The sequence below is a fragment of the Podarcis tiliguerta genome, assembly GCF_965153285.1.
Source record: "Podarcis tiliguerta genome assembly, chromosome: 2".
Classification (NCBI taxonomy): Eukaryota; Metazoa; Chordata; class Lepidosauria; order Squamata; family Lacertidae; genus Podarcis; species Podarcis tiliguerta.
The window spans coordinates 57933091-58077269 of NC_139535.1; the positions used below are offsets into that span (position 1 = coordinate 57933091).

General features: G+C 41.5%; 5 protein-coding genes across 10 annotated transcripts in view; 3 read left to right on the top strand and 2 right to left on the bottom strand.

Moving 5' to 3' along the window:
* Nucleotides 1-2064: 2064 nt before the first annotated feature.
* CLINT1 (clathrin interactor 1) lies at nucleotides 2065-68233 on the top strand. The gene is made up of 12 exons (XM_083423045.1): nucleotides 2065-2382; nucleotides 35574-35678; nucleotides 36235-36331; nucleotides 37847-37955; nucleotides 38837-39001; nucleotides 43584-43761; nucleotides 50126-50366; nucleotides 54861-54933; nucleotides 61041-61127; nucleotides 64275-64570; nucleotides 65418-65622; nucleotides 66461-68233. The coding sequence occupies exons 1-12, from the start codon at nucleotides 2342-2344 to the stop codon at nucleotides 66808-66810; spliced, it is 1947 nt and encodes a 648-aa protein (XP_083279171.1). The 5' UTR covers nucleotides 2065-2341; the 3' UTR covers nucleotides 66811-68233.
* A 19578-nt stretch (nucleotides 68234-87811) lies between these two features.
* Nucleotides 87812-108565, bottom strand: LSM11 (LSM11, U7 small nuclear RNA associated). Its single transcript, XM_083423478.1, is given in 6 exon segments — nucleotides 87812-93750; nucleotides 95694-95777; nucleotides 97084-97223; nucleotides 104856-104987; nucleotides 104990-105042; nucleotides 105044-108565. Coding segments are annotated over 6 exon segments (1233 nt in total). The 5' UTR covers nucleotides 105484-108565; the 3' UTR covers nucleotides 87812-93366.
* Nucleotides 108566-109000: 435 nt separating this feature from the next.
* On the bottom strand, nucleotides 109001-115455 carry THG1L (tRNA-histidine guanylyltransferase 1 like). Of its 5 annotated transcripts, none has more exons than XM_083431071.1 (6): nucleotides 115322-115455; nucleotides 112901-113077; nucleotides 111539-111708; nucleotides 110527-110615; nucleotides 109684-109791; nucleotides 109001-109287 (listed from the first exon to the last, which is right to left on the bottom strand). In XM_083431071.1, the coding sequence occupies exons 1-6, from the start codon at nucleotides 115369-115371 to the stop codon at nucleotides 109126-109128; spliced, it is 756 nt and encodes a 251-aa protein (XP_083287197.1). In that variant the 5' UTR covers nucleotides 115372-115455; the 3' UTR covers nucleotides 109001-109125. The 5 variants fall into 5 exon arrangements, with proteins under 5 accessions (XP_083287197.1, XP_083287196.1, XP_083287200.1 ...); XM_083431070.1 differs by lacking the exon at nucleotides 115322-115455 and adding an exon at nucleotides 114560-114765; XM_083431074.1 differs by lacking the exon at nucleotides 115322-115455 and adding an exon at nucleotides 114425-114519.
* Nucleotides 115456-115910: 455 nt separating this feature from the next.
* On the top strand, nucleotides 115911-126842 carry SOX30 (SRY-box transcription factor 30; the record flags this gene model as incomplete). Its single annotated transcript, XM_083431069.1, has 5 exons — nucleotides 115911-116895; nucleotides 121786-122025; nucleotides 122756-122992; nucleotides 124291-124783; nucleotides 126385-126842. The coding sequence occupies 5 exons, from the start codon at nucleotides 115911-115913 to the stop codon at nucleotides 126764-126766; spliced, it is 2337 nt and encodes a 778-aa protein (XP_083287195.1). The 3' UTR covers nucleotides 126767-126842.
* Nucleotides 126843-140400: 13558 nt separating this feature from the next.
* Nucleotides 140401-144179, top strand: part of ADAM19 (ADAM metallopeptidase domain 19) — a 57251-nt gene continuing 53472 nt past the window's right edge. For both annotated transcript variants that reach the window (XM_083422716.1, XM_083422717.1), the window contains exon 1: nucleotides 140401-141266. In XM_083422716.1, coding sequence (XP_083278842.1) covers nucleotides 141161-141266 — 106 coding nt within the window. In that variant the 5' untranslated portion in view covers nucleotides 140401-141160. The remainder of the gene's footprint in view (nucleotides 141267-144179) is intronic.

Here is a 144179-nt window from a genome sequence, read left to right on the forward strand (position 1 = left end):
TAGTGATCTTTGTGACCATCACATTTCTCATCTGATAGTCACAGCAAGGGGAAATGTTTAAAAAACTTCCAAAATAAAGTCACAGTCCACTAAGTTATGGAAGTGCAATTTAAATGTTGACAGAAAAAGACTACAGAAGGAATGGAGGAGGACAACCCCCCCTTTTCTATCAAGTTTTATTTACCTACCTCTATTTTCCCTGAATTGCTCCCAGTTTACATCTAGTGTGAAATTAAATAATAGATACTAACCCTATGCACTTTGAAAATGAATAAATAGTTGCTCTGAATCCCAGAAATATTTGTATTCTCAGTTTAACACTGATTAGTTGGGGGCATTCTGAAACTTGACTCATCCGGCAGTATTGAAATCCGACATGAGAAGTGTGAATCCTTTGGGAACAAAGATAGTTTCAGTGTTACAAACTAGCAGTATTAGTGCCATTGTAAATACCAACACAGCTCTCTAATATATGCATTGCAGCTGTGAACATCATTTCCTTGATAGCGTTATGACTACCTCAAGTAGATTTTCACATTCTTCTTTTTTCTTGGTATCAATCCAGACAAAATGTTGAAGAACAGGGAAAGGCCAACTGAAATAGCTTAGAGAAATAGTGAAAACACAATAAATGAAACATTTTAGGCTGATACTCTGCTTACTAAAATAAAAAAAATTAAAGCTGAAAATTTCCTATAAAAGGCACAAATAGGGACTCTCTTCAAATATATTCCCTGAAGTGCCATCAGTCTTTAAATACAACTTCAGAAACATGCCTGTCACATCTCCATTGGCTGATTGGGAGGTGACTGATTGGTGAAGTGATTACATTTCATATAATGTTTGGAACCTTCTCTAGCTCAATCTTTGGTAGAGATCCTCACTCACAAAAAAACACGCTACCTGGCTTGGCCAATTCATAAGCATATAACTTCAGGTTACCTCTGCTTATACAGAATCAGCAATATATGGACTGCATACATGGTACCATTTCCCAGCTATGGATGGTTTGTGAGCACCTGAAATGATGAGAGAAATAATCCCCATGCGCCACAACTATTACACATGCAGCACTTAACTAAACTATGGAACCCAGAGGAGCCAGTGATGGCCACCAGCTTGGATGGCTGCAAAAGAGGATTAGAAATGGAGGATAAGGCTATGCATGGCTACTATCCACGATGGTTATACTCTGCCTCCAGTTGGAGGCGGCAATGCTTCTGAATATCAGCCGCTGGAAAGCAGTGAAAGACAGAGTAGTCTTGTGCTCCCATCCTATTGCAAGTTTCCCGCAGGTATCTGGTTGCCCACTGTTTGAGAACAGAATACTGGACTCAGTATGCCACTGGCCTGATCCAGCTCTTCTTATATTTGTTGGACAACTCCTGGTTTTTCTAGATTGTCATCATTGTGGTTGCTGCAGTTTTATGCCTGAATAGAGACAATTACATACGCTTCAGGTTACATACGCTTCAGGTTACAGACTCAGCTAACCCAGAAATAGTGCTTCAGGTTAAGAACTTTGCTTCAGGATGAGAACAGAAATCGTGCTCTGGTGGCGCAGCAGCAGGAGGAGGACCCATTAGCTAAAGTGGTGCTTCAGGTTAAGAACAGTTTCAGGTTAAGTACGGACCTCCAGAACGAATTAAGTACTTAACCCGAGGTACCACTGTACTAAGGTTCTAGCTAGCATGACTGCAGTAGAGAACTTCCCATAATTAACTATTCTTATTCTTATTATTAAAGATTATTCTCCTTTTTTCTCGCACTGGTTTGTACAGGACAAACGTTGGCCTAAAGAAGCTCAACTTCTTCTCTGCAGAAGCCTCCTCCACCGTTTCTTCTCCTCTTCCAGTAAATCCAACTGTAGTCTAGAGCAAGATCCCAAAAAGAAACAACTTCAATTCCCAGCAAGCCACGCGGAGGGGAACGGCCCTCTAAGAAGCTTCCCCTCGGACTACATCTCCCAGTATGCTGCGCGGCAGAATCCCTCTGCCCATCCCCCGCCTCTGTCTCAACGAGGCCCGGCGTTCCCGGCCGCCTTTCGGCCGGACTTCTTGTCCCAGCAGGCCTTGCGGCCCAGCGCTACCGGTTTCCGGGGGGCAGGACCGATCGCCTCTCTCTCTCTCTCTCTCGCCGTCTCTGTGCCGTTGGCGAAGCCGAAGTGGTGCTGCGAGGCGAGACGGGCCTGGCGCTGCCGCGGCGGAGAAGCAGCTAGCCGGACTCCTGGCGGAGGAGGAGGCGGAGGAGGAGGAGACCGGGGACGCGCTAGTAGGGGCCTAGGCCGGGAGGGGAAGCTCTCCGCGCCGCCACGACGACGACGACGACGACGGCGGCCAAGATGCTCAATATGTGGAAAGTCCGGGAGCTGGTGGACAAGGCGTGAGTATTATGGGGTGTCGGGGGGGGATATCTATGTGTCTTGTCTGGCTGCCCCTCAGCCCGCGCGCCCCCACTCTTACTAAACTCTTACTAAACTCTTACTACGCCCTTACTCCTCGATCGCGTCCCGTTGATCCAGTTCCCTTCCCATTATCCTCCGTCTGCCCAGCCACGTTTTCTGTAACGTCCACCTTTGCTCCCACCCCGAATTAGGGTCTCGCCGGCTAGCCCTCCTGCCCACCCTCCCCGACCCCGGTCCTACTCAGGATCCCTCCCGTGCTCCCCCCTGCGCCTGCTCTTTCCTCCTCCTCGCCCTCTTTTGCAGTTTGTCGTTCTCGCCGAAACTTCTTACGTTTCACTTGGCTGTAACTGATACATGTACCTGCCCGTGCTCACGACCTGGGCTTTCCCTTCCAGTGGGATTTCTACCTCTTTGTAGCTGACTCTCCCCACAAGAGTGATATTTTTGCTGCTTCTTGGGGATCTTGGCCCTTTGACTCCCCATCGAACTTAACGTCTCTACTAGGGCCCATATGCTTTCATATGCTTTCGGTTTTTCCTTTTCCTTCGGAGGATCCCTTTCTTCCTTTCCCAGCACCACACTCATAAGCCGTAACACTTGCAGATCTTATCTGTGAACAACTCATACTCAACCTTTGGTGGAAGCGCATGACTGTCTGAGCCTGCCCTTGCTGATTTGGAGCAACCTCTGAACTTCCATCGGCATTTAGGAGAGTGGCAGTGCCTATTCCCATTTTTATAAATAGCTAGGCTATCTAAACTATTCTACTCCCCCCACCCCCTCACCAAGTCTTAGTGAAGTGGTGGAGGAAAAGGAACTTCATACAGGAAGTAAAAACTTGATATTTCAGCTAGGGTAGGGTTGGTGGGGCGGGGGGTTACTACATGTACCAGGTACCATTTTGAGATCATGGCATTCCTTTAAATTAACTTGTTTCAAGCACAACAGCCATAGTAAGTCTCAAAACTGCCAGTAAAAAATGTGGGATGGGCAGTCACACAATATTTTGCACCACCCTTGCTTGTGGGCAGGGACTAAGACATATGCTCACTCCGCCTAAAAGTGCAGCTCTTGTGTAATGCTTCTCAAAACATGATATTGTTAATGTAATTCTCAAGAACGCTAACTTTCAGGAATTGTCATTTAATCAATGTTAGAAAGGGCAAAAGAAGTATGCCTTGAATTCTTCCTGCTATCAGCACCTTGCACTACCTTGTGAAACACCCCGCGGAAACTTCTGTAGAGTCAGAAGCAAAGCTTACTTTTAGAGACCTCTGTGAAGAGAACATTTGCTGAATAAATTTCCATATATGTAATGACACATTGTGAACTTTTGGTGGTTACAGTGTTCATTGTGAATGTTGATATTTAAAAAGACCATATACAGTGTTTTAATCCATCAAAATATGTTGGTGCTTTAATAATTGTGATTTACAGATACTTGTCTGCAGTGAAAACTTTACAAGACAGTTTCTGTGTTATCTATCACAAGAGAAAGAAGCCTTGGTTTCATAGTAATTGAGCAGAGGAATGTGTGAAACAGAGCATTTAACATGTACACACAGTTACATTAATTCCTGTCTTAGTTTGTATTTACAGGTTTGCAAATATGTTGTAAATGAAGGTAAGATGCTGTTGTCTGCTGTTGGCATATAGCAGCGTTGCAGTACCTATAGCTGCCCAGATGTAGTTGGACTCCAACTCCCATCAGCCTCTGCCAGCAACCAGAGTTTATGGGATCTGGAATCCAGCAACATTTGGAGGGCTAAGTTCCTCATCCTACCTATAATAGGAATGCTGAATCATAGTTGGGGAAAAGAATTGCCCCTCCAAAAATAACACTCTGAAATCCAAGACACAATGCGTACCAGTGCGCCAAAAGCTTCATTAAAAAAAGTTTTCAGAAGACATGTGATTGGGATTTGGGTCACTTTTCAGAAAGCAATGCCTGTAACACTGTTTAAGACCGCTCAGAAAGGCTCTCTGCTGTTGTATAAAAAGAACCCTATGCTAACTTCAGGGCAGAATGTAGGTAACATTTGTTCAAAGAATAGCGTCAGTTCTAAGTGAAGACAACAGTGCTTTCATGTACATCAATCTTGGCTTTAAAAGGCTTGCTTATTTTTAGACCTATTCTGACCTTGAAACCACACAGAGCATCTGACGTACATTACTGGATTCTTCTATAAATTCACAGAAACCATGAAGCTGAAAATATATTGATTGAGAAATGATCTCAGTATACCCATAATCCCCCCCATGTGTTTAATATTTGTTGCAAAGTTCGATATCTGAATTGACACTGTCTGTTACATATTTCGCAACAACTGGGCTTAACTGATGGTGTAGTCGCTGTGTCATTCTCAGCCTCCCCATGTGCACCAGCCCCCAAAAGTAGGTTGTTGTCATACACCAGCAAATGGACCCATATTATTTCCCCGCCCCCCGGCACTGCAATTTGCAGCTTGCTTGTCTGTCTTGAGACCCAACAGATCCTTGGTTTTCCCAGCTCTGCCCCCTTCCCACTCTTGAAAGCTGTCTTAGAGCTTTATACTGGCTACTGCTGGTGTGGATACTGCCCGCTTGGACTTTCAGTGAGCAGAGCAGGGACCACTTTAGATACACCCACCTCAGCCAAACTTTCTCCAGTGTGATAGATTAGAAACTTGGGATTGCTGTTTCCAATTTCCTTTGGCTCTCTTGCATTATCAGCATTATTTATCAAGATGTTGGTTCACATACTCTTGTGCTCAGCACTGTACAAAAACTTCCTACCCCAACTAGCTTACAGGTTATGGCAGTTAGTTAAGTGTTTGTCAATTGTTGCTCCCACCAGGAGCCCCTATATTTGTTTATAGGATATATCCCTCCTTTCAACATAAATTATCTTAAAGTGGCTTATGCAAATTATCATAAAACCAATAAAATTCCATATCAAAATTAAATGCCAGAAAAGGCAACAAACAGAGCACATAAAAAAACCCTTAAAAAGGGATCTTAAATATAACTAAAACTATAACAGGGCAGTCTGTCTGTTGTCTAAAAAGATAACTGACCACCAGGCAAATATGCTGAGAAGAAAGTTCTACAATATGGCTGCCTTCACAGAAAAAACAACACATCACTGGTTGCTACCAGCCTAAACTCTGAAGATGGGATACCTGCTGAAGGATCTCAATGTAATTTTCTCATTTCATGGGCCAGCTTGCATGGGAGTTGGCAATGTTTCATGTAAAGATGATTTAAGAAAGGGGCAAAAACTTCTGTTTGTGTGCTTGTTGCTTATTTCCCCCCTCTGTTTTTAGGTTTAAGGGAATGCTTTTATCTTCTCATTCCCCTCTGCTTGGCATAATTCCTGTATGAATTCTGACTAAAAGTTGCTACTGTTGATATATCTTAATTCCTTGAGGCTGCAATCCTGTTCATACTTCCCTGTGATTATGTCCATTAAACACAGGGTTTGTAAAACTTGTTGCTCAAGGTGATGCTTGGTTTTAATAATACAGAGTTGAGTAGAACTTCTCAGTGTGGAGGGAAAAAACCAGTGAAAGAAAAGATTATGCTTGCCACAGGAAGGTAAGGAGTAGTTTGGGGCTCCAACCAACCAGCTTATGTAGCTCTGTTGCTATATATAGTCAAGAGGATTTTGTATCTTTCATTTTATCCCTTCTGCTTCCAATGGAGTAGCTCACATACAGAGGAGTTTAGAAATAATTCATCATGGAAATAGTACCACATACCACAAGAGCTATTCAAGAATTCCTCTAGTGTGTCGATTTTTAGAGTGAGGTACTGTCTGCCTGAAGATGTAATTGCTGCTTGCAGCCCTCTCATCTGAGTGTACTTGTCTTTTCTGGGCTAAATTACAGTCTTTCAAGTTAATTTTAAACTTGTAACATTTGAACAAACATAACCTTTGATTTTTATGAGCCTGAAGCAGCTTTTATTAACTGGGTGAAATTGCACAGCAGCAAGTAACGAATAACACTGAGAAACATTTATCCTAAGCTAAGCAGAGTTTGGTCAAGTTGATAACTTAAATCTTTCTAACCTATTTGATCAAGAATGATCCGGGTACTGCCTGGTGGTTGATTCATGTGACAGCTCCATATTGAATACTACTTGACTGATTTCATAGTAGATTCTTTTGGTGTGACTTCACCGTTAACTGTGTTGAAGAATGATAGTTTCTTTCTTCCCCCACCTCTGTGCACTCCAGTTCTACACTTTGGTTGCACAGTTATAGTTAGTATTTTGTAATGTGCGTGTTTTGAATTTCCTCCTTTTTAGATGTTGAGCAAGATACTGAATCATGCTGTCTTCCCTTAACGTAAAGCATTGTGCATACAGATTTGGGAAGAAAACAACCCACCTGTTGTTAAGCCTTTTATCTTTTAAAATGGGATTCCATGGTTCATTTCACAGAAATCAGAGTGGGGGTGGGATGCTTCATTTTCTGTGATAAACTCTTCCTCAAATATATTTCACCTACCTGAGTTTGTATATTTAATAGATAGCATTTAGTCCATGCAGCTAATGAGTATTAGAATGTGGGTGGTGGTTCAAAATTCACTTTGTGAAAGTTCTTTTAATGTTCTGTTATTGGTTTTCAATATATAATTACAACGAGAGACGAGAACGAGTAAAAATTTAAAAGTGCCTCTTGATTTAGTTTGACAGGATTACTCATCCATATGTAATATCTTTGATAAACTCTGTTTGTCAAAGTTCAAAGAATATGTTAAGCAATGATAATGTGATACTTAACCCTAAACTATCACTGTTATTTTTTAAAAAAATCAATCTTGTTGAGTTTAGTTAGATCAAGAAAAATAAGCTCGTTGCTTATGTCGAGTCTAATTATTTTATAAGGCATATCTTTCTCTAACTTGTACACAGTGCTATAACCTGTTACATTTGTGACTTTAACAAAGAACAATGAACTCTAGTATTATCTGTCTGAGAGTGACCTATGGTGAACTATGCCAACCTTGTATTTAAGCACTTGCCTGGTAGCCCTGGGCAACCAGGAGTTCCATGTAGATGGATGGTGGATCAGGTATTCTGTCGTGTCCTCAGCAACAAAGCAACAAAACCTTCCAGAACATAAATTCCTAGACCAGTGGGTTGCTACTGGAGGGATGGAGTGTTCTCTGTGCCTCCTCTGCCAGCCCCCATCATGCTAATAAAATTTCTTGTAGGCTAGTAAATTTTGTGGGCTTATTTTTAAAGCTGAACTATTCATTATCATGGTGAGAACAATAACTTTGAAACACAACCAGAAATAATTTTGTTAAGGGTCTCAGGGAGACATAGTGTTACAGAACAGCCTTCCTCAAACTAGTGACCTACATAGGTTTTTGACCACAAATTCCCTCAGCCTCAGTCAGTGCAAGTTACGTATAAGGCTTCCCTAAGCGAGATGAGCGCCGCAAACCCAGAGTCGGTCACGACTGGACCTAATGGTCAGGAGTCCCTTTACCTTTACCTTATGCACCAGGTTGTGTAAGGCTGTGATAGGGCGATATTGTGGCAGTAGGCTATAAGAGTAATGTTCATCAGCAGTTCAGCTAAATCATATGCAAGGTGCATGAGTCCAGCTGTGAGCTGCAAATTGTCGGGTCCATATGACTACACTGTAGTTGTAGCTGCCTTGGCTTCTGCACTGGCTGAAAAGACTTTAAGGTGGGATGGCTAGCCTGTAACCTTCCTGATGTTTTGGGAAGTTTTTAATGTCTGATGTTTTGTATTTTTAATATTTTGTTGGAAGCTGCCCAGAGTGGCTGGGGTATAAATTATTATTGTGATTATTGTTGTTGTTATTCACATCAGCCACAACCAGCATGGCCAGCAATCACAGATGCAGGGAATTTTAGTCCAGTAACATCTAGAGAACCACAGGCTTGCCACCCCAGCTTACAGATTTTACCTGGCTCACCTCTCACATCCCCCTTTCCTGCCTGTTTCTTTGGAGTTGAGTGGTATGAAAGTATCAGGATGGCTTTAACACCTTTTTGTGATTGTAAGTTGCTTTAAGCCGCTTTTAATACTGTGTTTTAATGTTGTAACCTGCCCTGGTATCTTATGGTAAGAATAATAATACAGTATTTAGTTCTGATATCTTCTCTGGTCAGATAGGGTTTGCAGGTTTTTGAAGCAGTATAAAACCTTCAAGAAAGTGGATGCATTCAGATGTAATGGCAAACCATTACATGAGCACACACTCGCTTTCAGACTTCCATCTTTCCCTACCACTTATGGATACAGTAGTACCTTGGGTTATGAACTTAATTCGTTCCGGAAGTCCGTTCTTAACCCGAAGCGTTCTTAACCCGAGGCACACATTCCCTACATAGGCCTCCTGCGGTCCCGGAAGTGGATTGCGTTCATATCCCGGGTCGCAAACCGGGACACCTACTTCCAGGTTTGTGGAGTTCGTAACCCGAAGCGTTTGTAAGCAGGACTGTGCGTAACCTGAGGTACCACTGTAATGGCAAAACCACAGTTTGATGGTAAACTGGAAACATATAGTTTGTTGCTTTAAAGCCCTAAACGGCCTCGGCCCAGTATACCTGGAGCGTCTCCACCCCCATATTTCTGCCTGGACACTGAGGTCCAGCGCTGAGGGTCTTCTGGAGGTTCCCTAATTGTGAGAAGCAAAGCTACAGGGAACCAGGCAGAGGACCTTCTCGGCAGTGGCACCCGCCCTGTGGAACGCCCTCCCATCAGATGTCAAAACGATAAACAGCTACCTGGCATTCAGAAGACATCTTAAGGCAGCCCTGTTCAGGGAAGTTTTTAATTCATGATATTTTAGTGTATTTTTGGTTTCTGTGGAAGCCGCCCAGAGTGGCTGGGGAAACCCAGCCAGATGGGCGGGGCACAAATAATAAATTATTATTATTATTGCTAAGTAGAAGCTTCTCATCTTTCAGGTATTGTGGAACTCCAAGTTTTACTTGAGTCAGCTGGTCAGATAAAATAATGAAATGCACTATAAGCACTGGTGGCTATATTATATTACTTCATATTTCTATAAAAGCATAGGCCGTTTTTTGATACATAGGTACCTAACAGTGGTGGGGCTCCTAGCACTGCAGCACATAATTGCACTGCTGTGTTGTTGGTAACAACTTGGAGCTGCTTGCCAAGCTGTTGCAATGACACAGGTAAACAAACCAGTGTTGTGAGCATTCTGTAGAAAAGTGTAGAACAGCATGGTTTTTGGATATTAGCAGAGGGGGGGGTTGATCCTGTAACCAGTCATTCATTTCCTGGTATGATCATGTCTAACTCAAAATAACAGATGGGGGGATGCATCTTCTTAGAGAGCAGGCATAGGCAAATTCAGCCCTCCAGATGTTTTGGGACTACAACTCCCATCATCCCTAGCTAACAGGACCAGTGGTCAGAGAGGATGGGAGTTGTAGTCCCAAAGCATCTGAAAGGCCGAGTTTGCCTATGCCTGTCTTTGAATGTCTGATCTCAACAGAGATGTAGATGGATTTGTGGGGACTTGGTAGATCTGGTGTCCTCCCTCTTTGCATTAAGACATCATTCTACAACACGTATGGAAGTTGGGGCTTGTATTGAACAAAGTCAACCCATTAGTGCAAGGACTTCATATGCCTGTCTCAGATTTGTTGTGAGAATCCCCCCCAACCCCCTGGAACAGATTTTGGGGTATGTGGGAAGAGGAGAGGAAGTCCCATTGTGCAGGCATATGTCCTTGTGCTAATAGAACACCTTGGTTGGATACAACCCCTGGAATCTAGATTATAGATACTTATGGAATACTGGTTTATCTTGGATAGGAGGAATTCAAGAGTCTTTCCCAGGTACTCTTAAATGCTATCTCTGCATGCCACCTCTACCCTTGACCTTTTCATGTATCACTTCTAACACTGCTGATACTGCTGCTAAATACAGGGATATAACAGCACTTCATGAAGTAGCGTGTGGCTGCAGTTTCTGAAGGGGTACTATTGTGACTTTTAAAAAGCATTTTGTATTACAGTTTCTCAAGATGCTGTCTACCAGTTCAAGTAACCTGCATATCTTGGTTTTCACTAAATAGTTTTAAAACTTGCGGACGTTGAAAAAGTTAGCAAGTGTTTTTGGTCACTTGGTGGAGAAGGTAAAGTGCTTAGAAAATGAACTCTGTATCCTTTGTACTAGAGTGCCCTGGCATGCTCAGATATAGCAAGGTTCATCGCCTTAGCCACAACTCTGGGATTTTAATGGTTGAAATGGGAGAGTCTTGGTACAATGGAAACAAATGATTGTTCTTCTTCCAGTATCATTTGTTTCCAAAATACAAACATACAGTGTAATCTCCAGACCATTGTTGTGAAGCAGATTTGTGAAGGCCTGGGAAAACCAAGGAACTTAAGGGAGGAATGTTATTTTCCCTTTGTCTTCTGAAGGCTGAAATGGAAAACCCTGACATTTTGGGGAAACAGGTGAAAACTCATACATTTTTTTTTCTTTAAGGGTGCTAAGTGAAATGATCTTTTAAGCAGTGTTTGGAAACAGTTGTTAGTCATTTTATACTGCTGCATTTGATTAGATTACAAAGCCCTGGTGTTGGCAAAGTGCTTCCAAACCAGAACGGCAATCTTTGAGTCTTCCAGGCATATTGTTTCTGTACCATGGTTGTAAAGCCGTTTGTGCAGCACAGCTTCTAACCCTTACATGCCACTTGCTTCCTCCACCTTCTGCATCAAGTGAAAAAATTGATGAGCATTTCAAAATATGTTTATGTGCGTACATGAACATAAAATCACACAAGGGATAGATGTACATGTGAAAAGAATATTCAAAGCTGCCATTTTCTGAGTCCTTGAAGTTTCAAGATAAGACGTCATGGATCTTTCAGATGCTTATTTCTCTATAAATTATAATCAACTTGAGTTATGTTAGTATTTTCAAGAATATATTATTTACTTGGATGAGTCAGGATATAAATAAATATGAGTTGAGGATAGCTAATTTTGTCTCCAGTTACCATGACACACGCTGTATATGATAATGATGTACTACTGGCTCACAATCTAATGAAGTTTAACTGACTATACAGATTTATTGCTACTTCATAATTACATTATAGCAACATTCTTTTATTTTCTAAGTTTTCTTGCTTAACAAAACCCCAACTGCCTCCTTTAGGCATTCTGGAACCCTGACATGTTGTAAGAAGGCATTGACCATTTAACTGTCCCCACTGGTCTTTTTAATGAGCCAGGAAGGACTCTAGCACTCATGTGGTGGCTTTCACATTTCCAAGGTTCATGTCCACAACCTCAGGCTGGGCATACTGTTTTGAAACCCAGATTGTAATAAACTTACAGCACAGAAAATGAAGGTTTCCAAATGGCAAAATGAAGATATGTTTGGATTGCAATTCTGCGAAAACCTACCTGGAAGCAAGTTTCATTGAATTTGCAGGGGCTAATTTCTGATTAGGCATCTACAGACTTGCATTATTCCGTATTCACCAGTGGCAGGTTTAGTTGTATCCAGTGTTGTTGCTCAGCTGATGGTAAGGTCAGTAGAATGGGGAAGGAAGCCATTTTCAGTGCCCCCACACTGCAGCCCACCCCGCTTTAAAATCTGCTCCAGAGGTTTGAAGTCTCTCAAAAGCAGATTTATGGAGGACATGGGGGCTGCAGAGGTGGGGTAGAATTGTTGACATTTGCCGCCTCTGTGTTTTGCTAACACAGCTGAATGCAACTCATAGAATGCAGCAGTTGATAGAGCTGTCTTGAACAGCAGGTGTATTTGTAATAAGGTTCAATAAAACAAAGACTTTTATTTTTGTAAGAGTGCCAAAATTAATATTGCGCTTAAAAAGTACCTAGTGTTTTGTCTGTACACATACAGACAAACACACACACATGCATGTATTGTACATATTATCTCCCTCCTGCCCTCCTGGAAGAGTCTCTTTTTTAAACAAAACCTGGAAACGCGTTATTCGGAACTTCTGGACGTGAAGTAGTGAAGAGTCATACATATTTGATACCATACTATTCATGAATACTGAGAAGACTGAGCTTCACTAAATCAGTAGTGGGTTTAAGTTTTACTTAACAGTCTCACTTTTTCTTTACATTTCCTCATATTAAGGGCTGTATATGCTTGTACTTTTTCATGTAATCATGTCTGTCATATTTCAGTCACCTATTACTAACTACCGTTGTTGTTTGGTTCATGTTGATAGCGGCTCATAAATTACTTGTTGATGACTACAACTATGAGGATACCCAGTTTTCTTCCAGGAACATTGAGAAGCCAGTTTTACTTGTCCCTCTAGCCTCATTTCCATTTACTTCTGGGCCATAATCAAATTTATTTGAATGGTCTCTTCTTTGGCGATCACTCGTAGCTGAGTAAGATTGTCTTCGATGAATATGGTCTTAGCAGTTTGTCCAAAAGTGACTGTGGAGGCCAATTCTGGATCCACACGTCCTTCCACATTGGGGACATAGGTTTCTGGGTGGGAGTTGATCATGGTGAGGATTTGCCAAACGTGCCTTCCTCTTAGCTTGTTTCTCCCTTTCATCCGGAATTCGTGCTCCTTCAAAATCCGTGATGCCTTTGGTGAAGGCTGTTCTTCAACTGGAGTTCTCACAGGCCAGTGTTTCCCAGTTGTTTGCGTTTATACTACCTTTTTTTAAGATTTGCCCTGAAAGCGTCTTTAAACCTCTGTTGGCATTACACTTACCATTCTTAAGTTGGGAATAGAGTAGTTGCTTTGGAAGATGATAATCAGGCATCTGAACAACATGGCCAGATCAACAAAGTTGATGTTGAAGAAGAAGAAGAAGAAGAGTTTGGATTTGATATCCCGCCTTTCACTCCCTTTAAGGAGTCTCAAAGCGGCTAACATTCTCCTTTCCCTTCCTCCCCCACAACAAACACTCTGTGAGGTGAGCGGGGCTGAGAGACTGTGACTGGCCCAAGGTCACCCAGCAGCTGCATGTGGAGGAGCGGAGACGTGAACCCGGTTACCCAGATTACGTGACTACCGCTCTTAACCACTACACCACACTGGCTCTCACTGTTGAATAATCATTGCGTCAACACTCGTGATCTTTGCTTCTTCCAGTACACTGGCAATACTTTGCCTGTCTTCCCAGGTGATATGTAAAAATTTTCAGAGACGCCATTATGAAATTTTTCAAGGAGTTAGAGATGGCTTTTATAAGTGGTCTGTGTTTCACAAGTGTACAGTAAAGTTGGGAGTACAATGGTAAGAGCAGTTTGGTTATAGTGACCCTGCAATAGAGGGTAACTGCATTATAAACTGTTAGGTTGTCACTCCAATAGTGTGAGAGAGTATGTAAGTTTGCAATATTTCAAAATATTTTCTTCATTCAGATTTTCTTTTGAGGGCAGGTGTCTTTGAGTTGTCTGCATGGTATTATGAGCTATTCAGTGAGTAGGTTCTACTTCTTGGCCTAGAAACAGCATATATAAAGGTTATGATGAGTGATCTGTCAGATTACATTATTCAGCTGATGATAAAATTACAGCCTCGTATTTATCTCCTGCTATTTAACCTACCTGAAAACTTCCTTTTTACAGGGTCATCTAACATTACTTGGTATTCAAGATTTATTTGGGTCAGCATAAGACATCAATCTTAAAGCAAGGGGACAGTTTTATCATGGTATTTAGGGGGCATTTAACCCTCCGCTGTGTGAGCTAACCTATCCAGCTGCTGATAATGCTGAGGAACAATGACCTATTTTGGTGCTTTCAAAACAACAACAACAACAACAAAAGCCACCAAACAAACAATGGTGCATTTACATGCAAAGTGTTGATAGTTCTCCAGCCTAGTTGTGTCTGCTTAGCTCTCCTGTGAGAGAAGGAACTTAGTGAGGTCTCTATAAAAGAGATTTTAAAAACATTGTAGTCAATGCATGCATAAAAAATAAGAATGTCTATCAGGTTGTTTTCACAGGCGGCATTTTTCACAATGCCCTTGTATCTGGAAGCTCAACGAAGTATTCACCACCAAGGAGAACACTGATCTAGATAACATGTTGGAAACTGCAGTTTAGTTAGTGCTTCTTTGGAGAAACACTTCTGTCTAAAAATTAAGTGTGTACACCTTGAATCTGCCACTAACACAAGAGGCTTTAAAAGGTGGGTGTGTAACAATGTTTCTTGTGCTTCTTAAATCATGCCTCTAATTATATTCTCTTTGCAACCTAGACATCTCTTTGCTTTTATCTACCAGGCTTCTGTGTGCATGGCTTTTACCATGCGGCCTTTTAGCTCCAGGTCCTCCTCCCTTAGTGCTCTGCTACATACGCAGGCTTTATTTGTAAATCATTGTCCCCTTTTTTGGGGTAAATTCAAATATTATTTATTAATGTTTGGGTCTCCTTTTACATGTGTCTCAATGTGATTTCCACATGTCTTGATATGATTTGCAAACATATACCGTATTTTTTGCCCCATAGGACACACTTTTTCCCTTCCAAAAATGAAGGGGAAATGTGTGTGCGTCCTATGGGGCGAATGCAGACTTTCGCTGAAGCCTGGAGAGGGAGAGGGGTCGGTTGGCAGCCTGCAGCCCGAAGCACGGTGCGTCCTATGGGCCGGTGCGCCCTATGGGACGAAAAATACGGTAATAAGTATAATAAAAACAACTAAATTCTGTTTATTAAAAAATAAAAAAAAATCAAAGGCCGCAACTTTTCCATCCATCTGTCACAATAAAAATGTATTGTGTTTCAAGAAAGTACAAATGGGGAGCACCTGTCATGTCTCAGTAGGGATGCTGTTCCACAAACAGGGACATTCACACTGAAAGCATTCCTATGAGCTACTGTGGTGGAGGCTTCAGACTTTTTTAGGACTTTAAGGAAAAACCCTCCTATAGAAAGCAGTAATATTCTGGGCATATACTGGTTAGGGTGATCTCTCAGCTACTTGCTTCTTCTAGAATTTCCTAGCCTAAACCAATAATCAGAGTCCAAAGATGAACTTCAGCTACAGTCTCCATCATAGCTAATCCAGTGGCACTAGATCAGGAGTTACCAATCTTTTTGGACCAGTAGACACATCTAAAATTTTGAGAGGGTGCTTTGGGCACCTAAAGTAAGATAGCTGCTGTGTGGTGGGGCAGGGGGGCATAACACAAAAAAGCTGTTGTGGGGAGCATGGCATAACACAAAACCACCTTATGCGTGCCATGGTTAGTCAGCGGTATCCTCTTGGTCCTAATTGTGGAGATCACAGAGTATTTATTTTACACACTGAGGGATGCAGTTGTGACCTATTGGCAACAAAGAACATTCCTCAGTACCAGGAAAAATACTTAACATTTTCACACTACAGTCACATTTCTCAGAAATTGCTTGGAAGGTACCTGCACATTTTGTCCGATCACCTTCTTCCCAGGAGGACTACATTTGAAACTTTTATTTGTATACCACCCTCCCCTGCTGAGACTGGGCTCAGGGTGGCTAACATCAAATATATAACATTGGTATAAAATCAAACAATAATTAAATTACCTTCTAAAAACAAGTCAGGATCAAATTAAAATCTAATTAGATGGCTTTCCGCAGGATTAGGGTTGGGAGCAGTAAATGTTCATCAGGCCCAACCGATTACTCTGTTCTTATATGGGCCTGTGAGAATGCTGGGAGGCCTCTTTCATACCAGTTCTTATACAAAAAGAGGAGGGGAGTCAGGCTGAGCCCTGACCAAAGGCCTGGTGGAACAACTCCGCCTTACAGGCCCTGCGGAGAGATGTATTGGTGACCTCGGCATTACATGATTGGGGGGACTTTCAGTGATTTTTATCAAATGTTGCTTTTGAATAAAATGATGAATGAGGATCATGTTGATTATATTCAGGCCTTCATTTGATCCAAGGTCCTTTGTAGCTTAACACCAAACTTTATTTTGAGTGACAGCATGTATGCTATAGGTAGGTTAAATGATGAAGATGAATGAGTTGAGTATAGTTTTTGCCACACTGCTAAGAACCAACAAGTAGTCCTACTATAGATTGTGCATTCTGGGGAAAGGAGAATGCCCTCCTGACAGACCGGTTAGGCACCACTCTACAGTTCATATTAAATTTCCATTATGGCTAACTTGCATATTTTTAATACTAGCTAAATGAGCGCTTAAAGTGATAACAAGCCTTGTCTGAATACTGTGCCATGATCCCTGCATATCTCTTGGCTCCTGTGCAGCAGAAGTAATATGGCTATGCTGATTTTTCTAGCCATGGAATTCCTGCTTCCCCGTGCAAGCAGAAAAGCAGCAAACTCTGCAGAAAATTGTTCTTAAAGTGGGACTAGGCATAGTCAGTTTCAGAAAGCCTACCCTTGGGTGCCTTCTGGTGAAATACATCATCATCTGGGAACAGGTGATGTCTGAGGAAAGATCATTAGTTTATGAAAATCTTGATATGGGATTATCATATAGAAGGATCATAATGCTTGTGGCTGGTTTTAAAATGTTGTGCAAAGCACTTAATCAATATACATTCAAGAAGTCGTATCATCTAGTTCTATCAGTCAGACGTTTTTGTGACCCACTAAGCTGAATGCTGCCCTCCTACCATTTATTGTGATCTGCCAAATGCTGACCTCCTGACCCAGAACAGTGACAAAACCAGATTTGACAAGGATCTGGCACTCAGAAGTTATGTATTCCTACTGTTAAGTGTTCTGGGAATAACCAACAAAAAGAGAGATTGAACTCACTGGGTGGTCACATGGCATTAAGATTGCGTCAGAGCCATGGTTAAACTTTCCTGAACCAGGAAACTCTTAATTCCTTCAAGTCATGTGGCCTTCTGCTGTGTATTGTAAGCAAGGCAGTGCACATGAGTAAGGCATTTAGCCACAGACTCGTTACTAATCATACCTTTCCAACATACTTTCTGATTTCTAATCAAGGTTGTTTTTCCTTTCAGCAGTTAACTTCTATGCAATCACTGAAGTTGTCTAAATTAAAGCTAAATAGTTTGACTTCTTCATGAAGGCTATTAGCTGAAATTAAAGGGCAGCATGGGTTGTGGAGTTAGTGAAAAGCACTAGCTGTTAAGTTTAGATTAATTGGTATGTGGCAGCATGAGCCTCTTTGTTCACTTTAAGTGAAGATGTTAAAGGGGTAGCATTAATTCTCCCTGGCCCTTTATTGAAGAATAAGCTTCATTATTGAGGTGAGAGAGTAGAATTTTTCATGGTCTGCTTCTCCCTGTAGTTTTTGGTAACTACATGATGATGGTTTTATGCGGCCAACAGTGAACGCCTCTGAATTGCTTTGTACTGCCTTAACATTTCTTACGTACATCAAGGGGAGAATAAATCCCTCCACTTTTTGCTTGGGGCCCGTTTAAGAAACGAGTCATCTGTTCCAGGCCTCTGGACTTCACGCATTTAATTTGACAGGTGAGAGTAAGAATAGTGGTGATGCTGATAGTAATGGCCTAACAGGACAGCATAAAACCACTGTGGCGGTATGTGTGAGGTGACATTAAAGGCCATCTGCTTGAAGTAATCATTGAAGTAAAGGGAGTTTAGCAATACGCCTTTAACGTGCAGAACCATTTTCAAATTTGCTGTTGAAACCTAGTCTTCTTTATATCTTATATTTTGAGTTTACCAACTCAGAATTGGTAAAAATACCAATGCCTGTTCCTATTAAATAAACAATTTGACTTTATTTTCACATGAAACCACTCTACTGAAAGTTAATACTCTTCTTTAATTTCAGAGCCTCTGCCTCCTTTGCTCTGGTACTCTGGCTTATTAATATATCACTTGAGTCTTCCTCAAGTTTTCCTCAAGCTTTTTTTCAGATTAGTGTGCAGCACTGGCAAATGGTTAACATTTCTTTGTTCATGTTACTTCACGAGTCCTCTGTACATTGGGACTTCCAAAAAACTGAGCGGCCCTAAAACCACATAGTACCCTAGAGGGTGTTTCAACATTATGGCTATGTTCTTATGTTCCATCTTATAGCATAAAATATGTTTCACATTGTAGGCAAGGGAGAGATTGACTAGTCAGTGTATTTCTTCATTTGACTAATGAATACGTTGGTGAATGAAAGGGAGCATTTAAAAGTGAAACATTCCTTCAAGTTCAACACAAGTTGAAATAACAGCTGGATAAGGAAGAAACTCTAGCAATGCTCCCCAGACATGCTATGCAGGGTATATATTTTTACTGGTATATATTGATTATATATCATGCTGGTAATTATTTCTTCTTCAAGTATCTTCCAAAAATAAGTGATAACTATGATCATGTGCAAATGTCTACAAATGCACCCATGAGTTTGCTGCTTCTCCACTTCCTGAAAACATCCCCAAACATCTGAGCATGGAATAGTTCTTGAGAGCTTTCCAGAGGACCTGCCTCTTCATCCTTTTGGAGGACGTTGATGTAATGAGGCTAGTTGCTAGTGGATATATTGCCTGTTATGTTGCTGTAACTGCAAGGACTTTTTATATAGTAATGGTTATTATGATTCTCATTTGTTGTACAGAACTGTTGGAGTGATTTCACAATATAGAAGTTTACTGTTATAAGAAGTTTACTGAATTTATCTTATCACGCTGATAGTTTATTGACTAGCTAGTGGGTCTAGCTGAAAAGGTTAGATACATGTAGAATTTGGAAACTAGGCAAGCTTACACTAAAAACAGGCTACCATCTGGTAGGTTATTTTTTCATGAATTTGCTTGGTTGACTGTTGAATGAAAAACATGCCAAGTGAAACTGTCACAAGCTGTCATTCTAGGACTCTTGTGGTTGTTTAAGCATCTAGTGCAACCAGTTTTACAAATGCTATCTGAAAGAGGAGGAGACTTACATTGTTCTGATGATAAGGAGGGTGTAGCCTCCTAAAGAAAACTACTTTGCAAATGCCTATTGATGGAGGCTTGTTAAGCAGGCTTAGTTGTATTTGTAGCTAGTTGAAATAATAAAAGGATTTAGAATGAAATTCACGACTTCCTGAAAATGCAGCCACTGGTATAGTTACTGCAGAGCAAATGTGAACCTGTTTCTTACTCTGAACAGCTCATTGCACTGCTTTTTGGTAAGCATTTTATAACACAGAATTTTTACTAACAAATTAAAAAGTGCATTATTAATAAGATGTAAGATAAAAATTATGTATTACCATAGCAGCAAAGGTAAGTGCCTTTTTTTGGACAATAAAAAGGTCAAAGTTTATCTCACAGATCAGAACATACAATACAGTCGTACCTCGGCTCCCGAATGCCTTGGGAGTAGAACGTTCCGTTTCCTGAACGATCAAAAACTGGAAGTGGAACATTCTTTTCGAAACCGAACGTCCAACAGGGCTTCTGATTGGCTGCAGGAGCTTCCAGCAGCCAATCAGAAGCCATGCTTTGGAAGTCGAACAGACTTCCAGAATGGATTCTGTTCAACTTCCGAGGTACGACTGTATACAAAAGATACCACAGATTGAAGGAAGGGAAGATTATATTGGATATACTTCCAAAACTGATGAACTAAAACAAGTTTTCTATACTCCAGACATATCCAAGAAATGGAATCCAGGGCAAAGCTTTGCATTTCTGTACTCCTAGTTTCCATGTTTGAAGGAAGGGCTGAATCTGGCTAAGAATAGCAGGCCTGCCCCTTGCTGTGCCTGAGGGCATGTCTTCAATGAATATAAAGGCAGGGAGTCGGGTAGAGAATGGGCCCACTGGCCCACTCTCCATCACCTGATGTCCTGTGATGTCAGATGATTCAAATTTCAACATGGGAGCAGGCACAGGCTCATTTTTTATCTTAGTGCTTCACTCTTGACAGTTCTTTGACTGGAGATAAGCCTTTTCTGCCTTTTACCAAGCACCTCTGATCTTAGTGCTGTGGTCAGTGAGAAGAGAAATGCTGTGAACAGACAGAGGCTTAGCTTCTGCCTTAGCACTGTGGCACTTAGCACTAAGATTGGAGATAAGAGATACCTTAGCTCTGATTTTAGCACTTAGTTCTTACATCAGTAATAGATCTCTGTGCTTGACATTGTATAACATCAGGTGATTGAAAGGTGGTTGTAGTTTGCACAAAAATGTATTGCAGCTCAAATTAAGAGGCCTGGTGGACGTTATTAGTGCCATGGACTGGAGGTTCACATCCCTGGCTTGGAGAATTGCCCGAAACTCTGCATCCTACCCTTTCCTATTAAAAGATGGATCCTTAGTTACTGTAGGGACGCGGGTGGCGCTGTGGTCTAAACTACAGAGCCTAGGGCTTGCCAATCAGAAGGTCCCGGCAGTTCGAATCCCCATGACGGGTTGAGCTCCCATTGTTCAGTCCCTGCTCCTGCCAACCTAGCAGTTCGAAAGCACATCAAAGTGCAAGTAGATCAATAGGTACCACTCCGGGAAGGTAAACAGCGTTTCCGTGCATTGCTCTGGTTCGCCAGAAGCGGCTTAGTCATGCTGGCCACATGACCTGGATGCTGTCTTCGGACAAACACCGGCCCCCTTGGCCAGTAAAGCGAGATGAGCGCCGCAACCCCAGAGTTGTCCGCGACTGGACTTGACCGCCAGGGGTCCCTTTACCTTTACCTAGCTACTATAGGCTGCATTTACACACCAGAACCAAAATGGCTACTGAAGAATGAATAAATTTAGGACCAGTCAGCACCCTGGATAGTTCTGATTAAGGATGTGCCGTATTGCCTGCAGTTGCTGGTAGTAGTTGATAGCAGAAGCATTTCCCTTTTTTGTGTTTCCCTTTTTGGAAACACAGTCGAGTGAAGGTCCCCACTGGCAGAAGGGGGTGGAAGGTAATGCTCAGTGATTTCCCCCTTCTTCTTTTGCAGCCTCCACTGTCATTTGCTTTGTTGTTCTGGGTGGTTCCCAACCCCCCAAAGCTGATTTTTGGAGGGCACAGGGAGCTAGTGGTGAAAAGGGGAGTACAGTGGAACCTCGAGTTGCGGACGTAATCCATCCTGGAGGCACATCCGAAACTCAAAGCGTCCAGAAGCGCCACATCTGCGTACATGCACTACACCATTTAGTGCTTCTGCACATGTACGAGCGGCGAAACCCAGAAGTAACAATTCCGGTACTTCCGGGTTGCCACAGGACGCAACTTGAAAAGACGTAACCTGAAACAGACGCAGCATGAGGTACGACCATAGGTGAAAATCTAGTCACTCTCCCAGCTCACAACCAGAAGTAGTATCCCATTCGCAGGGACTTAGGATCCATTTCATAGATTCTACTCTGGGAAGCAAATAACGTGTTACTTTTAATAAAAGCTAGAAGACTTTAATTTTAACCTTGGGCCCTACAAAAAAGAGCTTACGCTTGCCAATTATAACTCTGCTTTTCATATTTAAAGCAAGTGTTTCAAGCGGTTTGCCATGTCTCTCTCTTACGTTAACAGTCTCTTTATCCTTAATTAGATTGGAGAGTGGAAAAGCTAAATTACGGTCATCATAATAGTGTAAGAAGCTCTAGTTATTAAGTGTCATTTGGCAAGAATTTCAGTAGTTCTGGTATGTTTGAATGATTAGTTACTACCTAAAAGCAGAAAGATCTCCATTCAAATCACATCTGAAGGCACTGTCATCTTCTGTTCTTCTAGCTTCACCCCTCTGCCTTTTATGAGCTCCACCTCCATGTTTGCTGCAGTTACTCTTCCCCTACACATTCCGTGCACTTTGTTTTATTGGAGATGCGAGTGGGCATACATGTACCTGTTTCCATAATGGGCAGAGCCAGAAGAAGCTGATGGCTCTTGTAGATGAAATTTCAACATTGATCATGAAAAATATGTTGTTGGTGTATTATGCCAAGATATTAGGATGCAGTTTACAACATACCTCCCTTGTCTAGAATTGCGCTACCTATTTTTAGAAGTAAAAAAGGAAAATGAGCTGTATATTTCAGATGATTGCTCTTGGGTAGTAATTCTCAGTGACCCTTTTTTTCATTTCTAAGGCTAGTTTGAGTAGTTATTTTGAAACCAATTGGATGCCTGTTCCCTATGCTTGGAGGCTTAAAAAGAAGGGGGACTGGATTACAACTCCTGTCAATGGAAGAGCATCTCCATTCCTACCAACCTTCTCTGGTATTAAGATCAGCAAGAAGAGGCTCTCTTGATAGTTCTGCCACTGTGGAATTGGTGGCCCAGGAGAGGGCTATAGAGGGCTTTAGAAACCTCCAAATGGTGGAACTGCTCTCCTTGGGTTGGGGTATTACTTAGGAGGGGGGTTGTTGCTTTTATTCTTTTTTGTATCTTTATTTTGGTTCTTATTATTTATGTGGAAATTGTTCATTTTGGTTGTGTACTTTGTTGTTTTGTTTATTGTTTTTGACTACTTTTGTTATGTTTGTAGTTATGTAATTATTTATATGGTGTAAGCCACCTTGAGCAAGCTTTAAGCTTTGGGAAGGCAGCATACAAAGACTTAAGCAGTTTAATATACTTTGAATATATAAAAATGAAGGCTAGAGAAGTGATAAGAGCACTTGAGTTTTTAATGGTACTTGATAAAAATTCATCACTGTTCGGGAAGTTATGTGAGGATTATGCAGCTTGCAAATATTAGGAAAACTACCCTGGAAACAGTGTTAGAAACAGATATGAAAGCTTGGAACTAAATGGCACCTTAAACTTAGGTTATGGGCATAGAGCTCAGAAACTGCTCTTGCATTAATGAAATTCCCTGTCGCAAAATGCTCCTAGAACAATGGGAGTTTTGAACACTGCCTGGAAACTAACGTGGGTGCTAAATAAAATAAAGTCCTGTCTGAAGGGGCAGTCTTTGGTGAATAAGAACATTCACACATAAAAGCCACCCTTTGAAATTTCCATTCTGGTCAGAAGTGGGAACGTAATGGTATTGAAAAATGTCTGATGCTAATGCCTTGCTAAAATTTAATCTGGTTGGGAGCCGTACCAGTGCTTTAGGTAAGAAGGATTAATGTATAGTTGATTTCATAAGCATTGAAGTGTTGCAAATATACAATGAACTTTAAACTGCTTAGGACAGTGTTGTGAAATTCCGCTCTAAATTCCCCATCCACTAGCTCAACAGATTGAGTTAACTTTAAAAGATTGAAGTCAAGTCCTGTGATGCTCAAGGTTTTGGAATTGTTATTTACTCTCTCTCTCTCTACCTCCAAAGGCTGGAATTGCTGGTGTTGTGAAGCGATGTCTCCTGTATTTTAATCATTCAGCTAATACTATCCCTCCACAATATTTTTACTTTCATAACTTTATTTGGCATGCTCTGTTACTAGTAATCTGGCAGTAGGACTTAATCACATGGTCTTGATCTCCTTAGCAAAGCTTGGAGTAATCTCTAATGGAACACTACCAAGGGAGCCCATTACCAGGCATCAAAAGGCCAATATCCTCATCATTTAAGATTGTCCATTGAACAACATTGTATGAAGATGAGGTACACCTTACTGTACGTTTTTGTGTGGAGCAGCAAACTTTGTAAAAGTGTTCATGCCAGTTTCTTTTTTGTCAAACACTTATGTGTTTCTGGGTCTTCTACCTTTCTGTAAATATAATGCAATTAGGGTATGGAGTTCAAGACACTTAATGTATAGGGCTTTGCTAGCATTACTAGAAGTGAGACACGGGGTGGGGGTGGGGAGTTGCATTATATCCTCATTCTATAACAGGCACACTACTGTTCAGTTACATCTAGATCATACTATTGTTTTATGTTTCCTTGTTTTTGCTCAACATAGTTATAGAAAACCCCAATTTTCCTGAATTTCGACATAATGAAAAATTGTGGTTTAATTTTAAGTTTGAGAATAAACACTTGATCTTCCACTGAAGGATGGTTCATCCTGGCTTCTTCCTCTAGCAGGAAAGCATGGTTTCCCATTCTGTCAAAACCAAGTTGCTAGCTTTAGTCTTGCATTTATCACACAATGAAGAACAAATGTTACTGTGATAATCAATGTTGTCTGTACAAATCCAAAATAGAAGATATGATTGTTCTCTTCTATATTCTTTGGGCCACACGGAAAGACATAACACAAGGTCAGCGGGGTGGAGCTTCAGTGTTCTTTGTGGCTCCTTAGCACTCTGATGGCTAGATGTTTTAAAAGGCTGAATTTCTGTAATTTAATTCGGTTGCAGAATTCAGTTTTCCTCAGTGCATAGGCTTACTTTGGGGTCTCTCTCTCTATCTCTCTCTCTCTCTCTCTCTCTCTCTCTCTCCATACTTCTCTTTAATTGCTGAGTACACATTGCAAGGGACACATAGACAGGGTACAGCCTACCTGATCAGAACCCCTTCACTAGGCCAGTAATGTGAAGTGTATGCTTTAAAACCCAGTGTCCCACTTTCTTGCAAGTTACTACAGACTCGGTGTGGGCCCATGGCTATGAAAAGGTTCTACTGCAATGAATCACTTAGTCTCTGAGGTGCCACAGGATCTCTTGCTTTTTTTAAAAAAAATTGTTAGTTCACCTGATGCAGAATGCTCCACAAGAATATGCCTTGAAACATAATTCATGGTGTACTTAAGGTTAAAATGACAAAAACAGTGAATGAGAAGATACAGGCTTGAAAGGCAAAGAATTAAAGGAGCTAAAGTGCTAAAAGGACAAAGTTCACATTCTTGTCCTATGTTCATTCTCTATTCATTGGTGAAAATGACCTACAATGGATAGGAAAGATCAATCTGATGGGATTTTTCCCCTCCGCCAAATAACTTTTAAAACCTTACCAGCAGGAGGCAACTTCCTCCCTTACAATACAGGAAGCGAGCCCTTTGTGGCCTTTAAAGAGCTCTGCCAAAAAAATAATAGCTTTAATCAAAGGGCTATCTAAAAGACCTCACCTTCATATTTAATCTTTCAAACTTCTCTAAACCATTCTGATAAATGTGGAAGCTCTGAGAGACTGGTTTCATAACCTGAACACTCAGCTTGAAAGGGAAGCTCTTCATTAACAGCGAAGAGTTTCTAGCGCTGTGGGCTGAGACCAGAATGAAACCTATGATCTCAGCTTTCAGCTGTTCTGAAAGCTTAGAAAGAGGGGTTCTGAATAATGGGCTATCTTGTTTTCTTGGTACTTTTTTAAAATGACAAAAAGTTGTGAGGAGCAGGAAATAGCTTTTATAGTTCCTTCCTCCCCCAAGCCGTAACTCAGTTGTAGACATCAGGATGTTTTTCTTGGCTTATCTCTTTCATTTCAGTTTGTCTTGCACATCTGTCACATAAATTATTGAACCTTTACTTCCAAAGATGGAAATAGAAAACCTGATTCTTACAGTGCTGGGCTGAATTTGGCATTGTTGGCCAGAAGAGATAATTGTTGGTGTTTTGGTGCTTGTAGAATGGTCTTGGCTTGGTAGCAAGCAGATGGAGAAATGTTTCACAGCACGCTTACTAGGAAGCTTTTTTGGAGATTTAGGAATAACATTAAAAATCCAAGTTGCAGGCTTCTCGGTGTTGCTGAAGAGTGAGTTCACACATATGCACTTATTGGGTTTTTATTCCTCTGTGCAATTCCTACACAGCAGAAACACAAGGAGAAACTCAGTGGCTGCCGTGTAAACATAAAAGTAAGCCATGCTTTGTTTTAACCATGCAAACACACTGTGTCTTGTTTTTCCAGAGTTTGGGTGGTTTTCCAGCTGCTCTTGCCTCATGTCTTTGTAGTTCGACAAGTATCTGGGATGCAGTTGCCAAGCGAACAATAGTTAAACAAGACTGCTGGAATTAGACATAATACCAAACATCATCAATAGCAAACCATGATTTGTAAGCTGGCTTTGCACATTCCACAGTTCCATAAACCATAGTCAAGCTAAACAAATCATGGCTAAGCATTAAGTGCATACCAGATCATTCTCTGCCTCCCTTCTTTGGCCAGGCTCTGCCCTTTATCTTTTTTCTAACCGTGTTCCTCCTCGTGAGCTGTCAAATTTGGAATAGGGGAGAGGCCTGTGGATCTTTCCCATAGTTGTGTTTTGCTTCAGAGTTATTTCGAGGACATTGGCAGCCCCACTACATGTGTGGGGATAAACCCTTTTCCTGCTGGCCAGTTCCTTACTTAGAGTCGGGATGGTAGTAAGGATTTCTTGTTGCAGCTGGACTACTAAGTCCCTTAGAAACAGCAGCTTGAACCTGAAGAAGGGTGATGATCTTCCTTGCAGTAGTGCTGAGTTTCCTTTCCAAAGGGCAATTGAACAGTCGTTATAGCATATGGCATTGAAGACTGCTGCTCTAGCTGCTTGTCACAGCCCCCAGATCAGATCAGAAAAAGAGAGATGTTCCTGGAGCAAGCAGGTGCAGGAAGATAAGATATGAGAGGGCTCAGGCCTCTCTCTGATTAAACAGGTGCATGCTTTATACGTGAATGCAGAAGACACAATGATGATGCCCCCATGATGTCATTGTGTCTCAAAGTTAAATTAAAAATCTGAATGCAGATGGAAGACATAGATGTTACCATCCAGTGAAAATGCTTCCGGGCCGTGGTGTTGTTGTTTTTTCTGGTTTTGTTAGTCTTAACATGCATGCACACACACTCCTTCATTAACATCAATTAAAAAGAAATGAAGCAGAAATGTATCTCTACATGTTTGTGTATCTGATGTTTTGTGGATATGTTTGTTAGAAATGGTTTGTTAGAAATGATTTTATTTGTTGGTTTGCAGCCTTAACTTGTGTGCGTAATCTTTTGGGTGTGAGCTTCCCGGGAAAGTGCAATGTGAACGCCTTAAATTTTTGAGTGACTGGTCAATTTGTTCTTACTCTCTGGCAGAAGTGGTGCCACGGCAATCAGTTCATAGGAGATGGAATACAGCTAAACGACACAACTTTCCTTCTTTGTCAATGTTAATGTTTCTCACATGGTTTGCTGGCCTCTAGTGGCTTATGAACAGTGCTGGGGTTCTTGAGCCCAAGTTTCTCGTGTTACTGATTAAATGCTCTGTTGAAGACATTTCAGGCTCAGCTGGAGAAGCATTACATAAGTTATTTTTATAGCAAATGAAAAAATATTTCTGGAAAACTGCTTATAATAAGACTCTTATTGACAGACACAGCTAATTCAGAAGAACTTGGGTGGGAGGATAGCAACACCATCCATGCATATAAACTAGTCAATGGCTGGGATAGACCGTCTAAAATTAGGTTTCCTTATCCCTGTAAGAAGGATAAATTTTAAGCCATTAAATGTTTTTAAAAGACTGTAGGGATATACCCTTTATCACCCCATGCAGCTATACATTACACAACCAAAAATAAAAATGTATGTGTATACATAGAGCAAGGGAGGGTAGATTTCAGGCTTGCTGCATCCACTTTGTTTTTTAATAGAACAGAGAGATCCACCAACTGGGCCAGGTAGACAACATAACTTAGAATTAAAGAATTCTGAGTCTATGAATTTTTATTTTGAGTACCAAAATTGAACTGAGCTCAGTCTTCCACACAAAATCTCTCTCTCTTTCAAACACAAACTCTCTTTCTCTTTTCATGTTAGAAGTATAATGGGGGCAGTGAGAGTCATTTTGTTTCCCTTGTTAAAATATTTGGGAAATGGAAATCCTTGGTTTGCTTCTGAGGTTTGTTAGGAGATCCTAAATCTTGATCTGCCTTTTGCCCACCTCTGCATAAAGTGCATTTTTAAAATAACATTGCCACAGAAATTGCCTTTGTGATAGAGTTTGATGTGCTTTGAATATAGTTGTCATGATAGTATCATCTCTGTGTATAACACCAACCTTCTACAGTGGTGCCTCGCAAGACGAAAAGAATCCGTTCCGCGAGTCTTTTCGTCTTGCAGTTTTTTCGTCTTGCGAAGCAAGCCCATTGACGGAGTAGCGCTATTAGCGCTATTGACATTTTAAGGGCTAAAAACGGCTTTTTAAGGTTTGGGGGATTAGCGGTTTTGCTGCTAAAATGCTTTTAGCAGCTTAGCGATTCAGAAAAAGGGGTTTTGGAGCGGAAAAAACCCCTGAAAATTTTCGTCAATTTTCGTCTTGCGAAGCAAGCCCATAGGGAAATTCGTCTTGCGAAGCGCCTCTGCAGACGGAAAACCCTTTCATCTTGCGGGTTTTCCGTCTTGCGAGGCATTCGTCTTGCGGGGCACCACTGTACTATGTTACAGTATCAAACTGAATGGTTGAAAACTAAACAAGTACAGAAAACAAAACAAAAACACCCACACCTGATTTTGATTTAAAACAAAAAATTCTGTAACATGTTTTATGTACTCAACCTGTTAAAAATGCAATTACTATTTTCTCTTTTTAGTGTTCACCATTTGCAACTCAAAGTACAACAAACCGAAAAATACTTAAATATAGGCACACACTTCAACTATAAATGTTGCCTACAATCCAAGGTAGCAAAAGATGTGCAAAATATTTTCCAGCAGCTGTTAATTTTTCATGCAGCCTTTTTATAAAAAGAATGAAGACTAACAAAAAAATGACTCTATAGTCACTGTGTTCAATGAGACTTGCTTCTAGACTAGAGACACATGTTTAGGATTACAGCTTCAGTTTCAAGATTTCCACTAGATTTCTGACAGTCATCCTGAGCTAACAGAACAAGATTTGGGGAACATTGTACAAGTTTGGATGTTGCTTGGACGCAGTGAGGGTCAACTGTATATTGATTTTGCACATGGATGAACAAGATTTGAGCAAATCTGAGACACTATAATAATATTTCATTGCAGATGTCATATACTTGTTGCCTATATTTTCCAAGCATGCACAATACCATAATTGCTTTTTTGTATACCAGGGACAATAAAAAGCTTAACTTTAACCATGCTTCCCACTTCTGCTGCTTGTTTCCTTGACTGATTCAGAGGTTATTTTTAAAGAGATAGTGGATTGGATTCAGACAAATTTACCCGATACTCTGCTTGAAAGGAAAGGATTTTCACCCAACACATTCTTAATCTGCGTGCTCTCCAAAGATTCCCCAGGGAGAATGGGGATTCTCTAGAACTGTAGGGTGGGTTTGACCTCTGCTGGAGCAAAGTCCTAGCACAAATAAAGGAAGCCCTTCCATTAATTGGAGGGCAACTCTGGATAAGTGAGCTTTGTTTGTTTGCTTATATGGAATATTTTTTTTAAACCGCCTTAAGGACATTGTCCTTTGAAGTGATTGGATTGTACAGTATTTGTATTCACATGCTTGTTGAGAGAGGCTTTGGCAGTTGAGATCATTCTTTAAAAGAATACTCCTAAATATGGAGTATGTACACACTTTAAGAGAAACTCCATACATGAGTCTTCAGGGGAAGCCCTATTACCCAGAACAGTGTATGCTTGCAGGCTTCATTGTCAAACTTTCACCTCACAGTGTTTGAAACTTTCTGCCCAGAGTAGTTGTTTTTGCTGGAAACTAAAAAAACAACAAAACCTGATATCATTTCCTTTGCATTAATGTAATTGTTTTCAGCCATGGGATCCATTCCACTTTGGTGTTTGTTTTGACAGTGTTGTAGAAGTTCTGTCAAGCTGCCGCAGAGAAGCCTAGAGGTACCTTTAGCAATCCACACGATTCACCCACTCTGGGAGCTTTGAGGACTGTGCATATTTTGCATTTATAATAATGTCCCTCAGTCATGAGGCTGCTGTGATCAGGTCAGAAATCGTGAAGATTAGGAAGATATCCTGATTATGGAAGTTTCCCCACCCCCCACACTCAGAACTCTTAGAATGGGGAGACTTGCCAATCTCTAGACACTTCTATCAATTCAACATAGTTGCTACAAAGTGAATTTTAAGATACTTTCCAACACACACACACATGGAGTACACACACACACTAATGTATGGCAACTCTTAAAACTATAGATAGTAATCAACTATGTGGACACATTGAAATTAAGCAACCTACCTTAGTCATGTTGAATATAATCCTATTTTTCTGGAAAGAAGAGAACACTTTTAATGGGGAGACATTTACATGATATAAATGATTTTCAGACTTAACTAGACAATCATAGAATTATACGGGGGAAATAGTCGTTTTTTTCTTTAATAGAGAAACCTGGAATACTGTGTGGAGTTCTAGGTGCTACAAATTAAGAAGGAAGTTGACAAGCTGGAATGTATGGTGACCAAGATGATCCAGGATCTGGAAAACAAGCCTCATGAGGAATGGTTGAGGCAGCTGGGTATGTTTTAGCCTTGTGAAGAAGAGAGGGGATATGATAGTCATCTTCACATATCTAAAGAGCTGTTACATCAGAAATAACTTTGACCATATGAGCTGTTCCACAATGGGACCGACTCCCATGAGAGGTGGTGGTCTCTCCTCCTTTGGAGGCTTCTGTGCAGACATTGGATGGCCACCTGTCATGTATGATCTAGTTGAGATTCCTGCATTGCAGGGAGTTGGAAGAGATGACCCTCAGAGTCCCTTCCAACACTGATTCTATGAAATATTAGATAGCCACTCAAGCTGGCAAGGACTAGACATTCATAGCACATGAATCAAGTGGCTTTGATGGAAAATGTACCTATATGTGACTCTGGGATACTGGGCTGCCAAGGGCTTCTTCAAGAGGAAGACTGGGATATAAATCCAATAAATAAATAAAATACTCTAAATACTGATGTTTGAATTAGGTTGGTTACTCCAAATTATCTACTCTACTTAGCAAGTTTTCAACTAAACAGCAGGGCACTCTTGTTTACCAGAGTTCTATTCATAAACTTGCCACAAATTATCTTTGTGGTCTTGTCAGCTTTTTCATATATTACACAGAAGCAGGCAAAGGAGATTCAAGAGTAGCATACAAATTCTGGGTAACTAATTCGCCAGATGCTCTTGGTTTTACAGAACCCATTTCATGTAGGTCTCACAAAAGAAGAAGCTGAAAATAAGGATTAAAACTAGTTTAAACTTCTGCTTTCTTTTATAGCTACATACCACATTGATTTTGTCGAAGCAGTAATGGGGTTAGAAATGAGTTTCATCTAGTTTAATTCATGTGGACTTTTTTTTAATGGTTCGTGACAAATATTCTAATTGCTCAGGTTTTAAAATAACAGGCTGGTCCCTGCCAGACAGTGTCTTGGATTATAGCAGGCTTTAAGCATAACGTGCTCAGTCCATTTGTCAATCCAGCTATTGTGTAGCCCATTGCAAAGAATTCTGTCTATGAAGTCCAGCAAGATTCCTTGGAAGAGGCCCAGGATAAACTAACCAGAGAGGCCCTCCCCCCTGGTGTCTGAAAGTGTCCTCAGATATCAAATTTATATCAATCACAGGAAGTCTTGGCAATCAAACCAGTCACTTTCCCCCCTCACATCTGGAAGTAAAAAAAAAAAAAAGCTGCTCTAAAGGTCACAGGCATCATGGGTAGGGCATGGATTGAGGGCCATAGAAAACATGGGAAAGGAAGAATAAAACTAGATTTCCACCTTTTTTGAAATAGTTATTTTTAAATGACCTGGAACATAGCCAAACTACACAACCTTCCCTCCGCCCCTCGCTTTACGTTTGGTGCTGAATGAAATGCGGCTGAAGATTTTGTTCTGGAATGCTACATCTCTTTTGAGGGGTTATTAGTACTTTTCCCTGTTTTGCTGGGAATAATATTTTTATAGCAGGATGGATTCAGAGATAGAGTGTGCTGCCTTACTTAGTGCTGTTTATAACTAGTAGTTTTAGGTTGTGTGTTGTTCTAACTTCCCCCAATCTGCTCTTTTAACTTCCTCACAGATTGCTTTACTCCTGAACTTTTTAATCACTCCTAACTGAACTGATATGGGTGCCTGTTAATGGATGTTTGTGGCTTTTCTTTCCTGCATGACTTGCAATCTTGAGCATTTAACCTAGAAAAATGTAGGAAACACTTCATCTTAGTCTTTTCCTCCAGCCCTTCAAACAAGAGCTTGGGGAAGGTTGTAAAAACAGAACCTTTCCCATTTGATCCACAGGTATTCCTTACATTGGACAAAGAAACTAGTGCACTGAAAGCTATAAAACCTCAGATGCCTGTCTTGAAAACCAGTTCCATATGAATGGGAATTAAAAATAGCATTAGGTTAATATGTGTCTCTACTAAAAGGGGAATGCAGAACCATAGCCTTGAACTGTGTGCTTTGGTGGGATGATAGTAAAGTGAATAAATAGTTCTAATTGCAGCCACACAGATCTGTTTTGACACACATTCTGGTGCAAATAATGGTTTTCATTTGTTGACTGACTTAATTCAAACATGCAGGTTACCTGTTCTTCAGTCATGGAATAGATAAAACTGAATTTTAGCTTTTGGCTTCAAGGATTTCTGGCTGTTAAAATTATTAAGTTCTCTAAAAAAATCAAGCTCTTTTGCTGCTTATCATTACAATCCAGTCTTGCAAAGCATATTAAAATATCAATAAAATTAAACCAAATGATAGTGTCAGGAAATTAAGTCTTAAACATCAGTAGACCAATCCTAATAAAACAGAATAATAACAACAGAGACCACTGCAGTAAAAATATCTCCTATTTCTTCCTAGTGTCTGAGTGTTTGGGGGGGGGGCGTGTTGGCAGATTTCACTTTGGAATGTTTTCTGTAAACTTGACGCTATCACCAAAGTGAATTGTCTTCACTGTCCTGCAACTATTTTAATCTCTCACAGGAGGAACTCTATCCATTACATTCCTAGCTTATTTTAACACGGGGTATGTGAAGTACTGGCAGAGCAACATACATTCGCTAATCAGTGCTGGGCTGAGAAGCTGTGAAGCCCTTCCCAGGTTAAAAAATGTACTTTGATGCAGGAATAGAAACTTAATAGATAGCTGTTCACTGCTGCTGCCGCTGCTGCAGTTTAATAATTGCATTTTCCTGCAACTGCCAGGAATTGGACAGCATTTGGTACAATTTGAAGACAAAAAAATTCAAGGGCAATCCCATGTAAACTACAGTGCAGTAGTTTCCCCCATGTATAAAGACATGGATATCTGTAAAAAGTACCTTGTTCTTCTGAAAGGGCCTTGACTAGATACTGGAGGTTCTTGAATAAAACTTATTACTGGCCCACAGCCAGAATCAAGTGGTTCATGAGGATCATAAAAGTGAACTTAGGGGAAGTTTCTGCCAGCAAACATAGCTAACGTTAACATTTCATCATCTCTTCCCAGAGCCACTGGAGTTGTCCCGCCATCCTGTTTGGATTCACTCTCCATGTTGGCATCTGGTGTGTCAAACGCAATTGATATCATCCCCATAACACCAGGCATCCAGGAGCAGCGATAGTTCCATGAGGACTCCTTGCTACAAACTGGCCCAAACCACTTAAAATGCACACACTGCATTCTTTTCCCATTTTGGATTTCATTTTAAATTTTGTCCACTGAAAATAGTTTTAAGACTTCACTTAAAACCACAACGAGGTGCCTGCCTACCAGATCCCGAAATAAAAATGGACCATTAGTATCAAAAGTTGCTGAAAAATCCAGAAATACCAATACCAGGCCCAAAAGTAGCCTGAAGCTTTATTAAAATAGATGGAGGAAGGTCTGGAGGTGTGAGCCACAACTTCCTACTAAATCATAAGTTGAAGAATGGAAAACTTGGCAGGATTGAAAACTTGGAGACTGGCCAGTTATTGCTAAGGTCTTCTAGATATCCTCTGTATCAACTGAAATTTCAAGATCAGTAGCAAAAGGTTCTTAAATACAGCTTAGCAGTTTCTTTGGACACTGGTGGAAGCTTCATTGAAGCCTCTGCCTCTGGGTGGGAGAATCCATGGAAGCTCTCTTCAGCATATTTTTTCATATCGTAGTATAAATAGCTGTATACTCTGCAGAGTCTCTTTCCCCTTGTCCATCACGCGTGTCTATAAAGGGCACATTATATATGAAGAAGCTTAAAGAGGACTAGGGAAAGCGTATTATATACAACACTGCATGCATTCCTGTGTGCAATGTAAATGGAAAAAATATTGCCACTTTCCCAGTAGCAAGGCTATCTGAAAGTACATCTCAGTTTCTTGCCAGTTTTTAGTGTAGAGGAATAAATGTGCTCGTTTTCTTCCTTTCCGAGTTGGGTGATGTCTCTTATTTCAGACTCAACGGCTCCAAAGTGACCCTCATTTTGAAATTCTCATGTGGCAATTCTCTCCCTTTCATTCTCCTAGTTGCCTTCTCTGTGCAGCATAATATTCTGTGGGGACAAATCTGCCTTCCCATGTGTGTTTGCAAATTTTAAAGGCATATTAATTAGCCAGGTCTTTTTTTTAAGGATTAATGTGGAAATACAAGAAAAAGAAAAGGCTTAGTATTGGCCATAAGGTACTAAATGTAGTTGATACTAAACCATGGGTAGGCAAACTAAATCCCAAGGACCGGATCCGGCCCAATCACCTTCTCAATCCGGGCCACGGGTGGTCCAGGAATCAGCGTGTTTTTACATGAGTAGGATGTGTCCTTTTATTTAAAATGCATCTCTGGGTTATTTGTGGGGCATAGGAATTCATTCATTTTCCCCTCCAAAATATAGTCCGGCCCCCTACAAGGTCTGAGGGACAGTGGACCAGCCCCCTGCTGAAAAAGTTTGCTGACCCCTGTACCTGACCTTTCATTTTTGGTTCCTGCATTCATTTATTAATCCTTGTAGATGGTATTTAAGACTGTCTTTAGGTAAAGACTGGGGTTTGTATGGATTTTGCCCATGTTGCCCATGTTGTCCCACCATTTTCAGGCTGTGATACTTGGTGCCTCTACTTCAGTTCTTTTAATTTTGTTGGCAACTGCTACAATAAGACCTATTGTTTCGCTTTCATCACAGGGTTGTTTCATTTGATTCAGTTCTAGGTGTGTGGCAAATAGCTGTAGCGTGCCTGTGTTTATGTGTACAAGCAAAGTAACAATGGCCAGTCTTCAGTGGTTCGGTTTTACTTTTAATTTGTCCATCAGCCATATTTTATTGGAATGGTTCCAAGGCTAATGCAATCCTTAGTCTCTAAGCTATATTCTGGAAGGCTAATGGAATAGTAAAACCTTCTTAAAGATAGTTAAATGTGTTGCGGTGTCCTCGGGGTAGCTTCTCCACTAAAGATGTTTTCTTTCCCACCCTGTAGAGGTATCTCATTAAGGTACCCACTAGTGTCATTATTAAGTTTTCATGTGTTTCTCAGTTTTGATGCTAATCTTTATGCATGTGTTTAATTCTGTTTTTGCAGCACCAATGTGGTCATGAATTATTCAGAAATCGAGTCTAAGGTTCGAGAAGCAACCAACGATGATCCGTGGGGACCTTCAGGGCAACTCATGGGAGAGATTGCCAAGTAAGTGATAATTTGACTCAGCAGTGAAGGAAGGTACATCTTTATGCAGAAATACATGTAAGAATTATTCCTGCTTCACCACTTCTGAAGAATAAATGAGATGGAGAGATCAGTATTAATGGTACTTGGAATGATGGCCACAAGCAACTGTTTATTAAAAGCTATTTCCACGAAGCATTGTAACTTGTAGGAGATAAGATTTCCTTCGGGTAGGGGTCTAGCAAAGCATTTTTCAGAAATACAAAATTAGGAAGTTGGTGCTCCTTCGTAAATGCTTTCTCAAGAAGGGCAAATGAATGGCATGATGGGCTAAGATAACAAGGAACTTCTAGTTCTTCATTATTTCCGTTGTTGGGGGGGGGGGAGAACTTATCAGCATTGCTAATCTAGTGAGTAATTCTGTATATGAAATACTTCTGTACAAATGTCAGTAGCTCTGTATTTGGGAATGAAGCTCTAATTTAGAGCAAGTCTGCCACCTGCTGTCAAATGCAGGTCCTAGCAGACCTTTCCTGAAAACAGCTAATTCCTCCTTTTGCCTTCCTTTTGTTTTTAGGGCTACCTTTATGTATGAACAGTTTCCAGAACTTATGAACATGCTTTGGACACGAATGCTGAAAGACAACAAAAAGAACTGGCGGAGAGTTTATAAAGTATGTATATAAAATTACTTTTTATGAGCTTCTTCAAGGTTTAATTTTGTTCTAAACATGGCACTTACTTGAATGTTTTAATTTTACAACAGTGCCCTATTGTAATTAACTCAGTTTTGTGCTATCATTAACATAATATCCATGCTAAATTTCACAGGTTTCCAGATCCTTTGTGTGCAGTTAGTACAAGCTTGATTTTAATCAAGTTGATTTTTCCTGTGTATGTTTTTAGAGAAGAGTTCTCTGTTGAAAAATAAGGATTTTCTCTTGGTTTTTCTCTACAAAGACTCTTTAATGAATGCCTTCTAGCAATTTTTATTTTTATTACTGTTTTAAATACTGAATAGAGGATTGTCTGTAATTTGATCTTTTAAAACTGGGAAATCACCCTTTTGCTGGCCTACTAGTGAAACCCTCATTTTGATATTTGTTCTGAATGTCTCTTTTGCAACTCAATTTACATTTGAAGCAATCTGGAAATGAACACATACATTTACCACCAATACATTTCACACATTGTACTGGACTCCCCCCAATGCACAACTTTGCTAATTACATTTTATCTTGTAACTAACTGAAGAGAAAGCCAGTTACTTGTTCACCATAAAGTATTTGTTCCCTTGTGTTCTTTCAGCTGCATTTGCAATTAAATTCAGCATATGCACCATGATACATTTTTTTCTGTTTCCTATAGCATTGAAAAGGGCCTTAAGACTTAAAACATTGTACACTGAACATACTGTATTTAATTCTCAGGCAAGGTTACCCCCCCCCCCCCCGGTAGGTTTTACCTTATAGTAATTGTTTTCCCTGCAGCGTAATATAAATTATGCTATCATACATAGGATTTAACATTCTTATGGATACTGGTTTCAGATCATTGACATTTATAAACATGCATCTATTGGCATCCAGATGACTTATTTATGTATGATTTCAAAATCAAGGGAAAGCCTGGAAATTGCAGGAAGTTCACAAAATTAAAATACTTTTCAACTTTATTTTTGTTTTGAAGTTTGTTTAAATTTACCTGAAAATAGTGAGTTTCATACATCAACACATTTCCTGCAAAAAGCTACATAGATAAATTGCCATAAAAATGCTTTTAAATGGAAAAACTCTTGGGAATAAGGCAATTGCAAAAAAAGAGAGACACAAAAGAAAATTGTTTCATTCTGTAGAGTTCAGGGTGTTTTTTTTCTTTCCTCCTTCTTCGTCTTAAATTGCCTTAACCATAATTTCCCCCTCCTGGAGAACATTCTTCAGGCAAATAACTTATGATTTAATGTTCTGCATTTTTTGTCTTAGTGAGTAAATGCAGTTTTAAATTTGTACACTGTATTATGAGTGGTTCTTGCTTTAAGGAGCAACAATCTTCAAGGTGGCTTATTTAAATGGGAACAAATCCTGCTTTTGTTTACTAATTTTTGTGCATTTAGGCTTTTCTTTTTATTGCAGTTAAAAATACTGATGGCTTTTGTTCATGCAATAATAAGGTGCTTTGTATTTTTATAGTCTCTGCTGCTCCTATCTTACCTCATAAGGAATGGATCAGAGCGTGTTGTTACAAGTGCCAGAGAACACATTTATGATTTGCGATCCCTGGAAAATTACCACTTTGTAGGTGAGCGATAGAAAAATCTTATAAGCAAATTAAAACAGTAGTTGGAGTTGTCAGTCACCTGAACCAGCTTAGAAGCTTCCCCGCTCTAATTAGAATGTGACTGTTGCCGGTTGTGTGAAGAGTGCAGAATTCAAGACGTGGGACCCTAGAGTATTAATTAGTGAAGACAAGAACTTGCAGAAAAGACTGGCTAATAACAACAGAACCAACACAACATGAGTGTTCGGGTTTATATTAAAATATGCACTAGAGACTGGTCCCCTGTGGTGTGTGTAAAGGAATAGCTTTAATCATATGGGAAGAAAAGGTTAGAGCTCCAAAACATACACATCTGTTTGAAGCTGGGGTTTTTCCCCCTCCCACCAAATAATATTTACAGTGGAAAGGCAGCAAGGCCAGTGTGTGTTCTGAATAAGAAAGAGGCTTAGAGAAGTGAAGCAAATTTTAGTTTGTAGTGCACTCGGGCTGACAGCATTTTAAAAATACAGTTTTGAAGCAAGACAGAAATATAGCAATTAGTATTTTGAAGAAAAACTGCCTTCCCAAAAAGGTTGAGAGAGGAGGTTGCTTTAAATGGGTTAAAATTGGCAGGAAATGTGTTTCTGTTTTTGAATCTTTTTTTAACTAATATTTTTAGTAGATCAGCAGCATTTAAGAAGCTTTCTCAGTTGACATTGTTTTCAAATGCTACCCCTTAGATTAAGATGAAATTTTGGTTATAAAAAAAACTGTTCTGTTCACTCATTACAGAGAATTGCTTTGGAATACCATAACCTTAAAATATTTTGTGTTCTTTTTATATCTATTTTTTTCCAGGGTACTTAATGCTTGAGGTTAACTGTTTCTACTAAATTGCTTCTTTTTTATATACGCTCACACAGATGAGAATGGCAAAGACCAAGGTATAAATATACGTCAGAAGGTGAAAGAAATGGTAGAATTTGCCCAGGACGATGATAGACTTCGTGAAGAGAGGAAAAAGGCAAAGAAAAACAAAGATAAATATATTGGGGTTTCTTCAGACAGTGTTGGAGGATTCAGATACAGTGAGTACAGCACTGTAATCAGTAGTTGGCATATTGCAATGTTAGCTTGGTTTTGTGGATATGCTATAATAAATATATGTTCTTTAAAAAATATATGAGTGCTGTCACCAATCTACATAGGTGTCATTATCTGAAGGAAGTAGACCTTCATATGACTGAACAGCGAGGGGAGATTAGCAAATTAAATTAACAGCCTTTCCTTCAGATTGTAGAAGATGGAGAAAAGGGGAAGCAGGACTGCCCTATCAGCTTTGCTGAGAGACTAGCTCCTTCTAGCTTCTCTCTATGAACTGTTTCCACCAAAACGGGTCCTTATTGGAACTTCATAACATTAGGAAGCGGTACCTGAGTTTATGTTTTTCCTTCTCTTCCCCAGTCTGATTCTTTTTGTGTTGTGTCTTTTTGGATTATCAGCCCAAGGGCAGGGGCTGTCTTGCTTTTATTGCTCAGTGAGGAGGGAAGTAAAAAAATTACACACAGAGAGAAGTAACCTTAGTTCATAACATAGAGGAGATTGTAAGTGCCTATTTTTCCGTGTATAAGATGCCCCTATGTATAAGATGACCCCAATTTTTTTAAAACCCAAAATTAAATCAATATTTTTAGGTTGCCAAAGTTGTTCAGCTTTTGGGGGGCAATAGCACTCAAGGTTGTTGATCGCCCTGCCAAAAACCGTGTATGAGACAACCCCCCCATGTTTGAGTCAAAAAATGGAAGAAAAAAATTGTCTTATACACAGAAAAATACAGTATATACTGGAAGAGGTTTGCATTAAGATTCCTTTCAAAATCCCTACAGTTGGCTAGATAAATACGCTTATTGGATTCTCTGGCAACGCAGATTGTTTGTATCCAAACAGTGATTAGCTTCGGACTCTCCTAACAGTTGCTACTGCTGTCAAGTGTTTTGGACTGCAAACAAAGCTGTCTTCTCCCACCCCACTCTACTCAAGGGACCACTTCTCCATTATGCTCTCCTATGTGGCTCAGATGTCTCTGCGAATAAGACAATTACGTAGGCAAGCTGGCCATGTGGATCTTTCCTATTTGTTGTTGTGACACATATGCACATACACATACTTTGTAGCACATGGGGTTGCACCGGGGGAATACTTTTTTCAGGGCAAAGTGTGGGGGTGGGGAATGTAAAAAGGTCTAGAATTATTCAGCGTTGTGTGTGGAACAATACTAATCTCGAAACTGCAGATAATGTTTGTCTAACATTATAAGGCAACACTTTTGAACTAGTTTCCCCTGAGGCCTGATTCTTATATTTACCATTGCAGCATGAGAGCTGCCTCTGTGTGGGCCAGTCCCACCCCCCAAAAGCTCATGCTCCAACCACAATGAACAAGAGTGACAGATTATGTTGAAAGTCTTTGGCCTTTGGCTGTGGGAAGAAGAACCCATTGGAAATCCTTCCTTATCTTGTAAAAACCCAATATAGAATATTTGAATAGGAGGCCAGCAAGTGTGGGGTCGGGGGGTTGTCCAGTGTGTGGTAGAGTATTTGAGTTACAGGTGTCCGTATGTCTGCTAGCCAGAAGTTGTGGGGATCTACTCCCTGCAGTGAACTCCATCTCTTACAGAACAACTCGGTCCTTTCAAGGTAGCTGAACTATAGAAGCTTGCTTATGCATATTCTGGGTAATACAACCCTTACTGCAATCCATTTCTCTCTAGGACTCTGATGCCATGGTACAGTGGGGGGTGTTATTAATAGAAAATGCATAGAATTGTAAATGCATAGAAATTTTAGAAATGCGTAGAAATTTAAAATCTACAATGGAATGTTCAAACAACAGGAAACCCAAAACGATAATAATTTATTATTTTTACCCCGCCCATCTGGCTGGGTTTCCCCTGCCACTCTGGGCGGCTTCCAACCAAATATTAAAAAAAAAACCAGCACCAGACATTAAAAACATTAAAAACTTCCCTAAACAGGGCCGCCTTCAGTTGTCTTTTAAAAGTAAAATAGTTGTTTATTGACATCTGCTGAGAGGGCGTTCCACAGGGCAGGCACCACTACCAAGAAGGCCCTCTGTCTGGTTCCTTGTAACCTCACTTCTCGCAGCGAGGGAACCACCAGAAGGCCCTCATTGCTGGACTTCAGTGTCTGGGCTGGATGATGCGGTGGAGACGCTCCTTCAGATATACTGGACCAAGGCCTTCCACCAGGGATAAATTTGAGTGGAGTAAGGCTGTTCAGCTAGTTGAAAATACAATAATTTCAAATAGCTGGGCAAATAAAACCTCTTAAACTGGAACTATAAAGAACACAATATCAGGTGTACTTTCCTCAGAGGAGTACTGAGACTTGACGTGCCACCCCAGAAGCATCCCTCTCTTTTGTACATGCATAATATCCTTCTCTAAAGGGAACATAGCTTGGGGATGTCCTCCTGTTGTGCTTTTCTTGGGCATCTGGTTGGCCTCTGTGAGAAGAGGATGGCAAACTAGATGGGCCACTGGCTTGCTCCAGGAACTTCTTATATTCTACCATGCATAAAGAGGTTTCCCACTTACGTGAATGGCATAGCCTTGCTCCTGGGATTCCTAATGTGCTTTGAAGCAGCTGGGTTGTGGCTTGCTCATGTATATAAACGAGAGTGGGGTTTGCAAATGTGTTATCAGGGTGAACTCACTATACGCACCATCATGGCTAGGAGTACGGTACTCCTGATTTGAGTGGGTCACTGTGTGCAGGATAGTCCCCCTGAGAAGTTAGGTAGGTGGATGTCATGAAACACCATGGCTCAGATAATGGGAGCATTAACACAGAAGTTGACACACAGAATCATAGAGTTGGAAAGGACCGCAAGAGTCATCTAGTCCAACCCCTGCAATGCAGGAATCTTTTTGTCCAGTGTGGGGTTCAAACACACAGCCCTAAGGTTAAGAGTCTCATGCTCTACCGACTGAGCTATCTCACTAAGATGCCCAATCTGTATTTACATGTCTGTATTACTCCTGTAGGGACTGTCTGTAGGGACGCGGGTGGCGCTGTGGGTTAAACCTCAGTGCCTAGGACATGCCGATCGTATGGTTGGCGGTTCGAATCCCCGCAGCGGGGTGAGCTCCCGTCGTTCGGTCCCAGCTCCTGCCCACCTAGCAGTTCGAAAGCACCCTTAAGTGCAAGTAGATAAATAGGTACCGCTTTATAACGGGAAGGTAAACGGTGTTTCCGTGTGCTGCGCTGGTGCTGGCTTGCCAGAGCAGCTTCGTCACACTGGCCACGTGACCTGGAAGTGTCTTCGGACAGCGCTGGCCCCCGGCCTCTTAAGCGAGATGGGCGCGCAACCCCAGAGTCGGTCACGACTGGCCCGTACGGGCAGGGGTACCTTTACCTTTACCTTTACTTAATATTCCTTTAGAAAATTTGGTAAGCTAAGCCTCAGTTTTATTTAGGAATTCAATTAATGCTGGAGGCTTTGTAAAGAGATAGTTTTAAAGTTTCAGTATACAATGGTACCTTGGGTTAAGTACTTAATTCGTTCCGGAAGTCCGTTCTTAACCTGAAACTGTTCTTAACCTGAAGCACCACTTTAGCTAATGGGGCCTCCTGCCACCGCACCACCGGAGCCCAATTTCTGTTCTTATCCTGAAGCAAAGTTCTTAACCTGAAGCACTATTTCTCGGTTAGCGGAGTGTGTAACCCGAAGTGTATGTAACCTGAAGCGTATGTAACCTGAGGTACCACTTATTGTGCTTTTTAATAAAAAGTGCACACAGAAGATAAATTGAAGATTAAAATTCCTTATGGAATTCATAGAATCATAGAATTTTAGAGTTGGAAGGGACCCTGAGGGTCATCTAGTCCAGCTCTCTGTAGTGCCGGAATCATGCTAAGCCTTGCAAATGTGCTAGCAGTTTTCTTGCTGCACCAATTGAGACACTGTTTAAAGACAATTGAGCATTGCTGCCGTCTCATACTCTTAGTTAGCAGCTAGTTGGTAGTACTTGGTTCTCGGCATTGTGAAGCAAATTTTGTTTAGGCAGCAATTTTTTGGGCGCGATACAATGTTGAGAAATTAAAGAGTCCCTAGTAACGCATAAGGGAATAAGATGCTGCATTTTCCTTAATAGATTTAAAGAGCCTTTAAAATTGGTGATTGAGGCTAGACATATTGCCAGCTGTTTTCACACTTGTCTTGCAGGGTTTGGTACAACCTTCTGTATTCATGAGGTTTTGAAACATATACAGTCTCTGAAAGGTTTCCAGTTTTCTACGGCAGCCTGGCTAGAAAACAAATCAGGTTCATTTCTCACAAGTTGCTCATAAAGCCAGGGTTCATTTCTTTAGGTGAGGGAAGCCTTTTAGCCTGCTCTTACAATGTCTGGTCTTATTCTGAAGTTCGATGCCTTGCCTTACAATTTGTCAACATCTTTTGAATACATTTTGGGCCAATTAACTGTTGGCATAACATGCTTACTCTTGGTAATAATATTGCTGCAGCGTCATGAAAGTTTCTGTTTGCTTTGAAAACTGTTAAAGGTCTGTTGACAAGAATTAGTGGCATTTTTGGTTAAATCTCCCCTCACCCTTTTAAAAAAAATTACTATCTACCTATATTATTTAGATGAAAGATATGATACTGAGCCGAAGTCCAAGTGGGATGAAGAATGGGATAAAAACAAAGGCGGATTTCCATTCAGTGATAAGTTAGGTGAGCTGAGTGATAAAATCGGGAGCACAATTGATGACACCATCAGCAAGTTCCGGAGGAAAGACAGAGAGGATTCTCCAGAAAGATGCAGGTACTTACTTATTTTTACATTGTTTTACATTGTTGCTGTATTGATTGTCCTTTTCATAACCTCTTTTTAGCTTTTGCCAGTTTCTTTCCTGTAACTGTGGGATAAGTTTGAAATCCTGAAAATGTTGGTTTTCATCTTTTAAGCATTATACAGTGGTGCCCCGCAAGACGAATGCCTCGCAAGACGGAAAACCCGCTAGACGAAAGGGTTTTCCGTTTTGGAGGTGCTTCGCAAAACGAATTTGCTATGGGCTTGCTTCGCAAGACGAAAATGTCTTGCGATTCCTGGGTTTTTTTTCCCCCTCCCAGCCTTTTTCCCAAGCCCCTAAGCCGCTTAACAGCTGTTCGCTAAGCTGCTGAACAGCTGATCTAAGCCGCTTATCAGCTGATCTAAGCGGCTAATAGACTTTTAGCAGCTAATCTGCTAATCCCTTAAATCTTTAATAGCTGCTAATAGCCTTTTAGCAGCTAATCCGCTAATCCCTTAAACCTTTAATAGCCGCTAAACCGCTAATAGCGCTAATCCGCTAATGGGCTTGCTTCGCAAGACGAAAAAACCCGCAAGACGAAGAGACTCCCGGAATGGATTCTCTTCGTCTTGCGAGGCACCACTGTATAGTCCTTATAGCTATGGAAGAATAAGCTGAAAACATATGGGCTGGCTTCCCCATGTGGTTTAAGCATCTAGAAAAGGAATGGGTACCATCGTGAATCAGGCTGTGATTTCTTCACTTAGCATTGTGCCATCTCTTCTTCAGGGCCCCATGCTGTTCTTTAAATTAAATTTAAGCACACTCATAGCTTGGAAACTGGTAGACCGTTATCTAAACAAAAGGGTTCCTTCTGCCCATGGAAGAGCCTTTGACCTAGTGGAGACTTACAAGGGAATGAAGCAAGACAGGATTTGCCTGTTTATCCCTACAAGTCCCTGCACCTCCTCCCATGTAGTTAGAGAGGGTCCCCCAACCATCTGCTCTACATTAGGAGACGTAAGAGGGAAATCAGCAAAAATAATCCTCCCTCCTTCCGTCAGTGTGAGCATTCCATGAGTATAATTCTGCATATGGAATTTTTACGTAGATCCCACCCCTTTGTGTCCTAGAACACTTATTTTAGCCAATGAGAATACAGTGATACCTTGGGTTAAGTACTTGATTTGTTCTGGAGGTCCGTTCTTAACCTGAAACTGTTCTTAACCTGAAGCACCACTTTAGCTAATGGGGCCTCCTGCTGCTGCAGTGCCGCCGGAGCACAATTTCTGTTCTCATCCTGAAGCAAAGTCCTTAACCCAAGGTACTATTTCTGGGTTAGCGGAGTCTGTAACCTGAAGCGTATGTAACCCGAGGTACCACTGTAATAGTTAAGCACATGGTTGTAATTTTTTTGTGAATTTTTCTGGTCATAGCCTTGTAGATTTTGTAGCACAGAATTTAAGATTTCCTTCTTGTAGGTAATTTGTTGGGAAAATCTAGTCTTTTAGTGGCCAAAGTCCCAAGAAGAAATTGTGCTGAAAGCAATGAAAATCTGGCTCTCATTTGAGTCAGCTAGAAGATCTGCAGCCTCCCTGGTAATCCAAGTTTTTAAGATGTCCAAGAGACCCTATAAATCATGAGAAATAGGCTTTAGTTTGGATTCTGATGTCCTTCTATCTCTTTTACATGTGCATCCCTCTACAGTTGGCACCATTATTTCACTAATAGGGTGTGTGACCATTCCTTGCAGGCGGGCAGCTAAACATAAAGCAGGCAATATGGAACAATTTGAAGTGGACAACACATTACATGAGACACCCCAAATCTATGTAGCCCACAACAATTCTAACTGCCTTCTGTGAAAATTGTTGGAAGGAGTTTGCTAGCCTACAATTATAAGGCTAATTGAATAGTTTATTAAAATTCCAATCGCCTTGGCTTTCATTTAAAAAAAAATATCACTTTCAGATTGTTACATTTAGAAAAATGGCAAAAACTCTGGTGAAGTTTTCTGTAGAGAAGTTGTATGTTCTAACCCGGAAAGAGCCAATGCTTTCATTTGTCTCAACTGTAGTAGGGGCCTAATTTTGTCGCTAGCAGTGAAATGGAATGAAGAAGTATCTTGGGGTTTTTTTTAGATTATTAAGAGTGTACGGAGGAAAATAGCTACCTTTTTTGTTTTGATTGTGTCCAAGTCATAAAAGTAGAAGGATAGAACATTTTGCTACTTTCTCTTAGCCTAAAGAAATGGCTGCTTACTTTTCAGCTAACCTTTTCATAAAGTACAGTGGACACTTGTTTATGAGATCATTAAATGCCCTCTACATTAAAAGGAAAACATTTTGGAGGTTTTGCCTGCTGTGCAAACTCCAATAGTTGATCTGTTCAACAAGTGGATTGAACTTTATCGTCAGTAGATCAAACTGATACTTAATAGTTTCTGATACTGCTGTGGAAGCTTTTACACAAATCTCATCTGGATGAGATTAAAGCAGTAGGAGCTTTCATATATTTAATATTTTTCACAACAGCATGTTGGAAGAATAAAAAATTCATTAAGGTGCTAAAGTTGTACTTCTTTCCAGTGGTTTTTTTTCTTTTTCTTTTGAAAAGTGAATTGAGCTTGAGAGGGGAATTTAGCAGTGTATTAAATGTTAAACCAGATGTATCAAATCAGACTAAATCTACAATATATTCCACTCTGTTCTGAATCTTTATATGATGTGTGGAGATTTTTAAATGGCAACACACACTATTATTTGGACCCTTTTTCCTGTTTCCATGGCTATATTTTTGTTTCTCTAACAAAATATAAGAGACAGTGTATTTTCATTTTACATGGAAATTTTAGGAATATACTCTCACAAGATGGATGTTTTTAGCTTTTATTTACTATAGCAGGGTATAGTACAAAGTGTGGGGGTGGAAATAACTCCTCTTGTCTTCACTTCCCCCCCTCTCCACCCACAGAAAAATTGAACTTCGTTCAGTTGAACATTTATTCAACGTAATCTGAGAAAATTTTAACTCTGTTTTGTAAGAATTGTGCTTTTTAAAAAAAACAACAACCAGAAATTATAAAAGAAAATCGTGTGTTGAAAGAGCACACAATCAGTTTTTCTAAAGAATTTAAGAATAAAGAAAAATATGAGCGTATAAACTTACTCTTTAGCAATATTTGTAGGAAATAACTTCTAGGGAGTACCTAATCTCAGGCTAACAACCCACCACACAGTTTGCTAGGAAAAACAGAATGCAGACTAGAGAGATTCTAAGGACTGGAAAATGAGACAGAAGCTGGGGAAGTGCACTAAAGAGGAGCGAACAACAGCAGCTCCTTGAAATTCCAAGGATTATTACTGCTCGGTGTTCAAACAACCCATCAGTCATAGCTCTGACTTCATTCATTGGCTAAAAACATTGAAAGGTGGGAGCAGCCAGGCTGACTCCTCTCACAGAAATTACTTAGAAGCATCCTTGTACATTTTCCTTCACAATTTTCTTTCTAGAGATTTTGTTTTTCCAATGGCAACTCAGAGCTAGCTCTGGGACTGGTACATCAGTACCCACTGTACCCATCTCTCAGTGGCCCCAGCTCTGCCTTTGAAAGTTGGGGTATTGGTGACTAGAGGCAGGGCCTTTTCAGTGATGGCATCCTAGCATTGAAATACCCTCAGTTGCTCATTGTTGATCTAGGTGCAGGTCAAGTCTGTTTTATTAGCATGATATTTTAATGAATGCCAATTTTAGGGGTTTGGGGGCTATTGGCTTTTAATTTTCTTCTCTTTTCGTATCAGTATTGTATTGGTTATATTTGGTAATGATTTGATTATGTCATTAATTTGCTTTCATATGACTTCACACTCTGCCTTGGGAAAGATTTCTGAATTTACAGATGGGACAGGAATGAATAAGTAAAACCATTACATGGAATCTGGCAGTGTCTTACTTTGTGTGGGGGCAGCAAACCCAGAAACACTTGCTCCGTTATTTCTTCACCTCATTGGGGCTTGCGTTTCTGCGCAAACCCTCTTGAAAGGAAGAGTGTGTGCTCTGCAGCAGTGCTTGGCGAATTTATTCCCTCTACACTTGGTTGGGGCTGTTAGGCCCCCTTATTACTTTGCATCTGTAATCTCTGTTGGAATAGAAAATGAAATGCTGGGTATTTATGTTCACTGATCTTAATGAATTAAATGACCTTTGCTGGCAAGCAGATAATATGCTGAGATGCAGTGGGAGGCATAACTAAGTAATAATAATAATGGGCAAAGCCTGAGCCATTGTTAGTGGAGAACAAAGGCTACCCCACAGAGCATACTGCAGTTTGTGTTACCTCCATGCTGACAACAAGACAGCCTTTCTGAAATTAGGTGACTCAGTGCTCTATTGCTTATTGAAACAGAGAAACCTTTCACAGTTATATTTCAAGTTACATTTGCATGTGTTATTCAACAGTGCATCTTGCCCTGTACCAATTGCATACCTTAATAATGAAAAACATCATACAATGTAAAAACTGTTTACCTTCCAAATAAAAGTACATCTGTGGGTAACATAATTTTGCTGGAGACTTAACCTGCCCCTTGCCAAAAACACTGGTCAAGTAATGACTTTTCAAAACAATTTATAAAGTTGCATATACATAGGCCGAATGCAGTTTTAAGGCTGGTTCCTTGCAGACTATGATATCCAAATCAGAAATCTGCCTCCGGTATGAATTTCCAAATTCCATTTCTTTGTTGGCTTCAACCATAGTATCTCTGCCAATACTAGCCTGGGTTCCTTCCTATCCTAATCATGGTTTCAAGTGCATTTGCAAACCCTGCTTAAGCTGGCATTAGCCTTAAAATTAGTTGCTGTTGGTGTAAATGTATTGCTATATCATGAAGGCTGATGACAGAAAGGAAAAGGAATTGCACTGGAAGGTGGAAGTTAAAGCCTGTTCTTCAGCTTGCAGGCCATGGTTTTGCAAGAAGCTGCTATCTGCATCAGCTGTATGGAGGCTGACTTTGTGAGGTCTGCACAAACTTTGAATATTGTAAATAAATGTACACATTTATTTATTTATTTATTTATTTGCAATATTTATAAATTCTGTGCAGACCTCACAAACATAAGAATGTTACCCCAAAAAGCATTGCTTTTTTAAAAAAAAGTAACGACAGAATGGATAAGATAACTTGTGTGTTTGTGCGGGGGGGGGCACTCTCATGGGGTAAGCTGGTTCTGTTGGTGACAGATTTGGGAGGTGGGCAGGGAGATGCCACTGTGGGAGCTGGATGAAGACAGTCCCTCAAGTTTCTTTATTGTTCACCCTATTCAGGGCAAGATTTAGTCTATATTAATAGAATACAGCCTTTAGAAATTGCCCCTTCCTGATCCCCAGTATACTAGGATCTTATGCTGCTTCCAAAGAAAAGGTTGGGCTTTAAAATTTTGCGGAAAGGAAATTCTAAAGCAGGGTATGACTTCCAAGCACATTTTGTGCAGTGTACACAGCAGGTATAGGATAGCTGCACAAGGGATATGTAATTGTAGAGACCCATGATTATGAGGACACACATATTTACCGTGTCATTGTCCAAAAGAGAATGAGGCTTCTCACCAGATACAATTGGTAGAGACTGTTTTTGCGCAATGCTTCAGCTGATCTCGGTTGATCAGCCTTCCAGTTGGAGTGTGGGGAATTGTGGCCCAATGATCCAAAGAAGTAATTCTTCATCTCAGTGAAGAAGTAGCATTTATAGTATAATATTGTGTAGTGAAGCTTAATGAGCCCTTTTTTTCATAATTCTCTAATTGAGAAAGCAAGCTTGGCTAGTAATGGTGCAAAGTCCAAAGCAGTCACAAAATGGGTGGTAGGCTTGGGAAACCTTGAAACAACATCTTTTATAACTGGAATGGGGAACTTGTGGCTCAGGGACTGAATACAGTCTTCACCACCACCCCTGTTTCTCCCCAGCCATACCTTCTCCCCAGCCCATACTCCCTCTCTGAGTTATCCCCCCTCACCATCCCTGCCCCATATACTCCTGAAATGCTGTTGCCTGACTGGAATGTATCATTGAACAGCAATAATGCCTTTTGCTTTCCTAGATAGTGGTTGGAGAAATTGGGATGAATCCTATACATGGGCTATGAGTAGAAATCTCTTATTTGAGCCAGGCTGGATTCTAGTCTTCTGTATAAAGATAAGGATCACCACCATTGCTCCACCCACTTTTGCCTACCACAGACTTGCTTGTTTGGAAAATCTCTGCTTAAATATTTTCTTGACTGAAATCCCCTCTAAAAGATGTTGATGACAAGATACCTTTGCTAGCTACCTTTTCAAGTTCTTTTACCCCCCCTTTTGGTCTATAATGTGGTTTTTGTTGTTTCCTCCCTTCACAGTGATAGCGATGAGGAAAAGAGATCTAGAAAAGCTAAATCGCCTAAAGGAGAATTCAAAGATGAGGAGGAGACAGTGACCACAAAACACATCCATATTACACAAGCCACAGAGACCACCACCACCAGACACAAGCGCACAGCAAACCCTTCCAAAACCATTGACCTGGGAGCAGCTGCACATTACACAGGGGACAAAGGAAGTCCAGACCAGAATGCTTACACTCAGCAATCTACAGCAAAGGTAGGAGGGGAAAGAAGGCACAACTGTACCTTTGAATTTGCATTTTTCCTAATCAAGTACTGTTTTCATTAAAGGTAATAAATCTGGAGTCTTCAAGTGTGCCATAGGGAGTAATTCACTGAAAGCACTGGAACTGCATTTGGGTTAAGCAGTTGCTCCTCATCTCATGTGATTTAGGCATATAGAACAAGCTCAGACCAAAGAATGACGCAGCACCTAGGTTGATAGGGGGTTTGACAGTCTCCAGGGTGTTTGAATCCTAAGCTGTGAAGGGCTTCAAAGGTAAGAAACTATCTGGTAACTAGGACAGGTTGCTGTAGAATAGGTTTAAGTACAGTGGTGCCTCGCAAGACGAAAAGAATCCGTTCCGCAAGTCTCTTCGTCTAGCGGTTTTTTTGTCTTGCGAAGCAACCCCATTAGCGCTATTAGCGGTTTAGCGGCTATTAAAGGCTTAAGGGATTAGCTGATTAGCTGCTAAAAGGCTATTAGCAGCTTAGTGCCTTAGAAAAAGGGGGTGGGGAGCGAAAAAAAATCGCAGGAACTCGCAAGACATTTTCGTCTTTCGAAGCAAGCCCATAGGAAATTCGTTTTGCGAAGCACCTCCAAAACGGAAAACCCTTTCGTCTAGCGGGTTTTCCGTCTTGCGAGGCATTCGTCTTGCGGGGCACCACTGTATGTTTGGCCTTCCAGTAGCTATCAACACGCAGACATAAGCATTCAGCACTAGCTGGAACTTCTTAGTCAGTCTCAAGAGAAGCTCCATGTAGAACTTGTTTACCTGTATAGGCGACTCCCAATTTATGTGGGGGTTACATTCCAAGGCACCACACGTTTAACTGAAATTGCATATATTTGAAATGCCATTGAAAAGGCCTGCAGATGCCCCATCTGCCCTGCCCCCTTTTGGGACTTTTTTGTTCACTTCCGGGTTCAGTGCAATGTGCGTGTGGTCGCGCACACATATCAGATGTGCCTAAAATAGTTGCAGCCTGTAGGTGATCCTGGAAGTTGCAAAAGCATGATCAGTATGACTAGATGTCCCCTCTCCAGAAGCAGAAGAATCACCTTGCTTCTGGCACCTATTTATCCAAGAGTAAAGGCGGAGGGACCTAGGCATTCCATTAGGTTTCTAACTTCAGCAGACAGGGAAACTACTCTATCATCTGTCACAGGAAGGACCCACCTACTATGGAGCACTGTGATTACCTACCAGTCCAGGATTTGGCATTTTTCGCTTGCTTTGTGTACTCTGAGCATCCTTCTTCCCAACTTTGCGGAAGAGTAGCTTAGCCTCTCCTCATCCTTTCCTACTCTCATCCTTTCCTCCTCCATAGCAGGAAAGAGAAGTGCAGGCTTCCTTGGCTTCTGTTGGACAAAGGCACTCTCAAAACCTCCACCATGTATCACCAAGCTTGCCTGGGGCTGGATCCTAGCCAGGCTCAAATTGTGGATGCCTGTGTTAGGGTTACTTCCATTTTGTATTGTAATCCAGGTTGTAATCAAACACAACTCTGTATATAATAGAAGTCTAATGTACACTGAATGTAATCCAGGTTGAGCATTCCACCTCTTCAGTTCAGTTGGAAGTTTTTATTTGTTATAAAGTAGAGAAATGAGATAAAATCTGTTGCCACACCTTTGCAAGCATTCTCAGGAAGTGGAAGGATCACTTAATGTCTGAAGACCAGGGGAATCAGAAGTCATTGTTTGATGGAATCTGTCAAGCTCAAAATTGCAGGGAGATTGAAGACATGAAGTGAACAGATGGGCAGTTTTAAAAACTCCCATGTCAGCCTCAGGGAAGCTAGAATACTAGAGATTGTATCTATATTACATAGGTAAGTACACTAAGACCATAATGTGAAAGCATGTTTTACTTCTGCCGTAATGCAGTGGGGGTTTTTTCTTGCCCACATAGATGGAGGGAAAGAGGGTGCATATTACTTTTCTGGCACTGCTGAGTCTGTGCTTAAAGTGTTGCTACTTAGGAAGGAAGTCAGGAAACAATGAAGAAAAGCTATAGTGTTCCCTTTCCACTATTGAATTAGCCCACTTGTAAAAACAGCAGTTTGACAGCTCTGATGGTTAAACTTAGTGAAGCTATAATCAGATGGTACAAATTTTAAGTATTCCCTAAATTAAAGACCATATGGTAGTGCACTGATCCACCAGCAAGCAGATCCTTTACATCTAAATTGTGCAGTTAATGTATGCATCTAGTGTGCCCAAAGTATCTCTGTTCAATAACTTATTTTGAAGATGCCCTCAGAAAAGGCAAGGATCTTTGTATAAGAATTTCACTTTAAAAAGAGGAAAAGCTTAAACATTTGAACAAAAAGGCATGAAAAATATGTGATCTAGAAATGCAAGTTCTATTTAATTTGTGTAGTTGATTTTTTTTTATTTGTATTTGCTTCTGTTGGAAGCAACTGTGTGGGTACAAATGTTTTAAATAAACAAAGTTTTTTAAGCCCTCTGCCTTGCTTATCGGGCTTTGGAAAGGAGGCATGAGGGCTCTGGAGGCATGTCGGGGCCCTTTAATGACCTTCTCAGAGCCCAGTAAGCAAGGTCTGTTTTGGAGAAGTAGGAGTGATTGCAGGGGTTGGGGCCCTGGGGGTTCCTGACTTTATGCAATTTTGCCTTTGTGGGAGGACCTCCAGAACTGAACCCTTGCATACGTGGCCAGCCCACTGTATTACTATATGCTGAAATGTTTAATTCTGGGTCTGCCCTGTCCTTTAAGGCCATACCCAGACATGTACTTTGCTACCAATTTATATTTGGCATAGGGCAAGGAAGAAGAACTTAACCATCTAGGGTTGCACATGTCTAGAGGTTGTGCTTTAAACTGGATCTGTTTGCCTGTTTGTGCACTGTTTGTATGCCTCATGTCTTTAGCCTAGGCAGACATTGTGCCTGTGTGCTAGTTATTGCATGTGTAGTGGCTGGGGGCCCAGGATCAAAGAGATGTTGGTGCACTGCTGCATAGGTAAGTTCGCCTTCTCCAAATGTCATGTTTCAGTTGCACCCCAAGTTCACAATCCGCTGCACATGCTTGCTGCTTAGATGGGACAAATCTTGTTCTCTAGCGCTCCTAGACTTCATTAAATCCACAGGTGCATTTACAGTGCAGTCCTATACATGTTGGCTGAGAAGGAAGTCTGGCTATTTTCAATGGTTGCTATCTCCTAGGCAGGTGTGTATTGGATTGCAACCTTAAGTTTGATATTGCATCCTTCCCCTCTTGTTATCCTGGACTTTTTTTTTTTGCTTCCAATTATTTTCCCCATCCGCCCAAGAGTGAGAGTCTTCAATAAGTGTACTGGAGGGAACTTCTTAAAAGCAAATTAAAGTGAGCCCTGTGTCCACGTAATCGCTAATGTTGCAATGAGCAAGTTTTCTAGAAACCCCCAGGTGCATAGAGTTTACCATAGATGTACTTGTCTTTGTGCCAAAGTTTATAGTCTATTAAAATTACATGGTGCTCCAGGAAAAGCAACTTTTCATCCATTGCTGTCCTTTGTGAATGTGTACAAAAATCTAGGATTTAGTCATAAATGATAAAGTGCACCCATGCAACAAGATAATATTGTGATTTTTAATGCATGGATTGTATTGGTAAATACATTTCCTTCCTTGTAGCAGAAGAAGAAATCACACTACCTCTACTTTGTGGCAGAAATTTCTTAAATTATGCTTTTAGTATTCTGGTATCTAGCATTTTGCTATTTTTATCAAAGAAGCAGAACCTAAAATATACCTTCCACCTTTGGTATAACAGTCATTTTATTCCAATTTCCCCAAAAAAGAAGATGGACCTACTTGGGGTGGGATGCTGTTTTAACCATAGATGCTTGGAAGTAATTACTTCAGGAAATGAAGAAGTTACTTCCAATTAAATATATTCATATTTGGGATGCTGAGTTCAAATCTCAAAGTCAACTCTGAATTTCTTTGGTGCCTTTAGACATCACACTCCTAATATCAGCCTTTCATTTTAATTGGAATAATCCCAGAGGTAAGGCAGTAATAACCAGAGGATTAAAAACTATTGTAAAGCACAAAGAAGGCTATACAAATGTAGTTATAAGCAGAAAGATATCAAGCTTTAAAACTCTAGGCAGCTTACAATTGACCAAATGATGTTTCTAGTATTTTGAATGTCTCAAAATGAAATTTTAATGCATGTTAGCAAAACTATAAAGGTAGGAAATATTTTAAGAAATGGTTCAGCCTTTGCTATGTTTAATAGTTATATGGAATGGGTGTGTTTTCTAAAAATATTTTTGCACCTCTCCTCACATTGTCTGATGGGAGGTAACAGCTTAATCCTTGTTAACAAGTTGCACAATAATAACTTCCTTTATATTCTTCAGTTTTGTAATTCTCTTAATATAAGTTACACACACACACACACACACACACACACACACACACCCCTTTGCATATTCCTAACCATATTTCTTAAAACAGTTCAATTGTGCTTGTCCTTAGGTTCCTGGCAGCAAGTCATCTGGTGACCTGGTCGATCTTTTGTTCGATGGTGCTGATCAATCAGTCCCAACAGGTAAAATGTATTTCTGTGTTCTGTTTGAGCAGTAGCTGTAGCTTGTGAGTCTAGTACATTTTAATTCTGCTGAAATCAAAGGTATGCATAGGAAGCTAAGGGAAACTGTATCAGTCAGTTAAATGTAGAGCTGTGTATTTATTCATAAAACCACATGCAAATTACCATATTGTATAGATTAATAATAACCATAGCACCTTAGAAAGATTCATAGCTAAGTCAGTTTGTCAGGAACTCTGGTGGCTGAGATGCAGTGTTATTCATAATTAATTTTAAAAGCATGTAATCCAGTCAGATTTCAACACTTCTCGTGTTACACATGGAGAGAGAGGCAATGGTGAGAGTAGCTGACTTACAAGTCACATCTAATGTGTACAGCAAAAGTGACCTTATTACTTCTTATTTTTGTTTCCTGTCCATTGACTCCTGGGTGACCTCAGAAATAACTATGTGTCTTGGTCACTTCAAAACTGTTCAATTCATTCACTCCATTGTAGGTAACTAGTGAAACTGAGGCTTCGGTAAAGTAAATGTTACTTTCTATAATGGAGTGCATGTTTAGTATATTTTAAAAAAACAACGAACAGCCATATCAGGACAAAGTAAGGAAGATTGTCTCTGGCTGGCATGAAATATTAAGATGGTTCTATTTACATATCTTCACTGCTCTGCTGGCATGATTGTAGAATCATCAATCTTATATTAGGTGGCTGGGTGTTGATAGCTGCAGTTTTATAATCCACATTACCTGTGAGCAAATTAAGAAGAGGATTAAGAGCTGTGTAACTGAAACAATGCTTTCTCTTGAAGGAAGAATTTCTCAACAGATTCAGCATTAACGTTGTTAGTGGAAAGATTATTTTCCACCCCTTTTTATCTCCCATTTACAATACCATGAGCTTCTGAAAAGGTGTGGCTGTACTTTTGGGCTTTGTGAACTGTCATGATTCTGCCAGAATTTGTTACTCCTATACAAATTTTCAACATGGGGCTGGTTCCATAGAAGTGCTCCCGCAAGGAGACTTTCCTGCCATCTTCTTCCAACACCAGCCCCCTGCATCCATTAAAAAGGTGGGACAGGGGGTGCTCTGGAACAGTGTGGGATAATAAGGGTGGAGGGATTAAATGAAATTGAAACACGTTGTGCAAACAGGTCCCATGACCCACAAACAGCTGGCGTTTTAGGGGACTTTGGTGAGCCTTGCATAAACATCATAGTGTGAATGCTTCTCTGGGTGCAGCAAGTATATACATGATTGGCTAATGATTGGCTAAATCTGGAACTTCTACTATGTATTAAACCCAAGCAACATTTCAAACAGTTGCAATCATTTTTTTGCCCCCAGGATTACTATTATTTTATTATTATTTTGTCCTGTGTATATTAATTACATAGTGATAATAACATGAAATTATCTCCTCATAAGCAGGACTTTAGGCCACAGCTGTTAAGCTTTATCCCTTTGCCCCCTGCCAGTCCCTGCTTTTAAAGGGTTCCTTAGAAAATGCAAGCAGCAGCTTGAAAACTTTGCAGAGGCACAGGAATTCTTCTCCTGTCAGTATACTGGAGAATGAGAGTCTGCATTCTATCCTTGTACATACTTAGTATGATTTTGGATTCTGAACTCTTGTGAGTAGGTGTATTTTAAATGGCAGCAAATGTGACTGGAAGCTGCCCATATTAAGAAATACATATATCTAGACTGTTTTTTGGATGAGGCCATGGCCTTGGGCTAGGGCAATAAAAGTTTCTGGTGATTGTATAGAAATTTAAGGAGTCTTTGATACTAGGCATTGAGATTCCTTCCCCAGCAAATATCTCTTCATTTTGTCAACTGTTATTTTTTTACTGGGTTTTTAACACACATGAACAGTGCTCAATCCTTCCACTTTCCTAAAGTTGTGTTTTCATGCAGGAATGGTGTCAACATTTTGAAGTTCTTGACCTCAATCTTCTTAGAAACATTCTACTTTTAGCTTTAATTGTGTTTTTCTCTACCATCTGGTTTCATAGTTCCCTTTAAAACCTAATCATAACACAATGTAGACAGACATTGCTTCTTTTTTGGCATGTGGAGTATTCTACAGTGATAGAATATTTGGAATACAACATTTTTCCTTTATGGTTCACTGAAACTGTGTGTTTCTGTTAAGCTTTGTAGCAAGAGCCATTGCATACATGACCCATACCTCTCTACTACCATGGGCTCCCACTGATTTGAAGCACTCACTGAAGTCCTGCTAATCTTATAGGCACAGAGCCATCCCTGTGGCTAAAGGAAAGCATGGGTTAGGGTTAGGGTTCTAGACCACACACAATGGGTTAGGGTTAGGGTTCTAGACACATCTGCAGCTGTGTGGGAAACACTTTAATCTGAGTGGCTCCTATGCAGCTCAGCATTGTATTTGATCTTGCTTGCATTGATGCTGTATTACCTGCCTTTCCCACCACCTCATACGCAAATGGAGTGTTAATGGGCAGATTGTTCTGTCCTCATAATATTGACAACAGCAGGTGTACCCATATATTTGGTCTTACAAATAAATACAGAGAGAGGAGCATTTCTTACAACTCTTGAAACGTGTCTGGATATAATAAAATGTTCTACTCTCATTCCAGTTATCTACAGGTAGATCATCTATTATAAATAATGTTGATATTCCCCTTGTTCTCCACAAATCTAAAGTTGATGCAACAACTTAAACAGATTGAGAATCCCAAGAGGCACATAGGTTGGGGTTTTCAAGCTCCTGTTTTTATTGCACTCCCTTACAACTTCCTAAAAAGTATCTCTTGAAAGTCAAATTTATGGGGTAGGATTCAGTGTGACTTGAATATGCCCCCACCCTCAAGCAGTTTTCCAGTTGTGTATGGAGCTCTTTGGATCTCAGCCGCAGCCGGTATCCCATAATTTGAAGGAGTGCTCAACTATTAATTTAAATCTCTATCTGGAGAAACCCTGATCCTATAGACTGTTGCTGTGAGAACAGAACATGCTCATCTTTCTTTTGAGAAATCTTTTCTGGATTTGCCATTTGACTGCCAGTTATTCTGCTTTCACTCCTTTAGTGGAAGTTAAGCTTACCCGCTCTTTCCACATCAGCATTTAGAAGATGTCCTAGAGATGAGACACATTACCAGCTGGCCACCACAAATAGCATCTTCTGCTGCCCTAAGGAGACAGATGGAAGGAGTTAATTTACAATGACAGCTCTCACTTGGGAGTCTTTGAGGCTAGCTAATGATGTTGTGAAGATTAGCACTGTCCTTCCTAAGGAGGTCACTTTCCCTAACCCATGTGCTACTTGCTGTAAAGAGCATGGCTCCATTAGCTTGTGCCACACACAAAATAGCAAAGGGGCCGCAATATGCATCGATCTCTTCTGTAAAGATAGGGGCATGGAAATCTCATGTTTTTGTGGAGGTGCTTGCCAAGCAACTAGTCCAGACCAAGACAGTGGGAAGCATTTTTTCCCCAAGAAGGGGGCTAAATACTTTGAGCAATGCCTAATACAAATCTCTATCATTTAATAAGGATAGAAAAAGAAAATGAAACAGCTTTGTGGAGTGCTTCATATGGAAATGGTAGCTGTTAGCTCACCCTGTTGCACGACTAGCAACACCAGGTGGCTGTGCTGGCGCTGCATCCCAAGTAACCATCTTCATAGACTTGCTGTTAGCTTTGAATAAACGTTCTGTGTTTTCTGAGGAAGCAACTAGATAGAGCATGGGACCACCAAAATATGTGCAGAAGCAGATTAATCCCAAATGATTTCACCTGATTTTTAACTGGCTTAAGCATTTGTTACTTTTAAATTGACTATTTGGTATCATTTACCTGTATTGTCTAAATTAGCACTGCTCGTTCAAATAACCATGGTCTTGAAATTTGTAATCGTTTAAGTATGCTAGTGTTTACGGACAAGACATGTGCACGTGGTTGCATATGCCATGCAGTGCTACGTAAATACTGTTTGTTTCCATCTTCTGGATAGCACAAATGTATTGTACATCCTCAAGCTGCTTAGATAAAAGTGATGCTTATATTTGCATAAAACTCCATCACAGTTTCCCAAAATGATTTAAGATCTATACTGGTAAATGCCCAATCTGTCTGTCTTTTGGATATGCTCTACAACATAATTCACCTATTATAAGACTTTAGGAGGGTCTTGTTACTGCAGTTGTTAATATCTCCTGTTGGATAACATATCCGTGTACATTCTGGAGGGAGATGCTCCTATCTGAAAATGAAGTATGACTTCCTAATAATTGACTAAAATAAAATAGCATTAGAAAGAAATACAAGTACACATGTATTAGAAAGGGAATTGTTCCTTTTATTACTGCCAGCCATTTATTAAAAAGGCGATGGTTCTAGTTTAATTAACCGAGTTGAGAGCAGCAGATGGAGCAGAATGTCTTGCAGCGATAAGACAATTCAGAAATGGCACCAGATGTTGGAAGCTGTCCCTGGTGGTGTTTGAGTGCAACACAGATGTTACAGTCCCACCTGGCTAGTTTCTAAGCACTGCAGGCTAAGCAGCTGTGATGTAACCCATATAATGTACGCAAACACTAAAAGCAGAATAATTGAGCTGCTGGTACTCCTTGGAAGGGTGTGACTGCTCAGAGGTGAAATCTTTTAAGGACAAACGGCAGCAGCTAAGGCCATCACTTTTTCGGTACTTTCAGAGGAGGAAACTGCCAACTAGAAGCCTAAAGCCCTTTATTAAAGACATGGTGGCGGAGAGTTGCTTCACCCAAACATTTTCCTTCACAGAAAATATATATATCTGCAGAAAGTGCCTATTTTTTTGTATGTATTTCTCTCAGAGGGCCAATTAATGTCCACAATTTTAATAATTTGAATGAGGGCTTTCCTTTTAGGGCTAATAGCTTGGGAGGAACTGTAGCATCCTTGTGTACAGCATTCCCATTCCTGCTCAGACATCCCCACCTGCGGCAATCATCCTATTTAGTTTGGCCCTCAAACTTGACATAAGGAGATGTACAGAACAATGACCAGTGCAGAGGCTGTGAATCTTTACTATTTTGATAAAAAAATGTGTAGGAAAGAATAGTAAAGGTACTATATTTTGTAGTAAATAAATCATTAGTATCTACAACTGGGACTTTCAATGTTCTTATTCTGAAAAGAAAGCAAACTTATTAAAAAATGAATACCAGTGCAGGTTTTATGCATTAAAACCTTGAATCTGAAATCCTGTGCAAGTCATTCCTGCTTTCAGTCTCACAAGATTTAACATGTAAGGAGGCCTTTTTAAATTTTTCATTCTATGCAGCATAATAAGCAAACAAAGGCATTTCTCCAATAAAAGACTTGTTCTGTTTCTTATATCTAGTACCTGAGTTAGAATTGCATTAATCTTTACTGTGTGATATTTCTTCCAAGCCTACACTGGTTCTTCACCAGTTTTGCGTTCCATGCAACCTTGGTAAATTATTACTGAAATTACGATGTAGAATATAGACCACTTGCATTGATGTACAAGTGGTGGGATATAACTGAACCATAAAAGCAGGCATAATTCCATTTGACAGGTTTGTTTGTGTACAAAAAAGGAGGAAAGAAAGACTTCAGCCATGTATATGCCTTGTGACATTTTGTTTTGATTGGAATATCACCCTTCTGAATCAATCTTCATTTAACGCATGATCGTTCGTGGTGCTCTCTTCCATGCTTGTGCATGCCAGAATAGTGAAAAAGTTGAGGGTGGAAACGCCCCACAAACTAGTCAAAGTAAAGCACAAGAGTATGATTGCATACACACCCAGGTTTTGTTCCTGCAGCCCGGTTTGCAGGATTGCCACATATTTCAGTTTTTGTACCATGACAACCATCCTTATATAACAGCCATCAGTGGTAAAATATATTGTATTGAGGGATAAAATTTGACTTGAGAACTGTGCCCTTAAGTACTTTGAGCTTCAATATGCTTGATGGATTGAACCGTTTCCCGGAACTGTATATCTTGACTCCACGTACAATATATTTACATATAAAATTTAATATTTGATGTGAACTTCTACTGGAGTGGGGCTGTGTTTACTAATGTACAACAAATCCTTTGATTGGTTGTAGGTGGAGCCACTGACCCCTTCGGAGGGTTTGCGGACTTTAGCTCTGCTGCTGCCGCCTCTGCCTCAGCAGGCTGCCCCCCATCACAAGGTACAGTGCCAAGGGAGTGGAACAGAAAGCTGACCTCTAAATTTTTGGTCTCTTGCTACTTGAAAGTGTCTTGTCTTCCAGAATAGATTAAATTCTATGTCGAGTTGTCATTTTAAAGGTGCTAGATTCTGCCGCTTTGTATTGTGATGCAGCCTCATTTTATTATGACTTATTCTCTATTCGGGGCAGAGGGATTAATTATTTGGGGAATCAGCTTTTCCTTTGATCCTTCGCCCAGGGGGGTCTTACCTTTTCCAGCTCAAGGGCCACAGCAAGGGTTTGCTACACCTTTGAGGATTGCATAGGTCCTGTGCACCTGGACACACACACTTGCAAAATCCACCCAGGTGAAGGAGGGGGATGAACAGCATACGTATGCACACCCACAGTAGAGAGGATGCGCACACACACAAATGAAATAATTGCTCTGGAATGATTTTTACAAGCACCAAAATGAATTAATACAGCAGTAATGATCATTACTTTGTCTCCCCTCACAAACACCTTTAACATTAATTGAAGTGAACTGAAATACTGGGCTGGAATGATTTTCACAGGTACCAACAATGAATTCCAATTAATTCATACTGAGTAGAAGCTATTGCTATAGTATCGTATGTTGTGTACTCCATCCCCTTTCGCCTGTAATGGTAACCTTTTATGTAATCTGCAATAAGCCTCTTCAGAATTGTATTCTGCAAGTCCACATTTTATATTAAAGTACTCTCTTGGAAGATGGCTAGAATTGTCCAAGAAACATTTAGAATTCGACAATAGATGCTGTGCATAAGGCAGGATTGCTACATGTCCAGGGAGGGGACTGTTAATTTGTGTGTACTGATTTATTTAAGTTCTACACAAACTAAAAATTGTCCACTGGGGAGAAAAAACAAAAAAACTTCACAGTAAGAGCTCCTTGTAGGGGTGAGGAAGCTTATACAAATGTTATGATTGGCCCTAAATTACTGCCTTTTGTTGTATTCTTGCCACACTGCTATAATAATTGCTGTTACCCAAATTACTTTTTAAAAGACCCAATGAATTAATATAATTACGATAGCTGGTCAACAGAGCTGGGATTGTTCAAAGAGTTTTGAACCAAGCAGTAGCTGAAACAATTGTTCTACAACAAAGCATATTGCATAGAAGAAGGTGTGGTGTTTCTTGCAGCCATCAGTAATAAAATACATTGTATTGAGGGATGGGATTTGACTTGAGAACTGTCCCCTTAAATACTTCAAGCTTTAATAATGTTCTGCCTTGATTTTACAGGTTATTGAAAATTTAGGTTTGTGGTGCTCAAATCCTATTATGCTAATAATGCAGTCTAAGCTTGATAATACTCCTTTATCAGTGTTAATATGATTAATCTCCACCAATCACCTTTATGCAAGCAGCCAGCAATGATTAATCATTCTTGAGCGATAAAGCCCCCCCAGAAATCTTTTGTTGATTAATCATCTTTGGTAAAGTTCCCCGAAGAGTGGCATCAAATGCCTCTGTCTTCTCCCCCTTTCCTTTATTTGTGTTTGGATATGAGCATCCCGTAACTGGAGAATCAGCATTTACTTATCCATCAGGAATACTTGTAAGTGTGCTTAAATTTTTAATAGGCAGTACTAATTGAAATATTCCCAATAAAGTCCCTTTTGTAAGGGAGATCAAAGCAAAATGTTTCATTGTGGCCCCAAGCTAATGAATTCTAGCCCAGCACTTGCGTTAAAGTGGATTGTAGTGCACAGATAAGCGATGGATGTACTTTTCCCTCCCTGCCCTTCCTTACTTAAATTTTAATCCACCTGTGGAGGAGAAATTAATTAAAACAAGGGTTTTATACCCAGGCGAACAGGTACTATTACGAATTATTGACATGAAATGTAAATTATTGCAACCTTTTTAAGATTAGGTGAGTTAGATTCTAAGTAATAGGCAGGTTTGTAGATCACTAATTCCTAGCTGGCTGTACAGACCAGATTATTCTGTAATCAGCAGGGTCTCTCATCTCTCAGACCTGTCAGGTGAACATTGATTTAAAATTTTGAATGCTTTCTTTTCCGTCTGCACTGATGAGGCCTAACAGTTAAATGTAAATTGCAAGTTGTTCAACTGTGTGAAAACCAGTGCTGGCATGTGTGCCCCTGTGTGCCTTTGTCTGTGCATCAGGCTACAATAGTAAGATCTACGTAACTGTTGCACTTCAGAACTGAAATACTCATCAGTGGCTAGCAATTGATAATCATACCAAAGGCTCGTTCGCTTTAAAAACCAAACATCTATTTCCTCATGATCTTTACACCTTGGAGCTTCACTCACAAGTTTATTCCAGTAAAATGTGTATTTTTAAAATATGTAAAGACAGGCAGACTGCCGTTAAAAGAACTAAATGTCTTGCAGCTCTCTATCTTTTCACATGGTGTACAAAGATTTGAGAGCGTATGAGAGCTTTGAATGCATATTTATCAAAGCTCCCATAGAGCGCTAAATAAACACTACACAATGCTGTTAACAAGCACAACAGAGGTGAGATAAACACCCTGAGGCAACTGAATTTGAAAGCCCATTATTTTATTGGTATCCCACTTAGCTGTACCCGTTTAATAACTCTATACAGCAAGTAATGTATATGTAATCAGATGAGTTTGAACAAATTGCTGTTTTTATGACTTCTTGCGACTGTGAGACCAGCCTTGTTCACAGTGATTGATTCAAAACATCAATGAGTTAATGTTTGCAGCTTTGCTTAAGGCTCCCAATTTTGAGCTACTGGCAATTTAGATACTGAAGTTCTGCTATGCTTCAGGTGTCTCTTATGCCTGCCACATTCTTATGTGTTGAAAGTGGATTCTGCAGATTTGCCTGTTAGGAAATCTATGTCCCACTCAAGTGGACTCCACAGGTGGCACATAACCAGCCATACTTTAGCACCGGTGTGGCTGTTTCATTCTTATGTCCCCCCCCCCCTCCTTTTTGCTATCCTGTTAAAATTGTTGGAATATTCATGAGGGAGAGTAATGTCCAGATGGAGATCCTACCTGCAGATGTTAATCTGGATGGACATACATCGGCTCTCATTTGTTTCACTTCATGGAATGTGGCATTTGCTCTGTGCTTTTCATAAAGACACTTACCTTTCTTTTCCCTCCCCAGGTACAACTGCAAGTGGGAATGGAGAGTTTGGCGACTGGAGTGCCTTCAACCAAACCTCTCCAAGCCCTGCTGCTTCAGCTGGAGAGCTCTTTGGTGGCTCTGCTCAGCCAGCTGTTGAGCTCTTTGGTGGCTCTGCTCAGCAGAGCCTTGGCCAGCCTCCAGCTGCTTCAAATCCTTCTGACCTCTTTGATTTGATGGGTACCTCCCAAGCCACCATGACCTCTTCCCAAAGCATGAATTTATCTATGATGGGTTCCAGCACTGTCAGCATCAATCTACCTATGTCAAGGTCACAGGTATGGTGCTGTTCTGCAGTCCCTTGACTACTGTTTACTCAACGGATAGTTTTGACACACACGTAACTTAAAGCATCTTTTCCATAGCTCTGAAAGTGTTTTCTTGTCTTTTTGCTTCACTGGCCCCTCTTTTCTTCAAGATTCAAGTAAATTGAAAGAGGAAACATCTAAAGCAATCTAGGAGTTGTAGAACATAAGGAAGACTTCAGACTTGTGGCACTTTGATTGCAGCAAGGGGGGTGAGGGTGGGCAGTGCCACCTGTTTCTGACAAATTGGCTCACATATAGTTTTACCCAGTTTAAGAGTAGTTGACTATTGAAAACAAGTCTTTGGACTTGGAGAACTTAGCAACTAGTTGATCAGGTATGGTCTGAAGTCGCATGAGGCCACTAACCTACTGAAATTAAGCAAGTCAGGGTCTGGTCAGTGCAAGACCTCATGGAAATTACTTGTGTGGGTTCCATGGTGGAAGAAAGGAGGAATATACTGTAAATGTAAGAAGAAGAAAACTAATTTTCCAAAGCATCTAAAACAGAAGGATGGTTCAGAGAAAGTATTTTTAGGTAAGGGGGGGAACAAGGCACTTCTGAATTACCACTCTTGGCACAGTTCCAGAAGACTACCAGATGATAGGTAAAGTACTTAAAGAGATGCTCTTGAGAATTTTATGAGCATGAACTTCAACTTTCTTCAGTTCTCTTAGGAGAACATAAATGTCCATCTGTTTCTCTTTATGAAGACTGGATGAACTCCTCTCTCTGATAAATTATAGCTGTAAAATACTGTGTTGGAAATTCGTAGCATAACTCTGAAGATCTCTTTTTTTCCTTTCTTTAATGCTTCTAGCCTTTGCACGGTGTTAACCCAATGATACAGAAGCCTAATCAACTTTATAATATGGGCACAGAGATGGTCCCCAAAAATGTAGGCAAAACCCTGCCATCCACTTGGTCAGACCCTAGTGTAAATATCAGTTTGGACAATTTAGTTCCTGGTATGCAGCCTTCCAAGCCCCAGCAACCATCACTCAACACAATGATTCAGCAACAAAGTAAGTAATACAATTCTTGCTGTGCATGTATTTCAATGAGGTCACTCTTCACAATATATTCTTGATCAAAGTGTGGGTGGGTGGGTGTTAAAAAACCCAGAACACTAGACTTCCTCAGCACCTATAAATTCTCTCTTTTTCGTGACCAGACTATATTATCTGCAACTTCGTAGCCTTCTACTATTTAAAAACTCTCTTGCTTGAGTATGCACAACAGTCATTCATTGGGTTCTGCCTTTTGTTTTTGCGATCCCAGAGAGCATGTGGCTGGTGAGCCAACCATTTTCAGCTTGATGGATCACAGACTATAACGGCCTGCTTGTGCTTTGAATTTTCCTCACCCTGATCTAATGATATAGTGCAGCCTTTAAAAGCTTTTTGTGGTGTTTCCTCACAAACTCTTGAACTGTCAGCCCCCAAGCAGTGAAAGGGGATTCTTGTTCAACAGAATTTTCATTTCCTTCTCCCTTTCTCCCAGTTTCTGAACCAGGTACCAGCAAAGTTGTGCTTGAAAAGATCCAATGTAGAGGGAATACACTATATTTGTGGATCCCTGAGCATAATAAATAAGTGGGTATCTAGACAAAGCATGGTTTGGCCATGGAGAAAGAAGAGAATTGGAGGAAGGGGAACTATGACAACTAGGATTTGTGCTGGACTTCAGTTGTCAGGCATTTAGAAATATGTTGGATGATGCCTTTAAGGATCAGCTTTGTTTTTAATATACAGCCAACACGTTAAATAAGGGTGGGGTGGGAATATACGTGCATTTTCTTTGAATGAAAGAAATATCATAAAAAATCACCTTAACATTTAAAACTTCATTTCTGCCCCGCAGATATGCAACAACCGATGAATGTGATGTCTCAGAATTTTGCAACCATGAGCCTCAACTCACCACCCAGCATGATGCCTGCTCGACCTCCTGCAAACCCATTGATGGGCGGGCCTGTGGGAATGGGAATGCCCACTGTGATGACTGGCACGATCGGGATGGCTTCCATGGGAGGCACACCTATGATGAACCAGGGCATGATGGGAATGAATGTGAACATGGCAATGCCAACTTCTGGAATGGGTTTGTCGGGCATGGGCATTACTAATATAGCTGTGGCATCCTCCATGACTCCCGGAACTGTGCAACCTAAGCAAGATGCCTTTGCAAATTTTGCAAATTTTAGCAAATAAAGATTGTAAACCAATCAGATTGAATGAAGGATTTTAGCTGCACAAATAAAGCTGGGATAAGGGTTGAAAATGCTGATCAAATGCTTTCTCTTTTTCTTTTATTGCTTACTTTAAAGGAGCCCATCTAAAGAACCCAAAGGTCATTTTGTAAACTCCCAACCTACTTTTGTTCAAGTTTTGGTGAAGAAAACGTCCTCCACCGAGTGATATGGTTGATATTGCAATCACTAGGCCTTGTTTTTTAACAAGAGAATTAAAAGCCTTTCTTAGATGGCAGAACCAGTTTTAACTTTGAAACTTGTGGAAACTCTGGAATTTGGGGGCTGGGTATATCTGTGTGAATCTAATTTTATACTTGATTTCTTTTTTTCCCTCCTGGAATCTATTTATCATAATTGGATCCGTTCCTTTTCCTACCACTGAGTCAAATTTGAAGTCAAAGTATGCTGATCAATTTTTTATAAGAATATATATATATTTTTGTCCAAAAAAAAAAAAATGGCTTACATATGTGATTATGGCTAATTCAAAGGGACCTGGAATGTATATATACTTTTGCTACTCTTCCAGCAACACTGCTATACTATCCAAATTTTTATTATAGACCTCTTTAAGCAATTTGCTGTTGAATAGGGTGGGACGGGTGGGGTTTCCCTACCTCTTTCTGCTTTAATACGCAATGCAGAACTGGTAGAAACTTCATTCAGACTGCTGTATGGTTTCCTTTCAGAGAACTCTAGAGAATATATATATATGGTTGGGTTTTGGTTTGGGTGGTTTTTCTGCAGCCATACTCCAGTGAAAAGTGGCAGCCCCCCTTGGGGTCTCTGGGGTCACTGTTTACATCACTGACAGTCAAAATGCAAGAATATTTTTTCTTGCAACACAAAAAAAGAGAAACAGCATCTTTAAATTAAGAAAGAACACCTCGAAACTTTTTGTTAATCCAACACCATTGGATTCTAAATTTTATACATTTGGTGACTTCACTTGTTTTATGTAAATATGGCCTTAGGAATTGCGGAATCCAATAGAAAGGGATTAAATAAATATATATAAATGAATAAATATATAGATTATTATTATTATTATTAAAGGAAACCTGTAGCAGTCAGATTTTATGAATTAATGAAAATAAAGGAAATGACTGAATAAATTAAAGGCTTTTTCTTTTCCTGCTATGATTCTGCATTTAGGTTTAAACACAGATCATGATTTTTAGTCTGGGATGCAGAGGTTCAGTTTATATTCACAGAGCCAGGGCTGCTACTGAGAATGAGTACTATATTCTAGGTATGAAACTTTATTGGCTCCCCTTTCTTATGTTGGATATTTTTTATTATTATTAAATTGATAAAACTTTATTTCCATTGTATTCATAATGTTCTGTTATACATAACATTAAAGTGTTCATTAAAAACAATGTTGGGGCTGCTTCTCCTTTCATTCCATTTGACATTTCATGAGAGCAGTTGGGAGGGGGGAGAGAAATAATTATAATTTGGGCAAAGTAATTTTTATAAATAATTTAAAATTGTTTAATGACTTTTTATCTCCCGCCTTCCCTATCTGACTCTACTGTTAGGAATTAAAAATGAAGCAGCGCAGATATCTTGACCCACTCCAGCCTTGCTAATGCTCCATCTACAACATTTCTAATTAGGCAGAAATTCATGTACTTCAACTAAGTGGTAATGAAAAGTGATTCATTTGCTGAATAAGAGATGAGAGTGAGTGTAATTAGCTGACTGCGGTTTTTAATCTTTCAACAATTCAATGTGTTTAAATTAGTTTCAAAGAATAGAGCTTTCAAGTGTTGTTACATCAAAGTAATCAAGACAAGCTTTACTGGCTGTGCGGGACAGATCGCCTTCTCTTCAGCTCCAGTTTTGAAACCCTTGAACTTTTTGTGGGAATTGTCTTCATAAGTTTGTCTTGTGACAGATGTTGAGAAGCAAAAAAGAAAAGTAAAAATAAAATAGAAATGAACCTACAAAACTGCAGGAGGTGGTAGCAAAGCGGTTTTCGGGGGGAACGGAGAAGTTGTCAAACCTGTTTTTAAAAACCTTGTTCTACTGTTAGGATGTCAAGGCACCAAAATCCAATAATGTATTCTCAATACAATGCAATGAAAGGCTGGGATGTGCCTCTTCAGGCTTTAAAAGAATGCTTCAAAAAGCAAGTTGGAACAAAGTAGTGTTGAAACTGGACTAGATTTACTTCTTTAGGGAATGTTGTGAACCTCTTCAAGTATTTCGGTAGTAGTTCTGCGTTGGGATTGAATCCTATTGCTTTCCAAAGGGGTCCAGGCAGAAACAGTGACACATTCAAAGCAGGCATAAAAAACATTGAAAACCTGTGCCTCTTAAACCTGGCCACAAAGTGCTAGGGCATACCGTAACTTGTGTTTGCTTGTGAAAAATGTATTGTCAAACTTTCAAGAAAAGGTCACAGCCATAAAAGTAGATACTCCCGAAGCTTGCTTATAATCGTGTTAAGTTCAGTCAACCACCATGGATGGTAGTATCAAGAGTATTCACCTTGATGTGCAGATCTCACAAATTGCCCAAAAATAAACACTTGCTCAGAGGAAAAAGAAATGGCAGATAGTCACAAAGCAACCTTCAGAGGCTTGGCAGGCTTACAGGCTCACATTGGGATGTCATGGGACTTGCAGGTAAAAAATAAGAAAAGATTGTACGAAGAAGGCAACAGGGCCCACATTCATCAGGTACTTGGTATGTTTCAGATTTAAAGTTTCCACCCAAAATAGATGATCGTGTTGTATGCAACTTAAGCATTATGCTTGGGTCTTTCTGTAAGGCTGTCCTTCGGAATGCATTTACTATGCCATCACAGAACACTAGGACCTAGCAAAGGCATAAACGGCACAGGTGCACGCTTGCTGATAACCTGAGCACTCAGTGTGTTCTACAAAACAGAAACTGCATCTGAAACCACTAAACAAGAGTATTTATGGCAGCATCTGTTTCATCTCGATCCATCAGCAAAGAGGAGCTTGACACTTCTGGTGGAGAGGAGGAGGGCAGGAGGGATTTATCAATGAAGTTTTTGCATAATGTAAGCAGGCATCCTGCACTCAAGGTGATATCGACAATAAATGTAACCAGCGCTTAAAACCATTTATATTCTCCCAGGTCTCGGGTTTCCAGAGATGTGTATTCCAGGACATTTTATCTTACCTAGGTATTCAGTGCAGCAACCGTCATCCTATAGTGCAGAGGTTTTCAATCTTTTTGAGTCCATTGCTCCTTTGAACAACTACCTTCTTTCTGCATCACGCTGAGGGGCTCAGGAGCCCAGATATGTTGCCCCGCAACCTCTCGCCCTTTTTTGAACACCCTTGTGGAGTGTTCCCTCAGCCTCTTCTCTCCCTGGGAATCCTCCAGGTAGCTGCTGCTGCCCCTGGTTTCTGAGCTGCCCCCACCCCAAAGAGAGGTGCCAGCTAGAGGCACCATTTGCTTGCAGAGCTTATAGTCAAGGCTGCAGCAATAAACAACTGTGCAAGCCTTTTGGAAGCAGAGACACAAGAGGGCCTCAGAGGAGGGAGGGAAGGAAAGAGGGACAGAGGCCAGTGTTGCCCACTGCACCCCTGACCATCATTCAAGGCATCCCAGGGGCCCACGGCACAATGGTTGAAAACCACTGCTATAGTGGACTCATGCTCTGAGTCTAGATCCTTATGTAGCCCAAACAGCACCATCCAAATATTAGCAGGCTTGGAAGGGTCTCAATGTTTGCAGGAGTAGATTGTTTTTGTTTGTTAAAAAAAACTTTAAAAGAGGGGTTGGGGAACAAAAAAATCGCTTACTGAGGATTCAACCTGTTCATTGGTCACAAAATGCTGACTGCTTGAATAGGGACCAGAGGGAGGTGCAATGGAATGAAGTATCCTGGAAAAGAGTGTTGCTGGGTGGCTAGAACTGTCCAAAGGACCTTGCCACAATGCACTACTTTGTAGCAGGTTCACTTGCAAGTCCATACTAGGCTGCTTCTGGCTGTGTTTAATATTATAGCATTTCTGGAATTTACAAAATGTCTGAGGAGGTTTTAAAGAAAGTTTGACTTGCATTTGCTCCCAAACAACATTTGGAAAAGCAATAGTCCTTTCAGCTTTCTGCAATGTTCCAATAGAAGCCACCTAGTTGTGTCACACTTCCCTGAAATAGCTTGTGTACTAGGCTCTTGGGTTCTCACTCCAAAGCTGCATCTTACTCTCCCAAAAGTGAAACCCGCTTTCTATCCACAGTAGCAAGTTGAAATTCTTCAAGCAGTGAAACACAGATTGAGGTGTGTGTGTAGGTATAATATGAAATGTAATAAAAGCTTTGATTCGGAATGTGCTCAAACTGGCGTTTTTTAGTTACAAATTACTTTGGAAGGCAATTTTTCTTCTCTCATTTTAATTTGTACTCCAGTAGTTATTATGGTTGCAATCTTGTGTCTGTTTGCCTGGGAATAAGTTCCACTAAACCCACTTAGATGACTGACTTAGGGCTCAATTGGCATTCAACTGGGCTATAAATTTTCAGCTGTCAAATTGGTAAGAATATGATACTCTTGACACTTAGGAAAAGAAGGGGGAATGCAAAATTGTTCAAATGTGTTTACTTTTTCACTAACTAGACTCTGATGAGCATCAGGAATATTCTTTTTTTCTCAAGTGGGTGGGAGGGACCTTCCACGGAAGAGGAGGGCAGCTGCCAGGAAGAAACTCCTCCCTCATTCCCATTCCCACAATTTTGTAATCCTTCTGACACCACCCATTGGCCAAAGGAACAAGAGCCATGAACTGCTATTCCACAAGAAAACCAACAAGGGATGATCAGCCTGACCTGTGCTGGGCAAACACTGGTGTCTGTATCAAACATGGCCATTTTATGTGTCACTTTATGACAAGTTCTGACAAGGCTTTATGTGACAAGAATGCATGGAATGAAGTGCTATGTCTTGAAACACCAATGTAGAAAAATGGCTCTGGAAAATGAAAATTCCCAATTAAAGCTGCCCTTAGCCAGTGCTTGTGTAAAGCTGGAGCAAAACAGCCACGTAAGGTAAGAAATTGTGATTACAAGTAATTCTTAAAAAGAGACTCTCATGATTGGTTGCATATCTGCGTGATAAGGTTTTACTTATGCAACAGAATCCAGCTATGTAGCAATGTTCAAGCATTGCAGTCCCATGATTTTCTGGCCACTAGGTATTAGGGCCCTTCTATCCTTTAGAGCTCTTACATCCTCACTTCGACTGAGCCATCTTGGCTCCAAACCAGTGATTTGTTGCCTGCTTGGGTGGGGGAAATAAAAACCATGAATGGGGCAGGGCAAAGCTGTAGCTGCAGGAAGCAATTCCTCTGATGGCAGCTATTATATCTGCAAAGTTCTTGGATTTCTACTTCCCCATTCAAGTTGAAGGTTTGGTTGTTGTTGAAAAGGGACTTAGCACTGCTCAAATGTGTGGGAAATTCACTGTATGAAACAAATAATTACAAAGGAGCCATGAATACCTCTCACCCAGTTACAGCACAGACCTGTACCGTGTATATTGCTCCTGCATGTACCATAACCTCCCATAGGCATGCTAGAATTTCTCTTTGCATTTCCCCCCAATCTTCAAGTCCAATATTCAATGGCAACAGCAGAGATTGAATGTAAATTGCCTACTTTTGTTTCTCTAGGCTATTGCGGGTAAGGCTTTCACCCCATAGTTTTGAGAATCTGTGCTATCTCTGACCTCGGCCCATAATGTACAACTCAGCTGCCAATTTAGGTGAGTTCTTCTAGTAGATACAATTACACAAAGGAGTCTAAAATTCTGTAGTGTTTCATTTTAAAGTATTGGATGGCTTTCTTAAATAAGTCCCCAGGGTTTTTATGACTCAAATCATAAAAAGGGGCAAAAGAATGACTGGGTGCCATAAGGTACCAGTTTAGTAATTAACTAGCTCTTTTAATAGGCCTGAATTACTTTGTTTCATGATAAGGGGCTTTTTTTAAAAAAAGAAAAGAAAGAAAAGCACACACACATTCTAAGACAAAGCTACATTCGACATCTGGGAACCTCCGAACAGCTGGCTACCTAATGAATATGCATCTGTTTAAGAGGCTGTGGTCCATTAATAAACCAATAGATATAAAACAGAAACAATCTTCGTCAGCTTCAAAAGAGATTGGATGCAATGTGCTGTGAAGTGTCACTGTCACATTGAATTGGGCTGGTGAGGTTAACAGTCAACTGTTTGGTACCCGTGCCTTTGTCTCTGCAAACAGAACTCCCATTTTCCTTCCATTGTGAAGCATAGGCAGCGCTGGCAAGAGTATTTGTTTCGTTTTGTTCCCTTTTCGTTTTCTGGTGCCCAGCTGCATGCTGGGCGCCAGTATCCTTTCAAGTTGGCATCTCCCCGTTCCTTTGCACCACTAAAAGAGTGCTCTCTACATTCTACAAAACCAGCTTATTTTAACAATGCAAATTAGCAAAAAAAGAGCCTAGTATTCCACCACACAAATAAATAAACTGGTAGACAGGTAGTGGTTGCAATAAAACATGCTGATGTGAAAGAGAACAGATTTCTCATTTAAAGCCCTTGCTGGAAATGTTCACAGGGGCAAAGAAATGCATTTAATTCCTATTGTGGTATAAAACAATTCGATTCAACAGCTACACAGCAAAGTCTTGATTGCTGAAGCCAGCATAATGCATATTAATCTACCATGATAAGAGTGTGCTGGATGCAATACATATATTTCTGCTTTCTTTCCAGATTCCAAGCTAGTAAGATTTCAGATGAAACCTGTTATCCAGTACTGCAACTTTCTCCATCTGTGTCCCTGCAGATGTTGTTGGGCTATAGCTCCCATCAGAGCCATTCAGCATCACCACTAGTCAGGAAGTATGGGAGTTGTAGTCCCAAAAACATCTGGAAGGCCACCAGGCTAGGGGAGACTGTGCTACTGTTTTCAAAAAGTGGTGCTATGTATTGGGGGCTAGCCAAAAGATAAACCTAGGATCTGCTGGTGGTTAGCAGTAGATTGGCTGGGCTTTCATGTTTAGAATGGTTTAACAAATTGTTTAGCGGCAGCAACACACACACCCCAATCTTGCTTTGGATGCTGAAATGAAGACAGCGAGAGCAGTGGAGAATCAGGTTTTTGTGTGAACATGCTAAAGAAAATGCTAGGTGGGAGAGCATTCCACAGATGGGAAGCAACAATTGAAAAGGATCTCACCCTTGACACCAGCCTCCCTCGAAGAGGGGATCTTGAGGAGGTGAAAATTGAAGGTGAAACTTGACTGGAGTTACTAAGAATTAAATGTATGCGTGTGTTTTAATGGGGAAATAGCTTTGTGTCAAGTGTTTGGTGATTGTGTGTTGCTAAGTACAATGCAGCCCCAGATAGTTTTCCATGGGGATAGTGCAGTCCTTTGCCTTGGATATTTTTAAGCAGAGGTTGGATGGCCGTCTGCCATGGAGACTTGGACTAGATGACCCTCAGGGTCCCTTCAAACTCTAAAATTCAATGATTCTATGATATGCTTCCCCATCCCTGGGGCCTTCCTTAAAAAGGTAAAGGTACCCCTGCCCGTACGGGCCAGTCTTGACAGACTCTAGGGTTGTGCGCCCATCTCACTCAAGAGGCCGGGGGCCAGCGCTGTCCGCAGACACTTCTGGGTCACGTGGCCAGCGTGACGAAGCTGCTCTGGCGAACCAGCACCAGAGCAGCACACGGAAACGCTGTTTACCTTCCCGCTAGTAAGCGGTCCCTATTTATCTACTTGCCCCCGGGGGTGCTTTCGAACTGCTAGGTTGGCAGGCACTGGGACCAAACAACGGGAGCGCACCCCGCTGTGGGGATTCGAACCGCCGACCTTTCAATCGGCAAGCCCTAGGCGCTGAGGCTTTTAGCCACAGCGCCACCCGCGTCCCCTTGGGGCCTTCCTTAGCGCCCTTTTATTCCCTTCCATTATAAATACAGATATGGAACTATGCCTGGTGGGGAAAACAATGTAGGGGGAGGGTTATGGAGGTGGGATGGTTGGCTGGGGAACCGCTCCTGTTGCTTCATTGGGCTTACGTTACAGAGAAGGTTGTAATAAAAGAGGTGAATATATTTGGCCAGATACAAATTTGCATTAGGCCCAAGTGATACAAAGCTGCTGTTGCTTTTTTAAAAACCTTGGTTTAGCTTAGTTGCCAAATTTTGGCTGCTAACAGCCTGGCATTTTAGTAGATGATTGATTTGATGTTTTCCTCTTCGTTGTAATGTTCCCAAGGAAATATGCATGGGCCATCTTTATTTTTTATTTTTTTAATAATAGTTTTTATTCATTTTCCAAACATTTTTATACAATCAACTCATATTAACTCTCACATTCATCAATTTTTGACTTCCCTCAGTTTCTCTGCCAATCTTTCGTTAAAATTTCTATTGTTAACGCATTTCTGAACTTATTATTGCCTTTAACCATTCCTCTTCCTTTCTCCTACTTTCTTTTTTACAATATTTCTTAATTTTTCACAGAGACTCTTGAAAACCAACAAGCGTTGCCTGTGCATCACATATGCTTTTCAGATAATCTGTAAATTTCCCGCAGTCCTCGATAAACTTTTGGTCTTTCTGGTATCGAATCTTCCCAGTCAGTTTATCCAATTCCGCATATTCAGTCAGTTTCATTCTCCATTCTTCCACTGTTGGAATTTCTTCCTGCTTCCATCTTTGCGCCAGAAGTATTCTTGCAGCTATTACAGCGTATTGGAAAAGTTTACAATATTTTCTATTAATTTAATTACCTACCAATCCTAGTAAGAAGGCTTCTGGTTTTCTAACAAATGTATATCGCAACATCTTTTTCAATTCCTTATATATCATTTCCCAGAAGCCTTTCACCTTTTTGCACTCCCACCACATATGATAGAAAGTTCCTTCTTTTTCTTTACATTTCCAACACTTATTACATGTTTTATACATTTTAGCTAATTTAACTGGCGTTATGTACCATCTAGTGGGACGTGGGTGGCGCTGTGGGCAAAACCTCAGCACCTAGGACTTGCCGATCGCATGGTCGGCGGTTCGAATCCCCGCGGCGGGGTGCGCTCCCGTCGTTCGGTCCCAGCACCTGCAAACCTAGCAGTTCGAAAGCACCCCCGGGTGCAAGTAGATACATAGGGACCGCTTACTAGCGGGAAGGTAAGCAGCATTTCCGTGTACTGCGCTGGCTCGCCAGATGCAGCTTGTCACGCTGGCCACGTGACCCGGAAGTGTCTTCGGACAGCGCTGGCTCCCGGCCTATAGAGTGAGATGAGCGCACAACCCTAGAGTCTGTCAAGACTGGCCCGTATGGGCAGGGGTACCTTTACCTTTATGTACCATCTATATACCATTTTCATTACATTTTCCTTCAACGCGGTACACGCCATAAATTTTAACCTTTCATTCCATAATTTCGTCCAATCATCATATTGTATATTATAACCAAAGTCTCTGGCCCAATGTATCATTACTGATTTCACCTCTTCATCTTTTGTGTGCCATTCCAACAACATTCTATACATTTTAGACAAATTTTTATACTCATTATTCAATACCTCTATTTGAGATTTTGATTCTTTTCCTTCATATCCGCATGGGCCCATCTTTAATGGCTTTTAAGAGATCCTCGAAAACTTTCCTATTTCAATCGCATAGTGCTGTTCTTTGAACTTTTCTTCTTGCTGCCTATAAATCAGAAGGTTGCTGTAATTTCACGGAAAGATTGCCTCCTTGCATATACTTACCCAAACCTTATGATCCTCTTCAAAGGCTTCACTCTATGAGCCACCACCAAATGAGGCGAGGCGAGGCGAGGCAGGTGGCTGCTAGAAAAAAGGGCTTTCTCTGTGGTAGCACCCCAGTAGTTGCAGAACAGTTTCCTGGCACCTTATTTATTTATTTAGAGCATTTGTACTCCTCTCTCCAGACAAAACGGCTCCAGAGTGACTTACATATAATTAATTAAGGCAGTCCCCTGCCTGTAGGCTTACCATCTAAAGAAACATGGCACACAAGGAAAAATGGTCAGGGAGGGAAGAGGGAATGGTCTTATCAGTGCAGATGAAGACCATTTTGTTCACCCACACCTATTAAAAATTGTCCTATAAAACAAAGCCTAGGATCTCATTGTTTCATTGTGGTTCTAAATAAACCTTATGCTCTTGTAGCATTGGCTAAGTTGTACTTCCTTATGTTCTGTCTCTTAGGGGACATTTTATGTTGCTTTTATTAATCTTTTGCATTATTAGAATCATAGAATCGCAGAGTTTGAAGGGACCCCAAGGGTCATCTAGTCCAACCCTTTGCGATGCAGGAATCCTGCCCACAGCCATCCCTGAGTGGGCTCAAACCACCAGCCTTCTGGTTAACAGCCAAACACACTGGCCCTTTTTTGCCACAGATTGTATTTTTCATTATATGAGGTTTGTTGTATGATGTCTAGGGATGGTATTGAACTTTACAAATAATAGCACCTGATTATTATTTTTTAATGTGAAAAAAGCTTCTGAATTGTCTTGGGAGGTTTGTGTCCTGAAATGTAGTTAAGAAATCCCGTTTGACAAGTAGTAAACCAATATGATATTTTAATGTGCCCCAAGCCTGAGGTGAAAGAATTGGACTATGAATTGAAATAATGTGCTAGTGATGTGAAAAGTATGGATGCCTCTAAGTCAGCCTAACTCTGGGGGGTACAATGCCCACTGGTTTCAAAACTGCAGGTATTATGTAGTGCACTATGAATTCTTGTACAAGCCCTGAGGCTGCATGTGTTCCTGCTTGTTTCTGATTTTTGCTGAAATCCACACAGTGTCACAAAGCTATTATCATACATAAGTAAATATGTTATGTTAAATCAAAGAAAAGCTGTGCTTTTGGCAGTGTTTCTTGAAATTTATAAAGCTTTAACTGCCCCCCCCCCCCCAATGTATTGCTTATTATAACTTGAAAAGAATTTGCCCGTTTTTTCCAAACAAATGGACTAAAATCTTTGAAACCCCACAGTAGAAATATGCTGTATTTTGCAGTTGCCACAGAACTCATCTTATTTGAATTAACTTTTGGACACAGCAAACATATCAACCTTTAGTCTCTGTAATGGGCAAAACAATGGGTTGTTTGTATGTTAGTCCTAGTCAAAATAGACTCGTTGGAGTTTAGAGACTTAAGTTAGTCATGCTGGTAATTTCAGTAGATGCATTATGAGTATCACTAACGTTGGATACAATCCAATGTCATCAGAAATGGGCAAGGGCAACATTCTGATTATCAGTTCAGATCCCATTTAATCAATCAGCTGAAGCTAGATGGCACTCTAGCAAACAATTAAAGAAGGACAGAAAACAACAGTTATATAATTTATATGCAATACTCTGAAATGCTCAAAGTGCTTCACATAATGTCGCAATCCTTACAACTGTCAGGAAAGCTGTGACAGTGGGCTGTGTCCAATGCTGTCATTCAGTTGGTGGCCAGGCATCTTTCAGCTGAGGAACCTTCCAGATCAGATTTGGGGGTTGCAGGGTGATGGGAAGATTGCTAAAAATGGCTTCCATCTTGTTCTGCTGATGGAAGTCTTACCATCAGCTGAGTGACACCACTAGATATAACCCAATATTATCCTAATATAGATGAAAGCAGGGCATACTTCTTATTCTGTTACATATTGTTATCCATCTTATTTAATAGGTTAAAGGTGTGTGAAAGAAAGCAATAGAAGTGGAAAGAAATTGCAATTGAGTAGATTGGAAGTCAAACACAAAGGTGGGGTGAGGGGTGGTGGATGGTGATGGGAAAATGAATTATTCGTGGGATTGAGTGTAGGTATGTTTGAACACTTTTAAGGATTGTATGAAATTTATGTTTGTATGTGTGTATATTTGTAATACATGTGTATTAAAAATCCTTTTTAATTAATAATTTTTTAAATTTTTTTTTAAAAAAAGATGAAAGCAGGGCAGTTGAGGCTTAAAGAGTTTCTGTTCACTACCACCCCCCCTCTCTCACGACACACCATCTGCTGTTACATTCAAATGGGCAACCTGTGGTTTGCTTTCCTCCTCCTAATCAGAATTGTAAACCATGGTTTGCTGGTTCAGATGTAATGGCATCTGAATATTGGTCTGCTGAAGTGTATTTCCTCTTGGGTGGTGGGGGGGGAATTGTGCAAGATGCACCCCCCAAGGCCATGTAATGAGTGTATTATGGGACAGATGGCATTCAGACCTGAGGTCTGAATAGCCTAAGGTCCAGGACTTGCCTAAGATCGAGGACAAAGTGCCGCCTTTTGGAAATCCCCCCCAGATATCAATTCCACCTTTGAAATCCCAGTAGTGTCCCGGAAAATCCGGACTTATGGCAGCCCTAACAAAATGCTACATGACTAACACACAGAACAAGACACTGACTTCATTTCTGTGTTTTTAAAAAGTCTCGCATTTCCCCAAAGTAGCTTTGTTCAAAGGCCATGTCTAAGATTCCAGTATCAGATGTGTTGAAGAAAAGTGAGAGAAAAACAAAATTATGCAACAGAAAAGCTATTATATATGCACAGAAAATAGTACAGTGCTTACTTTAGTTTGACAATATGTACATTTTCTAAAAAGGAAACAAGTGTTGGAAAAAGTTATGGTCCCAATGTGTCCTGCATAGGTTTAAGATTGTGTTCTACCCTGAGTTTACTAAGGGCTGCTTACCAGGAAATGTTGAGGATTAAGTAATACTTAGGAAAAGGAATCCCCTTTTCTAAGACGTTATTGGTATATGCAGCATTTGAAACTACCTTCACTTGTAGTGAAAACTTTGGGTTCTTTATAGCATAAGGAAGCCATACATGTTGGAGAAGTAATGAATAAACTGTGGTTTTTCTAAACCTGAGCAAGGATTATCTGGATGAGGACCAAAGATTAGTTCATTTGAGGATAGAGGGTGGAGTCTGCTGCAATTAAATTCTCTGTGTAGACCTTGTTACCTTCAGAAGAAAAATAAAAAGATTTGAGGGGGTTTTTTAAAGGGGGGGGGTGTCTGATGTGTCAGGCAACCTCACTTTACATACCCTGAGCAAATCAGTTTCCATAGATGAAAAGAAATTATTATGGAGAAAGGTGCCCTTTAAGAAATGATGTCCCCAAGCCACATAGGTGGTTACAGGGAAACTGCAGTTTTTAGCCATGGTAGCCAAATGGAACCTCCATGTTGAGAGGAAATATATCTCTGAAGTGAAATTGTGGTTGTCCTCATATCTGCTCATAGGCTCTTCCGTGACTGCTGGCTGGCCGCTGTTAGAAGCAGGATGCCTGCCTAGACAAAACTTTTATTTGAACCAATAAGGTATGAGGGGATATTAGAAACTACTGGTCTCTGTGGCTGTTCTGCCATAGATTATAAAGGGCTTCTCACTCTCAATAGTTCGCCAACAGTAGCAACAAAATGACTTTTCCTTCCAAAATTAGGCTGATGAAATGAAGAAAGACTTGTGCTTAAAGGGACAGTGAGCTCAGTTCACTTCTGGTATGGGAAAACAAACTCCTAGTCTCAGAATCTGCCCTTTCATGCTAATCGTATCTATTTTGTACCTGGCTCTCATTGGCTGTCTGTTTTAAATATTTACAAGCCATCTTTTAGGGTCAAAATCCTCCCAAGGCAGCTTCCCCTAACATCACAACACAATACATTTAAAAACCAGAAATAAGCAGCGGTAAAATGAATAAGTGACAGTAACTAATGACAATATTCAAAATGGTAAAACCCAGTAAAATGCTAGAATCATCAAAGTAGTCAAAGATAAAACAGCAGCAAAAGCAGAATGGTTCAAATAGTTCTAGGAAAAAACAACCCAACCCAACAAGGCTGCCCACCCCTGTGATGGCAAAGAACAGATTCATCCATGGTCCTGATGGACCATGGTCCAGACATTTCACATCATATAGCCTCCCAACCATATTGAGCAATCCCACATGCAGCGCATTGCAGTAATCAATCCTTGAGGTCACCATGGCATGAATGACAGTTCCCAAGTCCATGTTCTCCCAAGAGGAAGGCAGGCAGAGATGGCAAATCATTTTTGAAAGCTAGAAAGCGCTTCTGGTTGCTAGCACTGTGTGTGCTTTCCAAGAATATTTGCAAACTGATCACTAGCCCTATGGTTCCATTTACCAGGAACCCTAGATTACTCTTATGTCTTTGAGCCAATCTTCCCCTTCATCCAGGAGCCTCTGAGTCTCGCACCTGAGTGACTATTCCTATCCGGTGGTCAAGCCTCTGGACACAGCAGTTGCAATTTGGGGTTATGGTTTATTTGGGGGGGGGGCTTTCCTCCCTATAAATGGTTTATTAATGATAGCATCTTAATGATCTGTTTAAAATAAATAAACCATTGACGCCATTTCAAAGGTATTTTGTGAGGCTCAGCTGATATTAAAATAGCACCAACCTTATGTGCTTTTTCAGCAAGTGACCTAATTAGTTAATAAAGTAATTGAATATTAAAAAGGATGTTGCAAGTGATTAAAATTTAAGAGCCTTCAGAACATTATTAAAGCTATAAATCATACATCACTGTTTTAATTTGCATAGCTACGGAATTACTAATGGTCCCACATGCATATGGTACTTGGCAATTAGTCTTTTCTACAAAATGTTGGTGATGGCAGGGTGGGTTACCAAAAACCTTGTGTGTCTGGGTGTATACTAATTTCTGGTTTCAACACATAGCCTGAGATGGGGGGAGCTTTTCAGGGGCAAATGAACTTTAGCTTCTTTTCTGTGCCTGAATGAAACAGCTCCAGCTACTCCAGGATTGCCTATTGTTCTCTGAGCAGTCTTGACAGTGATATTCTTCACCACCACAGCTAATAGCAAGGAGGAGTGAGCGGGGTGAGGGATTTCCATTTCTGCTTTGAGCAGGGCCAGTCGAAACCTGACTTAACTTTCTTCGCTTAGGATGTGTGGTTGGATTTCCCGAGACGACACTCTAAAGCTTGCAGTGGGTGAAGAGCAATCAGTGCCATTTGCTGTGTGCTGACTACTTCTTTTCATGCCACTTTATTTAGCTGGAGCTCTTATTGCCCTTAACGCAATTACAGCTTATGAAATCCCCGAGTTAAGAGGCTGACTTCCAGCAGCCATTGTTTCCTGCCAGCTCCTTCTACATCACAAGATAGTCTCGCAGAACGTACTCCAGAATAATATACTACCTGCTTTTCACTTAAATTGGAGTATCAACCTTAACTTTGATTCACAAAGAAAACAATAGAAAACAGCAATCTAGCATGTCTGCTCCACCAGTAACCATGACTTATTTATTTACTAAAGCATTTAGGAAATTAGATCTAGTTCCAAAGGCCTTGTGGCGGTTCCCTCACTGCAAGAAGTGAAATTACAGGGAACCAGCCAGAGGGCCTTCTCAGCAGTGGCACCCACCCTGTGGAACGCCCTCCCATCAGATGTGAAGGAAATAAACAACTATACAACTTTTAGAAGACATCTGAAGGCAGGCAGGCCTTCAGATGTAATCTTTTATGTTTTTATATGTGTTGGAAGATGCCGAGTGGCTGAGGCAAGATGGGTGGGATACTGTTGTTGTTGTTGTTGTTGTTGTTGTTCCTTTCCTTAATGAGCTAATGTCAGCTAACAAAATAGTTAATAGTCAGGGCTGATGTGTGCTGTTGTCCAAAACATCTGAGGAGGCTTAACACACGTTTCTCGTTAATGGCAGAGTGAAGCAGCACACCGCTAGGTTGTCTCAGAGTTGCATAGACGCCTCTGTCTATACTTTAGCAGTAAAGTTGCTTTTGTTAGCCAGTATGATAGGCAAGTCTATCCAGACACATAAATGTTGATGAGTTTTTACTGTTAAAATTAATTATTTTTTAAATGTTTTTAATTATTTTAAAATGTTTTCACCAATGATTTTAATATTTATTGTAAGCTGCTTAGAGGTTTTGTTATAATCATTTTGTTCAAAAATAAATAAAATAAATTATACTGATTGAAGAACCAATCTCAGTATCATCCAGCAGAGCTCTGTGCGAAGCAAAGATGCCATTTCCACCAACTCAGCAGAAGATTGCCTTAATATTTTATTGACATTTGCATGCAATTATATTATCAACCCACTATGGGATGGTGGTTTTGTTTTGTTTTCTCAATAGATGCACGTCCTTTTGAAGTCTTTATTGAGGCCAAGTGCGGCAACCTGTTGAATTCTCTCTTTGAGAAACTGCTGACTGAAAACCCATACACCAGCCTTTGTAACAAAAACTGGAGCTTTGTTTGTTAGCTGATGGTGGGTGATAAAGGCAGAGCTGAGAGTGTAACTGGTTCCTAGAGAATGATTCACACTCTGCTACCCACTACAATTCAATGCAATGAGGCACTTGAAGACCTGTTTTAAGGAGTTGAAATTTTAATTAAATAGCGTTCTAATGGAAGAGGCAAACTCTGAGCATCTTCACTCCAATGAAGGCTGACAAGCTCTATGCCGTTTTTGAAACAAATTAATTCCCACTGTTTCATTGCGTAAGGAAGTCATTGGGCAAGAAGTTCAGACAAAAATCCACACACATGAATTGGCTAAGAGCTCATAATATCAGGCAAAATTAGTATTCAAAGCTGTCAGTTTCCATATAACTCAGGCAGCAATCCTATATTCACTTACCTTGGAGTAAGTCCCATTGAATTCACTGTCACTTCCATAACACTATTGGATTGCATGGACAGTATTCACAGCCTCTGCCTTTTTCAAAACTAGGGAAATTCATTTCCAAGAGATGGGCTTGCAGTAGCACCATCTGGTTTCAAGGCAACTATGTGTGCACGCTTCATTTTACTGACAAGGGGAAGTTTCTATGATGTCTCACTGGTCCTCACTGGATTGGAATTTGTGGTGGTATCAGGAGAACATTCTCCCAATTTTGCCGCCACATTGAATAAAAATATGTTGCGAGAGAAATATGCATCTAACACGTCACATTGCATTTAGGCTGCAGTGGATAGGATATAAAACCACAGGAAAATTAGGGAAAGGAATACACACAATTTTGTGTTGCAATCACACATACAGGTCCTATCCAAATATCCTATATTGTTCTCAGCTCCTAACCCTCTGCAGCTTGAGGAAGGGGGATATTTTTGTGTGTGGAAGGAAAGTGTTACCCCCTTTCCCCAAAGTGTCATGGGCCCCATCCAAACCAGCTGCCTCTGTTCCTGCAAAGCGACTTCTAAGCAAATTAAAACATGTCAGGTTATCTGATCACATGTCTCTCACATTGCATCTGGTTTTGCCCTCAACAAACCATTCCAAGGCACAGATAGCTCTGTAGGTATTACTGTAAGGTGCCCCAGAGTGACATTCCTATTTGTGGCAGATGTTCGCCATACATATATGCCATAAAATATATTGTGCCACAGAAGCAAGACGAAGGCCAGTTCTGCATGATTCTGGTGAAACATTTCAAGGAACTGCTTGTGTGCCCCTCAAGGTACATAAATCTAATAAATAATAATAAATCAGTCTGATGCAATGAGTGGGAATGGAATAGGGTATCCAAAGTGCCCCCTTAACTTGAAAAATCCAAGGTTTTGGCTGAAATGTTTGCAAAAGGCTATTCTAGTTAGTAATTTGCATAATGGCTTAGAGCTGATATGCACCCGCCTGGGCTCTGTTCAAAGAGCCTCTGATGGAAACATTTGCTTCTTAAGATATAAAACTAAAGGACACACATTGGTGTGTGTGTGTTCAAAGCTAATTAAACTATATTACTTTATTTTAAAATTACCTGTGTCAAATCAAGCAGGAAAGCAGCTCTTTCATCCAAAACTCCTCCAAGATTCTCTTTCTACTTTAAATTGGGCTCTGGGCTGAAACAAACATATGCACCTAATGCTTTTCCCTCTACTTTGCTAGCCTTCTGTATAGACTGTAGTGAAAGAGGCTGATGTCATTTTTGCCAGCTGAGCAGAAGACAAATTCTCTTTAAACTATTGCCATCTAGTGGACAGTAGTAATGAGTACAGCAGGATTAATTTTGGAGGGACTAGCAAAAAAAGTTTAAGGCCTTTTCTGTTCCTTGAAGAATGTTTGAAGAGATGGGTTTTTGGTTCTGATGTATACCAAATAAGAGCTGACAATGGCAGCATTTAATATTGTGATACCTTTTATCCAACAGCACGGCTTTATCCTACTAACAAAGACTGAGAACAGGTTGGCATGATGACTAGCTTGTCTTCAGCATAGGACACATTATATTGAGTCTGATGTGACAAATCTGGTTGGCGCTATCAAGGGAAGCAAAGGAAGAGGCATTTATCAAGTCAACAATAGAAAATCCTTATTTTGGATAGGAGAAGCATGTTTTCAGTAAGTATCTATGAAGATTATTTTCGATCAAAATACACTGGGCTTCCAGGTATTTTTCAAGAACTGTATTTGATAAAGACTTTTAGCATCATTCTGAGGCTCTTTTTCTTCTTTTGCTTTTCCTAAGGTTTGGTCTCCCCACCCTTTGCTTAACAGAATAATAAAAGACATTTGTTTCAAGTAATATAATGAGACAGAACTGAGCAACCTGCTTCTTCTAGCAAATGCAGTCAGGCACAGTCCCAACCGCTGAGTTACAAACACCTCATTGCCACTGAAATGGTAAAGTTGCGACAGGGCTATACTATTTGTGTGGCTATACCACTTGCATCTCCCTTATACATAAAACAAAAAACCCCAATTCATTCCTGTACATAGAAAACTAGGTGGGGCTAGAACCCTTTTGCCGTAACATGTCATTAAGCAAGGAGAAATCTTTGCGCTGATGGAATGTTCTCCTTAGTGCCACGTTGAATACAACCCATAATATTTGTATACATATTTCTCAGACACTTTTCTATACAAGAGTACACAGAGTTTTTTTAAAAATCCCCCAAATCAGCATAAGTTTACTGATGAAGTAAAATGGTAAAACAACAACAACACATTGTGAATAGATTGTGCTGCTTGCTAACGGGCAACAGGAAAAATATTTCAGAGGGTTCAGCAAAGAACATAAAAGTGCTCTTGTGAAAAACACCAAAGATAAAGGGATATAAGCGTAGGGAAAGAGATAACGGCTTTTAAAAACAAGGCTTCATTTCCATCTGGAAGCAACAAGGCGGGAAAAGCAAGGATGTTTGTTTCCACCTGCTTGGTCTTTTTGACTTGACTTGTCCTTTGTCACCTCACATTTTGCTAGGACAGGAACTATTCCAAATCTAACTTGGGGTATTTTATTTATAGGTTTTCTATACACAAGCACAAAAGTCCCAAGCGGAAAAGGCAGCCCACCTCCTCCTCCTGCATGCTTGGCACATGACTGGGTCTGGCACTACTTTACACCATCTCCTATCACAGCGGCGTAACTTCAGCAGAAGGATGCAAAGATATTCTAGTTCCTCACAAGCCTATCAGCATCCTTTCAATGCCCCTTTTATTATTGCCTCTCACACATTAGCTTTTCCCCTTAGCTATGTCACATTCCTTCATTTCCTAACCCTTTATTACTGCAGCCACTGTGTATCTGAATGCCATCTATATTCTACCTCAGTTTAAGCACCACTGGCTATGGTTAGGAGTAGGACAAAACAGCACAGAGGTAAAAAAACACACAAGTCAATTATATTAGTAAAATATAAATAGTGATATTTGTATGTATGCGTGGTTCCTTAACTAGCTTCGCTTCCTTAGAATTGCTTTAAATAAGAATGTTTACACTGTATGGTTACTGTCACTTTAAATGAAATAGCAAATACAACATAGGATTCCTTTCAGTAATCGTGTGAGCTTGGTCCTACCTGTATTCAAACCCAAAGCTAATTTTCCTGATGCCACTCTTCCTCAGTTAATGCTCATCGACTGAGCACACTTGCAGTCTTCAGTCAAGTCCATGAACACTTCCCTGTTGAGTCTCTCAAGTTTTTTTCAGGACTTCTGCAGCCTTCCCCAGCCCCCCCACCCAGAAACTGTTGTTACCTCAGTTTCTCCACAATGCTGCTGATTCTTGGGGGCAGAACTCTCCTGAATGCTGCCTCTCTTCCCCGCCATTCTTCTTCCACAGCTCTAGCCTGTGATTTCAGCTCTCAGATCCTCTCAGGTTTCACAAGCCACTCCGAGCCACTCCTTAAGTCCCCAGGTGTCCACTGTGTGACTCAACTTCCAGCAGATGTACAACAACCACACACACTTCTCCCCGTCCCTTCTTGACCAGATCCCAGCCTTTTATTCTCTCAGAAGGCCCCCACCTACCCCCAGCTAATAATTTCAATTTGGGTGGAATTCTGCAGTCTTACTGGCCTACAGTCAACCAACTAAAATTGATCAGATTCTGATGCCTTGGCTCAAGTATGTGGGCCATATCCCCCAGTCGGACACATTGCAATAACTGCTGCTCAGCCTCCCTGCAGATACATGGCATCTCCCGACATAAACTCATGATGACAGTTCACAGTTAATCTTCTACATTAAACTATGAATAAATCCATTTATACACCCCCCCCCCAAATGAAAACTTTCACCTCAGATCAGAAGGGGATCTCACAAATACACACCTCTGAAATGCAGAAGCACACCCTTCCCGATTCTGCAATGAATAGACAACTCACAACCATAAAGGAATAGCTAACCTTAACAGTGGAGTCTATTTTGCTAAGATTCCTCCTCCCCTTCAAAAAATAAAAATAAGAAAACGTCCAGCCTTTGGCCTCAAGGTGATTGTATTCTCCTGCTGTGGGGTGATGGTGGATGGTTTTAAGGCAACTGCTGTTTTTATCAGCTTCTCAGCAGCTTATTTTGGATTGTTTTTCTGCAATAACCTACAATGTAATAAACCAAGTGTGTAAATATTCCTGGCATCAAAATTGTCAGTACATAAATTGTGCCATATATAAATTGTCCTAATAGTTAGTCTGCAAGAAATAACTCTGAAGCGGTCTATGTTACATCAATATATTTATTGCCTTAGAGGTTGAACTCTTTTGTATACAGAAATCTAAATCCATCAAGCAAAAATAAATAAATAAACTGTACATTCATTTTTAGGTTCGTAGCAGCAATTTCTTCTCAGAAATAAAACAGGAAGACAGATTAAACAGCTTGCATGTTCCTTCCAGTCCAAAGTACTCTGGTGGGTACTTGCAACTAAACCGGGGTTTAGTTCAGAGTATTTGTGTGTGTATTATATGCCATATATCTATCCGTTCTGATCTGTTGAGTTGCAAAGCTAGAGAGCTAATGCCTGACAAAAAGGGTGTGTAATAGGTATTTTTACTGTTGTTGTTTTCTTTACATTTTACATTATACAAAAAATGCAAACGTTACCCCTTTATTTACAAATGCGAACAGTCTCAGAGGGAAAATAGACACAGAAAGCAAAGGCATAGAAGAATCAAACCCAGTGATTGAGGCTAAAAGTATACCTGCGCTACAAATTTAAATCAATTTTGCGCCTGCTATGGTTTTTAAGCAAGGAACCTTGTGAACTGAAGTTCACTTTGAAGTCACTAAACTACAGTTCCCAAGGTTCAGTGGGAAGACCAGGCCACTTAAACCAATTTGTAACGTAGTTCAGGTTCACTTATCTAAGCTTTAAACACTGAAGCCAACCTTTATCATTAAGCCGGGAATGTATCAGTACAGCAGTCAGCTGAAGAAATTCCTAACAATGCCAAGAGAGGTTGGCCAAGTATTTCTGGTTGTTTGTTTCTCAGCCTAAAACTGATCTTACCAAGGAGATGATACTAGGATACAGCTGCACTTTGCTCTGAAGTAGTGAAAATCAAACATAATTGCGAAAGGAGCCTGGAGCAGCTTTCAGGGTCCCCCCCCCCCCTTCTCCTGAGGGAAAGCTTCAATCTTCTGAGAGAAAAGGGAAGAAACAGACTAGCTATGTTTGTACACAACCTGATCAAACTACTTTTCACTCTAAACGAATACAAGTCTGACAGAGTCTCAGGTGTACTAATCCTATTCCTTGTTGTGAAGCTAATAAAGCAGGTATCCAGAAACATGATAAGCCTTTTTCTCTTTCATGACAGGCTTTCACCTCTGACAGCCAAGAGCAATAGCTCTTTTCAGAGACATCTAAAAAGGGCTTGTATACATCAAGAGACAAGTTATTCGCATTACTCCTCCACTAAAGTAGGCCTCTGACATCCATTTTTAGGAAGAGCTTCAACAAGGCACTGGTGTATTCCTAGCGCTGAACAGAAATGTAATTCTCTGCCTCTTCATCCCCAACAGGAATTCTGTTGCAAACTGGGGGAACAGAATTAAAATATGTTTCAACCACTCCCAGAGTATGCTTTGAGCTGCGTGGAATGAGTAATGAGTTTTGACACATAGCAGATTCTTACTGATGGAAGTGTAAATAGGCACTATTGAACTCATATTGAGACAAAAATTGTCAGAGCAATATAGGAATCATTTTTTTCTCTCTGGGTATTTTCTCTCTTTACACAAAAAAATCCCCCAATGGCAGCAAGTCTGCAGCAGAAAAAAGTTCGACTTCCGAGACCTCCATTCAGCCTGTCAATTACATAGTTGGAACCTTCAGAGCCACACATACCTGCATTTGCAGGTTTGCCAACTCTTCACAAAAGTTGAAAAGAAAGGGAAAGGCTCAGTACGTGTAATTTTCTGGCCGCAGTGATGGAACAAACACCACCTGCCGCACAGTAACCGAGGGTTTAAATACTAAAACCTCTACATGGAGGTCTAAAAAAACCAACCACTTTGCATATTTGTGGTAGTGTTCTACAGGTGAACATTTTGTCACATCACTGGTATGGAAATGCTACAAACACCTGCGTGACTCACACATGGGTACAGAGTTTTCAAATGTCATCCTTGCTAAGTAAAATGCGGCCACACAGACCTTTTTGGCTTTGATTCTCCATAACTTTCTGTTTTCTTCTTTTTAATTGTTGGATTGAATTGGAGAGCTGTGTGTTTCATATCAATCAGGCAAGAAACTAACAGAAAAATCTGGAAGAGGAAAGCTGATGAAGAATATGAAAACGTCCCCCTTTCCAGACATTCGCGCCTTACTCATCAGGTCCATATAGTGGCTTTGTCTCAAATTTATGAAGTTACTATCTTTGGAAAGTGGGGGCACTTTACGTTTGACATCTACACTTTGCAACTTTAGAAACCAAGTGGCAAGACAGGATAGGAATTCTAGTGAGAAACTCAATTTCTTGTCAATAAATAAATAAATAAATAAATCCTGAGTTAATTTGCAAGGTGTGGGAAGAATAGTAAGATAGGCAAATATGCTTCCATAAATACTACTTATACAAGGCGAATTGCAACTCCAAAACAACAGCTTGGAAATTAAGCTTAGCACCTTTGATCTAGAGGCTTCAAGTAACAATAGAAAACGTGCAAGTCAGTAAGAGTCCGAAGATATTTTTAAGAATTCAAAAGAGAGTCTTGTGAAATTGACAGTGGATATGGGACCACAGACAAAGTTGTGAAAAGGATTCTGGAAGACAAAAGCAGCAGCAATTTAAACACTGAAGCATGAGGTAGTAAACTTACAGAGGCAGACTTATGAAAGCATTTGGCATTCCAAAGAATATGGATAAAGACCAGTGAAGGGAAAGATCATTCAGGAAAAAGCAAAAAACAAAATCTGATGGTCCACTTAAATTTGTATTTGGGGGCCTAACCTTAGCGAAGTAGAATGTGAAAGGGCAGGCATCTCAAGAACAGACATATGAAGCCTACCCACCCCCCAAAATAGAAAATGTGGGATATATATATAGGGAGAGGTGTCTAGGTGAACTTTTTAAGCTAAAAGAAAACTATCTGGAGCACAGAGTCAAGAAACTGTACTTTGAGGAGAAAAGAGCCACAGAGGGAGAATCAAGAACAGACACAAAATTCGTTAAATCCAGCCACAAGAATCTCTTAAGATCATTTTTGTGATAGCCTTTGCAGCCAAAGGTGACTGGGAAAAGTCAAACTGGAAAGGGCAAAAGGTAGGCTGCTAAGGGAATTCAGAAACTAGTATTTCATGTCCCTGGGTTTCTTTTTGAAGCAAGGAGGGTGAAAGAGTGAAAAACATGTTTGTGACATGCATTTTAAATTGCAGCATGGCAAAGAATAACCCAGGGGAAAATATAACATCATCCGAGACATTTTGCATATCCCATTCCCACTCAATGGGGAAGCTACACATCAAGTCAAGAGGTTATGCTAAACATAGCAAATGGCGGGTGAACTCCCAAGTTTGGCTCCTTTTCCTTTCCTAGCTCTTGTACCTTTCTTTCTGTCTGTCATCTTGAGCTGTACTAGGTTGACAATAAAATGGCTAATTCCTTGAACCTCGCAATACTCAGGGCAGAACTTCACACAGTGGATCATTCCATGCTTCTTTTTCACAGAATTTGAAGCAGGCGGGCTGTGGGGCACAACCCTTTCTCCTCATGCTGTTTTCTCCTCTGAAGATTGCTTTACTCTCCACTGAGGAAAGCTTTGGGACTCCCCAGGAAAAACAACATGAACAAAAAGGGTTAAGAAGCCCCTCTTCTCCACACTGGCCTTCCTTTTCAAACTGCAGCCTCAGTTTTCGGGGGTGAGCATGACATTCAGAGTTCCTCCATTTCACCAAATATTTTCTGAAGGGAAATAATTCTCCAGATGATTTGGGAGAGGGCTCATCATTAGCAGCAGCAGATTTTCTTTCTCTTTCTTTCTTTCTTTCTTTCTTTCTTTCTTTCTTTCTACAAAAAGATCCTGTGAATCCCACATGATGCCATAACTCTGCAAATTTCAAGGCACTGATTGGGGAAAAAATGGTTGCCTCCAAACACAAAAGTTGGAACAATCATCTGCCCTCCCCACCTTGAAACCTACCCTACTTGAGCCTACCCAGCCCATTTTGCAGCCCATAACTCGGCTGGAGAAAGAAGAGGAAAGAAACTGAGCTCCACCCATGAATATATATTTTTAAGCCTGAAAAAACGATAATCACAAACTACATGCAATTGTCTAAGGGTTACTATCGATGGTGGAAAACGCCAATCATTAGAAGATTGCTAGATTATTCTAGAAAATCAGAATTGACTTACAAAATGTAACCTATATGTTTTGAGTTAGAAATCTGTGTTTTTGAGCTTAATAATTCTACAGAGACTTTTAAAATGCCTCCCAATACAATAGTAATTGCATTCCAACACAAGCAATGGCAGCAAAGTCCAGCTATTGGAGTGCTACATACACACACTCACTGTAAACAGAGGGCACTATTATACAGCACCATAAAATCTCTCTTGGCAGACACTTTATATATATATGTATTGTTACAACATGTTGCACAGCTTCTTCTGATGATTATTGAATCATAAGGGGGGAAACAGTTAATAATACTGATTTTCTAAATAATCACCATGCATACTTTTCAGAAGTCTTAAAACATGCTTCTCAGGAACAATCAAACTAGCATTAGAGGCATGTCATTCAGAACCTAGAAGCAATCAGGACTACGCTTGCAGGTATCACAAGCAAATTATTCTCTTCAATCACCATCAGGGAAATCAGCCACTTCTATAATGTATAACTGTGCCTAAGAATAAAACACCATCTTCTCTATTTTAAGCAACTTATGTACATCGCCTTAAGTCTTTACCGCTGCAACACACAAATGGATGAAATGAACAATAAAAAAAAAAACTGGATTGCAATTTCTGGGTTGTTCCAACCCATTTTATAATACATACATTTAGACAAGCTCCAGGTAGAGAAGTTACATAGTTAGCTACATTCACTGTTTGCTGGTGGTGCGGGGTGGGGTGGGGTGGGGAAGCAGGGGAAGATGGTTTTAAGAGCATAGGCTGTGTAAATACTGAAGAAAAGGCCAAATACTGCCTTTGATCACAAATGAGTTAGAGAGAAAAGGCATCCCATCAGCAAATAACCACTTGATTCAGTTTCCATTCCCTTTTTGTTCAAGACACCAGAGGGCACTGTGATTCAACTCTGGAATACCTCCCCACCCATGCATGCTATTAGGAGGAGGGAGAGATGAGATCCAAACAAGTCCATACCTAAAGCCATTCCTCCTTTTCACACGCTCTGAATTCCATTGCCATTTTTTATAAACGTGCTTTTCCATGATTTCAAATTACTAGCATTCCACAATGAAGTACCAAGGTCAATGGCATACTCTGCTTCTTTTGCAGCCACACAGCAAAAACAGAGCTACTTGTTTCTGACCACATGGGTTTTTAATATACAGCAATACTTGCCCCACAGCATCACAAATTCTGGAAGTTCCACGGTTCAAGGACTTAAGAGATCTTTCTCTTTGTGGAGGCAGCAGCTTCCTTGGCCAAATTTTAGTCCAAACAAGCTGGTAGCTGGCTCAAGATGCTCTTGCCTTCCTTCCTTTTAGTCAGAGGAAGAGAAGAAGTTACAAAACAATTCACAAAGTAGCATGCAGCTGCCACCACTGTTCATGCTGCTGGCTGAGTAATGGCAATCAGATCAATGGGCTAGATGAACAAGCAAGACATTCTCCCCCCGAATAAAAATCTGGTTTATGTGCCGTGTGAAAACTTGCTGGTAATCCACTTTGGGCCTCCGCTTTTTCCGTGATCGACCTCTTGGGCCACCTGCACTTGTCCCCTCTGTTTGGGAGATTCTGCCAGACAGCTCAATCTCTTTCCCATAAGTTCGAGGCAGGCTAGAGCTCCGTGTCCTCTCTTTGCTCGAGCGCTTCTTTGCCCCTCGTTCTTCTGACCTCCTCCGACCTGACTCGGACTTCCACCGAAGTGTCCTAGGATCACATGGAAGAGCTGGCAGATCAGCAGCCATCTTTGAAACGTCCTTTTTAACCAGAGACTCTTGCAGCTTGAGTCTGTCAAACAGCTACAGGGGGTGGGAGGAAACAAGTATGTCATGAAAGCTGTCATCTCATTCTGTAATCTGAAAGCATATGGCCCACCACGGAGGGCCAAGCTAGAGAGTGGGTGTTTTTTGCAAGAGGAAAAATGCACAGCAATGCTTTCCATGTACAGTACTTTCTGTTGGCTGGATAATACAAACTGTAAGCACTCTAATGCTAAGGAGATTACTTATTTGGCAGTTATGGAGTTATCCGGCTTCCATGTTTTCTGTGTGCATGACTAACGCACCTCACACATATACACATAGCAGATTTGACATTGTGACAAATGCTACTGCTATGACTTTGTACTGCTCTGCTAAATCCTGGGGCTAAAGCAATAGATCAATCTGATTTGAGCTGTAAGCCCTCTGGGACAAGGACTGCATCATTTCAGTCTGTTGTGTGAATAGAGCCTAGTTCATTGCTGGTGTTGAATAAATGTTAAACAGTAAGTGGTACTAGTTGATACATTTTGCTGGATAAATCTGCTGACCACTGGTCATGAAGAGCAATGGCTAATGGAGAACTCACACATGGATGCTTGTCATTTTAGGAAGCTACCCATGTGAAAAGGCTATCAAGGGCAAAAGCATAGACAGAAGTTTCCTCTCCTTTTAACAGTGTTTCCCAAGGAAGCAGGTTGCAAAGCAACAAGTCCTAAGCCATCAAGCACGTGTATACCAGTTGCAAGTAAAAAAAAATACACTGTCTGCCACCTATAGCTGAAGCTTGCAAAACACATCCAGTATCAAATATTTTTAATTATGTTTTGTAGATATTTATAGTTTGCTTTTATTGCGTTCCATATGTTGTAAGCCACCTTGTTAACATTTTATGAAAGAGTGGGTTAATGTTGCCAAGTGTGCCAAAAGATAAAGGTTTTGGAAAAAGAAATCTCTACCCTTGGCCAGCAACTTTATAAGTTCTTTACAAGGTAAGGGCTGGAAAGTGGGAACGGGGCCCACTTTTGCTGCTCTATCCATTTACCTGACATTAAGAAATGAGCTAGCGCTCCAGCTTCACCTTAAGTCTGTTTTGAAATAAAATACACCCTTAGTATGTGGGAAATTGAGCTTATAGGCTTAAATTTAGTGCACTTGCACCAGCCAACTACAAGGCTGATCCAAGACATTTTGCTGTCTGAGGCAAAGAACAAGATGGCGCCCCCCCCCCCCATTGCATGTACAGAATCCAGCTGGAATGGAAATGAGCAGGCTAGCTTGGGTAGGCCATGGTGTGGCACACACAGCTCTCCCTTCCAACACTTTGCCACCATTCTCTTCTCCTCCATATCTGCTGCCTCACTCTGCCTACTCTGGCAACCTAAAAGCAACAAGGCAGGCCAATAATTTGACTACAACACTTTATATAGCTACAAAATTGTATCTTCATTCAGAGTCAAGTGGCATACAATATATACAAGGTAACACCAACTAATGTGACTTCAGAGAATTTCCCAAAGTAAAGGATTTTTTCAATGGTGTATCAAACAGAGAATGATTCAAGCTTGAGGCAACATGCCTTCCAAAATAAGTATAAAGTCCCAACCACAGCACGGATGCACCTGGTTATATCCACGACTTCTTCATATATTTAGCAGTGAACATGCTGAAAGAAGTTGATGCTCCCGAGGCAGGACAGTCCTTCCTGGATAACCGACTGTTTCAAACTTTCTTCCTCAGCAAATAAGAGGTCCGAGAGGGTACCTAGGTTACAATGGTTCAGCTTTCACTACTAATTAGTGACTCTGAATGAAGATACAATTTAGTAGCTATATAAAGTGTTGTAATCAAATGATTAGCCTGTCGTGTTGCTTTTAGGTTGCCAGATTTTTCTGTTCGCAACACAGGGGATCTTTGCTGTCACTCTGCCTAACAGCAGGGCTGGCCCAGAACAACAAACAAGCGGGAGAATGACTACTTACCCTGGTGAGAGTCAACTGTGGCTCTACATAGAAAGCTTTACCCAGCACAGGTTTTCGATACGTCTCATCTACGTCTGTCAGGGCCTAGGGCAAGGGAAGCAGAAAGAAAACATCAAGGCAGGCTGTGGCTGTATGTGGCATTTCTGTAATGTAACTTTTGGGGCCTGGGTGCAGAGAATTAGGAATTAGCATTATCCAGCTTACACATTACTCCAATAATTTAATCCTTTCCAGGTTGTTGTTTTTTATAAAGACACTTCTTACAATTATATTTTTAAAAAAGAAAAACAGAAGAAAGCACAAATTTAAACAGGATACCTGCAGAATTACAATTACAAAATGTTTGCACATTTCTTTTCATCTTCTCCTTAGCCCTTTTCAGAAGTGCTTTGCATGCATGCCTGCCTGCTTGCCCCACCCCTAACATCTCCAGGGGCTCCACACTTCCAAGTTCCCGGGTTCAGTACAAGAGGAGTCTATACACATAGACTTCTCCATATGAATGAAAGCCCTGTGCATTGGGGCTCCTCCTTTTGAACTTCTGCCAAACATGAAGAGGTTGGGGGGGGGGGCTGTGTTAGAGGGCGCAGCCACTTGCCTATTGCCCTTCCCTATTCTTCTGAAGGTCTAGTCAGTTTGGTTAGGATTCTGGCCTGGTGATGCAAAAAAAAACTTTTTCTCTGATTCTGTATCAGGTTTTGTGCTTACACTTGCAGCTAGCACTCTAGATGGGTGGCACATTCAGCTCGTGTCTTAATTCTGACTCGTCAGCATCCAGTTCGAACTAAACTAAAAAGCCCTTGCAGAGTTAGCATAACACGGAAGGAACCTTAACAAAAAGATGACAAACTGCTGTGCATGTGGGAGAGAGGTCAAGAGAATGGCAGGGAAGGGGACGACCTTAATGCCAGACGACTTGGGGTTCCAGTCAAACAGATGACTACTAGGGCTTTTGTTGCATATTTTAGGGAGATTTCTGCTTTCACCCATACATTTTCAAAGACATTTTGTGCGTGTCTTTCACTTAGCAACCAAGAAAGTAAAGGAGGTGGGAAAGATCTTGCGGGGGGGGGGGAATGGGGGGCATAAAACAAGAGAAAGAAAGAGAAAGGTAAGTGAGAACAATCCAACACAATTAGCTCAGCTTGTGTTAACCGAAGACAAGACTCTGAAGAAACACTCTCTGGTCAACAGGGTGCAAACAGGGTGCAAGACTGTTCCACTGATGAAGCCTTGCCTTGAACTGACCAGATAAGAGCCAAGACTCACTTCTACCTGGAAACTAGAGGATCGTCCATACCCCTTTGCTGAACATGCCATCTGGTTGAAGTAACCCTTTGCCAATTGGTAATTAGCTGTAAAATCATAGAAAGGGGGTGACAATTCTTACCATATTCCAGAACTTGTCAAATGCAACCAAGAACCCACTGCAGACTCCACGAAGTCCTTTGAAAGTTCGGACGTGGACGTTGACTTTTACACCATCACGGACGCATCGGTGAAGCTCCCCAAGCGGACTGCCTTCGTGAACTAGAATAAATGTAAACTGCCGTTACTTTTTACTGAAACAAATGCCATGGAGAATAAAACAAAACCATTCACTGTTTTTACTCAAAGCATTACAGTGAACTCTGCTTAGGGAAAATGTCACCAATTTATACTCTCATACCAAGTATCCACTCAGCTGCAATGTCTTAACTAAATTCCTGTACAGCAGGAATAGGAAAGCTTTAGCCCTCCCATTCTCCTCAGCCATTAGCCATCCTGGCTGAGTCTGATGGAAGTTGAGAGTCCAACTACATCTGAAGGGTCATAGGTTACTCTAGTCTACAACTTGCTTTGGGGGAGATCAGTGGTGTAGCGTGGGTTGTCAGCACCCGGGGCAAGGCAAGTAATTTGCGCCCCCTAACCCGGGGCAAGGTAAGTAATTTGCGTCGTCCCCCCCCCCGCTGCACTGTCCCTCCCCCAGATAGTCCCTCGCTCTCTCTCCGCACCGCACCGCATGCCTGGCACCCTCCCCTCCACAGTGGGCGGCAACCCAGCGGCTCGGATCGGATTCGCACAGGCAGCACTGCAGTGAGAGAGAGTGAGTGAGCCAGGTAGGGGCAGAGAGCTGCGAGTGCGAGCGCCCCCCCCCCCCAGATGTTGCGCCCGGTGCGGCCGGCCCCCCCTGCACCCCCCACGCTACGCCACTGGGGGAGATCTAAGAAACAAACTTGCCCTGTTTGCACCAATACGTTTTAACTACTTTTCACTTTTGCCATGATAAAACAAGTTAGTCTTTAAAGTGTCATGTCTGAATGCAGTTAAGGAATAACAAATTTAGCTACGCTTTATAACACTACTGAAGGCTTCAGTTTTCTTATGTCATAGTAACAACATATAGTGTGGTACCTCAGGTTACAAACGCTTCAGGTTACAAACTCCGCTAACCCGAAAGTAGTTGCTCTAGGTTGAGAACTCTGCCCCAGGATGAGAACGGAAATCGTCCGCCAGCAGCAGGAGGCCCCATTAGCAAAACCGCGCCTCAGGTTAAGAACGGTTTCAGGTTATGAACGGACCTCCGGAACGAATTAAGTTCGTAACCTGAGGTAACACTGTATAAGGAAAATTGGTCAACCTCACCTAGCTATTAAGATTTACAACCCACAAAATCCCAGTAAATAACATAAAGTGGAACTCAGGCTTATTTAAATCAGAACCAGTATCTGCAAGGTCAGTCTTGTCTTATTCTGAACACTGAGCTCCATGGGCTCAAAGCGTAAGACTTGCAGAAAATGATCGAGGTTTCACAACTCTTGCACATATCAGTTTGTTCTTTAGTCCTGTGTGTTTTCAGGAATGCTTATCTGTGGAATATTTTGCTAAGAAAGCACTCTGATCCCGTCCTAATGGCACTGAATGGTCTATTCAACCTCTTATCAATCATATCCAGCTGGCATAGTTCCCTAACCCTATCACCACCAAACACCAAGAGATGCTTCTACACTCTTATGATGATTTCTCCAGAGGAGGAAAAACCCTGTGTTAGATTTGTCTCTGCAGCTCATAACCATTCTGTGAACATCAAAAACTATTATGCTCTGCATGTAGCTATTATTTTTCTGTGGCTTAAAAGCAATGCAGATGCATTGTCAATCATTTGTGCAGTCTAGGAGGCCATAATTACATCCCTAATAGTTCAAAATGGATTTTCCCCCCAATGTAAAGTATGAGTTTAATACCCAAATTCTAAAGGATAATTAAAAGGCTACTGGGGGTTGTCACCATACAGCATAAATATTTTTAGTAGATAATCACTGCCTCTGTAACAAAGTGCCAATCATCAGCATGGTTCCTGTGGCTTAATTTATACAAGAAAATGATCTGTACCCCATAGTTTGATGGGCAACTATAAGCACACATAGTAGTCACTTGCCTTAATGGGACTACAAGACCGGTAACAAAAACGTATCAGAACATGTTTAAAAGAGCTGCAGTGGCTACTGGTCTATTTCTGGATTCAGTTTAAAATGTTGACTTTCAACCTTTAAAGCCCTAAACAGTCTGGGAGCCTGGGACCTGGCCATCTCAATAATGGCATTCTTTAAAATCAGCCTCAAAGGACCTTCTCCATGAACATCTGCCTTTGGAGGGTAAGTGCCTGGCTACAAGAGGGAAGACCTTTTCAGTGGTAACACCCAAATTTTGGTCACCCCCGCTAGACAAATATGCAAAAGCACCAGGTCAAGTTCATCCTGCTTTCCACTGTTTTAACAATGCCCGATACTCTTTTAAATGCCTGTTATTTTAATGGCTTTGCCTGGTGTTTTTTATGGCTTTTTCTGATGCTTTCATAGTTAGCTTAAGTGTGTGTGTGTGTGTATGTGTGTGTGTGTAAGCGGCAGTAAGGTATGAAAAACGCCTTCTAAGTAAAACACACCCACTCAGAGATTCAAATAATCCTAAGCAGAAAGCAAAAAAACATGTTAGTACTACAGTCGTACCTTGGTTTTCGAACAGCTTAGTGCTCGAATGTTCTGGCTCCTGGACACCACGAACCTGGAAGTGACTGTTCCGGTCTGCGAATTATTTTTGGAAGCCAAACATTCCATGGCTTTTGATTGAGTACAGAAAGCCACAGCTTGGTTTTTGAATGTTTTCAGAAGTCGAACGGACTTCCGGAACGGATTCCGTTTGAGAACCAAGGTACGAATGTATTCCATGAACTCTTGCGCAAACAATAGGAGTCTGCACACCCTGCAGCACCAACATGGTTCAGGGTGTTAAATTACAGCTCAAGAAACATAGGGAGGATGCAGGCTGTGATATATAAACACCAAAAAGCCATATAAAAGTCTTAAGAGGAGTTCACACAAACACAATAGCTCCTCTAGATTGTGGATAGTTTTTATTGTGCAACACTCTTCTGCTGTGTCAAGAACAGCCCTCCCATGAGTGGAACAAGCTTTCTGCATCACTGTATCCAAGCCATTCACACATAAGCCAGTCTAGTAACAACGTAGCTTATCTAGCATTCTTTGTCTTGCACACCAAATCTCCTGGATAAGCAAACTATGTAAACATGAATGCCAGACATGTAAATGTAAATGCCAGACATCCAACAGAGTGGGACAGTACTAATGCCTTATTAATGCTCATAAGCAAAGCAAAAAACCCTGACCTATAAAAAATTAAATGATGACATTGACACCTCGGATTATAGCATGTTGCAAACTGGCATGAATACTAGAATTATCCTCACAAAATATCAACTCAAAATTAATGTTTCCATTAGCAAGTGAAACTGAGAGTGACCCTGAAAGATGGCAAGATTTGAAGCAGGGGTAGCCAACATGGTGCTCTCTCCATATGCTTAGGGCTACAATTTCCGTCATTCCTGATGACTGACCAAGGCTGGAGCTGATGGGAACTGTAGCCTTAAACATCTGGTGGGAACCACGTTGGCTACTCCTGGATTTAGGGTCTTTACAAATATTACAGTCCTTTTGCGATATAAAGAGTATCAGTTTCCCTGCTCCAGCAATCCCCATCCAGGCTCTAACGTTAGGATCACTTTACAGCATGGAGCTAGGTCATAGGATTGCAGATCTTCACTCCATATCCCTTATGGCTCCTCTAAGCAGCGTAGAGACCTACTACTCACAGCATGACGACTGAGCCCCAAGCAACAATGGCTTCTAAACTTTATGTGCCAGGGAATAATTACTCACCATAGGAAGACCCTTTCTGGCACTATCGCTTTCTGGTTCTCCAGCTCTATCCATGTGCTGTAAAGACTTTTGGGGAGCTGAAAAATCAGCATAATCTCTTCTCTATCTTAACAGCTAAACAGCTATATTTTTATGCATGGGAGAGACCACACTATTATTTGGGTTCTTCAATCATTCTTTGGTCTTTCACAAAAGCAGAGAAAATAATTGTTATTCAAGGCTTAAAAACAAGAAATGAATTTAAGATCTCTTCCCATGCAGATTATGTAGCTTTATCAGTCTTGGAGCCTATGAAGTTTCAGAGTTTTATTAAGGTTTATTAACTCTGTAATGCTTCCAGCTACAGAATCAATGAATCCAAATCAGACTTTTTGCAGCTTAATGAAGGATCAGAAAGAGGCTGAGCACAAGAATTCTGTGATATTCTATAGTCTGAGTTTAAGAAGCTACAACTAATCTTGGTACTTCCTTGGTAAATCCTTTTTTTAATTAGTAATCAACTGATTACTGGGGGTTTTTATCAGTAATCAACAAAATTAAATATGATTTTCAGAAAAGGGGCACATGTATTTTCAGGCTAGGAAGGATTGCCTCTACCAAACAACCTATATGTATCTATCACCAATCATACTGGAGAAAACAAAAGCAAAATAAAGAAGTAACACGTCCTTTAAATAGCATGGCTGGATCCATGGGCATCAATGAGTTAAGTCTGCATAAAATAAGCTCTGCATGGATAGCAATTCAGTGACCCAATAGTAGATTGCTGTAACATAAACTGGCATGAACACTACAGGTAAACCTATCTCGTACGTTGAAAAGCTTGGGCAGATGCTCCACTCAAACAACTATAGAAGGTCAATATTTTGTCAGGATAACGCCAATGTAGACAGCATGTGGTCAATGCTGCTGCCCATGGTTATATATGCTCAGTTTATTATTTACTTGTTGGATACGGAAACAGAACACATATTTGTTCCTAAAACCATCTACTTTAAAAGCAAGTGGCTAGCAATCCAAAGTGAGGAAAGAAGATTAGAGGTTTTATGGTACAACATCTGGGCCACATACCAAGTCAGCATGTAAGAAAACCTTAAAGACAATGGAAATTTGTAATTTAAGGCCAAACTACATTAGACTGTTGTAAAGTGTCTTTGGGGGATGGGTGGAATAGGCTGTATGCCTGAGACAGGATAAAATAACAACTTGAAAAAAACTCCTCTCTCCTCTTTTTGTTCACAAAGTCTCTCTGCTGGAAGAACAAGCCTTCTGTGTGTGGAGGAACACAACTGCATACAACTCTATATAATTCTTTTTGGCCCTAAGGTTCCCAAAGCAGTGAACATAGTTATCACTTTACATTTGGTTAGGAATCACCATCTATTTGCTATTTAAGTGAAATTTACTAGCCAACCTTTTCAACTCTTTAGCCTGAAAAATGAAACTCATCGCATCAATAACAAACAACACTGTACTTGTTCAATTAAGACTTGAGATCTAATTACTGTATTAAGATGCATGTAAACTTTATTTCTGACATTCTTCTGGCTCTCGGTAAGGTATTCCAAACCATAATGGAAATCACAATCCCACTGAAATAAGTGGGGGTTTTGCAAAAGGATTTCGTGCATAATCTCAGAACAATCATCATCACGCTTCAAGCTGTGATTCACTTGCCTATCATCATGTTATCACGAGTCGCTGCACTATATTTATAACCCTAGGACGGATAGTTAAGAACCTAGATTATAACAATGTAAAGGACATACCGTTGTTATAACTAGCGGGACATATTGTTGTTTTATCTAGGACAGTGGCATTTTTCAGAAGCAAAATAGCCTTTTCTGAAAGGCTAGTCTCTCCTTGAATCGATACTGTAAGTAGAAAATAAGCAAGAGGAGTGAGGGATAAAAGTGACCTCAGCAGACCCCGTCTGCCACCAAATGCAGGGCTGCTGCTTTGTATTATACACGTCAAGCCACAGAGTGTGGAAAAAAACATGTGTTTGATATGGGGGCACGGCAAGCTGCAGAAAGTACCTGACTGGTTACATCTCCCGGCAGGAGACTTGTGTCTTCCCTTCATGCTGTCTCTGAGCTGAGGCCCTTAGGATGCAGTCAGTCTTGCTTTGCAACTGAACAGAGTACCTGACCTTTGATGTCTAAATCAACCTGTCCAGTAGGCAACCTCCTGGGGCCCACCTGCCAGCAGTAGGTGGGGCCAGAAGCAAAAGTGGGTGGAGCAATGAATCTGAGTATTACCTTTGTGCTATACAACACACCCTTCTGTCTCTTACACCCAGGCAAGCAGGAGGCATTATACAAGTTCAACGACACAGCCAAACCAATGAAGAACATCCAAGGAGGATGTGAAGCAGAGCTATTGAGGGATGTATCTGGGGAGAGCCCAGAGGGCCAGGCAGAAAGGTCTAGAGGGCCGTATAGGCCCCTGGACCTGAGCTTTCCATTCCTGCTCTGACCAGTACCAGGCCTAATATCCACCGTGGACAACATCCCTAAGGCAATACACCTCAACATTTCATGCATCCCAATACCCTTAGCAACTGTTCCCCAAAGCCGTGGAAAGTTCTCTCACCCTTGTTACTCAACAGCACGGTTATGCAGACACATATTTCAAAATGTTCTTTGTATGTTGTTACTCAGCCTGAGGGAATATACTGAACTAAATGTCCACACGTCCAGTTATGAACAACATCTATGACCCATTTTCGGTTAACCTAATGTCAATTACATTTAAGCCAGCATGGTGTGGTGGTTACACTGTTTGAGGGGATCCGGGTTCCTATTCCCCTTCAGCTATGAGGCTCCCTGCATGACCTTGGCCCAGTTAGTCAGTATCTCTCAGGGTTGTTTCAAGAATAAAATAGGGAGTACAGCCACATGCACCATCTTGTTATCCTCGGAGGAAAGGCAGGATATATATGTAGTATATGAGCAAGTAAATTCCACATCAGACCAAGAGGTCATAATTCCTTACACCAATAATCTTAATGTGTTTTTACACCTTAATCTCTTATCAAAGCACCTACCTACCCACACACTGCAGAGCTTCTCCAGATCTCCCTCTTTATTCAGTTCTCCCTCTTGCCCACACCCATGATCTCTTGCCTCAAAATATATCATATTTTTATCACTCCAAACACTTCACCCCCTCTCTACAGCCTACACACACCCAAATCAAGAAAACACATTTTTCCCACAATGAACCCACAAACTTTTTTTTTTAAAAAAACCATGCTTTCGGCTCTTAATTATCTATGGCCTCACACAGATGGAGTTTTAATTGTGCCTTTTGAAAATAGCAATGTCTTTTAGACCCCCCCCCCCTTTTGGCCAGTTTCAATGCAGGTGGTCTTTCATATATTGCAGGTCGTTTTGAGTTACTCTGCCTAAAAAAGCAACCAATGAATTTAATAAGAAAATAATCACAACAACAACAAATACCCAGCCAGAACTCCGGAATGCACATGTGTTTTAAAACGTATGTTTCACAACACCAAATGGTGTCTTTTTAAATACTGCAATAGCAGCACAGGCTAGTGCCAACTAACACATAAAGAAATCAGCGTGCTATGCAGATTTTTATTTCTGCGGTTTTGCCTGTATGTACACAGTGCCGTGTGCCAAGACCATGCAACACGTACACACGTGGGTCTAAGCCAAGCCAACACATGGGGAACGTGGTGCATCACAGTGCACATGGGCCACAGGAGTGTGTACTTGTCACATCCATAAAACTGTGAAATGCTACCAGCCAGTGACCCATTTTCAACGTCCAGACTCCATCCCCGGAATGCCTTTTCCAGTCATAAGAAAGGGCTGCCTCTGAGCATACGCAGAGTGCATTTCCCTCCCTTGCCGACCAGCGACTTATAGAAGTTCACAGCATATACTCCTCTTGAGAAACAAGCCAGCCCAGCTCCTCTTACCGGGCATCCTGGTGAGCACGTTGCGAGGCGCCCTCCTGCCCCGCTGCTGCCTGGCCCTCTCGGCCTCGTCTCGCTCGGGCTCCTTGGCCACCATGAGGCTGCGGAGACGCTGGATGCGCTCGGGGTCGGCGGGGGCCCGGGCGCCTCGGCTCCGGGCGCGGGTCCCCGCAGGGCGGCTGCCGCGGCCGGCGGCCCCTCGCTGACGTCCCGGAGCGCGGAGCAGGCCGCGCTGGAAGCTCTCGTACTCGGCCAGGTTGTTGAAGTGCGGCGCGGCCGGGTAAGGCAGCGGCGTGCGCTCCGAGTAGAGCGCCAGCAGAGGATCGAAGCGCGGCGAACTCACGTCCAGGCGCCCGGGGCTGGGCGAGCGCTCCGAGCTGCTGCGGCCGCCCGAGCGGCGGCGGCGGCGGCGCCTGGGCCCGGCGCCGGCCTCCTCCGCCTCCTCCATGACTCCCTGGCCCTGCGGGGAAGGGATCCGCCCGCAGCTCCTCGCTCTCGCCGCTAAGGGCCGCTCCAGCACCACAGGCGTCTTCCCGCCTTTCTTAGCGCCGCTTGGCGCTCTCGGAAGACAGCCAGAAGCGAGATTCCCAGCACCTGCGCTGGGGCTAGCGACCGCCTTTGGGCTTTTCATCCATCGGCTGCCCTAGGAAGTCGTAGCTAAAGCCGGTTGCCACTTGTCCCCCACCGTGCTGGCCGACGCAGGCAACATTATTCCCTCGCTTCTCCCTCCTTACTCGGCGTTAGTTCATCCGAAATAACGCCCGACACCCCATCGCGCGTTTAATACTTCCTGCAGTGTCCATGATTCCCGTAGAAAAGCTGCATTGGTTGGCTGGATTTGCACGGTTCTCTCTGCAGATCTTCCTCAGAAGTGGCGTTTAATGCCTATGCAATAATATATGGCAAGAAAGTCTTACGTCGTGCGAAGGGAAATTGCGCTAACATTTCTTAGAATCCGCAGTGAGCCCAAATGAAGTGCCCAGAAGCGGAAAATCGCACTTCGAACGCGGCGTTGCTGCTCAAGAGTAGCGGGATTTCAGGGTGGCGCCTAACCAAGTTCATATGAAATAATCTTAAATACGAGCATACTCTTTTGTCGCTTATAGCAACCATTCTATTTGCAGAGGGGGAAAACAATGAGACCTCTTCTATATAATACCAAGTCAAGAGACTGACAAAATTCAGGGAGCCATCTGGCACACCCACGCCTGGCATTTAAAAGTGTATATGGTATGTTAAGAATAGCAGGTATTTAACACCTACGTTTTCTATTTTTAAATCATTATTTCATTTCATTTTTTTAAATAAAAGGGTCGATTCAAATATTGAAGGATATGAATTGGAGGTACGGGGGGGGGGGCATCACCTTGTTGAAGCTAAGCAGACCCTCAGGGAATCAAACGTACACCACCCTGAGTTCCCTGATGTAAGAAAGGTGGCATATAATACCAAGAAAAGGAAATAAAATACTTGCACTGGTCAAGGATCCTGTGTGAACAGCAGGTCATGAGCCCCAACACCACACTGAAACCTCAGCCAGTATCTCATTTATTTTTATGACAACTTTGCTGTGTCTGTAATTATGTAAATCTTTTCATACTGTAAGCTGCCTTGAGCATTGTTTTAACTGTGGAAAGGCAGCATACAAATAAAATGATGATTGGTTGGTTGGACACAAGATGAATGGTGGGAGGAACCAGCTGGGCAACCACCAAGGGAGGAAAGAAGGTCAGAACCTAGGCAGTGGTGGTGGGATGGTAAGTGGTCATGGAGGATAGACTAGGAAGATGAGGAGTCAGAAGCTGATGGGGTAACAGAGCTTAGTGAGCTGGGAGAGTCTGGCAGAGAGAAGTCAAGAATCAGAGGCAGAAGCTGAAGCAGGCAAGTGGGAGGAGGGAGGTCAAGAGGCAGAGGTGAGTCAGGCTAGTGAAGAGTCACAGGTGTCTCTCCCTCCTGCTGCAGCAAGCTCCATCCACCCTCACTACCAGAACCAGGAGAGGGATAAAACGGGTGGAGCAAAGATAGGCTGCACGCAGACACAGTCTCCGATTGCTTGCAAGAAGCCAGAGAGGAGGAGACAGACAGCTGTGGAGAGATGGGGATTTTTAGTCTAAGCAACTGATTCAGGGCATGAGCTGCTGTGCTCATTAGGCCTGAAACCCAGCCAGGTCTACGAAGATCTTATTTCTCTAGTAAAGAGAACTCCAGTGTTGAACTGTGATTTATTGATGGGCGTGCTTCGTGACAGCCAGACATTTGTTGATTGATTTGGAGCAGAGAGCATACTACAGGATTGTGGAAGCTACTTTGTGTTTTACTAGTAGTACCCTGCAATCAACCAAATGGGGTACAGTACAAAATATATACATTAGAATTAAAGGACAGGTTGTCTCTGCATAGCTACTGAGTACAGTAGGAGCATCAGAACTCAGCTGAGCTTCAGGTCCTTCACTCAATTCTGTTCCTGAGTACCTCAAGCTCTCTTCATTTCAGGTTTCTAAATTAGCAAATTAGGGGAAGGTTATTGTTGTATATATTAATTGGGAGTTGGACTTCCTTGATCAAACCACCCAGAATTCTGCTGGTAGATACTCTGCCCACCCATGATGGAGAGAAAGTAGAACACGGAAGCCTTGAAGTCGAAAGATCTATTTGCATGTTTGCGAAGGTATTTGTATGTATGATAGGTAGCAGAGTGCACCAGTGATAGAGAATTGACTTACATGATTCCTGAACTATGCAAGAGAATTATTCCATAAATCAATGCAAAATTTTATTAACATTACAGCAATAATTTAAACACATATTGCTTGGAAGGTTGTTTTTCTTAATGATTAACCTAACTATAGCAATGAAGATGTCCACCATTTTAGATAAATTGGTTGATTATTGTTATCTCTTTTTCAAAGAGGCTTTAAGGGACCTGGTCTTCTTTAAAAGATAATGCAGGAAAGGCAGAGAGTGAAAAATGGAATGACATTAACAAAATATTCCACATAAAACTCTTTTGTCATTATCTCCCAGCATGTATCATTCCAGTCTCTGCATAGTCAGAGAAAGTATCACATACACTCCATCTCCCCCCCCCCCCCGGAACAGGTCTTATTACTTTCACAGGTCCGGTACAAAGAATGCAGAAGCGCAACACAAACTTTTTTTTTTTGAAGAGTAAAGAACTTCCAGTAAGTTGATTGCCACAATCCTCAACAGCAGGAACTGGATAGTTTCCCAGGCAGCAGAAAATTGAGAGCATGACCTACAAACATATCCTGTTGTGATGCCCCCCCTTATTCAATAAGTTTATTATTCCAGTTTGGTCACATGAGACCTTCTCTAATAATCAGTAAAGCAGCAAGGAGAGAGTCCAAACAATAAATGTATGATTACGGAGGGAAATTATGTTTCCATAGCTTTCAAAAAAGCCATAACTAATTTACACTTGAGAGAAGACTTCCTAATTAGTTTCAGCCATTTGCTAGGGTATTTTGTTTATCACTCATATAATCCAGAGACATTAGCAACTAGGATAATTTGTAACTTGGCTCCCTGATGATAGAACTTAATTTGAAGCAGGAGTTTAAATGTTTTCAGTTTTAAATGGGCAGCTCAAAATCTCATGGGACTTGTACCAGTAGAGTGCCTTTGAGGGCCATAGCCTAAATTAAAGGCATTCCTTTTCAAGTAAAAAGTTTGTCAACCTGACAATGATATTATTGTAAAAAGGTAAAGGTAAAGGTACCCCTGCCCGTATGGGCCAGTCTTGACAGACTTTAGGGTTGTGCGCCCATCTCACTCAAAGAGGCCGGGGGCCAGCGCTGTCCGGAGACACTTCCGGGTCACGTGGCCAGCATGACATCGCTGCTCTGGCGAGCCAGAGCCGCACACGGAAACGCCGTTTACCTTCCCGCTAGTAAGCGGTCCCTATTTATCTACTTGCACCCGAGAGTGCTTTCGAACTGCTAGGTTGGCAGGCGCTGGGACCGAACAACAGGAGCGCACCCCGCCGCGGGGATTCGAACCGCCAACCTTTCGATCGGCAAGCCCTAGGCGCTGAGGTTTTTACCCACAGCGCCACCCGCGCTCATAATTTTGCTGGGAAAACATACACATCTGTGAAACTATAAAAATGAATACAAGCACTACATGGCTTCTTAAGTGCACCACACAAGTTTAATGAAATATCGATTCTGGGCCAGCCACCTATCCGTCTCCCATGGTCCTTGCAGGAGTAAACTGTATGGAGTATTTCACACCAACATCCAGATGGCAAATGTCAGCTATCATCAGCTAGGATTTCAGGATACTGGTCCCAAAACTGATCCCCAATGATATCACAGTGCAAAGCAACTACTGTAGTCCTTGGCCGGGTCACTTCAACTTCCTTCTCTTCTGTTTCCTCTGGAATTTTAATTTTCTTTTTAATGGCTTGATTTACCTATAAGAACAGGTGACAGATTAATGTAGAATCGCAGAACTGAAGTAGGCTAGAAGGCAATTCCAGTTTCATTTCTTTTTTTAACTATAAGACAACTCTCAAATTAGAATGATCACTAGTAAAGTTCTGGTCTTTCAGTGGCAGATGTGCTCCTATTGAACCTTCACTACTTAAAATTTGAGGAGTGAAGTCACCAGAGGAATTATCCTTTTCACTGAAGACCAGAACATTTCTAGGCTTAAGTCTTAAACAGTGGTAATGTTATAAAAGCAGACACACCTGGAAAATCAGCACACATATGACTGTCAAAAACCACTTACCTCCCAAGTAAGTATTTTGTATAACAGTTTGTAAAATGCATTACACACAAATAGGTATCTGTCAAAATTATATTACCTTTTGCCACAGTAGAACAGTTCCTTTTCTATAAAACAATGATTCGTTATTGTAGTTAATGCTGAACTGAGAAAATAAAATCTCATTCTTGTCACTTGCAACTGTTCCCTAAGGATAAAGAGAAAATATTTTTTTTTCTTATAAAAACACCACCACACAGGCATATGAAAACACTGACTCCTCTCCATCTAGATCTGAGCACTGTATTTGGAGACAGGATGGAGTATACACAACCCACCAGTCCCCTTTTCTGCTTGCATTTAGACAAACAGTTAATCCTTATTTGTTCCACCTGGTTTTTAAACTTTGACAAGTGTTATATTCATAATAATATGGAGATAGGAAGATAAAGCTATTGGATATATTAAAAAAAAATCTAACCAAGAGGTCAGCAACCTTTTTCAGTCGTGGGCCGGTCCACCGTCCTTCAGACCATGTGGTGGACCAAACAATATTTGTGGGGGTGGGGGAATGAACAAATTCCTATGCTCCACAAATAACCCAGAGATGCATTTTAAATAAAAGGACACATTCTACTCATGTAAAAACACACTGATTCCCGGACTGTCTGCAGGCCAGACTGAGAAGATGATTGGGCCGCATCCGGCCCCCAGGTAACCTATTCACTCTCTCTCTCTCTCTCTCTCTCTCTCTCACACACACACACACCCTTGCACTATGATAACTGTGTCACTTACAAACCCCTTCAACCTCATCCAGACTCCCAATTCTCATTGCCCATAACACTTGTGTAATTTGAATGCCTGCACATGATGCTGCATTAAAACCTCAAGCATGAGTGAACATACTACTTAGCATAATCTTGAAAGAAGACTTTCATACCTGTAGTCGCTTTTGGGCTTGTACAGGTGTCAAGCCACCTCTCTGCACAAGAGTCCAAAATACTGTATTGTAGAGATTATTTATGTGGCCTGCAGGAATGAAATAACAAACATCAGACTACATTGGGAAGAACACTGAACAAGCTTTCTGCCACAGCAGTAGTTACTGAAGGACTTGTATACTATTATATGAATATAAAAAAATCCCTTCCAGTAGCACCTTAGAGACCAACTAAGTTTGTCATTGGTATGAGCTTTTGTGTGCATGCACACTACGGCAGACCAACACGGCTACCTACCTGTAACTATTATATGAATATGATATTGCAAAAATAGTATGTCTTTTTATCTAAGTCCAGTATTTTGGTTCAGTATTTATCAGTGTTTTATATATTATTATCCTACCAACAGTTCCTGTGACATGTTTTTAAAATAGATAAAATTTCCTGCTATGCAGTTTTTTTGTCACATCAAACATGAGGGTTTCTCTAGACCATCCAGCCAATCTAAAACTACTGCTATCCATTTCATGGAAACACTACTCAGTCAGGTAGCCAGATAATTGGTGGGGGAAGGTGGGGTGGAAGAAAACATGCAAGTAAATTGCTGTGTGCAGTGAAGGGAGAACAACAACAACAACATGGGTTGCTGTGATTGTCCATCTTATTTGTCATGCCTTTTACATTCATTGACTAGACTTCTGAAGGTAGCAGCAGGGTTCACATCTTACTACACAATTGAATATAACACTGTTTGCATTTCTCATGCTGCTGTTGGGATGCAGAGGGAAAAGACATGAAAGCAATGCCTCTCCCATCGTGGCATAAAATTGGAACCTCTCCAAGGTTTTAACTTTTTCCATATGTGTAAGAACTAAAGTCTTGGAATATCCCAGCTGAAGGATAACTCTCTGTAACTACAGGCAATACTGACCAACAATCATAAACCCATGCAAACAAACAAACAAAAAAACCTGATGGTGGAGGTTTCTCATGTGTGTAAGAGATGCTTACAATCAGCTTGTCGCCAACTAAGATAGTCCTTTAAATTCTGGTCACTAGGATATAACACAACACGCCCATCAAATCCTGGTGGATACAAAAGAGGCTGGTCCTTAAAGTAATCTTTCCAATAGAAAACGTAGCTGGAGGCAAACTGGGAGACCACATGAGTCATGAACTTACTTGTAAACAGAAAATAAAAAGGAGGTGAAAGTTAATAACATCAGTACTACAGCACTGACAAATAAATAAACACTTGAGTACTCTATGTTCACGCATCATCAAGAGCCATGGCTAATACTTTACCATGATCATGCCCAAGAGAGCACCTTCTTTCTTCCCTGCTTCTGCACAAAGGAAACAAAACACAATCCCTGGCTAAGCATTACATCCAACCCATGGATCATGGCTTGTTCTCTTCCGACAAACCATAACTGGTAAGCCAAGAATAAACCTTGGCTATACTTCAGTTTGCTTGGGAATAAAAGAAACCTTTATCCCAGGTTCAGATACAAAACCTAAAACACAGAAATCATGGTTTGTTTCCTCCCAGCACTAGCAGGAAGCAGTAAAACAGACTAAAAGGCACATTTACAGTAAACCATTAATGGCTGAATGTTTCAGAGTTTTCCAGATCTGTATGATTCACTCCTACATTTTCCAAGTCCAGGAGGTTGAGAGCATTGCATGCATATGAAAACTGGATAACAGAAAATGAAGATTCTATGAATTTGGCCATTTGCGGGCTGAACTATCATACATAATAGTGCTCAGTCAACTCTCAGGACTGGATGGCTGATTGCATCAATGAGATCATGACATAGAATGAAAACCGCACTATACTGTCATTCTTAAAGCATATCATATGCTAATAATAGCAGCTGATGACCACCTACTAAGTCAAATGGAAAGACTATACCAATGAAAATGTGCAAATTGAAGCTTATCTGTATACATTCCTTGTTACTTGCTCTCCTACCTTGTGAACTGAATTCCCCACCAAAACCCTTGCACCTCCCAATTTGGTTGCATTTCTTTTGTTTTCTGCAATTATTACTGCATGAACATGAAAGGAGGCCATTACCAAATCTATGAAAAGCAACGCATGTTGCATGCATACAACAGCTGTCAAATTTTTATATTTCAGATGAAAATGAATTTTAACCAAAATAAATAGTACACCCCTTGCCTTTACACAGCACTTATTAAAAAGCTGCCAATTTTTACCAAATCAGAATTGTTATGAGTTATTGTCTGCATAACTATATAATAAAATATAAACAAACTGGTTATATTTAAAACATATTGTATGAAGAGTAGATATGTAAATATTGGGTTGGGATGGGAGGAGAGAGAAGCTCTAAAACCAGTTACCTTGCTCTTCTCTTAAACCAGTTGCTTTTCTTTTTGAAAACAAAGCTGTATTCATCACTTTGTCCATAGGCAATGACAATATCCTCTAATTCTTGCATTACTCTCTGTGCAGACTTGTTCATCAAGTTAAGAGCGCGATCATCATTAGGCTTCTTAAAACCATGTTGCTCAGCAAAGCTTCAAAAAGGGATAAATACAAAGAAATGAAATTTGTCAAAGTTATTAAAGTGGTTATCAGCGTGGTTTTATTTTTTAATTTTGGACTGGATCCCATATGCATGCTATTGTGTTTTAGTTGCAATACTAATTTATCATTTATTAAAAACAGCAGATTTTTGTAAATTCTTCACATTTTTGCCAAATGGAAGGTAAATGTTTGTTAAGTTGTGGGTGAACATATCAGACAACACAGCAATCCTTCAACAGAATTGAACTAAAGGGTTCAGCCAGCCTGCTTATATAGAGCTCCACTACAACGCAACTGTAACCACTTTCTGCAACTATCCAATCACTGAACGTCACTTTCAATCCTTTATTTGCATATGTGGACCTAAGTGAAAACTATCTGCAGTATCCCCCTGCTGGCCCAGGGTGAGAACTTCACCATATAACAGTAAAACTACTTCCACTGAGGCACTACTAAGAATCCTAGCTGTAACTCATATAGCTTAGTGTCTTTTTAAGCAGGATGAAAACCTTCCATTCCTCCTTTCCTTATTCAGAAGCAGCAGGACAATTACAGCTTTTCAAATATTCATGACAATACTGATTGTTATCTGGTCTACCAATAGGGGATGGCTGGAAGTGAGTTTTGTGAGTTACAAGATGTGAAACAGACAGGTGGATGCAATAAGGGAGGGGTGGCCCATATAATAATAATATCATGAACTCCCTGCATACTGTATTCTTTTCAGCACCTGCTGAACACAATCTTTTTCAGACAAGCCTACCTAGATGATTAGGAAGATTGCATGAGTTTTAATTTGTCTTAAGTCTATTCTAATGCAGTTTTAACTTTCTCACCAATATGGGTGGGGTATAAATAAAAAATATTATAATAATCCGTGTTTTAAATTATAGTTGTAAACTTTTTAGTGCATCCTTTTATTGCGGTTTTTTTTTTTGTTTTGTTTTGTAAAGTGCTCTGATGGGTTTTCCCTACAATCAAATGGTGTATGCATTTTCTGAACTTAGCTTCATAAAATTTATACACCACCTGATTGTGGGGAGTAAAAAAAGTGCTTAAGAGGAAGGCACATTTGGCAAACCCTCATCAACTTCCGCAGGGAAACTTACTCTCCCGCCCCCCCCCCCAGTGGAAGGTCGTGTGGATCCAGAATTTTTACGAAATAAACAGATGCGCACACTCCCAACGGAGAAATCCTCCAAACCAAAGCTTCCCACAGTGGTCTTCAGATTACGACAAGTGGCCGTCTTGGCTAAGGAGCCGTGTCCCAAGGATGCTGCCCCGCCCGCAATCCGCCTCTGGGTGGAGCCCTCTCGATACCCAAGGGCAGCTGCTACCCTGAAATCCGACCACCGGTTCCCTATCCTTGCGCGATGCCCATAACCTCTCCACCCCTCCCTCCTCCCGCCACCATTGGCTGAGCCGTCGCCAGCGGCAACCAAGCTGCCGCCAATAGCTGAAGCGGGGCTTACCGGTGGAAGCCGCGGCCGTCCAACCGGACCACGACCCAGCAGTTGGGCAAGCACGTGGCCTCGTCTTCGAAAGCCCGCACGTATTCGAACTTGCTCTTCGCCATGCCGACGCGGCCGCAGCTCAGCCGCGCGCGCAGACCTAGGGAGGCGGCGGCGGCAGGCGGAAGAACGGCACCAAGCCTAGGCAGCGCCAGCATCAGCGGAAGCTGCGTTGCGCGATCCCGGAAGGCTGGCGCGCGCGCACGCACACATCCCCCTCCCGTGCTCCGCTCTAGCCGCCAGTCTCTATGACGCCGCAAGGTCTTTCGGGATTGCAGCTCCCTAACCGCATTAGCCGCCTCTCAGTGCCGGGCGCACAAAGCCTCGCGGCAGAGGCTACGAGATAAATGCAGAGCGAACCGAGGCTGAAAGCCACGCCCTCCAGTCTCGATGCCGCCCATCCTGGATGTGCGTAGGCTGCTGTGGGGAGTTTAATGGGGGCGGGGGAGGAAAAGAGGCCCTCGCGCCGTATGTGTGTTATGTGCGGACGCGCGCCTGCCTTTTCTCAACCCGGTGCCGGCGGACTACAATTCCCATCATCCCTGGCCACTGGCCAAGCCTGCCGGGGCTGATAGGAGTTGTAGTCCCGCGACGTCGGGTTGAGGAAAGACGGGCTTAATGGGGATTCCGACAGTGTTGTTTCGGGTCTCCATTAATCCAGTTCCCTCTGCCCGTTGAACGCGCATCCTCCCTTCCCACGGTCAGGTGCAACACGCGTCGCACCGTGAGGGGGTAATCCTTTTAAGTTTTATCCTCGCCGTGGTCGTCTCCATCCTCCCAACCCCGACGCTGGGTTTGAAAAGAAGGACTCCCGTAGACGAGGGGAAATGAGCTGGTGCTTGTCAAGGAAGGAGGCGAGGCGCTGAAAGCGCACGGGCTGAGGGAACGGTAGCTGTTGACGGAACGTTGGGCGCGAGGGAGCCGGCAAAGGGCGCGCGCGCCGCCGCCGCCGCCAAACGAAGCCCTTTCAAAAAAGCGGGAAAGGCGCGTGGGTTCGTCCCGGGGTCTCCATGGCGACCTCATTGTTACGCGGCCCCCAGGGTCGCCCTGGAGACACCAGGGAGGGGAAAGTGCGGGAGGCACGTGGAGCCAGCCCCGCGGCTGTTGCCATTTCCAGCCGGTGCCCCGAGGCGGCGCGAGGCTCCTGCGAGCCGGAGGGCGGGGTCCGAGCGCGGCGCGCGTGCCCCTGGCGGGAGGGGGAGCCGAGAACGTTTGCGAACCAACCGCAGGAAACAAACGGGCGGTCACAGAGGGCGGAGGCTGAGCTCACAATCCCCGCAACAATCCCTCTCCCCGGGGGGCGGGCTGCGGCATGGAAGAAGGGGCGCAGGGGGAAACCCCCCGAGAGCAGCACCGCCTCCTGCACCCCGCGGCTTGGCAGGGCGCTCCCCGGATGGACCACCTTCTCCTGCACCCTCTCTCGGGGCAGGGGGCCAGGGACCCGCACCTCCTGCTCTTCTCCCCCAAACAGGGGCCGCAGCACCCCCTGCTGCACCCCAAGCAAAATGCCCTGCGCAGGGAGCAGAAACCTCCACTGCCTGGGGAAGGGCTTGCCTATAAAGAACAGCAGCAGCAGCACCTGTTGGAAGACCAGCCTTGCCTTGCCAGGCAGCTCTGCCAGCCTGGCCTCGGCTTGGAACCTGGGGTTTGCGAGAAGCTGGAAGAGGCGGTGGCGGAGGGAAATGGCCAGCAGAAGGTGCTGCAAGTGAAAGCGGAGGAGCGGGAGCAAGAGAACCAACTGCTCCCGACGGGCGGCAGCAACAAGAAAAAGAGAGGGGAGCACAGGGCGGCTGCCAGTCGTCGAGGAGGGAAGGAGGAGGGAAGCAGCGGCGCGAAAGGAGGGGGGGAAGTCAAAGTGGGGAAAGGAGAAGAGCCGGAGGAGATCAAGAAAGAGGTGAAGGTGGAAGAGAATTGTGATGCCAAAGCCTTGGGGTCCGGAAAAGAAGGGGCCATCAAAACGGAACTGGTGGAGCCTCGCGAGGAAGCTTGCAAGGGGAGGGAAGAGGTGGCATCCAAGCCTCGCCCCTCCTCCAACGGCCCAGCTCATGTCAACAAAGATGCTGACTTGTCTCAGCCTCTCGGGACTCAGCATCCTCAAGAACTGAAGATTCCTGTCACGCTCCATGCTGTCCCTCCTGGGGCTAGAATCCAGTTTCAGGGGCCACCTCCATCTGAGCTCATAAGAGTGACTAAAGTGCCAGTGGCACAAGTACCCCTTAAAATGCAGTCCTTGCTGGAGCCTTCAGTGAAAATAGAAACGAAAGATGTGCCTCTCACAGTGCTACCCTCAGATGCAGGTAGTAGATAGGTATAATAGAATTTGCCAAGTTGCCCTTTAGTCGCTATTTATGTACAAGTAAACACCGGGATAGAACTGTTCATACACATTAATCTGCACCACTATTCCAAACTTTTAAAAAAAATATATGAAGGGCCAGAAGGAAGATAGGGCTTCACTCAAGTTCATGCAATTAACAACAGCTCACTGTATACTTTACTGGCTGTTGCAACCGCCAAAGATTATGAAGATGGTCAATTATGCAAAGTCCCATCTACAATTTTTTAATATTTGCAGGAGCTTTCTATTGCGGAAGTATGCCACTGCCCTCTTTAATACATTGTAACCAGGGCACAGAAATTAACTGTGACCCTCAGAAGAAACAACAAAGAGCTTCTTTCATGTGTGGCAGATTAAAGACTAACATTTTTTGTGCTATCAGCATTCGTAGACCAGTATCCACTTCATCACCAGTTTATGCCACAATAAATCTGTTAGGCCTTGTTCTGACCCTCTTCCAAGGAGCCCAGGGCACTATACAAACATCCACCTTAATTTTCACTACAATACTGAAGTAGGCTTGGCTGAGACTGCTACCCATAAAGCATTCTTGAGCCTTTGGGCACATTAGGTATTTTGAAGGAGTATTGTGGGCACCAACACCTCTAGTTGCTCCCTCCCCCTCCCAGTAGTCAGAAAGAAAGCACACACAGATATTGGTTTTTCAAACGGTTTGGTAAAAGTCAAATCCAGTTGAATTAAAATGAATCCTCTTGAATTTGCATGATTTTATGTGGAGTTCCGCAAAAAAACAAAAAAAAACAAAACCCCACCCCACCTTATAACGGTACACAACACAGTTAAAAAAAAGAAAAAGCAGATCTGGTGCTTTCAGGTATCAAAAACATTGATCAAAGCATGGCTACTCTTGATCTTTACACAGAATAAAAAACACCCCCAATAAATTACAGAATATGTCTGCAGACACAGGTGACTATGATTTGATTATGGTTTTGAAGAGATCCCTTGTATTACGAGGATCCAGGAATATCTGTTCCTAAGATCAGCGTCTTTGTGTCATGGCAGCTCTGGAAAGTACCAGATCCATGGTTCAGTCAACTGACACATGATGTGATACTGGTTCTGGGAAACACCTGTGAAAAATTCTGCAATTCCAAGGGGATCTGATTTACTGGCTCCAGTGTGCACAGGCACATGTGTGCACCTCTCTCCTTATTCCCATGGCACCTGTTTCCCCTGGTTGATCCATTTTCTTCAGTCTCCCAGATAACTCCTCTTTCCCTCCTATGCTATTTACTTTCTTCCCTTCACATTCTGTTAGCAGCTCAGGAGCTGATCTGAGTCTTGAAAAGCACATCGAGCTGAAAGAGCAATGCCTTCCTTACCTCTTTCATTTTTCTGAGCCCTGAAATGCAGACAGAGAAGAAAGAAGAAGTAGAAAAGAGCGCCATCCTTTCAACTTCTTCCTTCAGCTCTATGTTCTTTTCAAGGGGGAGGGAAGTAACAAGCCTTGTGCCAACTCAGTGAAGGGACAGTGAGCAACATAGAACTTTGAGGCATCGCTCCCAACAAACTATGATTTGTAGCCAAGATTACCAGTTATGAATTGCTGTAGCAAAACAAACCTTGATCGCTGGCTTGGGTGTTACTCTAAGCCAGATGTCATGGTTTGTTTCTGCTTAGTGCAAGTAAGTAGGAGGCAAACATGCTCAAAGTAAATTTTTATTTAATAAATTTCAATACTACCCTTCAAGAATAAAGTTTTCTCATCAGCCTCAAGGGCTGCCCCACATAGAATGTATTGCAATATTCCAGTCTGGTGAAATTACCCACCTTAGTGAAATTAATGGGGATACTTTTGAAATACTAGGGTTCAGAATTATCTCTTGAGTGACTTTCCAAAGTCAGACACAAAGGTTGAGCAATTTAAGGCTTGCCAAGTTTAGATCTCACAAAAAAGCTTGCTATGTGATCTTGTGCATGTCTACATTAGTTTCGGTGAGATTTACTCCCCCAATATAAGGGTGCATAGGATTGCAGCACCAGACAACTTTAAATTTAGGTCTCACCATTTCTAAGCTGTATCCCTTGAGTTCTGACCACAGGAACATCTGTAGTGGATATGCAATTGTTTTCATAGATTAATAGAAGTTGTTGATTAATAGAAGCATTCCAATCCTTAATACTTGTACTTTGAAATAATTCAGGAAGCTTAGATTCAGATGTATGAGTAAAGTTTAGTACCTTAGCCTAAAAACAATATTCTGCTTTTAGTACATATCTGTTTAAGCCAGTGGTTCTCAACCTGTGGGTCTGCAGATGTTGGACTGCAACTCCCATCATCCCTGAGCTCTGGCCTTTCTAGCTAGGGATGATGGGAGTTGTAGTCCAACAACATCTAGGGACCCACAGGTTGAGATAAAATGACTCAGGAACAGCTATTGGTTGGAAGTGGTGCTCCTCCTGAATGGTTGATGTATGCCTGGGTGGACACACACACACCTTTCCTAGTGTAGGGATGTACCCTGGATTCAAATCAAACACTTCAGGCATGTAATCATAAGCTGTTTCACCTAGTTAGGGCTTTTCCTTTCAGCTCTGTGCTGCTGGTGTCAATGCCTATATTGAGACTGAAGCATGGAGAAAACAAATTCCACACGTCTCTGATCGATGTCTGCTGCAGTGGCAGCAGAACTGTTAGGAAACTGCTCAGTATGGGGTTGAGCCAGGACATTTTGCTCCCTTCTGCATGGTGATGCTCAAACCTTTATCTCCTGCTTCCCAGCTCCATACTTTACAGCACCCTTTCCCAACTTGATGCCTTTCAGACATTTTGGACTACAACTCCAATAGCCATGCCACCTGGCCATGGGCATAGCCAGGATATTTTTTTGGGGGGGCAGAACCAATGTGATTGGTCAGTTAAGTATTTATATTGTTTTACTTGATGGGGGGCAACTGCCCCCCCCTGCCCCCCCCCGGGCTACGCCTGGCTAATGGAAGGGATGATGGGAACTGGTAGTCCAAAATATATGGAACACACCATATTAGCAAAGTCTGCCCTACAGAGTGAGACACTGCTGTTGCTGCTGCTGTCAGTGTGTGTTCTGGCCACTCCCCCTGGTTGGTTGTCAACTAGAGTGTCCTGTCCCCCCAGTGGGTCTTGAATCCCTGTCCCAGTAAGGGTGTGTGCTCTTTGCAGGTATTCTGCTGATGAAATTGTGTGGGTGCCATATTGTGTGTCTTCTTCCTATTTATTTTATTTATTATTTATTTACGTGGCATAAATGTGGCATAAAAAAAAACAATAATCAAGAACAACAACCCAATAACCCCACCCCCTACTCAACGTGTCATGTGCTAATAAATGACTCCCTGTATGTCAGATGGGCAGTATCTGATTGCTGGGTATTGCCTGGGTTTTTCCTGTTCCCCTGTGTCCACCGCCCTTCCCTGAGCATGTTTTATATACCACTGAACACCACCTCAATCTCTGAGTAGTGCGAGATCCAGGGGTTCCAGGCACTTACCCAGAGTTCGGTTTCCTCAGAATGAGGGACAGTGGAGACCATGGTGTCTTTAGGATATATGGTTTATTTACACATATATACAACCTGAGCCTGCGATGGAGGTGCTCACAGCATCTTGCTTCTCCCATAGCCACAGCCTTGGATTGCAGCACAAGTCAGACATGGCTGTGTGTCTCTCAGCTGCCCAGGCTGCTTCCAGCCTCTACCACTTACACACCTCCCTTGCTTTTGTCTTTCTAACTGCCAGACAGTTGAGGGAGGGAGAGCCACTCATTTCTGCTCTGGCACAGAGCCACTTCCTTTGTTACCTTAATGACCCATACTTGCAGGGCCATTTTCAAGAAACGTGTCTGGCTATTCCAGGAGCAACTGGCTCCTTGTTGGATCCAGGAATTAGGAGGGACTCAGACATACAGTCTACTGCTCTCTCTCTGGAAAATCACAACAGATGCAGTGGCTGTTTTGGCAGTGCGATATATATATATATATGGAGCACAAAGACACCATCTCTAGTGTTCTTGGCAGTATGCAATACCTCCCTACACTCAAAAATGAAGGGGATTTTGTTGATAAATCAATAAATATTTGTTTTTCAAGTAAGCAAATATAATCATAGCCCTGTCTGGTCCTGAGGACTCTTCCCCAAGCCATGCTCCTCTCCAGCTCTACTTTTACTTTACACTCTTCTTGAACTGGCTGGAATATATTCTTGAACTCTGATAATGCCTCTAGTTTGTCTAGTTGATGAAAGGGGTGAGTGAGAGTGTTTTAAAACTAGCCTAGTGGACAAAGATAAAATTTACATTCATTGTTCCACCCACTTTTGTCTTTGGCGCTACCTACCACTGGAAAGGAATGTGGCTCTGTCTGAAAAAAGTTGCCATATCACAAATCACTTGTTAAGCTCCCCTCGATTTCAAGCACAGTTTGCCATGTGGTTTGAGAGAGTTGCTGTTACTCCTTTCCTGCTGTGATTTTGGAAATGTGTTTATAGCAGCTGAATTCTATTTTTATGGAGGCTTTTTTTTAAAAGTCCCATTACATTACAGTACTGTATCCCATTTAAAATATAGCATATGCACTGTCATTCTCTATTACTGTATTTGTTTTGGTATATTGCTGTTGGCCCCCCTGAGAGGACTTGATCCAGAAAGGTGTCTTATAAAAATTCAAGGAAAATAAGCCAAAAGCTCCTGTGGGCTTATGACAACGGTTTCATGGTTATTTGGAGCTTGGCCTTTATTTCTGTAATCTGCACTAAAGTAATGAGCCCAGAATCAATAGCAAACTCGTTGTTTTTAACTACAAACTTTGTGTGGTACTTATACTGCCTACCCATCCATCTTTCTTTCCTGTAGGGATACCAGACACTCCATTTAGCAAAGACAGAGATGGCCATGTCAAGCGTCCCATGAATGCATTTATGGTGTGGGCAAGAATTCACCGGCCAGCCTTAGCTAAAGCTAACCCTGCTGCCAATAATGCGGAGATAAGCGTTCAGCTTGGATTGGAGTGGAACAAACTCACAGAAGAGCAAAAGAAACCTTATTATGATGAAGCTCAGAAGATTAAAGAAAAGCACAGAGAAGAATTCCCTGGTATAAAATAGGTTTTGGTTTTTTTACATGTTTCTCAACATCTGATGGTCTTGATGCAGTGCTTTGTGTTATCCAGAAATAGGTTTATGAGTGGGGAAAAGTGGGGTTCAAGGACGATACTTGAAAGGAAATACAAAAAACCCCACCACCATGCAGGAACCATGAGGCAGTATTCATTAAAGCTTTTGTCACCACCACCCCTTCTATTCCCATAGTCCAGTGGTTTTTTTCAGGCTCTGAAAGTTTAAAAACCAGTTCAGAAGAGGGATCTGCTTAAAGGGGCTGCACTCTGTAAGTTCATGTATGCATGGATGTTGCACATGTGCATTTTTACAGCATCTGCCATTGATGTTAAGTATTTAAACTGAGTACAATAGCAGATTTATTATAGCAAATGCTACTGGGCCAAGTTCAAGGTGTTGCCATTAGTATATAAAGCCCTTAACAGGATGGGACCAGTTTACTTGCAAGATCACTTTACCCTATATATGCTGAATTGACAGCTTCCACCAGTGGAACTGGCACTGTTACAGGTGCAACATAATACTTGTTCTGTAGTTATAAGAAATTGATCTTTTGATCCAGACTTTGGAACTCCCTGCTTATTAACATCAGGCAGGTGCTTTCACTGTACTCTTTTTGGTGTTCTTCCTTTGTTATTACATTAATCAGTTTTGAAATAAAATAACCCATTATATTTCAGTGAGCCTACTCTTTTATATTCCCACAGGTTGGGTTTACCAGCCACGACCTGGCAAAAGGAAGCGGTTCCCCTTGACAGTCTCCACAGTATTCTCTGGCACTACTCAGAATATCATTGCTACCAGCCCAATGACAGCCTCCACTGTCTTTACTGGGACATCTCAGAATATTATTACTACAAATCCAACTACCATTTACCCTTTCCGATCTCCCACCTACTCTGTGGTCATACCCAGCGTACAGAACAGCATTGGACACCCAGTCTGTGAGTTCATTCCAATAGTTTATGTGAGTTCATTATATGATAGGAACTACAAAAACCCAATGTCTGTATTCTTGTTGAGAGTATGATTATGTAGGATTATTTAGACATATTTGATGATGAGATGTGGCCGTAGTTTTGCTGTAGCCTTATTAATTCATTTCCAAATTAGATTAGTGAAGTACAGAATGTTTAGTTTATATGCTTGTTTATTTGTTTTAATCATTCTCAAAGCAAAGTTGGGTCGTTATTCTTACCAGCAAAACGTCTGTTAAGTTTGATGAGAGAAGCAAAAGCGTTTCAGTTCTTTTCTGCCTCACCACTCTCCACCCTCTCATATATCATTGACTTAATGAAGAGTAAGACACCAGGGCAGGCTCACTTTTCTAAATCTAGTCCTGCCCCATGTTTCCCCATAATGAACATGGCTTGAGAGTCTTGAGGAAGGAATAAGGAACCTTCATCACCACTACCACCCTGAAGGTCTTTCAGGTTCTGTGTTTCCTCCTTCCCTCCTGAGCCCACATCCCAGTTTTCAGAGGCTGCCTTAGAAATATACTGCCCCTCCCCAACACTCTGAAGTTGACTTCAGGAGGGAAAGAACAAGCATTCTATCCCATTCCCTATGTTCAGTTATGCCAGTGTCTGGAATGAGAATCAGATTTTTCACCCTTTCAGCTGTGTCACATATTGCAACTGTTTCCTTGGTTGTTGTTTTTAGAACTCCACTGGAACTATTAAAAACCAAGCTAGTCCCTGTCTGCACAGCCCTGTTTAGAGGTCTTTTCCTTGGTCCCATGAGACACTGTTAGGGGAGAAAATGTTGGGGACTTGATTTGATATAAAGGATTCAATTTTATGCTGACAGGGAATTGAGAGACTTGCCAAAAAGTGCTTGGAAAGTCTTTGCCTTACATGTTCAATGATAGCACACTGCATACTGGGCATCATTGTGAGGGAAACTTGTAGGAGATTTATAAAGAAAAGACATTAAAAAAAATTAACAATCTAAATATTGAATGTCTTTTTTAATGTTGCTGATTCGTGAAATTGCATCCATAGATGTCTTCGGGTATGAAACTGCAGTAGGTTATGCTAGGGTTGCCATGTTTCAAAAAGTGAAGATTCGGACATATGGCAACCATAGGTTATGCTATATTAAAGAAAAACTTAAAAAATGATGAGGGGTGATCCAGTGCTATTACATGGATCATTCTTTCTATAATCACATAGTATAATATTTATAACATAGTGTTAATGAGACCTTCTCACTTACAGCTAATACTTTCTCTTCTCCAAAGGTGAAGCCCCTTCTACTATCCAGCTGCCAGGTCCTTCTGCTCAGCATCCAGGCCCTATTACGCTGTTCCAGCCAAATGTAGGAAGCACAGCGCCACTGGCTGCCTCAACGGCAAATCTGCCGATTCGTCCAGTGCTTCAACCTCAGCGTTTTGCTGCACCTTCACCAACAGAAGCTCACCGTGTTTCTTCAGGAACAAATTGCTCTATAAAGAGACCAACCCAGATTTCTATCGAAAGCGCAAGCAGGAACCCAAATAATACAAGCACCACACATTCCAGATACAGTGTCTCAAATAGTCAACCCCCTAAGGAGTACTCAGGTGTTTCTTCTTGTTCTAGAAATGGACCCATTCCTCAAGCTCCTCCCATCCCCCATCCACACGTTTATCAACCTCCTCCCATCGGTCATCCAGCCACCCTGTTCGGAGCTCCTCCTCGATTTTCATTTCATCATCCTTACTTTTTACCTGGGCCCCATTATTTCCCATCAAGGTAATGCAGTTATTTATTTGTGTTCTGCAGTAAAGGTGCATATCTAGTCAGACAACCACGGAAGGATTTGCAGACTTCTACAAGGAAAAGATATAAATTTCCATGTACAGTCGTACCTTGGAAGTCAAACGGAATCCATTCCAGAAGTCTGTTCAACTTCCAAAATGTTTGGAAACCAAAGCGCGGCTTCTGATTGGCTACAGGAAGCTCCTGCAGCCAATCAGAAGCCATGGAAGCCCCACTGGACATTTGGCTTCCGAAAATAGTTCGCAAACCGGAACAGTCACTTCCGGGTTTGCGACGTTCAGGAGCCAAAATGTTTGAGAACTAGGCTGTTCAATTTCCAAGGTACGACTGTATACTCTTCCTTTCTGTCCACCCTTTTTTCCTCTTTCCTCACACATTTATCCTCTATTCATTTCATTCCACTGAAACATTTCTCATCATACTTTGCAGTGACCAAAGATCTGTTTTATAAGGGTTTCTTTTTCATTCTTGCTTTTTAGATTTGATCTGTGACCTTGACATTGTTGTTTAAACTTTTCTCCTCTACTCACTTTCCTCCTTTGAAAGGAGAACCTCTAATTCTGGTTCTCTTGACTCTTTGGTCATCTCCAGATGACCTGTTTAATGAGCATTCAGCCTGATATGTTTGTGGGGAAATTAGACAATATTGCATCAAACAAGTATTATCGCAGAAGTTTTTGGTCCCTTTTCATGCCACTTTCCTTATCACAAAAGGCCATCATGTTCTGCAACAGTTGGTATTCACCCATGCTTATATCAGTTTAGAAGACCTTGCTCAATGAGCCACAGTCTAAAAGCTAGGCTGATGGTTATGAAGAAGGGGGCTTTTTTTAGTAGTGGCATGGATACTGTGTAATGTTCTTACTGAGGTGGTTTATCAATCCTGCTGCTTGCTAGTATATCTGTTTGTTTGTTTGTTTGTTTGTTTGTTTGTTTGTTTGTTTGATTCAAAAAGCTTCTAGTTAAATTGAGTATTTTGCAAAGATGTTTATTTTGACGTAGTCTTCAGTTTTACTTCACTTTTATACTGATGGTTTGTTTGCTATTTTATGTTATAAAGTGTGGTAGAGAACGTGTTATGAGGTGTGGTATAGGTCAAAAGTTGGAATCATTCATTACGAAAAACCAGGTCTGCGTTAAGAGTTATGGGATGTATGTGGCTACATGGTCCTGCCCCTGGTTGGTGAACTGGACCAGATGACCTTCTGGACCAGAAAAGGGGAACATATGGTCTTCCAGGTGCTGTTGGGCTCCAATTCCCATCATGTGTAACCACTGGCCATGTTGGGTCAGACTGATGGGCATTGGAGAATAGCTGGAGGGGTACAAGTTCCCCACCCTGTTCTTGTTGGTCTCTTCTAAATTAGTTATTCTGTATAATGTACCATGGGCACACATCTTGGCTTTTTGAAACACGGCCATTTTATTGTATTCTATTTGCAACTGTGTCCCATGACTGAGGTAATCCCTTTATTATGGTAACTGGTTTCCAGATTTGAATACAAACAAGCTATAATGTATCATTCAGTTTTATGATAAAAGCCGTGATGTAACTCATCTTTGTCTTGCTGCAGCACATGTCCATACAGTCGCCCACCGTTTGGCTACGGAAATTTCCCCAGCTCCATGCCTGAATGTCTTGGCTTTTATGAAGACCAGTATCAAAAACATGAGGCGATGTTTTCTGCTCTGAACAGAGACTATCCTTTTAGAGAGTATCCTGATGAGCATACGCATAGCGAAGACTCCCGTAGCTGCGAGAGCTTGGAAGGGACATCCTATTACAGCAGCCACAGTCAGACTGAAGAAGAATACTTAAACCCTATGCCACAGCTGGACATTGGGGCCCTTGAGAATGTTTTTACTGCAACCCCATCCACACCCTCTAGTGTACAGCAAGTCAATGTGACTGATAGTGATGATGAGGAAGAAGGAAAGGTGTTAAGAGATTTGTAATTTTAAAAACTCAAATGATAGTATCCAGCATAATTTTTTAAAACATGAAATAAAACATGTTGGTCATATAACACTATTTTAGTGAGTGTGGTCAAGAAGACATAATTGATCCAGGTTTTAAAATTGTTACGATACACTGGAGGTTTTTCAGGGCACTGTACCATCGCAGGAGTTGTACCTTAATACACCTGATTTCATATACTTTACCTTGTCAGGGCAGGTCTTAAGACTGAGCTATTTGTATTATATGTTAGTGGGTAGTACTTCCAGAACCTGACTGATGCACTTTATTGATACTGCATTGACACAGCAGTGATCTACCTGCACCATGCATTCAGTTTTACATGCATGCAAAGAAGAGGTGTGACTCATTCATGGAGTCAGGACATAATGCCATCTGTTTTATGTCGATGCAATGCCAGAAGCAGCAGATACATTCACCAGGCTTTTCTAGAGACTTGCCCATCTAATCCTACATGGTAATAGGATCACTCACTTATGGGAGCAGACTTTCCTAACTCAGAACTTTTGTTATTTATGTTCCTAGATGACATAGTGGGATTTTCATTCTAATCTACATATTTATGGAGCAAGTGAAATTCTGTTTATTTTCAGGATTTTAAAATTGCTATCTTTTTAAAGCATTTGTTTCAGATTATATATATATATATATATATATATATGCTGAAAATGGTTACATAGTAATCCGAAATTCTACAGCCCCTCTTATGATTTTAACTTCCTCCTCCATAAGAGGATTTCATATTTAAAGCCCACATAAATGGGACTGTTGAATGTTTCTAAGAACAAGTAATGGTGAATCTAGCTGTGTGTTGTATACAAGTGGGCTATGATTCTATACCAGAGTATAATTAACAGTAATATCTCAGGCATACATTTTAAATGTATCTTTTGAAAAATAGATGTAACGGAAGGTAATGTTGCTAAATGTTCATGTTAGAAAACATTTAATTTTGTTTTGATATTTTTCTTTGTTTTGGGGGTGGGGTTGATAGTATATTTGTTCCATTTTTGTTACAATAAAATCACATGAACTGTATGTTGTTAGTGCTATATATTGTGATGAACTATGAATTAAGAATGTCATGATCCTATTGTGTCCATGTAATAATAAGTGAAAACACAGTAGCCACTTTAATGTCTCTTCAGGGATATTTGTTATAAAAGAAAAGATTGGCTGCTTCAAAAGTTTATACATTCTATACATTTATGGGGTGATTTTATTATAAATTTTAAAAATTCATTTTTAGAATGGTAGCGGTGCGGACAGTACACAACCTTATGATAATATATTTCAAGGTAGCAGTCAGAACTGAAGCAGAAAAACCTAAAAGGAACAAAGAAGTTCATATACTTCACTGGTAATTTTCACTGACAATCCTTGGCAGTGTCTCATCAAAATTGTGTACAGTTTGTCCTTTCAATATCTTTATGGTTTAGCTCTGTACTTTGGACCTAGCATTTCTAGTACATTGTTCCAACTGTGCTGAATACAGTTAAGGTAGTTAAGGACCAGGCTTATCCATCATGAATACTGCAACCAGACCCTCAGCTTCCATTGTGCATGCTATGTCAATAGTGCTTTTAAGGGAAAGTCTTATTAATAGCCAAAAGCATGCCCTAGCTCCGAAACAGACTACTGGGTGAAAGATGACCTTCAAGAATTCTTGTGGGCAAATGTGCTATTTCCCACATAACTATGGCTCCAAAGTATAAAACAGCTGTCGGATTGTTCACTCCATCTGCCTTTTCCCATCTGTCCTGCCCTAATCTTTTTTCTTTTCTTTTTTAAACAAATTGCAGTATTGGCTAGCTGGAACCATATATTGGTTGACTGCAGTTTTATTAAATCCAGACTGATGTTTCAGACATAGTGCCAAACTATGCTTAGGTGCTATGTGAATGAGCCTGGCTGGACCGTTGGGCTCACACGACCCCCCTTCCTCCCTTTGCATGTTTCCATTCCTTCCCACATTTCCTAGTTTGAGGCAAACTGTAGCTTGCCATTTCACTTGAGCTAGCAAAGCATGGTTTCTGCTATACAGACCAAGACTGGAAGCCACAATCCACCCTGGTTTCCACTGTGGGGCAAGTGCAAACCATAAGTGTGCTGGTAGGACTATGCTTTGGCTCAAACCAAGAAAGATAGGAGGAAATCACACACAGGGAAGGGAGATGGAGGAAAGAGACTCTGAACTGTGAAAAAGTCACTGCCCTTGTTTTCACAGTATTTTGAGATCGCATTTGACTCTTTTAAGGACTCAGATCTCATTTCCATCAAATATTTCCCTGTTCCTGTTAGTTTTTAAGAGTTTCATGCAGCAATCTTTCCTAGCTGCATCTGGGCATGCCAGGGATGGAGACTGGAATATTTTGCATGAAAGTAATATAACTGAGGCATGTGGTGGCTGGTGCCCATTGGAACTTGTGGGACACAGGTGGTGCTGTGGGTTAAACCACAGAGTCTAGGGCTTGCCGATCAGAAGGTCAGCGGTTCGAATCCCCGCGACGGGGTGAGCTCCCATTGCTCAGTCCCTGCTCCTGCCAACCTAGCAGTTTGAAAGCACGTCAAAGTGCAAGTAGATAAATAGGTATCGCTCTGGCGGAAAGGTAAACGGCGTTTCCGTGCATTGCTCTGGTTCGCCAGAAGCGGCTTAGTCATGCTGGCCACATGACACAGAAGCTGTACGCCGGCTCCCTCGGCCAATAAAGCGAGATGAGCACAGCAACCTCAGAGTCGGTCACAACTGGACCTAATGGTCAGGGGTCCCTTTACCTTTGCCTTAATATGACTGAGGCATGTAAGCAGTGGTGGCTGGTGCCCATTGGAACTTGTGGGGCTTAAGGGAGGGATGCCAGCAGTAGGTGGAGCTAGAGTCAGTGGCAGGCAGAGCCAACTACTAGTTTTGCTGCCCCCCCCCCCCGCTGAATTGTACAAAGGTAACATAGACTAAGAAGAAAAGAGTTGACAGCCTGTCCTACTGACAGGACTGGTTTGTAGGAAGGTAAGCTCATGGGGGTTGGCTGAGGGCGAATTGAGGTTGGTGGGGAAGTGCCCCATTTCCCCCAATAGTCCAGCCTCCTCTGTCTTAGGTGTGGTGCAAACATTTGATGCTTTTGCCTTATATTGCTCCTGGTCAAATGGGTTTTGCAGGTTCCCCGAGCACTACAAAACACAGCCAAATCTGTTTACCACAGACAGCAGTGTTAGGAATGGACACACCATGGTTAAGAAAACCAACAGTGCTTTCCCCACCCGCTTTCAGCTCTGAAATTACTACCATCTGTCTTCAGCCAAAGTGATGGGGAAAGTTTTACCAGCTAAATATCTGTGTCCATTGACTTTTAAGGCACACAACCAGTAAAACAACAACAAAACCCTTATCAACCATATTAAATGCATGTATTGAGCAGCCTTCTCCATTATGACAAACAGTGAAGCGTGATCACACGAAAGCTCTGCCATGCACTTTTAAAGCCAAGGTCTGGTTGGGGGGGGGGGGGGAGGTTAATACTTTCACTCACTGTAGTATATATTTGCAAATCCAGGAAGTGGGTGGCACTGTGGTCTAAACCACTGAGCCTCTTGGGCTTGCTGATCAGAAGGTCAGCAGTTCGAATCCGCGCAACAGGGTGAGCTCCCGTTGCTCTATCCCAACTCCTGCCAACTTAGCAGTATGAAAGCATACCAGTGCGAGTAGATAAATAGGTACCACTGTGGCAGGAAGGTAAATGGTCTTTCTGTGTGCTCTGGCTTCTGTCACAGTTTCTGTTGTGCCGGAAGTGATGGCACATGACCGGAAAGCTGTCTGCAAACAAACATCAGCTCCCTTGGCCTGAAAGCAAGATGAGCGCCGCACCCCATAGTTGTCTTTGACTGGACTTAACTGTCCAGGGGTCCTTTACCTTTTACCTTTTTACATATGCAAATTTCATTTGAAAGAGTGGCTAAACTTTTACAGATTTTTGTTTGTTTGTTTTCAAATACACAGTATGAAAATAGTTTAAATTGGTCCAGGAGTTGAACCTTTTGCTTATTACCTCAGGTAAGAGAATTTTGGTATCTTCAAGACTAACAAATTGCATGGCATAAGCTTTTGTAGGCCAGAGGCTCAGAGCCAACATTATCAGTTGCAGGGCAACAGCATCACCTGAAGTGGCTATGAAAACTAATGCCACAATATGCCTCTAGAATCTGTCATCTCCAGAGTAGTCCAGCAACTGTATTTGCCTCCTCCCAATGCAAGGTATAAACACAAAATATAATTTGTGTGGCACTGTAATAAGAATGGGCAAGTGACACCCCCAATCCTGATCATCCTAAAACAGTTGTAGGGAATTTTTGGCCCTTCAGATGTTGCCTAAGGAAGTTTTTAGAGATTAGGGGCATCCATGTAACTCTGAACTACTTTTTAAAATCAGCAGGAGAGAGTTTAACATTATAGGTAGGAGGTTTTGACTGCTTCTGCACCTATGCTTTTAACAGCAGCCTGATAAACAATTGTTTTAGTTCACAGATGAATATTTCCTGGCTTGAAGTGGTGGGGAAATGTTTACCTGCTAGATTTGTGTGTGTCGGGTTGCAGCTGCAGGCAGAGGAACAGGGCCAGCAAAAATGTTTAAATCAGGGGCAGCTGTTGACTTTTGGGTTTGTGCAGCTGCAATTTTTTAAGCTCCTTCCCTTGCACACATTAAGCTGCATACAGTGCTTACAAAGGAAAAAGTACATTTAAACATGTGCAGATGTCACTTTTTTCCACTGAGAAACATCAACTGTTTTCTGTAACCCATTGGATAGAGGGAAAGGCTTCCATGTGGGAGGGCATTAATATATGTTCCAGACAAAGATGAACTCCAGTTACTCGAATTCGGAATTAATTTGCCCATTCAAATTCATGAATATCACTTCACAAGTTTCTGAATCCATCCATTTTTAAGGGGGATGCAAACACACCCATTGGCAAAAGATTTAAGCAACAAAGCTTTGAAAATGCCAAAAAAACATTTGTTCCTGGTTGTTCACAATTGTGACCTTAAATCCAAACTCTCAAAAACAAAGGAGCTAATTATTTCAGAGTTTAAATTAGGCCAGCGACCACCAGAAGTTAGTACAGTGGTACCTCGGGTTACAGATGCTTCAGGTTACAGACTCCGTTAACCCAGAAATAGTACCTTGGGTTAAGAACTTTGCTTCAGGATGAGAACAGAAATCGCGTGGGGGCAACAGCAGGAGGCCTCATTAGCTAAAGTGGTGCTTCAGGTTAAGAACAGACTTCCAGAAAGAATTAAGTTCTTAACCCGAGGTACCACTGTATTAGAACCTATTTTTAGCGTCATGGCTCACGCCTAATATAGGGATGCCGTATGTCTGGATTTTCCTGGACATGTGGTATTTTCTCCTGGGTCTTAGGCAAGTCAAAAGAAAAGTTCAACAATTCTGAGGATTCCGAAAAAATTCTTTACTTTTTGAAATATGGCAACCCTAGTATGTGTGGTGTATTTTAGAAAGACTAGAAGCACAGAGCATATGACTTCACCATGGAGATATGAAAAATGAAGAAGAAAATGAAATGTTATAAAAAGTGTCAACAGTGGAGCTCAGGAATTTGGAGCCATTGGTCCTCCAGATATTGTTGGACACACAATAGCATCATCCCTCCAGTCAGTTGTAAGGGACTATGAGAGCTCTAGCCCAGAAACATTTGAAAGACCACAGATTCCCCAAACCTGAGCAATTAGGAAAAAATAAATTACAATTTGTTACCATTAGTGCTTATTGTTTGTGTTTATACACCCAAATAGAAATCTCCATGCCTCTTATTCGCAATTAACAATGTAACCCTATACATGTTTCCCCAGAAGTAAGGCCCACTGTATTCAGTGGAGTTACCCCCTAATAAAATTGGGGTTACAACAATAAAATATACCATGGTAAAGCAAACAGAAAAGTTACATCTGTAAAACAAGAAATTATAAGACGTCCCATATATAAAACTATTGAAAACAATTCAAATACACACATTTAAAAACAATTCCACACATCTGGTTTGTCCTTGTTGAGGCCTGGCGAAGATTCACTGCCCCCGGCTCTGCTTTCCGTGTTCATTCTTTCACTGCCTTTTTACTTTTCCCCTCTGAGAGTGCAGCTGCATACCATGTTAACAATGTGATTAGCAACCCCACCATGAGTTTTAAAAAAGAAAATACCAGGCATATTGGTGGTGGTCGTGGTCACAGGGTAGGTAGATGCAATAGTCATTATCAGCACTGCAGTCAGTGTGCAGGGCGGTGAGGTGTAAGCCTTCCCTCCACAGCTGTGATCTTGGCAAAAATCACCCCTCTCCACACACCAATTAGCACAGTGTGCGGGGGGGGGGGGGAGCTGCCTTTGGTGTTCTTTCCAGGCACAAAGAATAATACAGGCAAGCATTATCTTTTATATCTATCTGTTTTTCAGTGTGGATTAGGTTTTTTTGAAACGATGATTTGTTCAACCATCTTTCCTCAAATGAATCCTGGAGATTTAGTATGATATCCATCCAAGCTGTTCTCTGAATCGCTTTATTACTTTAGCAGTCATCCTTCTTGGTTTTCAGCCTGTCTTTTTATTAAACCACAATGAATGTAGCTTTCTTTTTCTTTTTCTTTTTTGGCCATTTTCAAATCAAGTTTGCAAATACAACCCCCTGTCTGTGTTAGCTAAGAATGCAGGGCTTCTGCGCAGTCACATCCTCTGCTGAGTGCCACATGAGCAGGATACAACAGTACTTAGGCCCTCACACAATGTGGCTAGTTATTGTGTTGCATTAGGACAGCAAGCCGGAAGCTGCACAGTGCCAGAAAAAGACATTTATACTGTGCAGCTGTGCCTGCCTAACCCAGCTGGGTTGTGGCCACTGCCCAGCCCAGGACTCAGCGAAGGTGGAGATCCAAGGACAGAACATACAGGCAAAAGGAGAGGCCAGAAATGGCCAGGAAAAGCAATGTCATGTGGTCCACTGAGCTCACAACAGATAAAGGAATATAGGAAGCTGCCTTTACACCAAGTCAAACAATTGGTTCACCTCACTCTTTACTGTTGACACTGACTGGCAAGAACTCTCCATGGAGACACCAGGGACCAAACCTGGGGCCTTCTCTATGCAGAGCAGTTACACTACCACTTGGCTTCCACTCCAAGGGATGAAGTGATGGCTGCCTCAGTGGAATGACCTCTGAACTGGAAACCTGGTGGAGAAAAAGACTTCTTTGTCCAGGATTTTGCTGAAGAGCAGAAAACAGCATGTCTATGTATGTGTGTATGGCAACTGAGAGATGGTGGTAGAAACTGAGTCCCACCCCACTTTCACTATTCCTGTTTCCCTTCTTCCAGAACCCCTTGGCGTACAGACCTGCCATATCTGTTCTTTGTGGAGCACCATGCACAAAGATGGCACAGTAAATGCATGGAACTAGCATACTTTGGAAGGATAACCATAAACCAAAGTCGGATTTTGCACCATAAACTCTATAAAGTCAATGTGGCTTACTGGGTAGAGTGCAGCAGTAGGACAAGTGAAACCCATGTTTAACTCAATCCACCCCTTTGAAGCTCAAATAACCTTGAGCTTAGTCACTTCCTCATTGTGAAGACATTATGGGCGGAGGTGGGGCAAGACTAATGTAAGTCACTTTGAGTTCCTTGGAAGAAAGGTGGGATACAAGTGTAATAAATACATAATAACAAACCACATTCCACCATCTTTGACCTCCCAAGCCTAATAGATCAGACCCCCACTCAAAATGAGGTCCCCATCCATTGTGAGACACGAGGCCCAGACTTTCACATAGTTATAGAATGCTGATGAGGCCTCAGTTCCTGCCATCATCACTGTTCCAGCTTCTTCACTCTGATTCATGACTGGTTCCTTTCAGACAGCTTAACTAGGAGTTGCCTGAATCAGAAATATCTATGGTATTTATAAAGTGAAAAAGGCTGCTAGTAAAATGTTTCTGCTTGATGTAGGATGAATGACATTCACAGCATAGTCTATTCAGAACCTCACTGAGCTAAGATCTTCTTGGCCTCTCTCTGTGAAGTTGTCTGAACCCTTCAAAGGATATTTTATATATAGAATAAGCTATGCACAACTGGACAGTGAACAGCTCATATTTTTGTGCAGGGGGTTTCCTGGAACATAGGCGGGGTGGGGAGAGGGAGAGAGACAGACAGGCAGAAGGAGAGAGAGAGAGAGAAAGCAAAGCTCAAGTGACCACAACCCAGTGGTAAAAATACTACCATATGGCATGTTTCATTACAGCATGTTTTCTATTTGTACAACTTAACAGGGGTTTGTTTGTTTTTAAAGTTCTATGCATCTTTGAATGTGATGATCTGGTAAAATGAAAAATCTTGGCAATTGAAGAGCAGGATTGGTAACTCTTGGAACAAAAAAAAATCTGTAGCCTGGGTGTTTCAGCCACAGCACAGGGGAATAAAAGTCTCTAGGGTGGATCCCAAGATTTTTCTTTTACTATTTCAGAATAGACCCCAGAACAAAGTCTGACTATACACTAAAGATACACAGCTGTTAAAATGTCTAAGGGAAGAGGGGGAACAGCTTTGCCCATTGTTTGTCTTGCAACTGTCCAAAAAGTAAATCAAGCAAAACTAGCTAAATACCCAGGTTACTTCTTTTCTTTTTAAATGATTGAAACTTTATTTGAAAGGCAGGGTGACTGTTATGTGCCTAGAATCTAGAATAACTGAAGAACAAGAGGAAGAGATACCCTTCTGTAGTCAGTGCACCAACACAGCCCCATCACCAATTCCTGTTTCATATAAACATAATTCTATGTGGACAACTAGAAAAGTAGGTCTATCATCTATCGGGTTCCAATTCTGCATAGATGATGCATAATAGTGTGCATTCCTAAATATGTTGTCACTCTAGGAAAGCCCCCTCCTACAGTACTTGCACAGCATAGAATTATGTGGGGGGAAATCCTGGGTAGAACAGGCTTTCCATTGTTAACACAGACCACAGTCTCCAGCAACCATATCCTCAGTCATGATGCACTGGATTTTGGTGTGCCATATGCTTCATGTTTATCAAGGATATGGTTCTTTAAGGTGGGAAACAGATAGCCATTTCAAGAGAGCTGAGAGAGGCTTGGAAGAGGCTTTGGTTCCAATCGTGTACAGACATTTTTGTTTTATCTCTCACCATTTAAAAAAAAAAACTTTTAAAGGAATTTTTATCTTACCTTTTTGTCATGAAGATCTCCCAGCAAGCTTAGGCTTCTGGTGAAATAGGGTTTTGAAGCAATACAGAGCCTTGCACAGCCAACTACCCAGAAGTGAGAGATATGAGTGTATACACACCAAATTCAACGATCTCATTTTCAAGCCTCATTCAATCATCTGACACTCATCACATACCATGAGAGCATCCCTGTTCAACAAGTGGGTTTTAAGGAATATCATGGTGAAGATGTGTCTGACAAAAGCCTTGAATTCAAATCAGCCACAGGTGATTATTGTAGTCTGCTCTGACTTTAAAATAATTTTGCAGCACCTTAAATGCTAAAAAAATGGTTATGACACAAGCATTCATTGACTAGAATTCACCACTTTAATCAAATGCATCTTCAATGCCATTATTTGAACGGTGTCACATTTTTGTGGTACAGTAACAGTGAATGAACCGACTTGGTTTACACTCTTCTTGCAACTTATGAGAAATAATTGTGTTACATGCTGCAGAGCCACACACTTCTCTGATACAGTATGTAGCAGGTTCCAGGACTATTCTTATATTACAAGTTTCATTACAAGACAACACTACTGAAAGTTGGTTGTGTATAAATTTGGAGGCTGAGCAGACAGGAAGCAAGCATGGTAATACTAACTTTAAAACAGCAACAGTCTACCAGGTGGTATGCTATGCAGCAGTTTCTGCTCAGCAGCAACTTAGCAAACTTTTCCAACAAGTTCAAAACTAGCACCGATTTTTCCCCCCTCTCTCTCCTTTCCACATTCAGTCTGCCTGCAAAATTGTTTCTCTCAGCCATCCCAATGACAGATGTGGCGTTATGCACATTCTAGTGGCTTGGCTTGCTGTTGGTCATCAAACACAAATAATCAGGACCACCTTGCCCAGCATGGAGTTCCAGCCTAGGCAAAATCCTAGAGAGTGAGAAAGCTCTATAAACATGGAACATATTTACAACAATATGGCTGGAGACACAAAAGCTAAACCACTACTCTCCAGATGATACTTTCCATTTTATTTTTTTATTATTTTTTTTTTAAAAAAGCAGCAACTTTATAAGCTGCCAGAAGAATATTCTTTCCCCCCAAAACAATAAAGTCTCATTGCACCGAAAAACTAACACATTTCTTATGGCAAAAGTTACTGAGGGATAGAACCCACTTTTTCAGCTTCATAGGCTATCATCTATCTATCTATCTATCTATCTATCTATCTATCTATCTATCTATATCTATCATCTATCTATCATCTATCTATCATCTATCTATCTATCTATCTATCATCTATCTATCTATCTATCTATCTATCTATCATCTATCTATCATCTATCTATCTATCATCTATCTATCTATCTATCTATCTATCTATCTATCTATCTATCATCTATCTATCTATCTATCATCTATCTATCTATTTACAGTGGTACCTCGGGTTACATACGCTTCAGGTTACAGACACTTCAGGTTACAGACTCTGCTAACTCAGAAATAGTACCTCAGGTTAAGAACTGTGCTTCAGGATGAGAACAAAAATTGTGCGGCAGTGGCGTGGTGGCAACCATTAGCACAGTTCTTAACCTCAGGTTAAGAACAGTTTCAGATTAAGAACGGACCTCCAGAACGAATTAAGTTCTTAACCCGAGGTACCACTCTATCTATCTATCTATCTATCTATCATCTATCTATCTATCTATCCATCTATCCATCATCTATCTATCTTTCTATCTAGAGACCTTGTCAGGCGCCTGTAGGGTTTCTTTCCCCTACTGAAAGACACTTTCTATTGCAGCCAATGGAATAGGCTGAAGTGTGTATGTGTGTGTGTGATGCTCACGCTAAACATTTGGAAATGTGCTGACAGACCTCAAAAGGTAGGTGATCCCTGAAAAGCATACATGTGTACAAGATAAACACAGTATTCGTTTGAAACAAAGGCAAAAATTAATAAAGCAACTTTCTTAGATTTGCTGCCTGAGATGAAAGACAAAATCGTGCCTACCTCCACCCCCCCCCCGCACTCCATGTAGAAAAATCTAATGGACTTGCAGTTGAATCTTACTTCGACACTAGCAGCCAAGCAGCATCCTCTACCATACCGAAGAGTACTGGCTAGCTTAGGGGTGTTGAACAGACCACATGGCATACACTAAGCTCTGCCCCCCCCCCCAGGGCTTTGCCACTTCTTCCTGCCCCCTCAGCATCCATCTGCCTTAAAAGGAGGCCATCCTATTAATGGTAGGGCCATGATGCCAGCCCTGAATAACAACCTCAAAACACTGAGAGAAGCTGAAGCTTAGAACAAAGCAGAAAAATCATTATTTCCAGACAGCGTATTTTTCTTTTAAATAAATTCCTTATTTTCCCACCTGGCTGATTTATTGGTATATGGTCAAAAGATCAATAGATACCACCTGCAAACTGCTGCTCTTTGAATCTTGCACCTCATTGCTTTCATATATATACAGTGCCACTTTAACTACACATGTAGAAATGCAGACGTCTTTATAGAAGGAAAGATCAATACTATTCTTAAGAGGCTGAGCAGCAAATTAGGAAGGTTCCTCCCTCACCCGTCTCTTGAGATTTCTATAAAAGCATTGATAAAGCAAACAGCTAAATAGATCCCCCCTCCTCTGATCTTTTTCTTTTTTAAAAATACATGAAAGTAAACCCCATTTATTTCAGTGGAGCTTCATTCCATGCTTAGGACTGTGGTCTTCTTCCTTTCATTTTGTCCCTTTTGGTTTTGAGTCCCAAATGGACTGGGATTTATTTATTTCCTTATACAGTATTTATATCTCATCTTCCTTCCATCATGGAGCAACTGTACACAGAATCATAGAGTTGGCAGTGACCCCGAGGGTCATCTAGTCCAACCCCCTGCAATGCAGGAATCTCAACTAAAGCATCCAAGACAGATGGCCATCCAACCTCTGCTTAAAAACCTCCAAGGAAGGCACTGACCAGACCCAGAGTTGCTTAGGTTTAGCAAGATGGGTGGCCGTTTCCCTTTTTCCTTACTGGTCACTATGGAGAGTGACTTGTTGTTGTTGTTTAGTCGTTTAGTCGTGTCCAACTCTTTGTGACCCCATGGACCAGAGCACGCCAGGCACTCCTGTCTTCCACTGCCTCCCGCAGTTTGGTCAGACTCATGTTAATAGCTTCAAGAACACTGTCCGACCATCTCGTCCTCTGTCGTCCCCTTCTCCTTGTGCCCTCCATCTTTCCCAACATCAGTGTCTTTTCCAGGGAGTCTTCTCTTCTCATGAGGTGGCCAAAGTAGTGGAGCCTCAGCTTCAGGATCTGTCCTTCCAGTGAGCACTCAGAATTCCTTCAGAATGGATAGGTTTGATCTTCTTGCAGTCCATGGGACTCTCAAGAGTCTCCTCCAGCACCATAATTCAAAAGCATCAATTCTTTGGCGATCAGCCTTCTTTATGGTCCAGCTCTCACTTCCATACATCACTACTAGGAAAACCATGGCTTTAACTATACAGACCTTTGTTGGCAAGGTGATGTCTCTGCTTTTTAAGATGCTGTCTGGGTTTGTTATTGCTTTTCTCCCAAGAAGCAGGCGTCTTTTAATTTCGTAGTAGCTCTTGCCTATCCTTCCTCTTTCTGCTGTTTGGATTACTGTCACTTTGTCCGTGGTTACTGATGTTCAGAGGAGGTACGCTTACTTGGGGCTCCATGAACATAGGGGGACTTACTTCTCTGTAAACTGCATAGGCTTGTATGGGCACTTTCCATCCCTTATAATATCACAGAATGGTGTTGCTGGGATAAATCAGTACAGCCGTCCCCCTTGTTTTACTCTCTTTCTGTGAGTGAGGGTTTTCAGGGACTCCTTACTCAGAAGTAGTAGTAGTAGTAGTAATAATAATAATAATAATAATAATAATAATAATAATAATAATTTATTTATTCCCCAACCTTTTGACTGGGTTTCCCCAGCCACTCTGGGCGGCTTCCAACAAAAGATTAAAAATACATTAAAACATCAGTCATTAAAAACTTCCCTTAACAAGTAAGTCCTACTGAGTTCAATTAGAGGTACTCCAAGGTAAGAGCACATAGGACTGCAGTCTGAATGCATTGTTACCTTTTAAAAATAACTTTTCTGTGTTGCTTTATGCATAACTTAAGCTGCCTTGAGAGTGGAAAGGAGAGCAACCTCCACCCCCTTGCAAACAAGCGAAAAAGGCAGACTATATCCCCTTCGTCTTCACCGCATACTGGTCCAGTGATTTACTGGAGAAACCGTTTTAAATGTATTTGGTTGCTGAAATGCTTTTGGCTTAAAAATAGCAGGCACCAGAGCTGGCACAAGGAATGGAGAGTGTAAGATTTGAATCTGCCTGGACTCTGAAGCCACACAACCGCGTCCGTTTGGGCTGCTCCAGCTCTTGATTTTGCCACTAGAGGGCGAATGAACAGACCTAAGTCGAGATGCATCTTTAATACAGATGCCTCGTGGGAAGGTAACTGTTCGTTAAGAAATGCCCCAACCCTGTTCTGCGTCTGGAGATGCGCACGGCGTGCGTTTTCTTCCAAGGAGGCTGACGGTGCATGCACCCTGATCTCTTTACTGCTTATCAAATTAATGCCTGTGAGCTTATAACTGACTGATTGCTGAACGACCCCTCAAGCTTTTAAGTCATACATTTCAGAATCCGAAGGAGCTCCTGAAATAAATACAACTAGCGCTGAAATTTACTGCACACACCGCCGGTAGGTTCGCAGACAAAGGAGTAACAGGAACGAGCTCTCGCTATATTTTCAGGCGGGCTGCAAGGAAAGACAGATTGCCTTTCTCACCACCTCCCGCTATGCTTTCTTAAGGGCTCCTCGTCAGATAATAATGGTTGGACGGATCCTGCGTTTTGCTGCTGCTGCTACGTCACCGGCCAACATCTGTCTTGGAATAGGAATGATGGCTTCCGTGATGGGCGGGATTTGAAAGCTGGTCTTTTTTTTTTTAAGCCACTATTTCATGTGCCTACCAAGGCATTGCAAAAGCGGAGGCTTTTGTACCAAACCAAATGCAGCAGCAGCAGCATCAAGAACCACCAGCAGCTATGACATCTCCATCTCTATGAAACGTGCCTTCTCTGCAGACCATGGGAGGGATCATGTGCGGTGCTGCAAAAGGAGACTTGATTTATTCTATTTCCATCATCTTGCTTTGGCTGAGGCAGTTGCCGGCTGAGGAGTCAGGCTGGGCAGGTAAGTGTTTGGATCACTGTGCAGGAGGGCAGGATAAAAAGTGGGAACAGTTTTACCAAGGGGGGGGGAGAGAGACAACACTCTGATTAAGGCTACAATCTTCACCCCGCTTACCTAGGAGTAAATTCCACTGAATTTAATAGTACTTACTTCTGAGTATACATGGGATTGTGCTGTAATGCATAATCCACCAAACGACAGTAAGTGAGATATGAGTGGAAATCTTGCAAACCTTCATTTTAAACAGCACATTTACCTCTTGGTATATGCAATACTTGCATGAAAGGATGGATGCTTAGCTGGGAGCACACCTGGACAGGAAAGAAGGTTTCAGCACTTTTGATAAGAAAATGCTAAATGCACCAGATTGCTGTGAACATAAACCATAGGTGTAGAAGATGCTGCCTTCTCCCTCCCTCCCTTCAAGCCATGAAGCTCTAATTCAGAAGCAACAAATTCATTTAAGAAAGGATGTTCAACAGGTATGCCCCTGGGAGTGGTTATAGAAATAGAACTGCAGATTTTCCATTTCTTCTTACCACAGTCCTAGGTTGGTAGGACCAGAAGGGGTACTGAATGGCAGCTGTGCAGCTCCACAGTTGAACTAAATGCAGAAGTCTTTAATTGTAGACTTGTCACAGGGGTCAAAAACGTTCTGTCAGTTATAATGCCACCCATGCATAAGAGAGCTGCTTACTTGCAATGCATAAGCTTCATTAACATCTCAGCTGTAAAGTAAGTTTCTGGTCCTCATGAGAACAAAGCAGTGTGGAAACTTGGCGGTAGTGTGTTAGAGAGCAAGCTTCTAATATGTGCTGAATGCTTCTAACCCTGAAACACTTGCTTATTTAATTCCTTGAATTGCTTAAGGATTGCAACACACACACACGCACACGCACACACACACACCACTTGATCTAGGGGGCCATACAATCTGAGTTGAAAGGAGTGGGGGTGAAACTAATTTCAGGTGTCTGAGGTTTTCTGCTATACGAACCTTTTGTTAATTGTTCCTTTAAAATTCAGAAGGAAATAATCTGAAACCTTTTTAACCTTCAGGAATGTCTATATTGCTTACAGAACAGTGGCAGATTAATTAAGAGCTTGTGACATTAACCATATTTGCCAAGTTATTGCTTTGTAGAATTAAATGAACGGAAGATTGTTTTGAACTACAGTGAACTTTCATGAATATTCAATAAAGAAAAATGCATCTGTTCTTTGAAACGTAGGAAATGCAGGACCAAAATGCAAGGCAAAAACTGGCAGATAAATGTACAGACACCCAAATTTCTAATCCCTCAGATTTCTAATCCTTCAAATCTGCCTAGTTTCTGCATATTGCTTTCTAATCCAGAGTGGATTAGGTTGAATCTGTTCTTTTGGATTTGGAGATCACTGATTGGCCAGTCCTTGTGATAATATTATGCTATGACCATCCCCTCTTCAGACCAGAGGGGTGTGCAACATTAATTGGCTGAACCTTGTAGTCATTTTTTAATGTCAGACTTCTACCCTTCTCCGACCAGCTATTTTTTTTAGGTTTTACACTTTTTAGAAAAGAGCTAACTAGGTATTTTATTAGGTGAACACGCTAAGCGTTTATCCAGGATAGGGGGAAGGGAGCGTGGACATCCTTCTGGAAGCATGTGGGGAAGAATGAACAGGAAAAGGCAATTGGATTCTTGGGGAGGGATGCAACTTCATACTTCCTGGTTCTGGCTTCCACTTAGCAGGACCAGCTAGTTGAATATGACCCAGGGTTCCTCCAGATGATGCATTTAGTGAGCAAAGTTTGCATGGAGGTTATGCAAAGTTTACTCTTTATTGAGCATTCATCCAGATTTGCTTGCGGGGAGGTTATACGTCTTTCTGTCAATCACATGTTACCCCACACTTTTTAGTACATTTTCCTAACTGCAAGAAGTATTTTTTTTTTTAAAAAAAGAAAGGAGTGGGGGAAGTGGATTCATTGAGCCCTTTAATCCTATGAATTGCATAATCTTAAATTTCCAATATCCAGCTGAATCCTTCCCACAAAACAGAGGCCAACTCACTCAATATAATGCAGTATCTTTATAGAAGGAAAGGAGTGGGAAGTGCAGAGTTCACAACACAGTCAACCCCTTTCCCCGTCCAAACTCCACTTCACAGATGCATGAAGTATGCACTCTCATGTTTACTCTTTTTTGTCCTCACTAGGGCAAAACACTGCCCCTCTAGCCCACTCAAGACAACACCAAGGTTGCAGGTTCAATCCCTGTATGGGACAGCTACAAAGTCCTGCATTGCTGGGAGTTGGACTAGATCATCCTTAGACTCCCTTCCAGCTTGACAATTCTGGAACTGGACAGCTACTTTCATAGTAACAGAGCAATCTAGACCCCCCTTTATTCCAGGATAGGGGTGGATGGCTTGTATCAGATGGAGACTCCCCCCACGCCAGCTCGTACAGTCAAGGCAGCCTCCTCATTGGTGAAGTGAAAACACCAGACTCCCTTTTCCAGCCATCAAATGTGTGGCTGAGGATTAAAACCAAATAGTGGGATGCCTGTTGGCTGGAGCCATCAGAAAGAGCTGAAATGGGACACTTGAAGGTTTGGAGAGGGCAGGGTTGACCTGACAAATCCACTGGATCCCAAATTGGTCCCTCTGCTACCACATAATTGCATCGGGCCTGTTCCCTGTGCCATTCTGGAGTTGGTGCAATGATCAGCACTGATCATCCTCTTTCTGCCCACTCCACTCCACTGTCTGCCACAAATCCTCACCAGCAAGGGGCAGAGGGAGGTATGGGTTAGGATTGTTCTGTAAATGTAGTGCCAAATTGTCAGTTGCTGATTCAGTGTGCTTGACTTTGGCAAAAGCCTGTAAATTGAGGAATAGGGATCTCCAGAGGTTGTTGGACTACAG

Excerpts from the sequence above, each read along its gene's own strand:
- CLINT1 (XM_083423045.1), top strand. The coding sequence starts at position 2,342 with ATGCTCAATATGTGGAAAGTCCGGGAGCTGGTGGACAAGGC. Across the intron at positions 54,934-61,040 it reads TGATCAATCAGTCCCAACAG|GTGGAGCCACTGACCCCTTC; the intron begins GTAAAATGTATT and ends GATTGGTTGTAG. Across the intron at positions 61,128-64,274 it reads AGGCTGCCCCCCATCACAAG|GTACAACTGCAAGTGGGAAT; the intron begins GTACAGTGCCAA and ends TTCCCTCCCCAG.
- THG1L (XM_083431070.1), bottom strand. The coding sequence starts at position 114,756 with ATGCTGGCGCTGCCTAGGCTTGGTGCCGTTCTTCCGCCTGCCGCCGCC. Across the intron at positions 113,078-114,559 it reads GACGGCCGCGGCTTCCACCG|CTTTGCTGAGCAACATGGTT; the intron begins GTAAGCCCCGCT and ends CCCTTTTTGAAG. Across the intron at positions 110,616-111,538 it reads TAGTTGGCGACAAGCTGATT|GCCACATAAATAATCTCTAC; the intron begins GTAAGCATCTCT and ends TCATTCCTGCAG.